Below are 144,179 nucleotides of genomic sequence, written 5' to 3' on the forward strand. Positions count from 1 at the left end.
TAAGTACGCTAAGTACGGGCCTTGAGTTTGATACCCCTGCAATAAAGTGATCTGCCTCTAGCATCTTCCTATATCCCTGCTGAGCAATACAGGAGTCTGTTTGCTTTAGATAGGCAGCTGGGATGACCTTCACCTCTCAGGTGACCTTGTGTAGAATATATATTCCAACTTTATGGCACATGATCAATCTATCATTACTGGCTTCTACCATTTTCAGCTGAAAGCATTGATCGGGTTTTAAATATTTTTGAGCAGCCTCAACACTGTTAGTATTAATCTGACATTCACTCATAGCATTGTCAATTTTATTGCTTTATGTTTTTTATTGTTTACAGTGAACAGCCCTGATTAAGCCTTAAAAAATCAATGTAGAATGGCCAAATCTGAGCTGCAAAGTTGTGGATATGCAATAAATGATAAGAAAGAGATACCGAAAACTAATTCTTTACTGTCATCTAGTGGTCCTCTTGATTCTTGTACCCAGATTTAATAACCCTAATAATTTTCCTCTTGAGCAGTGGGAAAACCTTGAGCCTTATCTTAGGCAGATTTCATTTAAAAAATCATTTTTAGACAGTTACATAATTTTTAAAAAGATTATCAAGCAGAAGAAAAAAAGGAATTCAATCCAGTTATATCAGGAAATAATATTATTTCTGAAATATATATATATATTTTAAACAGTATTTTAAAGGATGCCACATATATTTAAAAAATTTAAAAATTATAGCCTCTGTTTTATGAAGCAGTAATTCCCAAATTTCTGTTAAGCAAGGATTTTGGTAAGTGAGTTGTGCCTCATTTTATGACCATGTTTGCCACAGTTTTTAAGCAAATCAGTGCAATTATTAACCGAATGACATGGTGATTGAACGAATCCAGTTTCCCCATTTATTTGACTTGTCAGAACCTGGCAGGCAAGATCACAAATGGTGATCACCTGATCACATGACTCTCCCCCCCCCCCAACCATTGTAAATATATAAAAAATATATGGTGGTAAGGTAAAGGTAAAGTTTCCCCTCGCACATATGTGCTAGTCATTCCTGACTCTAGGGGGCAATGCTCATCTCCGTTTCAAAGCCAAAGAACCAGCGCTGTCCGAAGACATCTCCCCCGATGGCTTCCAAGCCTGACACCGCGTCCCTATATATCATTTATATATCATTTATATATCCTATCAATTTTGATTGTGTGACTGTGAGGATCCTGCAAAAGTGATAAGTACGAGGACTGGTCATTTATTGTAACTTCAGTAAACAAATGGTTGTAAGTTGAGGACTACCTGTATGTAGTAAACTTTCGGCTTCCTTCTTCTGAATGCATGTTTAAATTCTCTCGGTTTAAGGTGGACTTGGCTTCCATGTAGGGCATGTCAAATTTTTCAGTTTCCAATTTCCAAACATTAGGGGTGCTCAAACGTTGCGACATGCCTCGGGGGATTCTAAATATTCAATATATTTCGCTTACTTTCATATAATTTAGATGTACTTTGTAAGTTAACTACATAACTATTATAACTTTTTAACATTTTGTTTGTTTCATTTGACCAAGCACCTCATGCAATCTGCAAGAGAAAAGGGTGTTCAGAAACAGTTTCGTCTTGAACTTTTGCTATTGGATTTTGCTGATTAATATAGTTTGTTGTTGTAGAAATAGCTAGTATTTGTTAAATTACTAAACTAAAAAAAGGTGATGTTGCGGTTTTATTTTCTACTTTATTGCATTGGAAAAAGTTGGAAGTCAATACATTTTTGTCCTTTCTTCTTATTCCTATAATTTTAATAACATTCCTTTAATTTTTTTTTTTTTTTTTTTTTTTTTTTTTTTTTTAGAATTTTATTAGTATTTGTAGGCCGCCCTTTTCCCTGAGGGGACTCAGGGCGGCTCACACAAAACTGGGAAGGGGGAATACAGACATTAAGACAGAAACATGTAATAAAATAGCAAGCAACATACATTCATCATTCAATTCCATCAGCCACTTGCTTTTAGTGCCTGTAACAACAGTTAATGACAAATCATTTTGTTTGAACAGAACTCCGTCCACGTCTTTCAAATCTGGAAAATGCACAACGAAAATAATTCCCCATTTTAGGGAATAGCATTTTTCATGCCACAGCAAAAGAATCGAAATGTCCACAAATATTGTGTACAGTTCCTATACTGCCCTCTACTGTCTTAATGATGACATTAGTTCCCCCACCCCCATTTGTCTGAAGAAAAGAGAGAGGCAGTCATTTGAACCACATTTTAAAATTTCAGAGTACATTTGACATACTTCCACAAAATGGAAAAATAAATATAGCCCTGAAATTTTCTAAGGCCACTGCAGAATCCAGATGAACTATGGAATTTGCTTTTGTCATCATTAAAATTCTAAAGTCCAGCTTTTGGAACTCTAACCCATTTCTTGATGTTCTCCTATTCAGGTTCTAGCCTGAAATCCTGCTTGTTTTCTTGCTTGCTTGTTTATTTATTTATTTATTATTTATTTATTTAGGCACTGTCTGCTTCCAAGCCAATTATTTTCAATATCAGCCAAGGACAAGCAAATGCTGTCATCTGCTCCAACAACAAAAAAGGAGATCAGTCCTAGGATACATCAGGCATAAAATTAGCATGCACGAAGATTGGCCTCTTAAGAGTGCTAAGAGCCAAGGTGGCGCAGTGGTTAAATGCAGCACTGCAGGCTACTGCTAGATCAGCAGTTCAGCGGTTCAAATCTCACTGGCTCAGGGTTGACTCAGCCTTCCATCCTTCCGAGGTGGGTAAAATGAGGACCCAGATTGTTGGGGGCAATATGCTGACTCTCTGTAAACCGCTTAGAGAGGCCTGAAAGGCCTATGAAGCGGTATATAAGTCTACTGCTATTGCTATTGCTATTGCTATCTGCTGCACAGGTAATCCTCAGCTTACAACTATTTGTTCAAAGTTCAAAGCTACATTACTAAAAAAAAAAAGACTTACTGTATTTTTCGGTATATAAGACACACCAGAGTATTAGACGCACCAAGATTAACAAAAAACGGCCCATTTTCCGTGAAAATGGGCCCGTTTTTTGTCCCAAAAAAAGGGCATACGTAGCCTTTAGGAAGCTTATAGAGTGCTCCTGGAAGTTGGGTGGGCAAAAAGTGGGTCTGTTGTTCGTTAATTTTTGCCCTCCCCAGCCCCCGGAGTATTCTGGAAGCCTCCTAAAAACTATGCATGGCCATTTTTGCAAAGGGGGCAGGGTTTCAGTACAAGTCTGTATTCAGTGTATAAGACGCACCCAGATTTTCATTCTCTTTTTAGAGGGAAAAAGGTGTGTGTTATACTCCAAAAAATACAGTAAGTCACTTGAGTCTTTGGCACTTGTAACTGTCACAGCATTGTCATGTGATCAAAATTCAGGCACTTGGCAACCAGCTTGTATTTTTCATGGTTTCCTGGGGTCATGTGATTGCCGATTTGCAATCTTCCTAGCCAGTTTCTGACAAGCAAAGTCAATGGGGAAAGCTGGATTTCCTTAGTGACTATGTGATTCATTTAAGCAGCAATTCACTGAAACTGTGATAATGCCTGTCATAAAATCAGGCGTGACTCGCTTAAAAACTGCCTTGCTGAGAACAGAAAGTCTTGTACCATCTGTGATCATATGTTGAATAGCACTAGCAGTCAGACTTATATGCCGCTTCACGCCCTCTCTAAGAAGTTTACAGAGTCAGCATATTGCCCCCAACAATCTAAGCCCTCATTTTACCTACCTTGGATGGATGGAAGGCTGAGTCAACATTGAGCATCAGGATCGAACTGGCATTGTGAGTAGAGTTAGCCTGCAATACTGCATTCTAACCACTGCGCCACCACAGCTACCAGAATATGCCTTACAATTTCTTAGAAGCATTCTTCTTATTTGAAAGAAGCTTCTGTTCCATCGTCCCCTTTCCCCTAACTTATTCTTGGGGTGCTCTCAAGTTTCTCTTGAAGGCATTTCTGAAGTTCTTCCTTTTTTTTAAGAGCATAGATAATGATGTCACTGCAGTGGCTTACTGCAGTCAACCAAATACTCAGGCTTCTTTTGCAAACTCTGCTGATGGGATTCTTTTGAGGAATGCACTTACCAGCATGAAGCAAACCACAGTAATTTGGAGCACAGTCAAACTGATTTGATTTGGAAACATGTCAGGTTGGAAATATTTGTGTTCTCTCCCGTTGAGATTAGTGACTTTCATAAACACGAACATACACACACACCAGATTGCGTTAGACTTTGCTAAACTGAATTGGAGCCTAGTACTTCTTGGTGTTTTTTTTCTAATGTACAGAAGCCATCACATTCCAGTAGAGGGCACCATCCTACAAGCTCATAGGGAATGATTAGCAAAATGGATTGCTCTGTAGGTCTAACCACAACAGGGTTAATTTAAAACAGGACAAGCCTACTTTGGAGCAAGCCTACTTTGGAGCAGGGCACGGAGGCAGAAGAATATAGCAATAGCAATAGCAATAGCAGTTAGACTTATATACCGCTTCATAGGGCTTTCAGCCCTCTCTAAGCGGTTTACATCGCCCCCACAGTCTGGGTCCTCATTTCACCCACCTCGGAAGGATGGAAGGCTGAGTCAACCTTGAGCCGGTGAGATTAGAACCGCTGAACTGCAGATAACAGTCAGCTGTAGTGGCCTTCAGTACTGCACCCTAACCACTGCGCCACCTCGGCTCTGAATCACACAACCAGTGAGATTCAGCATTTGTGCATCTTTAATAGGAGATTTGAGCTCATTGAAAATTCACCACCTCTTCTGTTGGCACTGTGGATGACAGAAAAGGGAGAAAGTGGGAATATAAAAAGGGGGGGCAATAAACCAATGAAGTGATGAAATAATAAAGAAATAAATTATTTAAAGAAAAAAACTTTTTTAATTATTTTTAAAGGATGATGTTCTTGTTCACCTCCAATGCTCTTTTGTCTCTGGATGGAGACTTCTGCTTATCTCTTATGGTTTCTCCAATCTCTCATTGCGTTGGATTTCATCTCCCATAATCTTTCAATTAACCAAAAGCCCAATCCATGCAGAGGACACAGGGGGGAGAATCTGGCCTTGCAATGTTCAGGTAGTCCTCGATTTTACAACAGTTCACTTAGTGACCATTTGAAGTTATGACATCACTGAAAAAAGTGAGTTATGACCATTTTTCACACTTAAAACAGTTGGGGTATCCCCAAAGTCACACGGTTTACATTTGGATGCCTGACAACTGACTCACCCTTATGACGGTTGCAATGTCCCAGGGTCACATGATCCCCTTTTGCAACCTTCTGACCAGCAAAGTCAATGGGGAAACCAGATTCACTTAACAACCGTGTTAGTAATTTAACAACTGCGGTGATTCATTTAACAATTGTGGCAAGAAAAGCCATAAAATGGAGCAAAACTCACTTAACAAATTTCTCACTGATCAACATAAATTTTAGGCTCAGTTGTGTTCATACGTTGAGGACTACCTGTATTATACACAGGGAAGGAAACATACAAGTAGTCCTCGACTTACAGCTGTTCATTTAACGATCATTCAAACTTACAACAGCACTGAGAAAAATGACTTTATGACTAGTCTTCGCATTTACAACCATTGCAATATCATCGTGATTAAAATTCAGCTACTTGGCAATCAGCATGTATTTACAACGATTGCAACAGCCTGGCATCATGGGAACATGATTAGATTATAAGCAGAGAGAAGAGCTAAATCCCTTTCTAACATGTGATGATGTTACCTAGTTGGATAATGAAATATCTGCAAGGAAACAACCAAACCAGAGAGAACCAAACACCTGTTGTGGCACACCAGTGGCCAACATAGCTGGCAGCAGATTCAGACAGTGAAGTGGTTGGGGAGGAACATGGGCCAATCTTGGAGTCTGACGAGTGCTCTGCATTGGAGGCAGAGATGGGGCCAGGGCCATTTGACAGTTATCAGCTGCCTTCGGAGTCAGACATCAGTGAGGCAACAGCTGGAGCCTGTTCCCAGTGTGCGCATGCTCAGAGTCATGACCCGTCAAAACCGTGCTCGACTAAGCTGCGCCCGATTAAACTGCGTCGCTGATGTCATCAACAGGGCGACAACAGCCAGCGCAGAGAAAGAAGGGCGCTTTAAATAGCGCTTTGAAAGCAAGCCAATTCAACTTAAGGTAAGGGTTAGGTTAAGGGTTAGGGTTGGGGTTAGGTTTAGGGTTAGGTTAAGGGTTAGGTTAAGGGTTAGGTTTAGAGTTAGGTTAAGGGTTAGGTTTAGGATTAGGTTTAGGGGGGTTAGGTTTAGGTTTAGGGGTTAATTTTAGGTTTAGGGTTTACAGTGTGCTTCTGTCTCCAAGCTGTTGTCGCCCTGTTGATGACGTCAGCGGTGCGGTTTAGTCGGGCGCGGTTTAGTCGGGCGCGGTTTTGTGGTGGAACCCTCAGAGTTGCCCAATGAAGGGAACAGCTAAGGAACAAGGTCTGACTCTGGAGTAAAGCACAACTGGAAGGTGAATGGCCCCTCCCATAGGGAATAAAAGAGGAGCAAAAGGGGTGGGTGTTTGCAGGAGACAATTGGTTCATTCCTCCATTCTTGCCAAGTATTGCTGCATCTGAAAGAATGGCCTGGCCATTCTCCAAGCCTGATAAAGATCGGTAATTGTGAACTATCTTGAAAGACTGTAGAACGGGACTTTGCTGGAGAGGAATTCACTGTAAATTAAATAAAAGGGGTTTATCGGGATGAGGACTCAACTTCGTGCTGCTGGGGAAGCCTAGGTGAGAACAACACCAGTAATCTTGATGGAATCTGAGGGTAGTTTGATACAGAAAATATATTCGTTTCTATCCTATTGATCATTAAAGATCTTCATAACCAATAAAATAAATCAGAATTTCTTCCTCATTCCTTTCTGCTCTGCTTTCCCTTGATAGAAACTGTCTGTTTTTTATAGAAGTAGCCATTTCTTCTTCTTCCCATTACCAAAAATCAAATGTGGGTTCACCCATCACACGAAGCCATTTGTTTAATTAGTAATTTATTGAATAAATACTACAATGTCAGATTTTCCATAATGCACAAAGCACAATGATTGCAATGCACAATACACTGAGTCATAACCAAACAATTCAGATTATTTTGAGTGCCATATAATAGACCAGCCACCAGAATGTCTGTAATAACTCTGAGTCTCAGTTTCCTTCAGTTTCACTCTAACAGATGTTTTGAGAATAGAAACCATTAGGTTGACACGAACAGTGTTAATGAGGAAGTCAAGAGGCAATTGTGACACATTCGATAGGTAGTGTATAAAAAGGGGGACAGGGCTATGATTCTGTTGCAGCTGCCATCTTGATTTTTCGGCCAAATGTTTTGGAAGTTCAATCTGAATCTTTGCAAGATGTTTTGGGAGTTTTTTTTTCTAAATCTTTGCAATCAGCATGAACATCTTCAAACTCTCACTATTTTTTAAAGACTCCAGATTTTCAGCCAATTGATTATTTTTTTGTGAAAATATTTCCACCAGAGTGTGCTGGAATACCAGTGGTGGGATTCAGCCAGTTTGCACCTCTTCGGCAGAACCGGTTGTTAACTTTCTGAGCAGTTTGGTGAACTGGTTGTTGAAAGAAATCATTAGGGCAGAGAACCAGTTGTTAAATTATTTGAATCCCACCACTGTGGAATACATATGTTCTTTTTACTGTATTATTTTTCTTCCTGCTGCTTTTGAATTCAGGCAAGGTGATTAAATCTGACTCATGGATAAAATGCCAACACAAAATTACAGCTACTTATTGAAGTGCTGATGTATTTTCTTCGAATCTGAATGGAATGCAAAATACCATACTACTTGTATGGTTTACCAAGTAAAATGTCCACTTTAAAAATGGAGAGAGTTTAAAATGAATAATCAGCTTTGTGCAGTTCTCCCCTGCACTCTTGAAAGAAAATCATTACAGCCCTTTTGTAAGAGGTCCTTAATTTGCTAGTTTTAAGACTTGTTTTTTACCGAGGCTCAAAAAGAAGCAGGAACAGAATTCTACTCAGGGACATGATTTTTTACCATAAAAAGAATATTTCATCCACTTCACAATAGCATCACTGTGCCCTCAGGCATGATCTCTACAGTTTCCAGAAAAAGAGGGAAGGGAAGAGAAGGTGGGGGAGGAAAGGGAGAGGAGGAAAGAGAGGGGGAAGGAAGGAAGGAAGGAAGGAAGTGAGTTTTGCCTGTTAAATCCTGTTTAATTCTGTTTCATATATCTTTTTTCCTGTACTACAGGGCGGGGCATAACCTTTTCCTAGGGGGTCACAGCAACACTTGTAATAACAACACAAATAATTCATACACCATTCGAAAGCCCATCAAAAACTGAGTTTATTGACACGATTTAATAGTCAGTATGACCACCATTAGCCCTTCGAACAGCATTCAAACGAGGTGGATAAGAACACAACAAATCTTCAAACAGTTCCGTTCGATTTTCCAGATTTTTCAACACAGTTTCCAAATTCATTCTCAAAGTTTCAACCGAATATCGATTTTGACCTTGCTCCTGAATCATCAGAGCTTCCACTTCATCCTTAATTATGGCCCCAATGTTCTCTGCCGGATTGAGATCTGGCTAATTTCCCGGCCAGACGTCATTGCCCCAAAATTCGACATTGTTTTCCTTTAACAATTGCTGAGTCGCATTTGCACGCATGCAAGGAGCTTTTTCATGAAGAAAGACAGCCTCACCAACCACCAAGACATTGTCTGGATCACTGAGAAATGGAATGACATTCTCCAATAAAATTTTCTCACGGAAATAACTGCCATCCCAGGATTCCCCTTTATCCTTCAAAACCCAATGCAGTTTCTTGGCTGTGAAAATGACGAAAATCCCGATGCAAGTCGGATTGCGAACGATTTGTCGATATCGTTCATGTTTGGCAATGTCGTCGACGTCTTTAGCCCAAATTCGATCGTTCTGGAAATTCGGTTTTCGAATGGCATAAACGAAGAATTCGTCAGATGGCGCCAAATGAAGAAAATCTTCCTCGGTCCATTCAGACAACCAATCGCACAACCAAAGCCGATCTTGAACGTGTGTTTGAGTTTTCAATGGTTTGCAAATGACGTGGAATGGCTTCAAACCTTCTCGTTCTCGATATCGGCCGATTGTCCTTTGATCAACTCGTTTTCCACGAATTTGAAGGATTTCTTGGGCCACTTTTCGGTTTCCTTTTCGTTGTTTGCGACTGCCAGTTGCAATGATGGCTTTGCTTTCTTGGGACAGTTGCAGAGGATGCCCTTCTCCAAATTTTGTGAAACATTCTTGGGCTGTTTTGTTCCAATTATCAGTAACCCAATCCGGATGACGTTTCAATTTGTTTGCAATCCATTTTCGATTGATAAACGTCGCTCCAGCATCGCGAGCCTCTCGAAAGGCAATGCATTTTATTCTGTCAATGATCCTTTGTTCTTCCGAATCGAATTTTCCAGCCATTCTTAAAGCAAATTTAACATTTAATAGCTCATTCAATTCAGTTTTTTATGGGCTTTAAAATGAGGTGTCGCGGAAGTTGTAAACTGCTGTCGATCTTGCTGTGACCCCCTAGGAAAAGGTTATGCCCCGCCCTGTATGTGGCACCATCACAATGTCAATTGGCCATGTAGTAACAGCAGTTCTAGCAGTTCCATTTGATTTAGTTAAATGAGGACTATAAGGTAAAGGTAAAAGGTAAATGTTCCCCTCGCACATATGTGCTAGTCATTCCCAACTCTAGGGGGCAGTGCTCATCTCTGTTTCAAAGCTGAAGAGCCAGCAGTGTCCGAAGACATCTCTGTCATGTGGCCAGGATAATTAAATGCCAAAGGCGCATGGAACACGGTTACCTTCCCACCAGTGGTCCCTATTTTTCTACTTTCATTTTTACATGCTTTCAAACCGCTAGGTTGGCAGAAGCTTGGACAAGTAACGGGAGCTCACTCCGTTATGCTTCGCTAGGGATTCAAACCACCGAACCGTTGACATTTCTGATCAACAAGTTCAGTGTCTTAGCCACTGAGCCAACGCATCCCTCATGAGGAGTATGCGGGTAGTTAAATTAGGACCTTGCACAACAGTGATTTCTGCCTTACCCATTGACTTTATTTGATAGAAACATAAAAAATTACAATCATGTGACTGAAAGTTTACTCCCTTGACAGACTGCTTGAGTAAAGTGAATTTATGTATGCAGACTAAGTAGACATTATATGTGTATATAGACAATGAAGGTTCACATTTAGTTGGAGTTGCTTTGGTTTTTAGAAAAATAGCTTTGATGTTAAACAAACAAGACATTGTGTGTATATGTGTGCATGTACACATTTACCAACCTTTTTGACAATATAATTTGCCTTGTTTATTTCCCAGAAGCTTTTCTCTTTCAAAATCCACGTGTTATATTCAGAACTTGTAACAGTATTATTAAGAAATGCTGATATGTTATTTATACCAATGTTTTTAATTCTAAGCCTCTTAATAATAGTTTCAAATAGGCTCACAAATCTTTAGCAAAAGAAAAATGAGTCTTATAGCTCTAGAAACATAGATAGGCTCTAGTTCTCGGTAAAAAACAAACCGTTGTATTCAAGAGGCAATTTATTAATGTCTCCAGGCAGCCTTAGAGGAACTCGTGAAGAAAAAAGTAAGAATTATTATTAATGCAAAGGCCGAGTGAGCAGACTCTGAGATACTCTGCTAAGGGAAGGTGCTCTTCTGGAAAATGAATCTACACATTAGTGTTGAATACAATATATAATCTATATGCTCTGTACAAGAGCAAGCAGTTTGTTGAATGCTTTTATCTAACTGCCTTCAGTTAATATCCAATGCAAGCCAGAAGAACATAATCCAACCATTGTATTTCCAATTCATTGTTATTTAACTATCATTGGTAAACAGATATAAGGGTGTGTGAACTTTCCTGTCAAGAAGTGTTTATCGCTGTAACTCCAGATTCATCTCACCTCTGTGAAGCCTTGAATAGCCAGGAAAGACACAGATTCAATAGACAACTGGCAGAATTCAATAAACTTGAGGATGCTATCTGCTCCCTCAAAAGAATTTAGATTGAACTAGTGGTGGGATTCAAAAATGTTTACTACCGATTCTGTGTGCGTGCCGTGGCTTGGTGGGTGTGGCAGGGGAAGGATACTGCAAAATCCCCATTTCCTCCCCACTCCTGGGGGAAGGATACTGTAAACTCTCCATTTCCACCCCATCCCACTAACCTGCTTTCCAGCTCCATTCTCCTGTGCAGGGCAACAAAAGAACACCCAGCCAATCAGCTGGGACTCGGGAGGCAGAGAATAGATGGGGCGGAGCCAGTCAGCGGTGGTATTTGCTGGTTCTCCAAACTATTCAAAATTTCCGCTACCAGTTTACCAGAACTGATCAGAACTGGCTGAATACCACCTCTGGATTGAACTCAGCCCAGATAACTGGACAAAACCTAGCTACGTTTATATCTATAGGACCAGCGCAACCCTAGTCTTAATTCTGAGAAGATCTGAACAACTTTACCTGGCAGATGCCTTGCATAGCTCTCAGATCATTGCTGATCTTTCCTTTAGGAGATTTTTCTCCTCTACCAGTCTCTGAAGCCACCACCGCTGCCATTTTTCATGCCATCCTATGACAAATAGCCACAAAAACTTTCCATAATTTCAGAGGTCGGCTCTCAAAGTTGAACACCTTCAACAACTATCTTCCTCAATCTTTCTTCAGTCTGTCAAGGACCTTGGAGTACTCATTTCTAATTGGCTAAGTGCCAGAGCCCCCTGTAACAGCATTGCAAAAAGGCATTAAGAGTTGTTAACCTAATTTTGCAAAGCTTCTTCTCCAGTAATAATGTATTGCAAACTAGGGCATATAAAACCTTTGCTAGACCTATTCTTGAATACAGTACATTTGTCTGGAACCCGCACTGCATATCCGATATTAATACAATTGAGCTGGCCAGAGATATTTCACGAGAAGAGTCCTCCACTCCTCTGCTCACCACAGACTACCTTATACCACCAGACTTGAAATTTTGGGCTTAGACAACTTAAAACTACACCGCCTTTGGTCTGACCTGAGCCGGGGGTGGGTTCCTGCCAGTTCTAACCTCTTCTATAGAAGAGGTTCCACAAATATACAGGTTTAGAACCTGTTCCAGCTCTCTCCCCCCGCCCGTCTGCCCATCATCAAGATGAAGAGCGAGACGAGGAATTCTGGGAATTGAAGTCCACAAGTCTTAAAGCTGTCAACTTTGAACACCCCTGGGGTTTTTTTCTAAAGAGTTAGGGGTGCAAGGGTGGTCTTGTAACGTGACAGCTTTAAGACTTGCACATTTCAATGCCAGAGTTCCTCAGCCAACATGACTGGAGGAGGAATTATGGGAGTTGAAGTCCACAAGTCTTAAAGCTGTCAAGTTTGAGCTCCCCTGGGGTGTTTTTTCTAAAGGGTTAGGGGTGCAAGGGTCTTGTAACTTGACAGCTTTAAGACTTGTGTGCTTCAAATGCCAAAGTTTCTGAGCCAACATTTTGGTTGCTAAGCAAGAGCATTGTTAAGTGAGTTTCACCACATTTTACAAGTTGGCCACGCCCACCCAGTCACATGGCTGGCAAGCCACTCCCACCCAGTCACATGGCTGGCAAGCCACTCCTATCCAGTCACATGGCCAGCAAGCCACTCCCACAAAGCAGGCCACAGAAGAACCTACCGAAGAGGTTCTAAAAAAATTTGAAACCCACAACTCACCTGAGCATAGTACACAAAATTATCTGCTACAATATCCTACCTGTCAATGACTACTTCAGCTTCAACCACAACAATACACAAGCACACAATAGATACAAACTTTAGGTAAACCACTCCAAACTCAATTGCAGAAAATACCACTTCAGCAACAGAGGGGTCAATGCCTGAAATGCTCTACCTGACTCTGTGATTTCATCCCCAAACCCCCATAATTTTAACCTTAGACTGTCTACTGTTGACCTCACCCCATTCCTAAGAGGTCTATAAGGTGCATGCATAAGTGCACCAATGTGCTTACCATCCCATGAGCCGAGGTGGCACAGTGGTTAAATGCAGCACTGCAGGCTACTGCTAGATCAGCAGTTCAGCGGTTCAAATCTCACCGGCTCAGGGTTGACTCAGCCTTCCATCCTTCCGAGGTGGGTAAAATGAGGACCCAGATTGTTGGGGGCAATATGCTGACTCTCTGTAAACTGCGTAGAGAGGGCTGAAAGCCCTATGAAGCGGTATATAAGTCTACTGCTATTGCTATCCCTGTCCTACTGTCCCCACCAGAAGTGGCATTCAGCAGGTTCTGACCAGTTCTGGAGAACCAGTAGCGGAAATGTTGAGTAGTTTGGAGAATCAGTAAATACCACCTCTGATTGGCCCCACCCCCATCTATTCTCCCGAGTCTCAGCTGATCTGGAGGAAATGAGGATTTTGCAGTAACCTTCCCATGGAGTGGGGAGGGAATGGAGATTTTACAGTATTCTTCCCCTGCTATGCCCACTAAGCAATGCCCGCCAAACCAGGCCACACCCACCAAGTCACACCTGTAGAACTGTTAGTAAAAAAAAATTGAATCCCACCACTGGTCCCCACTTATATACTAAGTGTTGTTTTTATTTTTGTACCCATTCCTTTCTTATTGTTAGCTGCCCTGAGTCTCTCGGGAGTAGGGCAGGATACAAGCTAAATAAACCTAACATAAATAAATAAACCTAATAACCACCAAACCCTGAAATTCTAATACAAATGTCTGGCCTCAACACTAGAATGAATGGATGGATGGATGGATGGATGGATGGATGGATGGATGGATGGATGGATGGATGGATGGATGGATGGATGGATGGATGGATGGATGGATGGATGGATGGATGGATAGATAGATAGATAGATAGATAGATAGATAGATAGATAGATAGATAGATAGATAGATAGATAGATAGATAGTTTCCTTCTTGTCATTTGGCCCAGGATTAAAATTCCCATTATCCCATCTGATATGAACTGTCCCTTTGTTTCAGGGTTAGATGCTATACATACATGTTGCATTGGGACAGATGAAAATTGATAGCACTAACTCAGACCTTATTGCTTTTTTGGCAATGCTGAAACTTAACTCAAACAGAGATATCTAAGTAAATAACTTAGATCAGTGGTTCCCAAACTTGGCAACTTTAAGACTTGTGGACTTCAACTCCCAGAATTCTCTGGGAGCTCTGCTGGCTGGAGAATTCTGGAAGTTGAAGTCCACAAGTCTTAAAGTTGCCAAGTTTGGGAACCACTGACTTAGATCACAGAAGTAAATGACTGCTACAGAGAAGATCTTCTTAATGGTGATGTCCCAATTGCAGAGTATATTCTCTACAGAAGCTTGTCTGGTGCAAAATGTATTATGGTTGGTTACACAGTCAGTGAGCAGCTTAGATTGGATTTCGCATTTTGGCACCTACTTATCAAGTCTTTCCCAAGAGCCTGGGATAGTTGATTATTTGATGGTGTAACAAGTATCATCACAGGATGTAAGCTGTTGCCTTTTGCAAGTGTGTGTGTGTGTGTGTGTGTGTGTGTGTGTGTGTGTGTGTGTATAGTGTCACAACCCCTGGTATGCCCCAATTATGGGAGGAAGCTAACTGCTTCCATTATCTGTCTATCGGCTCGTCACAAGAGTCCATCATGACAGAAACTCAATATTTTTACTGTTGCCTTTGTTATATTTGTTGTATTTGTGCTGATAAATAAATAAAGGGAGACTAGTATAGATCTATTTCAAGTTATTTAGCTCTCATCAGCTAGCCATACCCTTACTGGGATTATACACACACACACACTTACACACACACACACACACTTACATACACACACACACATATATATATAATGTCACTATATAACTATATATATAGTTGATTATTTGATGGTGTAACAAGTATCATCACAGGATGTAAGCTGTTGCCTTTTGCATCCCAAGGACCAGCCCATAGATTTTCACTGCTCTCCTCTTCTCTGCCTTCTGCACGTCCATGCATCAGGCACTGGATCCAGCTGTTCCTCCTCTTTCTCATCAGCCACCTCCAGAGCTGGGAGCTGTTGACTCTCCATCCGAGGGCTGATGGACAGCCCAGGCTTCACCTGTCTCTATCTCTGACAGCTCCATTCCCTCTTCCCCCTCAGAGCTCTCAGATTGCCTTGATGCTGCCTGCCCCCTGCCTCCTCCTCTGATTCAGTTGCTGAAGGAGCTGGTGGCCAACAAGCCACAACACTTATCCCTTCATCAGCCATTTATTTACTGCAACAACAGGCACCTCTGTACAGTGGTAAGTGCAAAGGCCCAAAATGTCAATTTTTTAGAATATGAAATTTTAAAAGCAAACATTCTATAAATTTAAAACATGCATACTGAAATCTTTAAAATGTCAGGTGTGCCATCATTACTCAGTTCTGGATGCTTATTCACTAGCCTTGAGAAGTCTCTTGAGCATTAATGCATTTGGTATTAAAGCATTTTTAACTCCTCCAGGTTCTTGCCTACTTTTCAAACAAATCTAAGTGGGATTCAAGAGGTATGGGAAATGTGGGCGTTGCGGGGGAACGCATGCCAAGTGAGCATACATTTATAACTTCTAAATGTAATTTACAAGCTTTTAAATTAACTGTTCAATACTAGAACAATATTCTTTAGGACAAAGTGGGTTGTGAACTGTGAACTGTCTTGAATCAACTGTGAAGATGATTCCTGGTAGATAAAAGTCACTCAAATTTGGCCTACGTTGGACTCCAGCTAAGCAAGAAAAAGAATCATTGTTTAAAATAAGTACCCCACTATATATTTGTCCAAAATATCAGAAAATATTTCATTCATGAATCTGTAGATGACTGGGACCAATTAGCCAATTCAAAGGACATCGCCGCATATTCAAACATGAATCTATCAAAAGCTGTTAAACATTCAGGGCCCTTCTTCTGCTCAAATTGTACACGTTTCCAATGCAATTTAATAAAAGGTGAACCTTTGAAAGTGGTCGAGTAGGATAGAAATAAGAAACAGTGAATAGTGATCCTTAATGGTTACACTGGTAAAGAATCTATAATCATGCAAAGTCCTTCAAAATGTATGTTTTTTTTTGGGGGGGGGGCGGAAGGACAAGGTGGCTCAGTGGCTAAGATGCTGAGCTTGTCGATCAGAAAGATCGGCAGTTCGGCGGTTCGAATCCCTAATGCTGCATAACGGAGTGAGCTCCTTTTACTTGTCCCAGCTTCTGCCAACCTAGCAGTTTGAAAGCATGTTAAAAATGCAAGTAGAAAAATAGGAACCACCTTTGGTGGGAAGGTAACAGCGTTCTGTGCATCTTCGGTATTTAGTCATGCCATCCACATGACCACAGAGACGCCTTCGGAAAGTGCTGGCTCGTTGGCTTTGAAATGGATATGAGCACTGCCCCCTAGAGTCGGGAACGACTAGCAAATATGTGCAAGGGAACCTTTAACTTTACTTTTATGGGTGAAAAACGTAGAGATGCTGGAACCTTAGCAGGACAAGTAAATATTTTCTTCTGATTATTGTCCAGAAATTTCTTCAACATGCCTAACTCTTAAATAGACATTGATGATAGAAAAAGGAATCCTTAATCAACTGAAATTGAAGAACATCAAGATATACATACTAAGAATAGACAGTCCAGAACGTAGGCATTTTTAAATAAGGACAACTTTGCTCTTTTCACACCATTGCAATATGATTTATGTAGGGCTACCTCTGAAGATAATTTAGAAAGCTCTACATTTGCACACTCTACATTTGTACACATATATGTATACATACATATATTTATGTATGTTTATAGTGACTGCTGAATGCTTGCAATGATTTCTATTTTAAACTTTATTTATTTATTAAATTCCATGAGTCTTTATGAAACCAAGAAAACTGCATATATGTATCATGGAAATCAACCTCAACTTGAAGGAAACTTTACTTTTTTAAAATTATATACTTCAGTGAAGTAAAATGAGTTACTTTGCATAGTCCTCTATCTAAATTCAAATCACTGTTACTTATCCATGACAACCAAATACGGCCATTATTCTAAAATGCATTTCCTATTCATATCATGATTTGAGCTGTTTTTCCAACTCTTTCCTGAGACATTTCAAAATGGTGTTTTATTGCTTAATGGTAGTATCGTTGATATGTAAGAGAAAGTAATTATAGATGAGCTATATACCTAGGCGGATCAAAGCTGTACTGATAGTATAATTATTTCCAAATTTTGAAAGAATGCCATGTATAAAAAGTCAGATTAAACTTGTTCCACAAGACTTAATAGTATATTCAGTCTGACATACTGTCTTTTTAGAGGCAAGATTTATAACTGTTAAGCAGAAATTAAACTTAGCATAATAGTGCAAATTTTATTTGGAAATTCATTCTAATCCCCTGCAGATTCAAAACTATTACATTACTGGTCAACATAAAAACATGTCAGAATGTTTAATACAGGTAGTCTTCGATTTACAACTATAAATCGGGACCAGAATTTTCATTGCTAAGCAAGTTGTTGGTTGTTAAAGGAGTCTGAGTTTACAAGCCTAGCCGGCCTCCTGCATCACAGCGGCAGGAGGCATTTTCACCCTATCAGGCTCCGGAGGCTTTCCTTGAGTCACCAGGTGGGCAAAAACAGCCTCCCCTGGGCTCTGGAGGACCTCCAGAAGCCAGGAAAGAGCTCATTTCCGGACTTCTGGAACTTCTGGGAGGCCTGTTTTTTGCCCTCCCAGAATCTCCGTGCAGGCCCTGCACTTATTTGGCATCCAAAATGGGCCGCGTGGAAACTCCTTGGAGGGGAGGGATGGGCGGGCCCAGTCAGTCCTTGCAACTTCTGGCTCGGTGAACCAGTTGTAAAATTAGCATTCAGTTCACCCGAACCAGTTGAATCCCACCTCTGCTGGGAAGGTCACAAATGTTCAACACATGGGGATCCTGCAACTGGTCATAAGTCACTTTTTCCAGTGCTCTTGTAACTTCAAGCAGTCGCTAAATGAATAGTTGTATGTCAAGGACTACCAGGAGATAAAAGGTAATTGTTTTAATTAATAAAAATGCTTGCTATAGGAAAATGCTTAAATTACATGCAAGATCTTTTAAAGACAACTATAAATTACCCAGCCGCATGTATTTTCATCTTGATACTTGTCCTGAACATAAGATCAATTCCCACTGTGTATATCTCTCACCCTAAAGATCAGTAAACACTTACTGATTACGGGTTGCAAAATTTAGAAGATATTCTTAAATACTTAATTGGATCAGTGTAAAATCCAAGGAAGTGTGAACCCCTTTTTACTCTTATTCTTAGGAATGAATGGTTCACCATGCTGCTGATCAACAGATACTGGCCAGTGTCCAGAACAAGCTCTTGTAATGGACTTATAATTGCTTAGTTTAATTCCAACATCTATTTGTTTTGTTTTGATTCATTGCAAAATAAGGCAGTGGCTCATTAAAATTAATGAAGAGTTGTTTCTTGTTAACCTGGTCTGTGCTCTTGTTTGGTAATTGTTCAAAAAAAAAAAAACCATCTTATTGACCTAGTCATTGGCTGCAATTGTGCTTACAGAGACACAAAGTGTGTTCCCCCATTACTCTAAAGGGTGGTTTGTTTAAGAAATTAGATTCCAATAGAGGAGAGTATGTGCAGTTCACAATTGAAATGTGGAATCTTTAGTGCTCTCAGAACTTGGTTGTTTGTTTGCAGATGTTTCATTATCCACCTTGGTAACATCATCAGTACTAATGACTATGGGGATTGCTTCTTTTTATGTACAGTAGGTTGCCCTGCCAGTGTTGATGGGAGTGTGGTTTTCTCCTTGATAGGCACTAAGACATTAGACACTAGAAGTAGCTAGACTTCCATATAGATATAAACTATGATTTACTAACTTACAGCAATGTGTCTTGGCAAGTTATGCAAGTGGGACTTATTTTTAATATTAAAAAAAAGAAATCATGCATTAATCTATAATTTTCTCCCACATCCTTCTTACACACACATCCCATGGTCTTTTTGTCCATATGGTGAATCAACAGCACTGCTACTAATTAATGGTTGAAATACATTTTTAGCCACGTACTATACAGAAATAGCATAAGATTTCCAAATATAAGCTACAATGCCGATAATCCTAGTGACTAGTAGCACCTTTTTTGTGATATACTGCTTTACTACTCCTAATAAAGGCTGTGAGGAAAACAGAAATCCAGCAACATATTTTGTTTGTCTTTTATGTTTATTTCAGTGGTGTATATTGTTTTATGCTTGTTATTGTTTTAATACACATCTTGTGTGTCTTCAAATTTCCTGTTATTTGCTCTTTTGAATATTTTTCATAAAGGTAACTTATAAAGTGTATTACTATGATGATTTAATCCACATTCTGCAACCATCTTTTCCCCATCCTTAATTCAAGCACAGGTTACAATTGTAAAACCAGCTCTGTGTTCATCTGTAGAGATATAGAAGAACATTAATCTACTTAAATCATCTATTTGAATACTTTGTAAGTACAAAAGGTTCACTAATAAACACCCCAAAAGAATATGTTAAAGAGCAATGAATAAAGAGTAGAGAAAAAGTAAAATTCCTTACTGCAGTCGGTTTCATCAGATACATGAGTTGTAAATGAAAAGAATCAAATATGTACACACACACAGTTGGCTTGCCTGTGGCACTTATGAGCAGTTATACCAAAGGGAAATGAAATACTGAAACATAAAGAATGATATTTCTGTTATTAATTGTAGCAATTTACAATGGTGTTATATTATAATTATATAGTAAGGTACACAGCAAGCCATATACTCTCTTTCTGGCAAATGCCTTTGAGTTTTGTCTTCCAGCAAGTCAACCTGTGTTCACTTTTGTCAACATTGTTCTGAAACAGAATGTAATCACATGATTTGGCTGTGATTCTTTTCTCAAACTCCCTACAGCAATAGGAGGTTTTGCCACTGAAAGAGTACAATAGTTTCTTGAGCACAATTTTCACCCCCTGGGAAAAGGCAATCTCACCCATTTATCAGTAAAGTGGAAGGGGGAAAAATCCAGGATGCTTCAAAACAAGATTTACAGGAGAGCATTTCAGATGCCTGTAACATTTAAGACGTGAAGGATGTTTGAAAGAAGGAACCAGCTCCAGAACTCATAGGAATTATCTTGTTAAGAGACTCATTTCAAACCATGGAGTGCAAGACAAGAATTATAAAAAAGAGGAGCAAGAGATTGAAGGAAATCTACAGTTATTAGTTCCCATCCCTCCCTAATTTTTGTCAGGCTCCTTTTTAATTCAGACACTGGATAACTCCAGCAAGCAGCAGATGATGCAAGATAATGAAGACAAAGATCACCAGGTAAGAAAAGTGCAAGAGGCGATGATGGGGAAGAAACATACTCTACCAGCAGATCAAAATGCACAGGGGGATTGCTAAGAAGGGAGAAAGAAAGCGCCAAGGAAGCAGAGAAGAGGCTATGACTAAGCTGTTTTGCAAGCTGGGGATCAGACTGAAAGAAAGTGGCTTCCTGGTGAGGCTAATGCAGGGAAGGAAGATGGGATCTGCATGTAAGGCTACATGGAATGTGCTGGAGATGGATTGGGGAATACAGAATTCACAGCAGAACAGTATTTTTAAAATTTGGCAATTTTAAAACATGTGGCCTTCAACTCGCAACATGCTGGCTGGGAAATTCTGGGAGCAGAAGTATCTTAAAAGTTTCCAAGTTTGAAAAACACTGCTTTAATATTAATATAAGTATTACAAAGAGCATGCGTTTATATTTACTGCCCTCTAGGCTGGCATTTTGCAGCCCAAATCATCCTAGATTGCCCAAGATTGCTAAGGACTACCATTGGGAAAAGGTGGGGAAAGGGGGATGCTAGTTGATAAGTAAACTGGCTGATAGTTCAGGCATGATAGTTGCAATCTGCAAAAGTTGGGGGTGCCTAGATGAAATCAAAAGTTGGAATAGAAAGAAGGGATATGTGGGTGGCATTTATGGCAGAATTTGCGATAGGAGCAAAGCAATGCCAAGGGCTGTTTGCTTCACACAAAGGAATTGTATTTTAAGAATTGCTTCTTTAGTAATGGGCAGGGACATGCAGTCAGGGGAGGCAAGGGAGGCGGGGCCTCACCAGTGTCATGAGGAAAAGAAAAGAATATTTTAAATAATTAAAAAGGCTAAGGTAGTTGCTGCCAGACTCCAGAGTTACAGTGACTCTGAGTCTGCTTAGTGCTAACTGTAGGGGGAGGTGAGAGAACTATGGGCCTCCTTTGAATAAGGAATTTTTCGCCCTTTAACCCTTGCTCAGAGTTAAGCAAGGGTTAAAAGGCGAAAAATTCCTTATGCAAAGGAGGCATGTGATTCTCCCGCCTCCTGATCTGGGAGCAGCAAATTATGCCGAAGTAAGTTGCTTTTTTATTTAATTTTTTACATTTTCATCATGGCGGGCGGACAAGAGGAGAGTTGAAATCCACAGCTGGAAACGGTATGTGGATCGGACGGAGGGGGGGGGGAGTTCAAAATTATTGTAATTTAATTTGTAATTTTTTATTGTGAGGAATTTGTGTGTGTGTGTGTGTGTGTGTGTGTGTGTGTGTGTGTGTGCGCATGTGTTTCTTCACAGCGATGGGGTCGGAGGAGGTGGGGGGGGCGTTCTCGCCGCTGTGTCCAACAGGCCAGGCGTCTCGCGTTTATGTCCACCATAAACGCGAGACGCCTGGCCTGTTGGACACAGCGGTGGTGGGATGGCACTTGCTTCCTTTTGCCAGGCCCCTCGCACCCGCGTCCAGCCCGCTGGAGCTCGCCGCACCGGGGGAGGAATGGGCTGGGTGGGCTGGCTGGCTGGGGAGGGGGAATCATGGCCGCTCAGGCCCCGGCCCCTGCCGCTGCATCCGCCATAGAGTGGGACGCGGCAGCAGGGCTTTAAAGTGGCAGCAGGGCCCCGGTGGTAGGGCTTTAAAGTCCCAGCGCCACATCTGCCATAGAGCGGGTCCCGGTCCCGCTCTATGGCGGACGCGGCGCCAGGACTTTAAAACCCTGCCTCCACTTTAAAGGCTTTAAAGTGGCGGCAGGGCCCCGGCGGCAGGGCTTTAAAGTCCCGGCGCCGCATCCGCCATAGAGTGGGTCCCGCGGCGGCAGGGCTTTAAAGTGGCGGCAGGGTCCCGGCGGCAGGACTTTAAAGTCCCAGCGCCGCATCCGCCATAGAGCGGGACCGGGACCCGCTCTATGGTGGACGCGGATGCGGGGCTTCGGTGGGGCTTTTGCGCTTGCCTCACTGGCCATGAAGCTCACCGCACGTCACTGGTAATGGGCAAGTTGGGGAAAGGATGAGAGTGGCTAGGAGAGTGGGTATGAAAAAGTTCCCCAAGACCCAATTGACAAGTAGAGCTAAGCTTTTTTTAAAACTGCACAGGGAAGGAGGGTACAAACAACCTTTATACAAATATAGTTGCACAATAAATGCTGATTACTAATGGCATTAATATGTCAATCGGCACAGTAGTTTGAAACTAAGAATTAAATTTATGCTTATGATGTAAAATTCTGCAAAAATCAGCGTTTGTGGTTAATTACTTCCCATTTCCACATCTAAAAATATACTAACACAGTTGCAATAATAGGGAAGCTGGCTGGTTCTGCAACTTTGTAGTTTTGTGTCCAGAGTTTGAACCCAGTTTATGGCCTTTTAGGCTTCATCCATGTGAGTAAAGTTCACTTTTTGAGTAAAGTAAGAATTATATGGGGGGGGGGGAGAATCGGAATTTTAGAGATGCTTATAGGACACGGCAAAAAAAAAGGTTGGGAACCACTGGACTACACAAACGAATAGGGCAAATTAACGGAGAGGCTAAAGTTTTTAAGAGCCTCTGGCAAATGGCAGCTTTGGGTTCAGGTGTCAGCACTGGTTTCCCCCCTTCAGACATCCATTCCCGCTGCGGATTTACTCCTGCCAGTACAAGACCGGGCTGCTGTTTATCCGCGCCTTCCATGTGCGAAGGTGTGACAAGCAGGGATTCCGGGGCTTTCGGCCTCGCCCTTCCAAAGGGCCCTTGAGCAAGTGCAGAGTTCTCCAAAGGCGCCACAGCCCAGACTTTTTCCCTACCTCGGATGTCCATCCCCCTTCCCTCTTTCGCCTGAACCGAAATGGCGAACACCGGGGCAGGTAAGGCTGCCAAGACAGGAGCGGATCCCAGAGCCCACCGCGCCCAAGACCTTCCAAGCCGCACCTCCACCTCTTCCCGCGGCTGGCGCGGCTTCCTCACCCTTCGCGGGCCCGCCTCTGCCCCTCCCGGCAGATGGCCGCGAGGGGGAGGCGCCTGGACACCAAAGGCCGCCGCGGCCTCTCCGGGGCCGCTCCCAAGACGGCGGGCACGGACACGAGGAAGGCCGGGCGCTTCCCGCACCGGGCCCGGAGCGGTCGGGGGTGGAGCCGGAGCGACAGCCGAGACGAGACCCTGGGATATTCCCCGGCGGAGAGGAGGCGGGACCGGGCTGCCCCGGCCTCCCGTAACGTTATGACTGTGCTCCCGCCCCTCTGCGGGGCAACCGGCCGGGTGTTTTGCAGGCCCGGCCTGGCGGGGAGGAGTCCTCGAGGTCGCGTTGCTGAGCTTCCGAGCCGCCGGAAGGCCGCGAAGTGCCTCTGGCGAGAGAAAGAGGAGGAGGAAAAGAAGGAGGGAGAAGGCAGGAAGGAACCCAGCAGCCGCTTCGCTTTGAACTTATGGAAGGTGAGAGACCGTCTCCGGGACTCGTCGGAGCTCAGGCTCCGACTCGAGGGCGCCAAACCCGCTGGGAAAAGTCGTCCCCGCCCCGAGAAAAACGACTCCGCTTTGGTTTGAAAGCGTCCCCCGTCCCCCACCCCGGTTTTTCTTTGGCCCCTAAAAGCTGCTTTTTTACGGTTTTCCAGCCGAGCCTCCGACCGTATGGAGATACCGAGCGGCTTCTCTTCCTTCTCTTCTCCTGCCCTGTTTCTCATTTCATGCCTTCAGATTGCACGTTTTGGTTCCCTGCCCCGATTTCTGCCTTGGAGTTTTAGATTAAAGATTTGCCTTGGAGAGGGAACTTCTACGCTGCTGGAAGTTGTAGCTCAGCGCGATCCAACGGTGACGGAGTCCCCCCCGCATAAATATAAATACATATTTTAACGAAACTTACTCCTTTAGGCAGCTTGTTGGAAAGGAAGAAATCTTTTCATTTGCTTTGGAATAAGGTTCCCGGGATTAGTTTGTGAACCTACTGTGTATTTATTTGTCTCACAGACCACCTGGGAAATAAATTACATTAAAAAAAATATTCTTGGAACATGCATCTAGGTACAGATTAAAATATTGGTTCCCTTTATGTTGCACTATGCATGACAAAGGACTACACTCCTTACTACAGAACTCAGGTGTAGTCCACGTAAGGAACCAGGATGTATGCTGAGCCATCCAGGGGAATTCCCCGCTTGAAATTCAGGGGAAAGCAAGTTCATTGTGTTTCTTGGCAGCTCAACAACCTTTCACAAGAAATCTGCACATCTGACACTTGGAAAAACACTTGGAAAGGCTAGCATTCACTTAGGATCAGTCATCCATATGTCGATTACATTGGTATGTTTTTTTAATATATTCTAAAAGGGTTGGACAGTTTTAAAGATTGTTTCTGGAATTATTTCTGTATTTTTAGTCATTTTTTTTAATTGTACAATGTTATGAGCATGTGGCTGTGTATAAATAAATAGTATTAATTTGGGAAACACAGGTTTAAATCTCTTCTCGCCTTAGGAGGTTCACTCTATTAGTAAACCAAAGACTATTGATAAATATAAATTATAAGGCAGGTTATTTTTCATCTCTTTTTCGTTTCTTAGTTTGTAGTCTTTTTACAAGGTCTCTTCTAATTCCCCCCCCCCTCTATTTTTGTTTTGGGTTCTTTTTTTTCTTTAAGTTTAAATTGTGTAAGTTAAAAAAGTTAAATGAAAATAGTAAATTAAAAAAGAGAGCAATTTACTGGTTAGGTCTGTAGCTATAGCAGTCACCCACCTACCTCATAGAATTGTTGTGAATTTAAGAGGAAGGCATTCACATATATTATGTACAGTAATGGATCTTTAACTTTATATTGTGGGGTGAACTAGTCCATGATGTACCTAAAGGTATGCAGTATATATGATAATTTTGATAATATGTAATCATTATAGACATTCTTGTGCCAAAATGCAAATAGAAAATAATTTCAGCAAGTAATTTGCTCAAGGTCATCCTGTGGATTTATAACTAAGGAAGAATTTGGATCTTGATAGTTTTTTTTTTAAGGTTAATTCATGCAACATGCTGCCCACTATTATACCATGGCTTTGATCCTGTGAAAAGTTAAGAAATATTAACAAAGTGTGTTATAACCATTATCTGGTTTGATTGGTTTTGGTTTAGTGTGTTGAATAAACTCAGGAAAAGTGAATGCTTTATAAACTTTGGCTTATATCATAGTGAAGTATGTGAAGATGGCCAATGCTTTTCCAACAAATTGGAAACAAATTATGGCTCAAATATGATTGATTATTCCCCCTTCCAGGAGACATTAATCCCACTGATGTCCAAATAGCAAAGTGGAATGGATAGTGGAGATTGTTTAGAGCAGGGGTGTCAAAATCGATTTTATTGAGGGCCACATCAGGGTTGTGACTGACCTCGGTGTGTGGGGGGGGTGTTGCTGGGCATGGCCATGATGGGTGTGGCCAGCTCACCATCACTTGTGTTTGGTCAACTGTGGTGGCCCGAGCAGGTCTGGGGGGGGGATTCCCTTTTGCTAGTAGTTTGTTTTGCTAGCACTCTGCCAGTGAAAACGGAGCTCGGGGGCCCCCGGCTCCATTTTCAGCTGTGACGGTCTCCTGCAGCCCTTTGCTGGCAAAAAGGGCCACTGCATGTGGTCCTCTCAAGCTCCATTTTTGCTGGCTGAGGCACCGTGGGCTAGTCCTTTGCTGTTTCCAGGGTAGCCTCACAGGTCAGATCTAAGCACCTTGTGGGCCAGATCTGGGCCCTGGGCCTTGAGTTTGACACCCCTAGTTTAGGCTTTGATTTCAAAACACAAATTACGTCACATAAACCACAAATTATGTCACATAAACAGCCAGTCCTCAACTTACTTTGCTTCTGACAAGCAAAGTCAATGAAGAAAGTCAGATTTCCTTAACTTAATGTGATTCACTTAACTTCAGTGATTTGCTTAACTGTAGCAGAAAAGGTCATATAATGGAGCACAACTCACTTAGCAACTGAGCTACCTTGCTTAACAGTGGAAATTGGTAGTGTAAGTTCCGTACCTATACAATATTCTATTAATATCTGAATAATACTGTAGATAAAATCAGTCGTAGGAAGGTTTCATATTCTTCCATTCAGTCATGTCCAATTCTTGAAGACTGTCTGGAGAAGTCCCTGCAGTTTTCTTGGCAAGGTTTTTCAAACATGGTTTGCCATTGCCTCCTTCCTATAGGTAAAGAAAGGCCAAAGGTCACCATGGCTTTATACCTAAGGTGATACTAGAACTCATGATTTCCCAGTTTGATGCCTTTAGCCCAAGCCTGTCAAACTGGCGGCCGGATGCGTCATACGCAGGCCATGCCCACCCTGGCTCCACAAAGGCAAAAAATGTCACGATACGTCACCATAGGTCACGTGATGAAATGGAGTTTGACGCCCGTGCCTTAACCAGTGCACCAAGCTGGCTCTATTAGCATATTGACAAAAATTCTAATAAAATACTAATTATATTTTCTGGAAAACGTTCTTACAATTTTCAGTTGGTAATATCTTCCAAAATTCTCTGCATGTACTGTAGCTATTTAAAAATAAATATCTACAGTTTATTTAAAAAGTTTTCTCTTGATTTATTTGTGTGCCTAAAATGTTTGGGATAGTTTTTAATAAACTAAAAATAGCTGCTTTTCACTATGCATTTGAAATTTATTGACTTCATGATTATTGTTGTCAATTATCAGTAATTCTAAAAATTACTCATTAAGTTTTATTATGTTTTTATGCATCATCTGTTTTGTCTCTGTAAGTGGAATTCATAGATTTTAGTTGTTAAATTAGTAAGTAGAGTGGTGCAGTGGCCTGGTGGTGAGAACACTTGCCTCCCACTAGGAAGGTTGAGAGTTCAATCCTATATAGCGGCAGATGTTTCTTTCTCTCTTTCTTTTCTCTGTTGAGAACTACATGTGGCATTAGGAAGGGCATCCTTTAAATGCTCAGCTGCATCCAGTCACCACGACTCTTCCCCGAATTAAGCGATTACAGGGTTGTAAAAAGGGAGAAATTTTTTTTAGTTGTTTAATTAGCAAGTATTATGCACCCTTATTGTTTTATTTCTTGCTGTACATTAAAAATAGTCAACTGGGTTTTTCTTCCTTTATTATTTACTTTGAAATCTTGTAGTTCATTGTTGCTGTAAGTGGTCAATTTTGATGTTAAAAACATTTCTAATAAATTCAAATAGAAACCAGAGACAAAAATGCTCTTTAAAAAATCAGTTCATTTAAACAGCCAACGTACTACTTACCATATTTTTTGGAGTATAAGATGCACCGGAGTATAAGATGCACCAAGGTTTTGAAGAGGCAAATTAAAAAAAAAGTTGTTGCAGACCTCCCCAAAATGGCCCGTTTTTCATGAAAATGGGCCCGTTTTTTTTAAAAAAAGAGGCATGAATAGCCTTTAGGAGGCTTGCAGAGTGCTCCTGGGGGGTGCCCCCCCCCCAAAATGAGCAAAAAACTGCCTGTTTTTTGTCAAAAAATTGCCTGCATAGCCTGTAGGAGGCTTATAGAGTGCTCCTGGGGGCTGGGGGGGGGGCAAAATTGAGCAAAAGAACAGTCCATTTTTCACTCTTTTCTGCCCTCCCCAGCACCCAGGAGCTCTCTGAAAGCCTCCTACATGGTCTGCATGGCCATTTTGCAAAGGGGACAAGATTTCAGGAGCCAAAAAAATGCTGTATTCAGTGTATAAGATGCACCCAGATTTTCAGCCTCTTTTTTGAGGGAAAAAGATCCGTCTTATACTCTGAAAAATACGGTAGATGATTTGTTGTAATCAAAACAGATAACAGAGAATCTATCTAGTAGATTGATCTAGAACAGGGCTCTCCAACCTTGGCAACTTTAAGACTTGTGAACTTCAACTCCCAGAATTCCTCAACGAGCAAAGCTGTCTGAGGGACTCTCGGAGTTGAAGTCCACAAGTCTTAAAGTTGCCAAGGTTGGAGACCCCTGATTTCTAGACTGTTTGTGCTCTCTAACCGGGCTTGACATGTGTAAGCTACTAAATTTGCCTGAACATCATTTTTACTGTTAAGTATTTACAGACGAGCTGTTACATGTTTAAGTAGCAATACATAGTTTGCGGAAGTATGATGTTAGACTAGACAACAATATCATTCTTTCATATGTAAGAAGCTCATCTAATATCACATATAATTGTATGGTTGTTCACTCAGAATAGCAAGTTGGGCTGGCTGAAGTTCAGCCCATTGTTGTACAGAAGTGGTGTCAAACTCGATTTCATTGAGGGCCGCATTAGGGTTTGTGTTTGACCTTGGGGGCCAGGGTGGGCATGGCCAGCTTGATGTCACTCATGTCGGGGGGCATCTGTGATGGTCCGAGCACTCTGCTAGCAAAAATGGGCTCCCGAGCTCCATTTTCAGCAGTGACAGACTCCTGCCACCCTCTGCCAGGGGAAATGGACCACAGGGGGCTACGCCCCCCCCCCCCCGAGCTCCATTTTCCCTGGTAGAGGGAAGCAGGAAATCATTGCAGCCAAAAATGGAGCCTGGGAGGGCCACGCACAGCCTTCCCGAGCTCCATTTTTGCTAGCAGAGGCACCACAGGCCAGTTCTTTGCTGCTTCTAGGGTTGCCCCATGGGCCAGGGCTAAGCATCCCGTGTGCCAGATCTGACCCCCGGGCCTTGAGTTTGACACCCCTGTTGTACAGCAACATTAATCTCTGAAATAGTATCCTGTTCCATCTTTTCTATGTTTACCTTCTTTGCCTTGTGTCTCTGATTTTTAGCATTGTTTACAATATGCTTTTTAAGTTACTATGGATAAAATAGACGTAAATCTTCTCTCTAAAGCAAAAGGGGGAATGTGATTTCTCCTATCTTCAATCCATTTATCTCTTTCTGTTCCATGGGATAATGAAACTGATTCATAATATAATTATAGAAAGCAGTCCAAAGAACATTTTCTGGGCTACATTGGTACAATCGGAGCTCGCTTCCTCATAGTATTATAGCAGTTGCATCTTCCAGGAAGCTTAGTGTGCTACTGATTTTTCCCTGTTGTTTCTGCATGCATGTGCAAAGACAGGTTCTACTTCCACTGGGGCTACCAGAAAAGTGAAGCAGCTATGCATGCTCACAAAGACTACTTATGTGAGATAAAGCCTTCAAAACCCTTGCCTCCAGTCTTTCAGAGATGCTACTTTAGACTTGGAGAAGAAGTGGTTTGTTTGCAACAGTGTGCTTTGGGAGTCATACTTTACATAGGTAGCGGTTCTCAAGGGTTTTTTTTTTAAAAAAAAACTTTTAACCTTTTTATTTCCTATAAAATTGCCTTCTTGTTGTGGTTGCCAAATTGAATGATTTAATTCCTGTATCATCATCTTCACATTCAGCAGAGTTTTATCAAATGCCTAATTTCCTCCTGGCCTGCTTCGAGGAAGCCACTAAGTAGGTAGAAGAATGATGCCAGTGAGGGCGAGATTGGCATATAATAAAAACCAATACAAGCAAAGATTATACAAGCATAACCATCAGATAAGCGGTTAGCCTATTTGGTGGTGTTTTCCCAAAGTTATATTGTCTATGACCATGGTTCTCAACCTTTTCCTCACCACAGTCTCCTTTTAAATACCTTTTGTGGCCACAGTCTGTGGCCACAGTCCTCCAAGACGTAACTCAAGATTTAAATCTAACATTTCTTCAAGCTTTCACCGACCCCCCCCCCCGTGACACCATTGTGAACCCCAGGGGTCCACGGACCACAGGTTGAGAACCACTGAAGTTCAGCATAATAGAATTTCAGAGAATGAATTATCGGTATGGAACCACTGTAGTATCCTAGGTGAAACCTGCTCTGCTTGATGTGGAAGGAATAAGGATTCCCATTGCTGACAGTGAAAAGTTCTCCAGGTGCATCATCAATATGTAAATATAGCATAGTAATGCTGGTGAAAGGGAAAATGTTGTACAGGTAGTCCTCAACTTACAAAGATTCATTTGGTGATCGAAGTTACAACGACATTGAAAAAGGTGACCTTGTGACTGTTTTTCACACTTTCAACCATTGGAGCATCCACATGTCTTGTGATCAAAATTCAGACGCTTGATCCCTGACTCGTATTTATGATGGTTGCAGTGTTCCGGGGCTTGTGATTACTTTTGGTAACCTTTTGACAATGTCAATGGGGAAGCCACATTCACTTAACAACCATGTTTCCAATTTAACAGTTGCGCAACGGTGGCAATAAAAGGCATAAATGGGGTAAAACTCCTTTAGCAACAACTTTTTGGCTCAATTGTTGTCATCAGTCGAGGATTACCTGAATCTTCTTTACAATAAGTGAGTGATTCACTGGATTGAGTCAGGAGGGATGACTGACAGTTTTGTTGTTTATCAGGATTCTTTAAATGCACAATCAATTTTATATTTCTTTTAGCTTTTGAGAAGTTATATTTAGTTTAATAGTATTTTCATACATGCACAAAAATAATAATTGAACATTTTTCATTGCATATCTTTGCATTGAATACTTTTTTTCATAGACAAGGCATATCAAGCTTCATATATATATATATATGTATGTATGTATGTATGTATGTATGTATGTATGTATGTATGTATGTCTGTCTGTCTGTCTCTAGTTGTTCGGGTTTTCTCCCGCGTAGAATTGGAGATGTCTTGGCGACGTTTCGACGAAGTCTCATTCGTCATCTTCAGGCGGCTTCAGACTACTTCAGGTTTGGTGTTTCCAGGAGTAGACTATATATATATGATTTTTACAACCCCTGGTAAGCCCCAGTTATGGGAGGAAGCTAACTGCCTCCATCATCTGTCAATCGGCTCGTCACAAGAGTCCATCATGACAGAAACCCAATATTTTTACTGTTGCCTTTGTTATATTTGTGTTTTTTTTATTTGTGCTGATAAATAAATAAAGGGAGACTAGTATAGATCTATTTCAAGCTATTTAGCTCTCATCAGCTAGCCATAGCCCAGGTTCAAATCCCAGTAAGGGTATGGCTAGCTGATGAGAGCTAAATAGCTTGAAATAGATCTATACTAGTCTTCCTTTATTTATTTATCAGCACAAATAAAAAAAACACACATACATATATATATTAGATTTTTATCAGCACAAATATACATATACATATACATATATATATATATGTGTGTGTGTGTGTGTGTGTGTTATATTTAGAGGGGAAGTGTGGAAGTGTGACCTTCCTCCCATATTTGGGCATACCAGGGGTTGTGACTTTATATATATATATATATATATATATATATATATATATATATATATATATATATATATATATATATATATATATATATATATATATATATATATATATATATATATATATATATATATATATATGTTGTATTTGTGCTGATAAATAAATAAAGGGAGACTAGTATAGATCTATTTCAAGCTATTTAGCTCTCATCAGCTAGCCATACCCTTACTGGGAATCAAACCTGTGCTGTATTGCATCTTAGGCAGATGTGTTAATTACTAATCCACAGAGTTCGACTCCTTATCAGCCAAGCCAGGGTGAAAGGTATCTATTTAGAATTACAACCCCCGGTATGCCCAAATACTCCTGTCTAGAGATATATATACATAAAATTTGTAGGAAATACAAGTTGCATCGAAATGGCAGATTCAAAGAGAAAAAAAACACTTTAGAGATACCCCTCTAATTTTTGTGTATAGTTTCATTCTATTGTAAAATATGTGGTTTATATCTTTTTATGTATGAGGAAAAAGAACAACTACCAGAGAAAATCTGCAATAATTTATTGTTAATTTTTTGTATGAAGGTAATATCAGAATATATTTTGTCAACCTGCATGAATTGACTGAGCTTTTGTACGTTAGAATATTTTCTTTAATAGAAATTGCTAACACTGCAAAAAACTAATCAATAGTCATTTATTGTAATTTCTCATTCATAGCTATTTTAGCTATAGCAACTATTATAACTTGTTTTACATCACATGCTTTATTTAAGGCTTTACTTAAATCTGAATCATTTCCATTGATAAAAAAAATTGATAATGTGTATGTTGTGTATATACATGCACAAATACATACCCAAAATTTTCAGGTGTACCTCAACAGCTATTTGAAGTTTTAACACTGACCACTCTATCTATACCAGAAAGATATGCTAGGAATTCAGAATAAATGCTTGATTTGAAAAATGAACAAATGTTCTTTCACTGGAAAGGATTTAACTAATCCCAAACAAACCTCAGAGGAAGTCAGCAAATAAAGAAATTAGTTATGGTAAACTAAATTTTAAAATGCAGCTTTCGGAACAGTCTTAGAAATTTATTAATTTAAATTATTTCCCATTTTGTTTTCTGTTTAGCTTCTGAATAGTGCATATTGTAGGTAATTACAATGAGTAACACATATTGCCTTGAACTAAACATTGATGCCATAGCCTAGTCCAAATTATTATGTTTGAAGTCATGCAGAAATGTATTAGAAACCAAAAGGTGTATTTTTATTTGGCTGTCTTTGTAGACATGTAAACATAATAAATAAGATTAGTTGACATTTAAGGCTGCAATTTGTTTCATGCTTGCTTAGAATGTAGTCCAGATATTAGCAAAAAGGATAGAGTTCGGCTGTAAACCTTATCTTATAAATAAGAGCTAGTAAACTAGTCACTAAAGTGATCGTTGCTGTATGTATTGAATATGTGTACATAGATTTTACCTAGCCTGAGGACATAAAATAAAATATTAATTCATGAAGAGATCATTACATATCCTAGGAATTTTGAAACATCAAATTGTAAATCTTAACATTTTCGTAGCGCGTCACATCGAATCATACATGGGTTTGAGCCATTTTAATGCAAGCATTAGACATCAGTTGTGGGGGGAGTCACGATTGAGCTTTAAGTCACCTTGAGTATAGAATTTCATGTGTAAAACTGCAGAGTTAAATTATATTTCACTTTGTTTCATGTAAATTATTAAAACTAGGCACATAATTTAGACATTTAAATTTTGATTTGGTTGAATGCAGTTTTATAGATTTAGTAGATTAAAGAGTTAATGCATAGCAATTCTAGAGTAGCAATGGTAGCCTTATTTCTATTACTCAGTTTTTTGCATATGGGATCAAGGTTCTGGGTTCTAGGCCTTCATTAGGGCTCATTTGCAAAAAAATATTGTAACCAAGAGAAGATGCCTCCTTACAAGAAGAGCTAGCTCTTTCTCTGAAGTGTTTTCTCAGAGATGCTAGTAAACAAAAACAAATTATTTAAAGATTCGCATTATTAACTTGCTTACCCTTTATAAATTTAAGTTCAATGCATATAAAGAAGAAGAGTGTTCTTCACTTTTCTTCTCAGAGGATTATCATAAGGGTTAAGTTGCAATTTGGCCTCAGGGCTTGTTGATGAAAACTTAAGTAATAGAAAATCCAGTTCCCTGCATTGAACCAAAAAGGCAGTGGGCAGTGGGCTGTCTCCTTAGAGGCAGTCTGTTTTAATCATTGAGAGCAGCATAATATTGAATTAGATTTGAATGTCAATTTTGCAGTGCCAGTAACTCGTTTTGTTTATTGTGAAATAATTACAATCTGTAATTCAGTGGCTGCTGCTTTTTTAGGAATGTATTTTTCTTCCTTTTAAAAAAAACTGTTTAATTCTGCTTGCATCTTTACAGTTCTAATATCTAATTCTTAAGACAATTATGCAGCTGCATAACTTAATCTCAGGGAAGGTTTACTTGATAAATATCACGAGGCTTTCAGCTATTTTTGTCCACGGAAATGTTCGTTTTGTTGCATGCCTGAACGATAATCAGACCAATATCGTCAATAAGAATTAATTTTGAATTTGATGCCATTGTGCCTAGATTCAATATTTGACATTAGCTGTTAAACATAAACTTTGAAATAGATGATCTCAAATTTATTATTTATTTAATTTATTTGTCAAACATGTACAAGATAAAAAGTCTAGGCATGAACATAAACATGAACAAAGGAAGTAAATACAGGTAAATGAGGACAGTAAGACAGGACGGTAGACAAGCTGGTGCACTTATGCATGCCTCCTTTATGGACCTCTTAATGGAGTGAGGTCCATGGTAGACAGTTTCTTATAAAATAGATCACAAACTGAAGATGTAGATATGTGATATTAATATTGCGGATCTGCCAAAGCATAGAGATACTGATACCGGTAGTCCATGATTGACAATAGTTCATTTAATGACCATTCAAGATTACAAAAAGTAACTTATGACCATTTTTCACACTTATGACCATTGCAACATTCCTGTGGTCACGTGCTCAAATTCAGACACTTAGCAACTGATTCGTATTTATGACAGTTACATGTCCCGGGATCACATGATCATCTTTTGTCACCTTTTTATACAAGCCAAATCATTATGCTTCATAATTGTAAATGAATTATGCTGTAGGAAGATAATACTCGTTTTATACCATCCAAAGGAGCAAATGTTGTTGTGATATTACTATTTCAGTGAATTCAAATATTAAGTATCCTACTATGTTTCTAGCGTAACTAATTCGATCAGCATGAATTTTGAATGACTCAAGCTTTTCTTGATTATTTTTTTAAGTAACTGGTATTATGGAAGAATGTTTGACAGGTAACCACAGCATGCTGAGCTTCTTCAATAATTTGATCTTGACACTGAGTATTGAGAATAATGTAAAAAAAAGCTGAAGACAATGCTTGTTCCAAAAATATTGCTTATACCTTAACTTTGTCATTATTTATTTCTGTTTTCAAGGTTGCCTCATTTCTTTCTAGACTTCATGGAAATTAAAAAAAAAACATTTCACATTTTTCAGTGCCAGGGTCATGGGCTTTAAGATACTATCAGATGTTTAATATGTGCATATAACTCCATATTAATAACATTGACTTCGTCAGGGCATTTATTTGTTTGCATTTTGTTAATAAATTGCTGTCTAAATAGGCCAATTTGTAATGTGGGAATTCAAACAATTTACGGATGTGTTCCACTGGAAATCTTATCAGAGAATTAATTAAAGCAATTACTGTGGAGGTATTTTGCATTGTCTGGTTTTGGAGCATTGCATTTAATTGAGCAATCACCGTCCAGATAATGCTGCAAATGTTCAAGAAAAGAAGAAATTCTGTTGGTTCTGGGGCAGCTTTTACTGCTACTTATAAAGCATTATCAGTGCATGGGTTTCCTGGTATATCTTTTTTATTAATAAGGAAAACGCTTTCTCCTTTGGTTGATTGATAAAAACATGCAGTGGAATTGTTGTTCCACATCCCCAGATAACAATTTTTCCTCTAAATTATTTGCATATTTCTAAGTAGTTCCTTAATCTCTTCATTCAACAATTTCCCAGCAACGTTTACTCTTTTGCATGAACAATATTTTGGCACCGTGCCAATTAGTCACAGTCTCAATCATACAAAAATAGATTGAGATATTAAAAATAGTGCTTTGCATTAATGTTGGTATAATTTCCCCCTTTTTAATTAAAATGTTATCTGTATATTGACTTGAAGGAGTTTCTTTCTGTGTCTTTTACTGGCATACTATGTGAATATGTAGATGGAGCATTGATATCAGACTTATGAAAAGGTATCCAAATGATACCTTAGGCCACCTATGTAAGAGAAATTAATTGAATTGTGCATATTGCATTGAAGAAAATTGACATTAAGATGAATATCTGCCTGTTTTATTTATCTTTATTAAATTATAATGAATAAGTTTTGTTCAAACCCAAGAATTAATAAGCTTCTTGAGAAATCTCTTAAGAAAAAGACTGGAGAAGGTACAAGGGAAAAAGTATATCAGTGAGGAGGACAATCCTCCATGATTGAACATGCTCCTTTTGACATTTTCAAAAGAGGAACAAATATACTTTATTTGGCAATCAGGTCTTGTGTTTATATATGCATTATTTGCATTTTGCTTTTACACACAAGTCATGCCTGTTTTATCCGCGAGTACTGGGTTAGGGTTAGGGTTAGGGTTAGTCTTCCAACACAGTTCTAGGCTACATTAACAGAAGGATAGAATCAAGATCACATGAAGTGTGTTAATATTACTTTATTAACAATTGGTAATGCCACACTTGGAATACTGCATCCGGTTTTAGTCACCACAATGTAAAAAAGATGTGGAGACTCTAGAAAGAGTACAGAGAAGAGCAACAAAGATGATTAGGAGACTGGAGGCTAAAACATAAAAACAGTTGCTGGAATTGTGGTTGTCTAGTTTAATGAAAAGAAGGACTAGGAGTGACATGATAGCAGTGTTCTGATATATAAGGGGTTGCCACAAAGAAGAGGGAGTCAAACTATTCTCCAAATCACCCTAGAGCAGGACAAGAAGCAATGGGTGAAAACTAATCAAGGAGAGAAGCAACTTAGAACTAAAAAGAAATTTCCTGATTTCTTGATTTCCATTATCTGAATGGTATAGGGTTTCCTGCCTGAGCAGGGGGTTGGACTAGAACAGTGTTTTTCAACCACTGTGCCGCGGCACACTAGTGTGCCGTGACATAGTGTAAGGTGTGCCGTGGGAAAAACACCTGCTGGGTGTTTTTGCCTCGGGACATCTCTGTGTCCCGAAAGTTGCTTTCGGGACACAGGGATGCCTCTATTAAGTCCCTGCGGCCCCGCGTTTACTTTAAAAACGCGGGGACCGCCAGGAGGTAGCGCACGCAGGGACGTCACTGACGACCCATGCGTGCACCCATAGCAACAATCGCGGAGGACCGGAGCAGCGAGGAGAACACGCGCTGTCAACTTGGTGTTACCAGCGGCGCGTCTCCTTCGGTGTTCCGAGCACCGAAGTGGGGCAGTACACAGGCATACAGCCTTCAGTAATACACTGTATGGCTGAAGGCTGTATGTTTGTGGGGGAACTATACTGCACCTAATGTGGGGGAATTACAACCTATAGGCACAGAGTTAAATTTTTTAAACATTTTCTAATGGTGGTGTGCCTCGTGATTTTTTTCATGAAAAAAGTGTGCCTTTGCACAAAAAAGGTTGAAAAACACTGGACTAGAAGACCTCCAAGATCCCTTCCAATGTTGCTATTCTATTCTATTCTACTATATAGGAAAATATTCCCAAATGGGTTCCATTTATGGTATTCTTGCTATAGTTAGATTTTAGTCAGAAGAAAATATGCTTTATGACTAGAAATTTGTTTTCCAAATCTTCAAAACTGTTGGAATGTGCTCTGTTCTCATTGATTTTTGTTCTTGAACTTTCTAAATAGAATGTAGTGACCCGCCTTCATATTAGCATGCAGAATGATTTAATTAGAAATTATATTTGTTTATTTTTATGAAACATTTTAAAAAAAATTAACTAAACCTTAGCATTAAAATTGTTTTTAAAAAAATAATAATTGATTTTTATTCATCTTGTTCACTTCTATAACCAAAATGCTTTTTGTTAAAGGTGTCTGACAGTTGTGAGTAATTTTAACAGATTACCTGACATTGAATAAACAATCTTAAGGCTGAGATTCAGAATTACAGTATATGGAACCTAATATAGTAGTGAAGAAACATCACTAAAACAAGAAATATCATTAAAACATAGAGAAGTAATCAGTAAGAGGTTCTATTTAATAGATTGAGTAGCATTTTCAAGTACTATATTACTTGGGATTTAGTTATAACCATTGAATTTTTCTTTAAAAAAAACCTAAGTCAAATATTAGTATTCAGTAATGAACTCAGATTTTTCTGGTTTTGGCAGGAAAATCTGGTCTCTCAAGGCAAAAGCCTTAAAATTGTAGAAATTATATTCTCAGGCCACATTTCCATGACCTGAAGCAACTGTTTAAATGTCATCACTGTGTTATAAATATAGCAGTGGATAATAGTTAGACTGCTTAAGTTCCTGGATCTGAAAACTTTAATGGAGAACTAAAGTGTACTTTTTATTTCTGATCAATGTAATGTCAGTGCTCATTGTCATCAGTGTCACAAGAAATGTACATTACTTTCTGTCCATATATTTTATTGTCTTTGTTACTTACTGAATGCAGTCTAGAATATTAGTTTAACATTCAAAACAAATGCTTTACAGATGCATGAATGATATTTTAAAAAAAAATAACCTTGACCAATTCCAGTAACTTTCACAATGTCTAACTTTTTCTATTATTAATTTAGAATACTTCAGAGAGTGGTATAAAAGCACGCCTACTTAATATACTAAATAAATAAATATTAGAATTATGTGAACAAGAAATAGCAAACTGGATTTTGATCTAATGCTTTTTAGAGACTTAAACAAATAAGTTAGCTCCTTTTGTTTAAAGAAGGCAAATAGGCATTTCCAAATGCTGTTTTAAAAGAAAGACACTTACCTATTTTGCATGACATTAACATTATCAGATGTAAGATTTATACTGAGGTGGATACTGACACGGCACAGTTTATTCTGTGCCTTATGGACAAAGTTGTAGCTGAAGACCACTGCTTGATCAGGGGTTAAAGACTGTGACTTTGTCCGCCTTTTATTAGTAAATCAATTTTAACACTTTTTGTAGGAGCAGACCTTAATGCCAGTGAAGCATATCTTGTCTTCTTGAGGTTAAGCTTCTGTACTATACTCTTCCTTAGGGCTGCCACTTATTGGCAGGTGACAGCTGCTTCAACAACACAATGCAACTCTTGCAGGTTCTGTATTGGGTGACAAAAAGATTTCTGAGTACAGTTCCCAGGATGATATTAACCAATAAAGTTCCAGGTAGGTTGTTGCTGAGTTATCTGCCAGATCTCTCCTTCAACCATCTTGGGTGACTTCAGATTCTGTCCTCCCAAGAGAATGAAGGGTGGGAAATCAAGGAAATGCCTTCTCAGTTTCCACTCCCACATTATGAAATGAATTGTTTTAAGAAACCAGGAGGGTACCAACTCACATCTGCATTGTGAAACAGCTTGGTTTTAAAGGGTGGCAATTATTTTGCAGGCGCAATCTGAATTTAGTGTTTTAGCGTTTACGTTTTAAATAGTATGATCATTAGTTTTATTAGGATTGTAGAAAGCATTTGGATTTGGGGTTTCTATGCTGTTTTAGCATTTGTGGATATGTGCTTGCGGTTATGCAAATATGCTGTTTACAATACAGATCAAGAAATGTTTGTGTTAGATGAAGATTACAAGCATATTACCCATCCCTACCAAAATAAGCAGTTCTGGAGTTATCTGAAAAGTGCTTCTACATCATCATGTAGATTCTGCCAGGTACAATTTGCAGCGCCCTAAAACAGATTTTGATCCTCCATTTCACCGATAGATAATTTTAACATGCTTAACATTATCCAATAGTCGTAACTGTGGCAGTCTAAATATCGCAGCAGGGACTGATTAGCTTTTTCAGATCGCTGCCTTTATTCACTGTTTGCAAAGCAGCTTAATCCAGTGCTGGAGATCAGGCGTCCTGCTGTGTTTTGAGGTAGTTTCCATTCTTTCTTTGTGTTTACAGTAGCAGAAATTGGGAGGTGATGTCTCCTGTTTTTGAACCCTTAAAATATCAGTGAAAGCCTGAAAGTAAAATATTTTAAATATATTTTGGGATGGTTGATTTCTATCCATGTCCATTTGCTTAATGCCATTCTCAAAAGAATTAGATGCAGTGGTGCATCATCATTTGTTGTTATAATCATATGTCAATAAAAGCATTATGGGTTCCAGTTATGGATGTTTAGAAAAACTAATGTTCCAATTCATAACTCTTCATGTTCTCTGGTACATTGTTACGCTTACTACACTGATTTTATCTGCTAGCAGAAAGAGGCAAATGGTTATTTCTGTAGAAGGTCAGTTTTCAGAATAGTAGAGAAATTTTAGTTATTGCATTTGATTTTTTTTTTCAATCCAGTAAGATAAGTTTTCATATTAAACTTATGGGGTTCTTCTGAATTTGGGCTACCGGATTTGACTATAGTTAAGATTAAATGCCATGCTTTGAATTTTGTTAAGATTGAAAAACAGGCTCTCATTAAAGCAATAAATAGTGAAATGGTGGCCAATAGTTTCATTGGAAACATATATTTCGTTCAAAAATGTTCATTTATAAGAAGATATTATCACGACTCTTTCCATTCTTCAAACCATGGCTGACTTCTGTTTCCTTTCAGATGGTATTAGAAACTTCTGAATAAACATATTTCCCCCCCCCCCCAAAAGGTCAACCAACAATGTCTCGTTTTATTCTACCTAAACGTATTTGTTCGACAGAGGTTGTGGTACATGGACAAAAACGATGATTTTTTTTAAAAAAACTATTCCAACACATTAACAAAGGTAACAAATGGCCGTTTGGCAAATTGTGTTGATGCCTTTCTATACTTTTTTTAATTGCCCCTGTTTGATTTTCCACTTTAAACCTGGAAGAGAATGCAGGTAAAAAGCACACCGCCTCTCCAGCACCATTTCTCTTCACTAGAAGTGAATGTTATTTGTGACAAGGGTATGTGGTTTTTTTTTGTTTGTTTTGGGGTGAGGGTTGGTTTGGTTTTGAAGACTCCTTGCAACTTTTACCACTCAGAAATAATTCCTTTTCTTTGTTTTATGAATTAGAAACAATGAGGAAAAGCTGAAGTCTGTTTAGGCCAGGTGTTTTTTGTTGGCAGGCTGTTCTCTAATGACTCCGGCTCTCATACAGCAGCTGCCTGCTAGTCTCTTTTGTATGGGCCATTGTTGTAGCACACCCCTTATTATTACACATGCTGCCAGGGGCAGACCTAAGAATGACATCAGCTTGCTTCTCTTAGAAATCTCCAAACCTGACGTAGGGTGGAGAGTTTGCCCTTGCATCTGCCTGGCCAACTAATTGTGAGCCTTCCCTGCACTGTGATTGGTGGTTCTTCTGCTCAGTAATAGGTTAAGCAAAAACCTATTCCATCTGGCCAACCATTCATTGTTCTGTGTGCCTGCCTGGAAGTTTGAAGCTGAAGTTGTATTAAGGAGTACTTTTGGAACTGCTGCAAAAGGTGCTTGTTATATTTGTGTTGGCCAGAAGGTAAGCATTTATCTTTAGGCAAGAGATGAAACTTGATTTAGCAATTTACTCTTTTGCAGTTTGAATTTAAAGTGCAATATCAGCGGAAAAGAAACTTTCTACAAACGATAACTTCAAACAATATTTTGAAAAGTCTTATTTAAATCTTGCACATTTATGTAAAGAAATGTTATAGAAATGGATAATAGTGCAAATCTCACAACAGCTGGTGTAATGTTGAATAGCATTTAGCAGCCTGAGATTAAATAGCTAACAAACCTGGGTCATTTGTTTGGTAGACAAACAAATGACCCAAGGGAAAGATGTCAGATCAGTTGTTTTAAGGGATCAATTCAAGTTAGCATGATTTCCGAATCTGTTATAAAGGACACAATCCAACTCCATTAAAGTCAAAGGATAGTTTGACATTAATGTTCTGAGAGTGCTGAATAGCTTGTGTTATGTTAACTCTGGGAGTTTTGATTTGCTTTCTATAATTTGTGCTCAAGTATCAAGATGGGAATAGGGAAAAAAAGGGTTCAGTTGGAAAGAAATGGAGGCACTGAATGGGTTAAAAAGAGGTTTGCATTTCTACCACATGCCCTATTGTGTGAGCATATGCATAAGTCTATTGAAAGTTTTCAGAAGATGGGCAGGCCACCAGTTGCTGATCTCCCGCGGTTCCAGTAGACATCTGTTGCCCCAGAGCATTAACCAATCTGTTCAAGTGGACATCTTTCCTTTGTTAGCATGAGGACTGTTGTCTGCAGTATTCTCTGAAATACATGAGTAATTAAATCCTTAAAAAGTCCTCTAGGAGATGCATGTTACATACTGTATTCATTATTTTGATTTGTAACTCACAGTGTTTCAATATTTACGTTACTTGTCTTATATTCTAATTGTAACCTTATTGAAAATTCAGATCTCTTGGCCATGTAACATCTCTTTCAAGATATGTTCATGATAGTCTTGCTATTGAAAACAGTTGCAAAATTTAGCTTACAATCCAAATGCTGTAAAATGCTGACAATCATATTAGTGATTTTTTTTTATTTGGCCTCAAGGCAGAAATTTTCATAAAAGATATGATCTATGTGTATTGGATAAAAATAATAAGCGGAACTCATGTAAATTCTTGTTTGGATTTCATCATACTTTAGTAAGACCCCTTTCCATACATTATTTAAAACATTAAGTATGATTTTTACATTGCGAAATACAAGTAGCTGCATTTATTTGTTACTTAAAGAAAATTGATGTGCCTCTAGTTTATTTGTACTATGCAACGCAGCAGATGTTATCTCCAAAGTCTTCTACATTTAACTGCAACTCTAAACATTTCATAGGAACCAATAAGCACAATTATTAAAGTGCTAAAGAAGAACCAAGAAGACTGAAGTTCAAGTGCATGCCGACTGTGGAAGCTCACTTGGTGACTGTGGGACAGTCGGTTCCACCACAAATCCGCGGTAGACTAAAGCGCGCTTGACGAAAGCGCATACGTGACGTCATCACAGCGCGATGAAAACGGCACGCTGTGAGCGGTAAATTTAAAATTAACGCGAAAACCTTACCCTAACCCCCCCAAACCTAACCCTAAACCTAAGCCTAACCCTAAACCTAACCCTTAACCTAACACTAAACCTAACGCTAACCCTTAACCTAACCCTAAACCTAACCCTAACACTTAACGTAACCCTAAACCTAACCCTAACTCTTAACCTAACCCTAACCCTAAACCTAACCCTTACCTTTATGTGAATCGGCTTGCTTTAATTTTATTTTAATTTTAATTTAATTTATTTTTAATTTTATTTGTCGCGCTGCTGATGACGTCACGTACGCGCTTTGATCAGGCGCGCTTTAGTGGACCGCGGTTTTGACAGGTCACGGGGACAGTCAATCTTTTTCAACCCTATCTATACCATAATGGGATTGTTTCCGGGTGGGTGAAGTAGAGGAAGCAGTACTGAGTTGAAATGCTGGTGTGGTGGGACATAACTTTAAACAGAAATGAAGTCATTGTTGCCACTTTCCATGAAGCGATAAAATCTATAGATTTGAAATATGAGAGTGTTTCTGGGATGTTATAGAGGATCCAAAGAAAAATTATCTTAAGGATGCGGTCTTCTGTGCATTTACTCTTTAGTAAATCTCACTGAATCGATGGAACTTTTTACAAGTAACCATATGGGGTTTGTGGTGTTTTTAACTAAAAAATAATTACATTAGTCGTTTTGTCCTTTTCCTCGTTTTTATTTTTTTATTTTTAGGTATCCTTTGTAGTGGATTTCTACATAATGCTTGTGAATAAGCATTTTTGCAAGAAAAGTTCTTTTGGCAGATACCATCTACTGCGGCTTAGTTTATATTCAGTGTGCACGTATTCAACTCTCAACACTGGAATTTCTTCTCATATTTTGTTAGAAGTGGCCAATTTTGTAAATTCGATTTATTTATAGTTTTCATATGTTATATAATAATCTTTAGCTAAAATAATTTTGAAAGTAAGTGGGCTTTTCCGGCTTCCTTTTTAAAAATTCAGCTCTAAATTAGACAAGAAATTGCATTCTGATTATGTCTATGTTGTATGACAGTGTGTAAGTGGAGCCCAGTCTTACCAAAATCCAGTTGAAATTGATGGCTGTTGCTTCAAGAAAATAAATATTTCAGTACAAGACAAGTACCCTGGCATAATGCATGCAGTTGGAGAGCGGTCCATTACCTCGACGTATTAACTATTAACTACTGCAATACAGGAGCCAATCTGAACTTTTTAGTTCAGTTTAAAAGTGTTGCCTGTTAAATAATTTCCTTCAATCAGAGCAGCTTGCAGGGTTTATGGAACAATGATGTCGGAGCTTCCAGATTCATTTGGCAGCTGCATTGTTCTCCAAGGATATACCAGACGCACTTAAGTCCCCTTCTTTTTTTATAGGCTTTGTTCATACCAAATTATTCCTGCACTCTGCTAGCATTCATGATAGCTTGTTAAAGGAGTGCATCCTAGCAACGGAAAGCTAGTTGCTAAGCAACATAGTTTTCCATCTCTTTTTCTAAGGTACATTTTAGTGGTAGTTTTATGAAGGCCGCCAAAGTGTTGGTTTAAATTGTATTCTTTTATACTGTTATCAGGGGCAATGGACTTTGAGTGAATTGCAGCAGTTAGAAAATCAACACGTTGTTTAGTTTTACTTTCTGAATTAACCATGTATTTGGCCTGTAGCATTGTTTGGATGAACCAAAAGGTTATGTTAATAAACTTAAGCCTTTTTCTGTCTTAATTGTCAATACTGATATTGTTGTAGTCTTGCATCCTTGAAATAAAATGGAGAGAAAGCAAGCAGACTTTCTGAAAAGAGACTAAAATGATCTATGCAATCCAGTTAAGTTTTATAATAATAAACATCAAGGAAAAAATCTAATTACAAATAACATTAGAAATTAATTTTTAACAGCTGGGCAAAGAAAAGGAAAAATATTGGAGAAAAATAGATCAGTGAGAATAAATTATGAACTTTTGACCATCTAATTTACACAATCAATTTACTGTATTCAAATATACTGTTGTATACTGAACAATTCAGTTTAAATTTCTAACATTACACATGATACCTGTATTTCCAGACTGAACAGTTTAAGCTGCAAAATTAAAACTTTTGCTGTTACTCTGAGGCTTTGGAAAAACCATGTATCCAAAAGTATATTATAAATAATCTAGGATTAATTTTAAAATGTTTTTTGAGAGAGGGGACAAAAATCATTTCTTTTGTCCCTTGGTCCCAATCCACAGATTTAGGCTTCTGAGGATGCCCTATACCAAACAGATGGCTGTTGTCATTAGATGTGATAATGTTGGACACTTGTTGAGGGGAAAAGGAGTGCCTGAAGTAGATCTTTCTATTTTCACTACCAATCCAGTAATCTGTATTGTTTTCAGTTTCCTCCATCCTTTTATGCTAAATATAACCATTTCCCCTATGTACAGTATTGTTTTATGTATATGGAAACTAATTTAGAAACATCGTATTGGAGGGGCTTCCTTTATGCTTGCTGCTACTTATAGATTAGAGCAGGGGTGTCAAACTCAAGGCCCAGGGGTTGAATCCGGCCTGCAAGGTACTTTAATCTGGCCCGCGGGGCTACCCTGGAAAGAGTGAAGGACTGGCCCGCGGTGCTTCTGCCAGCAAAAATGGAGCTTGCGGCCTTCCGAAGCTCTGTTTTCGCTGGCAGAGCACTTGGGCCACCACAGGTGCCCCTGACATGAGTGAAGTCGAGCTGGCCACGCCCACCTGACCCCCAAGGTTAAACACAACCCTGATGCAGCATTCAATGAAATCGAGCTTGACACCCCTGGATTAGAGGAAATGTTTCTATTTTTTTTCTTTCTGATTTTGTAGACATTCAGTCTCATAAATTGCTTTATACTTTGAATACATATTCATTTCAGAAGCTTCTCAAAGTCATATTTGCATGCAGGGCATGCCAGGCATTTCATAATGAGGTGATCAAAAGAAAATTTGGATCCAATATTAGAAAGAAACAAAATAAATGAACATTGCAGAGTACATTTTAAAAATCAGTTTTAACTTTATTCTTTCTTTCTTAGGACTATCGGATACTTTGTACACAGAAAAACCAACAAAGTGGAGTCAACCACATGCAGCAGCAGCTTCATGGGCTTGAAGGATCACTTGAAGCATGACCTTGGGCACCTCTATGAGGATACATCAGTGACTCAAATAAGTGCAATAGCACCTTGGTCAATGATAGAAAAACCAACTATGGATAAAATTAATTCTAGAAAGGAGGATCCTAAGAAAGAACTGTCTGAAGAAACCGGAACCTTTAGTCGGGATTCTGAGAAAAATATAAATTCTGTTAATGAATTGGGAAAAGCAACTAAAATTAGAACAGAACCATGCTCCTTATCTAAGGATCACAGACAGACGTATCTATCTTTAGAACCACATATACTAAAGCGCAATGAAATTTTACAAGACATTAAGTTAGAGGAAGTTCAGATAGGAAGTAAAGAAATGAAAAAGCCTCCTGATATGGTGAAAGAATATCAAACCAAACTTGACTTTGCACTTAAGTTAGGTTACTCAGAAGAGCAAGTTCAACTTGTGCTGAATAAACTTGGTACTGATGCTTTAATCAATGATATATTGGGGGAATTGGTCAAACTTGGAAATAAAACCGAGGCAGATCAGAGTGTAAGTTCTATTAACACAAGTGTTATGCGAGAAGCATCTTCTGTTGACTCTCAGAGATCTGACTCTCCCCTTCAGGAGGATGTGATTGTGGATGGTGACAACCTGAGACCAATAGTTATTGATGGCAGCAATGTGGCAATGAGGTACGTTGCAGTACAGTGTTGTTTTTATGTATTATTTTATTGCGTGCACACAATTGTATTTATGGACCACTGAAACAGGTTTCTACCATTGAATGGAGTAAGCCAATATTTACTTGGATAAAAGGTATCACCATTTGAAGACTTCTTTTGAAAATTCAGCATTCCAAGAGCAATACTATAGAAGCATATTGTGAATTCTTCAGCAACTCTGATACAGAGTGTTAAGGATGCACAAATCTCCATAGCAGCAGCCACTAGACAGGTATTTTCTTGTGGGAGAAAATGGGAGGATATGCAGCATCCTTAACCCTCAACCACAAATGCTTCCAAAGTTGCAGTTTGTTTTTTTACACCCACATTAAAGTATTTTAATGTGCTTTTTGAAACTAAGTAATCCTATATTAAATATTCTGACCAATTTATTTTACTGACGTAGGGAGGTGCAAGTTAATTTATATATTGGGGAAAATGATTGTGTACAGAAAATACAGGTTTATATTTCATAGCATTGCCATTTTAACTATAGTCCATTGGTCCGTTTCAGACATTATGAAAAATTTAAATCATTGTTCAAAACAAACCCTATTTGAGTTTTGTTTTTAAAAAACAACAACACTTTTTTTTCTTATACAACTCAGGGTATCAAACATCTCAGTCTTCCTTCCTCCTCCTGTTTTTCCTACCACGCCACTCCTGTGAAGTGAGTTGGGTTGAAAGAATATGGCTGCTCCAAGTCACCCAGCTGGTTTTTCATACGTAAATCGGGACCAGAGCTTACAGTCTACTGATTTCTGGGCCAACACCTTAAAACCATCATTGCTTTTTTATATGCACTTCTAGTTTTGATGGGGCAGCTGATCCCAGATAAGGAGCAGACTTTATCTGCAGTGTTTTAATAGGGGATTCTTCCAAACAATAATTAGAAATCACTGTCCGCAGACCCTTATCAAAAGGCCGCCTTTGCATCTTTGGTTTTTTAATTAGTATCGTATATTCTTCTGAAATCCTGGTAATAATGTTCTAAACAAAAAGAATGCAATTTGCAATTTAATTTAAAATTTAACTATTTATCCCTTGGTCATCTCCAGTTTAGATTATTGCAACTTGCTCTATCTTTGAAAATAATCCAGAAAGTTCAATTACTCTAGAATATAGCCGTTCAAGTAACATCCTTCAATTAGTTGCCATTAGCAATAGCAATAGCAGTAGACTTATATACCGCTTCATAGGCCTTTCAGGCCTCTCTAAGCGGTTTACAGAGAGTCAGCATATTGCCCCCAACAATCTGGGTCCTCATTTTACCCACCTCGGAAGGATGGAAGGCTGAGTCAACCCTGAGCCGGTGAGATTTGAACCGCTGACCTGCTGATCTAGCAGTAGCCTGCAGTGCTGCATTTAACCACTGCGCCACCTTGGCTCTAAGACTTCCAGATACATGTTAAGATTATAGTTAAAAGCCTTATGTGGCTTTGGGTCTATTCTGATAATATCAAGGCAAGCTCGCTCTAGCTTCTTACCCTTAGGAACTTTCATTTATAGGGATCTTCTGTAAGCAATTGCACCTTTTCAGTCTCGCTCAACTGAAAAAATACATTAAATACATAGCTGAATATATTATAGGGAACTCTATAGGAAGCAAGACCATTGTGGTCAGTGTTTATACATGAACAGAGTGAGATAAGCATTTCACATGCTAGCAAAATAATGCTTAGAATCATCCAACACAGATTAATGGCCTATGTGGCAAAGGAGATGCTAGATATTCAAGTTGGCTTTAGAAAAGGCTTGTTGATACATGCTGTATAATTGAAAAAGCCAAAGAATACCAAAATAAATCAATATATGCTTCATTGATTAAAGATTATGCTGATTGCGTCAAGCTTTAGAGAATTGGGAAGCCCAGAATACGTCATCCTCATATGAAACCTATATACAGGTCAGGAAGCCATAGTACAAACAGTACATAATGAAATAAAGTAGCTCCAAGTTGGGAAAGGAATGAGACAAAGCTGTATACACTCCCCTTTTTTATTCAACTTATGTGCCAAAGTACAGGGCGGGGCATAACCTTTTCCTAGGGGGTCACAGCAACACTTGTAATAACAACACAAATAATTCATACACCATTCGAAAGCCCATCAAAAACTGAGTTTATTGACACGATTTAATAGTCAGTATGACCACCATTAGCCCTTCGAACAGCATTCAAACGAGGTGGATAAGAACACAACAAATCTTCAAACAGTTCCGTTCGATTTTCCAGATTTTTCAACACAGTTTCGAAATTCATTCTCAAAGTTTCAACCGAAACAAATTTAACATTTAATAGCTCATTCAATTCAGTTTTTTATGGGCTTTAAAATGAGGTGTCGCGGAAGTTGTAAACTGCTGTCGATCTTGCTGTGACCCCCTAGGAAAAGGTTATGCCCCGCCCTGTATATACAAGGCAAGATGGACTGGAAGAAGATGAGAGTGATTTAGAATTGGACAAAGAAGTCTCCATAACCTGTGCTATCCTGATGTACAATACAATACAATACAATACAATACAATACAATAGCAGAGTTGGAAGGGACTTTGGAGGTCTTCTAGTCCAACCCCCTGCCTAGGCAGGAAACCCTATACCATTTCAGACAGATGGCTATCCAACATCTTCTTAAAGACTTCCAGTGTTGGGGCTTTCACAGCTTCTGGAGGCAAGCTGTTCCATTGATTAATTGTTCTGTCAGGAAATTTCTCCTCAGTTCTAAGTTGTTCTCTCCTTGATCAGTTTCACCCATTGCTTCTTGTCCTACCATCAGGTGCTTTGGAGAATAGCTTGACTTCCTCTTCTTTGTGGAGAGCCCTGAGATATTGGAACACTGCTATCATGTTTCCCCTAAACTAGACATACCCAGTTTCTGCAAGCGTTCTTCATGTCACTATTCTGATAGTGAAAAATGCAAATTATCTACAGACCTTTAGAAATAAAAGTCAAGGAACACAGTGGAAAAATATAAACTAAAATATAAAGAAGACCAACTGATGACAATTAGTACAACAACCATTGTTAGAACTGACAATGAAACTATTGAAGTGGAACATAACCTCTGTGTTTTAGGATAGGATAAAGGAACAAGTAGTCAAATATGCCTAAGATTAGTATCTGGTAATGAAGGATTTCAGATACCATGATGTATATGTATTTACAAACATCAAAATTGTGCATATGACATTTTATGAAAGTAAAGGTTGGGGTGAAAGAGCTGAATAGAAAGATATTGACACTTGTGAACTTTGGTGTTGGAGAAAACTTCTGAGAATACCACAAAAATAAACCAAGTGGATCATTGAGCAGTTAGTCCAGAGTTCTCACTCAAGGGACAAATAACTAGGCTCAATTATCATACTTCAGACCCATTATGTGAAAACATAGCTCTCTAGAGAAAATTCTGATAATGTGAAAGGTGGAAGAAACAAGGAATAGGAAGACCAGAAGCAAAGTGGATGGACTTGTTATAGTGACAATAGGTGGAAGACGTAAAGGACCAGTGTAAAAATTAATTACCACATAGCACATTTATTTGGTTGCTATGAGTCAACCCCAACTCAATCAATCAGAACTACAGCAAAATGCTTTCTTAACCTCCATGACAGGATCAAAATGTTAAATGGGCTTGTTGAATCATTCAGCAAATATGTATGATAATATATAATCTTGTTAAAACTCCTATTAGCAGACAATAAGCAGTAAATATAATTGAAAGCTCAAATAATAATAAAATAAACCAACCTTTCCCCTCAAATGGAACATACAGCAAATATAATGCTAACAGTGGACTGCAGACTTTATAAATTTGAAACACTTTCAAGTTTGAAATGAAGTGTTGTCAGTCATTCTGGAAGCATTTTTGAGCTTGAAAATACCTCTGTCCAGTTCAAAACATTTCATTCCAAGCTTGAAACATTTCCATAATGGTTGAAACTGTGTGCAGAACAACTGTTGGATATAGAAAAGGAACAGAAACTAATCCAAACAAATGTTCTTCCAACTAAAGTAATGTTTATTGCTGTAGTGCGAACAAAGTAAATAATTTGTTTGTATTTGAAATATGTAATTATCTCTAGTGTGTCTGTGCATGCCTTAATTACATGCCTAGCTTAACAATCTAATATACATTTATTTACAGAGCTTCCTTGAAATTCCTTAACTCCCTTTCTTTAACCATAGGTTGCTTAATTTAATCACATTTTTAATGTGTTCTCTAGACAACTTTGCTTTACTTCATTTTTCTAAGCCAAGCCTTTTTTACAAGGTATTGAGAAAGAAAAAGCAAAATCCCCACTTTATCCAGGCATTTTCTAGATCAGGGATGTCAAACTCAAGGCCCCGGGGGGCCAGATGCAGCCCACGGGTTGTTTAGATCTGTCCTGCAGGGCCATCCTGGAAACAGCGAAGGACTGACCTGCAGTGCCTCTGTGTACAGCCTTCCTGAGCTCCGTTTTCACTGGCAGAGGGTTGCAGGAGGCTGTCCCAGCTGAAAATGAAACTTGCAAGGACCACGTACAGCTCTCCTGAGTTCCATTTTTACTGGCAGATGGTTGCAGGAGACTGCCGCAGCTGAAAACGGAACGTGGGAGGCCGTTTTTGCCAGCAGAGATCTTGAGCCGCCACAGGCGCCCTAGACAGGAGTGATGTCGAGCTGGCCACGCCCACCCTGGCCACACCAACCCCGGCCACACCAACCCCGGCCCCCCAAGGTTAAACACAATCCTGAGGCAGCTCTCAGTGAAATTGAGTTGGACACCCCTGTTCTAGTATCACTCCTTTTTTCCCCATTCTCCAATCCTTTTAGCAGATATTCTACTTACTAATCTGTGTTCCCAGTTCTCCCTGTTCCTGCTGGAGCATCAGTTGCACATTCCTTCTTTTTCTAGTAATCTTTTCATTCCTCCAATGGCTGTGATCACTTTGATAGGTAATATTCCATTCCACCCACCTCAAAGCACAAAATTCAACTCTTTAGCTTGATACATCTGCCACTTAACAAATAATCCTCTAGGAGGCAGACATGCCTGACCATAGGTATCTTAATTAAAAACAGAGCCTTTTAAATAACTTTCATTATATTTCTCATGCATCTGACAAGAAAACAATAATGCAACCTTCAGACAATCTCAAACATAGTCTTAATCACGGCAGCTCTGTCTGAGCAAACTCAATATGCAGTCCTTTAAAGTGAATTCTTTGTATCCTTCTCAGCCCCAAGCCAGAAATAGGCAGGATAGTAATGCTGCAAACCAATCTGAATATCAGTATTACAACATTGAATTTTGTGGGGTGAATTTGCTCTGGAAAGCTTGTTTTGTATCTGCATCCCCCCTCCCTCCAGATTTTAGGATCTGGGGACATGGAGTACACATTAAGCAGACTCTGTCTAAAGCGTAGCATTAAGCTTACGCTTTTAAATAATGTTATGTAGGAGGAATTTTTAAAAAATCACTTTTTAAATGTATCTCATTTTCTGGGAACAGGGAACATTTGTTAATAAGCCCTATAATGATCCTGCAAGGAAAAAGGTTTAGCTTGAAATCCTTTTCCAGATAATTGGATGAACACTATATTTTGTACTTTAATGGAACAAAGCTTTCTTCTCACTAGTTTTCTAGCTGCCTCTTTGCAGGAATCTAATGTTGACAACTTAATACGCTATGCGTCTACAGGGATAGTTTTTCTAGTAAAAACAAATACCGATGCTTTTATTCAAGTGACAAGTTTTAGAGCATCGTCAAATGCCATTGTATGATTTAAAATCTGGTTCTTTAAAAAGAACCATGTTCTGAATTGAGGATTAACTGAAATTGAAAAGAATTGCCAATATTCTAATTTCCTTTGTAAAAGGAGAAAAATGGGGCTCAGGTTTTCCTGCAATAAGCCAAAACACTTCTTTCTTGAGACCAGGATGATGACAGTTTGCTAGACAGCTTGGCCTCAGTCTGGTATCGGTGAATGCTCAGTCAATATGTAAGAAAGTGAAGCTCCTGTGCGATATGTTAAAAGACCTGGCATGCCTAACAAGATACCTGATGAGGTGAGGGGAAGCATTGCTGTAGAGAAGCACAGAGATGTCCTTGGAGAAGAAAATGTGACAGTTGGCAACACATGATTTCAGTTTGGGAAAGGAAGGTACCATTAGAAAGAAACTTAAATTGGCTCCATTTTAACTCTGTTTGGTGTACAAGGAAGGAAGGGAACTTGTCCATTATTAGTGTCCAAGATAAAGTGAAGCCAAGCAACTTAAGTTTGGAAAGAATAATGAAAATTGCTTATAGCAGACACAGCATTCTGGGTAAGTAGAGACCTATTTGCTGAAGAGAATGACTGCTTTCAGATAAGTCCCTGAAAAAAGATGAAGATTAGATATTCTGTAATTGAGAAATAGAACTTTGCTTCTATTTGACCTAGGTATTTCCTAAGACCGTGATGGCGAACCTATGCCATGCATTTCAGAAGTGGCACGCAGCGCCCTTTCTGTGGACACGTACGCCATCGCCAGCTGCACTTCTGGATTCCGTTGCACACATGCACGAAGTCCAGCTGACTTGCGTCCATGCACGCAATGGAACCCAGAAGACAGCATCTGGCCACACAAGCATGTGTGCTGTTGCTAGCTGCACTTCCGGGTTGTGACACGCGCATGCACGAAGACCAGCTGACTGGCACACATGCGCACGACGGAACCCAGAAGAGGCGCTGCGCTCTTCCAGATTTCAGTGCTCCTGCATGCACTCCTGTTTCGCACTTTGTGTCAAAATTGTTAATCATCAATGTCCTAGGACATCAAGACTGCACTTGAATTAATTCTATTAAACCAGTGGTTCCCAAACTTTTTTTGGCCATGCTCCATCTAAGCATGTTTAAAATCCTGATCCCTCCCCCCCCCCCGTGACATATAATTCTTACTTTACTCAAAAAGTAAACTATTCACACGGAGGAAGCCTAAAAGGCCATTAACTTGGTTTAAACAAGGTTCAAATTGCCCCCATTAAAAATCAAATTGCCCTTCTGTGGGACATGGGCCCCACATTGGGAATCCCTGTGTTAGACTGATAAACCTATATGGTTTAACATAGATAAGAAATGTGGTAATTTTCTGTTGCTACCATGTGATGCTTTGGAGAGTCCCATTTTTGTCTGAGGAAGATGAGATTGAACAAGGGGTCTGCTTGCCTGTGAAAATGAAGAAAAATCATTCAGCAAAATTTAATAAATAAAATAAATTGTCAGGAAAAAAAAATTAGCAATGGAATATCTTTTGGAAAGCAGTTACAAAGATTCGATATTGTGCCATAAAGTTTTTTTTCTTTAAAAAAAACATTGAGAATCTGAATACTATATGGGTTTTCTATGAAGTAGCCTATGTTCATTTAATGGGCTTCTAAAAATAATTGAATTTTGCTTCTAGGGACTTTGTGAATGATTTCTTGGTAGAGAAAGGAATTTTATTTCATTCAATGAGCATTAAATCATAAAATAAAAGACATAGTAGGGCGTGAGAGCCTGTTTGGTTTAACGATTAAGGAATTAGGTTAAAAACTAGGTGATTGTGAGTTCTAGTCCTGCCTTAGGCAAAGTCAGCTGGGTGACCTTGAGTGTGGTGTGGTATAACAGAATTATCAGCATTCAATCCACAAAATCCATAATATTAATATAAATTACAAGACTGAAAAGAAATCTATCATCCTAATATAGTAAAACTAATGTTTATACTAGAGATCCATTTTGGTACAGTTTAAGGCACCAGGCTAAAAGCCAGGATATTTGAGTTCTAATTCTGTTTAGACATGAAGCCAACTGGATGACTTTGAACTAGTCACATTCTGCCAGCTCCAGGAAGAAGACAAATGTAAATCATTTCTGCAGATGTTGCCAAGAAAAAGTGCAGAGATTTGCCAGACAGTTGCCAAGAGTGAAGACTGACTAAAAGGTGTAGAAGTCTATATCATAGACCAACAATAGACTACTTTGCAACAATTATAACCAACAATAAAATAAAATTCTCTACTCCTACAATTATATTCCTACAAATATAATGTTTAGTGGCATTCAGGCTATCAATTCTGTCAGACAATAAATGGAGATAAAATAGATTTGGATCACATGGCTAATTTGGCTGTTATGGATGGTAAGTTAAGAACTGCGGCCGAATATCCTGATAAAAGAAGTAGCATAGAACAGACTTGTGTGGTCCTTGGATTCCTGGGGCTCCCCCCAAGGCTTTCTCAGGGGTTCTCAAAATCAACACTCTTTTGAAGCCTATTTTGAAATGTAATACAGAATGAAAATCCCACTAAAGATGAGAACTCGCAGCGAATGCATCGACTTTAATTTTTAATTTGATAAATAGGATCAACAGGTAGTCCTTGGTGTATAGCCACAATTGGGGCCAGGATTTCCATTGCTAAGCGAAGCAGTCAAGAGAATTACACCCGGTTTTATCACCTTTTTTGCCATGGTTGTTAAGCAGATGATGCAGTTCTTAAGCAAATTCAGCTTCCCCATTGGTAGGTGGCTAGGAAGGTTGCAAATGGTGATCACATGACCTTCCCCCCTAAGATGCTGCAACCATCATATATAGGTGTTGGTTGCCAAGCACCCATATTTTGATCATATAACTGTGGATGCTATGATGGTGATGTGATGATTGGTTGCAAGCAGTGGTGGGTTGCAGGCAGTATGCCCCTGTACGGGCGTACCGGAACCTGCCCGGAGCACTGGATACCATTCTGGTACAGTGCTCCAGAGGGCCCACCCGAGCTCCTTACCTGTGTTTTAAGGCTTCCGCGCATGCACATGGCTCATACAGTGCCTGCATGACACTCTGCGGAGCAGCTGGAGCATCGCGGAGGTGCTAAGATGCAAATGTGTGCTGCACGCTTGTGCACGCATGCTGCACATGTCCATGTGGACGCCACCAGGCCCATTCCAACCGTACCGTTTGGAACGGGATCCAGAAACCACCACTGGTTGCAAGTCGCTTTTTCAGTGTCATTGTAACTCTGAATGATTGCTAAATGAATGATTACAAGTCAAGGACCATCCATATACGAACAAAAGTTCTTTTGGAGTCCACCATAATTTTTCATAATGGAAAGGAATACTGAGAGAAAGAAGTTTAAGAAACACTGGTACAGAAGAAAATGAGTAGTGATTTTAGTGAGTTCATTACATAATTTTCTTTTTATCTACCTACCAAGACAACTGGCTAGCTGAAACATTAAATCATGCTAATATATCCCATCTTATTTTAATATTACAGTCTGCCTCATAACTAGCTAGACGTAAGTTAGTGGATTGAGCACCCCAGATATACCCCATTTGCAGGGGTGAAATGCTAGCAGTTCGGACCAGATCGCCTGAACCGCTAGTAAAAATGCTACCCCTTCACCCAAACCAGTAGTAAAAAAAAATGCTACCAGTTCGGGTGAACTGATTTTTCCAACAATCAGCTGTGACATGCGATTTATATTAGCTAATATAAATCACATGGCACAGCAGATTCCCTCCCCCACCCCGCTGTTTGCTTACCCTTGCAGGCACCCTCTGCGCATGCGCAGAAGGTCCTGTGCGTGCATGCAGGTGACATTGGTACTGAACCGATAGCAAAGGTAAGTGGATTTCACCCCTGCTGTGTTGGAATGCAGGACTGAGCTTCCTGGCTTCCTATATCTGTTATTCTCTGTCTTATCTTGGGTCTGGGTTGATTATAACCTAGGATACATCCAGAGAGTTATCACAATGATTCAACTTATGTAAGATCCAACCTTTCCATTTGCTGACAAATTTGTCAGAAGAAATAAGGGGGAAATCAAACCACTAAGGTGTAGAAGGCTGTTTTTTTTACCAATTATCAGTAGGAGTAATTTATTATAATTTGCTAGAATAGATCCATCCACATCTTCATAATAGTAGAATGGACCTGTGCAGCTTCTTTAGAGCTCAATAGGCTTTCACCAAATGGCCCTACTGTGAAATGGCCATTTAATCCAAATTGGAACCTATTTCAGAATCCATTTTACCAGCCGCACTAATTCCCAAGCGTGATGTATTCTCTGATATTCTCAAATGGAGAACAGCTGGAAAGTTGTCATTAGCAGAACACATAACAATTCTACAATTTTAGCAGATGTGAGACTAGGATCCTTGATAATGCAATCTATTATTTCAAGGAGGGCTGTGTACCATGTCTATACATTGCTGGCTAGCTTGTATCCAACGTGTTGTTCAATATAAACTGTTCAAAGATTGCATCGTACGCAGTCTTGTAGGTTAGCAATATGGCCTTTCAATTGAAGCAATGGTAGGAGATGCAATGTTATAAAATCAGGGGAAAACTTAAATTTCATATAAAGCTTATTAAATTTCATTCTTGCATTATAGTCCCCTCCTACTATCATATGAGCAATTGGCTATCGCCCATGGAAATGATAGGAATGATTTTTTTTAACCTGTACCCTCCTTCATTAATCAACGATTGAGGGCATAAGGGAATGTACTGTATATACATGAATTAATAACAAAGCTATTAAAATGTAATAATACTGACATTGCCTATTTCCAAAGGGGGCAATTCTAATATTTCTAATGCTAAAGAAACAAACACACATACAATCTTTCTCCATTTCCTGGGAGACCATATAGTAATGATTTGTATTCCTATTAAAGTGGGGTGGGGTGGTGGGTTTCTTCATTATTCCATGTCTCCTGTAGAAGAATAATACAGCCATTCATTTGGAAAGGCAGAGTCATTTAACTTGGCAGTTCAAGTACTAACATTCCATGATACAATTTGAGAGAGATTAGTTCCCAAAATCAATTAGATTATAAGGGAAGGGGATTCGTTATTTTACACTCTTCCTGAGTTCCTTCATTAATTCCTAAATTAAGGAATTATCTGTATCTGTAATTGAGATACTGAGTGCAGAAAATGGGAATAAAACACTAACAATTAAAGCAGCCTGAAGTGCAATTGCTAAATGCGGAGGTGAGCTGCTTATCAAGCTTGTCAAATATTTCAATCCTTGGGTGATAATAACTTGCTCTTGAACCATGGTCAAAATAGTTGAAAAATTGGAGGGTAGCAGTTGTAAATTAGGATGCCTATCATTCATATCCTGCACTTCAGATTTTAAAGATATCCATGGAAATATATGCAGTATGGAAATATATGAAGTATAATCAAATCCAGGTAGTGAAGACTGGTGCTCTTCAAAACTTGAACCTAAGTGAACTTTTTCTTTTTCATTTTGTTGTATGATCTCGTTTGAGTTCAAATATATAAGAAGGAGACTTAAAATACCACCATGTTTGCATCCAGTTATAGAGGTGGGAAAAACTAATTTGATCAATGATACATTGCAATTTGTATGGTTTGCATTGTTTCCCCGAAAATACCATGTTTGAATTTACAGTGGTAACAGTTTGGTGGTGTGGTGTGTAACCAGAACTGAACTTTTTTTTTCTTTCCAAAGTACCTATTTTGGAAAGATTCATCTGTTGTAGGTAGTGTCAAGCCTTCCCAGTTTTGATCATATAATAGCCTTGCTGGAGTTGTCATTAATAAAAAGCAAAGTTCTGTGACTTTTTTTTTTCTAGTATCCTTTAGTCTAAAAAAAAAAAGGTCTTTGGTTTCAGTTGTGTTGAAATCCCCCTTCTGACCCTCTTCTCTAAGCAGTGCAGTTGCTGACTAATGGCAGCTGATGAAATAAAGAATCTGATTCTTCATGACGAATGGAAGAAATATTGAATGTACTTGGAGCTACTCTCTGTCTTCTGTCTTTTTTTCCATGTTGCTGTAGTATCAGAATGATGATTAAAAAAATACCCAACGATAAAGGTTTTATACAACCACGAGTGAAAAAATTACAGATGAAAAAGAGCTGGCTTTGTAGAAAATAAACCAAGGAGCAGTTATATGTGCTTTCTCAGTACCATGTTACTTTCTCTGTTTTACTTGAGGTATATCTCAGCCATGACTATAAACGGAAATCTTTGTACTTCTGCAAACGTTATAGTCATAACTTTACTTTGCATTTTAAAGTTCTGGTTTGAAATGCTATTAATTGTTATGAAATAAACAGTTATATGTTCCAATTTTTATATGAGAAGAGATAAATGTGTTTTGTTTTCAACCGTCAAAATCATGTGGTGTTGATATATTTGACTGCCATATCTTACTATTTGCTAAGGAGCTTATTTTGATCTAACTATCAAGAGATGTGTTGCATATAAATTACACTGAAATTAAATACTTACCCATGTAGTTCTGAAAATATTGAAATGTGTAAACTGTACTCCTGATACTTAAGCATAACTGATTTGGAGTAACACTTGTCAAAGTAATGCCACAAAGAAATGTACGTATAAAAATATTTTTTACCTTATACGGATTTTTAATTGAAAAGCTCAGTTTCTAAGTTAAGCTTCTTGTATACAGGCAATTTATTGTTTTATGAGAGTTTTTAAATGCCACACTTAGCTTTTGTTAATTACTTTGGAGTGCTTTGTGCTTATGAGAGCCGAAAGCAAGTAGATTCCATTCATATATATATGAAACAGTGGTATTTACAATAATGTAGATGAGTAATTTTAAGACATCTGTTTCAGCCATGGAAACAAAGAAGTATTCTCTTGTCGTGGGATAAAACTGGCCGTGGACTGGTTTTTGGAAAGAGGACACAAAGATGTAACTGTGTTTGTTCCAGCATGGAGAAAAGAGCAGTCTCGACCAGATGCACTCATTACAGGTATATTTTGATTAGCATTCCCCAGTTTCATTTGTAAAACCTATGACAATTTTGATCTTGCTTATTCTATGTGAGTAAATATTTTAAGGACTGCTTTAATCAAAATATTTTAGAACATGGAATAACAGGGCTATGTAGGGTCTTGGAGATCTTCTAATCCAACCTGATGTCAGCCTCTGTTTTGCTTGCTACGCTTGGTTGCTATCGGCTGTCATAGGAAACGGGGGGGGGGCATAGTAATGGGGAAGGGAATTATATTGTGCTGGAGGAGTCTTGTTCTGATCATCTTCTGTGCATGCTGGTAGCTGATATTTGGACTTGGTCAAGGCCAACCGTTTCGCATACCAACTTGATGATGCTGTTTGAAGATGCACCCCACATGACACCTTAGGGAGTTGCAGATTGGACAATGGGTTGGGGAATTGGGGGGAGGGTGCTGGGTAAATGTTTGATATGTATATGTTCCTGCCTTTCTGGCTCAGATCTTGCTTTCCTTTTGCTGTTTTCACTTCATATCTAGTAAAAGTACTTTATTAAAATGGAGTTGAGGTTTTCCTTTCTTGGATATTGAAGGAGGCATGCTTGACACCTCCTGTTCAAGCAGGAGACCCTATACCATTCTAGACAAATGGTTGTCCATTCTCTTCTTAAAAACGTCCAGTGACCGGAGCACCCACAACTTCTGAAGTCAAGTAGTTCCATTGATTAACTATTCTCACTGTCAGGAAATTTCTCTTTAGTTCTAGGTTTTATCTCTGTTTAATGATATTCTACTTGTTATTTCTTGTCTTGTCTTCAGGTGCTTTGGTGCCCACTTCAATACTATTTCATCTTCATGTCTAAGTCTAAGCCCTTCTGGATGCACCTAAAATACATATTTAGTACAATATATTTGTTTTCAAAATGCACATATTTAATACATGTTGATACAGTTGCATTTCAATATATGAAAAATGAAAACCCAACGGTACTTGTATTACAATTTATACTCTGATGCTTTCAGATCAATTTAAATTAGAATTTGCAAATTCCTGATGCCTCTCTAAATGAGGAAGGAATGTGATATGGGACAGAGAACTAGGTTTGTATATCAGGAGAGACATAGAAATAAATTGAGTACAATGTGACTGGAGCACTTAATTATGCATAATAAAACAAGGAAATATTTAAAAAATCAAGCTTAAATGGATGTTGAATACAAAAATGAATGACAGGTGAAGTGGTTTAATCATAAAGAAATAATGAATAAGAATTGAATCCCAAAAGAAATATGGAGGAAGGTGCATTGTTTAAGAAGAAGGGGGAAATTGAAAAGGGTTGAATTGGTTGAATTTCAATTTTAAAAGGTTGAATTGATAACAAATTGTCGCTAAACAAGGCACTCTTTAAGCAAGGTTTACCTGTATGAAATATTTCATAATTTGCCAATAGGATGCTTGTGTTTCAGTTTCATATTAATTATCATGAATGTCTGCATTCAGTATCTTTTAATGCTTCATACCTTGTGTTCATATATTAATAACATCTGTAACATAGAGACACTTGATCTAAGATTTGTTACTACATATCAGATCTATTGCCCTAACTTTTTATTGTAGTTTTATAAATGAAAGGGTCTCTTAGAGGTTAATCTTGTTTTAAATGAAAAAAATAGATTCAGAGATGATGCTGACTCTGTAACTTCTTACTCATCTATTAATGTTGTAAGCAGGAAAAATGTTTAGATAGACAATACTTGGTTAAAATATGTGGCTTGATCACTTAATTTGCTGTTGTGTCAGTATATTGAGATGCTGCTTATAACATACTTGGGAAAGATTTATATCAAATAAAATGTGAAATATAATTAAATGTTATAAAAACTGTTACAGTTTTGGACAAAAACGAATATTTGAATATGTTTCTGCAGATTCCAAAACCTATCAGTAACTACTTCATTATTAAGAAAGGCCCTTTTTCTAAATCCTGAATTAGTAACTGTGAATGTATTTCAGCTTGCATCATCTCAAATTGAATTATGAGGCTATGCCTGTAATATCAGTTGATACTCAAATATTTCAGAAGATATTGGAAACTTTTTCAATCTTGGTATCTAAGGGCTGATCAAGAATTTGCTTTTTACTGTGCATTTGAATATATCTTTGGCAGAAACTGCTCAAATTATGTTTACAGATATTGGAAATATAATATAACTAACTATGTGTTTAATTTGTAGCTATGTGTTTAATAACCAAACATATTCTTAGCGTATAGAAAACATTAATGTATAGAAAACATAACATTCCATTGTTTTAATTTAGTACAGGTCTTAATTTAAAATTATTGGAATTAAATGTAGTAACATCAGTAAAGGCAGCTTACATTTTTTGTGTTGCTGAATTGTAACTACCCTCTTCTATTAGAATCATATTTGATTTTATTAAGCCAAGTCATCTGAATCTGTCATAATCCCATTTCCCCTCCCTCCCTCAGTAGTAGGCAGGCAGGCAGTGCATGCATTTGTGTAGGTGTGTGTTTTTTACAGACTTAATAGGGTAGAGCCAAGTAACCCGAATTAAGTGAATTTCAGTTGTTTGTTTTGTGTTTCCTTTTTCAATATCAATATTCTAGATCAAGAAATCTTGCGCAAATTGGAAAAAGAGAAAATTCTGGTGTTCACCCCATCACGGCGAGTTCAAGGGAGAAGGGTGGTATGCTATGACGACAGATTCATAGTGAAGTTGGCTTTTGAGTCAGATGGTATTATTGTATCTAATGATAACTACAGGGATCTAGCTAATGAAAAGCCAGAATGGAAGAAATTTATTGATGAGCGACTCCTGATGTATTCATTTGTCAATGACAAGTAAGTTATAATTTTTAATTGTCTACGTCTAAAAAATGACTGTCAACAAGATTTGGGACAAGAACATTTTGTCAATTACTTCAGTCTTGCATAGCAATAGCACTTAACTTACTTAGTTTTAGCGATCACAAGGATGTCAGTAAAGAGGAACAGGTGTCGTTCCTGAGTCTGCAGACCTGTCTTCAGTTGTACATGTCCTTCCAGTAGGAATGCTCAAGCTGGAGAAAGGAAGGACTGGACCAGTGGACACGTCTCCGGACTGATTGGGGAGAAGCAGCCTTCCCTGTTCCAAAATCAAAAGGAATAATCTATGAGTCAAACTGAAGATTGATTTTTTAAAATAAAAAATAGCAATAGCATTTAGACTTATATACCACTTCACAGTGCTTTACAGCCCTCTCTAAGTGGTTTACAGAGTCAGCATATTGCCTCCAAAAGTCTGGCTCCTAATTTTACTCACCTTGGAAGGATGGAACATAAGTGCAAAGACTGGTCATAAATCACTTTATTCAATGCCATTGTAACTTTGGTTGTTAAATGAAGGTTCGTAAGGCAAGGACTACCTGTATACAAATATATCCTTATAGAACAGCTATGCTGGATATTATCTTAAATGCATGGAAAAAAGGAAGTTAGGACTCCCCTTTATCTGCAATGCAAATTGAATAGATTGGTGTGTAAATCAGGCCACTATCTGTACTACATACAAATACATTATTTTCATGGTTTACTTTCTTAGCATCTCAAAGGCAGTTGCATTTAAATTATTGTAGCTAAAAAACCTAAGTTTGATTTACTAGGCTTTTTTTAGAAACTGGTTTAAAACTGATCTAAAATATGGCACAGCAAATGCATTGTTCCTTTCATTATTTTATTATTATTATTATTATTATTTAGATTCATGCCTCCAGACGATCCTCTCGGCCGACATGGCCCAAGTCTGGAGAACTTTCTGAGGAAGAAACCTGTTGTACCAGAACATAAAAAGCAACCCTGTCCATATGGTAATATTATTTAGTTACATGTGTTTCTAAAAATGAAGTTTGGTCCATAAATTAAGTGAAATATATCTATTTTGAAATTGTCATTATATAAGAAGTTTAATGAGGAATCCCTTTGTGTCCTCATCTCATCCCTCCTAAATAGTGAATCGGGGGGAGATCCAGAACAGCAGAGATTCTGCAGATGAGGCTTCCCTATCTTCTCTATCAAACCCCCCTCCAGTTAAACTTTGGCTAATATAGCAGACAAATGTTTAGGTAAATAATCCTGGTTTCTGTATGGTTGTTCGCAATTATTATATGATCTTGGTCTATATTCAAACAGTATTATAGGCCAGGGCTAAGCCCAGGATGGGTTAAGGTGTTATGCAAACACACTGTCCAATTACTGGTAATTTACTTAATTTCACTGCATAATAGTTAACAGTCCTTGTTGTATGAGTATGTACAGTACTTTATTTTTAACATTGCTGAAGAATTGCATTATTTTGTTGTTTTTTCTTTGTGTGCTTACATCTTCAATTATAAATTCATATAGGGAAGAAATGCACTTATGGACACAAATGCAAATATTACCACCCAGAAAGAGGAAATCAACCTCAGAGGTCAGTAGCTGATGAACTTCGTGCCATGTCTAGGAACACAGCTGCCAAAGCTGCTAGTGAAGGAGGGCTGGTGAAAAGCAACAGTGTTCCTTGTAGTACTAAGACAGATAACACTACAGATCTCAAGCGAACTACTCCAAAGAGGCAATCGGATCCTAGCATAAGGACTCAAGTCTACCAAGACTTGGAAGAAAAGCTTCCCACCAAAAATAAATTGGGAACCAGGTCTGTACCTTCTTTAGTTAGTATACCAAGTTCTGCTGCTGCAAAACCCCAAAGTACTGCACCTTTAACCAATGGCCTTCCATCTGGAGTTCATTTCCCACCTCAGGATCAAAGACCACAGGGACCGTATTCTCCAGTGATCATGACAACCAAAAATCATGGAACGCCAATGCCTTATGAGCAGTATCCCAAATGCGATTCTCCTGTGGATGTAGGTTATTACTCTATGCTCAGTGCATATTCAAACCTAAGTATCTCTGGTCCTCGAAGTCCCGAAAGACGTTTCTCTTTGGACACAGATTACAGAATTAGTTCTGTGGCTTCTGATTGTAGCAGTGAAGGGAGTATGAGTTGCGGCAGTAGCGATTCCTACATGGGCTACAACGATCGATCCTATGTGAGTTCTCCTGACCCTCAGCTGGAAGAGAATTTAAAATGTCAACATATGCATCCCCATAGCCATCTGAACTCACAGTCCTTCTTACAGAGTTACCACGATACGCTAACCAGAGTGCAGAGTTATAATCATGAAGAACCAAAGCATCATCCGAAGCCTCCCGCTCCATACATGGCCGTGCACTTTCAGCATCCAAACATGGGAAGCCGTTCTACTTGTCCTCTTGACTTCCCTGCTTCTCAGAGTTCTCCGCATTCAAAAAGCATGCCTCTGGGGAGAGCTCTAGCATCCACCAGACTGGACAGTGTATCAGACTCACGCTTGTATGATAATTCTCCATTGAGAAAAAGAAAAACATACTCCGCTCAAGATGGACTCGGTAGTTGGGATAGGCCGGGCTACGGGATGGATACATATGGCTATCGTCAAACTTACTCTTTACCCAGCAATCCTACCCCACCATGTTACGAGCAGTTTCCTTTCCAAAGCTTACCTGAGCAACCTGATCAGCCTTGGCAGATACCTTACTGTGGAATGCCTCAAGATCTTCCAAGGTACCAAGACAGTCGAGAGAAAGTCTACATCAACCTGTGCAACATTTTCCCGCCTGACCTGGTGAGGATTGTTATGAAAAGGAATCCTCACATGGCAGATGCTCAGCAGCTTGCTGCAGCCATTTTAGTGGAGAAGTCTCAGCTAGGTTATTGATGACATGATATTGATGATGCATCTTTATGGTGTCTATTAGTTCAGTTTCAGCTGTATCGCTGAGGGAGGTTTGCTACAATAGCATTTGTGATCTCCTTCTCAGCAAGGAGATTATATAGTAATCCATATATGTGAAACACTGTGCCATGGAACCTGTATGTACAACCCCAGACACTGGAAGTAACAGGATTTATTTTAAATACTCAGTTGTTGTTTTTTAAAAATAATTCATGGCTGGAATGTCTCTCCAGCTGAATATATTAACAACCACGATGTCTCAAGTAAGAATCCCTAGTGCATGTGGGTTTTATATGCAGCACTTTTTAATATTTGTTACATATTTATTAAATTATTGGGTGTTTTATCCTTCAAGTGCAAAGCATTTTTTTCAAAACAGCAGAAAACTGAAGAGGATTTTATGTGCACAGCCAACTTTTTTCAAGTCAAACTTATTAGGATCTATTTTTTGATAATTAAGTTATTTAATTTTATTGTGTGATTTTTCTTTGTATATAATCATTTTATTTATAGAAAACAGTCTTTTGCAGCACTGAATTTTTTAAATGTATAAGTTACCAGTTTTTACATTGAAATGGGTAACAATATATTAGTACTTTATAGTATGGCACTTTTTAATTTGTTTGGCTATGGATTTAATTTATTTGTTGGTTTCTGTTAATTTTGGTGTAAGCAGAAGCAATCAGTAGGAGAGAAACCTGTTTTTATTAATTTATTATGCAGATGAAAAAGAACTTTATGTGCAGGTTCTGAAATTATTGAGCTTATCCAGTTCCTGACTGTCACCAATTTGACTACAAATATATCCGTTTAGATAGCGGTCTTGTGCAGCCAATGTACATTTCCATTAATCAGAAATGGCATTGATAAGTGTGTCTCTTGTTCCTTTACTTAATGCACAGGTATTTCATAAAATAACTGTTTTTAAAGAAACAAATTGTGTTCTCAATGCAATTTTTGTATATAAGATTGTGTATTTTCATGCTATTTATTGAGAAGGTTTTAACATTGTGTTCAGGATATGCAACATCTTAACTGCACTATAGTAATGGTAATTATAGATGAAAACAGCACATTCTTTTTGTGAAATACTGTAAAGAATTAGCTTTGTCTGGCCTGTTGCATTATATAGGCCCAATTCTTGCCATGGACAACATAGCTTTAGAAGTAGACACTGTCATCTCTTCTAGTATTAGTATGGGAGATTTCTGGTTTTAAGTTTTGAGCTTTTTTAGCTCTTGTAAAATGTAATTTTATATAACTAGATTAACAGTAGATCTCACAGTGCCTGATACCGTAAACATCGTGATTGACTGCTCATATATTAGAAGTCCCCTTCAGAGCTTCATACTGTGATGATTCCCAAGTTTACATAATCGATGACTGCAACTTGAAGATGCTGTAGAACCAGAAAGTACCTACGCTGTTGATACAAATTGTATCTTTATTAGAACTATTTAATTTATAGATCTAACTTTTAAAAAGAACATTGAATTGTGTAAAAATTATTTTTGACTTTGGGCAACATTTTATCTCTTATTTTTTTTTAAAAAAATTAGTTGAAACCTACACTATTTTTTTTTGTTTAAATAGCCCCTTGACCATTTATCATAAAACCGAATAAGATGATAGCTAAAAATAATGATAAAATGCTGCCTAAAAAGATGTCCAAGCACCTTTTGAATACATTTTCACTACTTACGCAACACTGTGTGTTGTAAGAAGTAGGATGTCGATACACAGTAAATGCTTCTGCAAAGCATTATACTCTTAGAGGTATCCAGTAATCTGAACCATGTTCAGCAACTTTAATTCAGGAATTACTCTTCTACACAGTGTTCACTATTGTATAATCAAAGAGGATATCGCTTCTGTTAAGTTCATCTTATATTTTATCCATGTCTCCTGAAGAAAAACCTCTTTCAATATTCATTTTGTCCTTAACTTCCTTGTTCCTTGCTTTTTGCAGAATATATTTTGTTGGAGAAATTGTATATTTTGCATGGGTATGCAGATCCTCTTTCCTTTGATATAGAACTGACTTGTTGCAAATGTGCTTATTATTCACATGTAACTTCAAAGACTTGATAACAAGTATTCATGCATCCTTAAAATATAACTGGATTGTTGCAGCTGGTGAGGGCAAAATGCAGAAACATGACTTCTGAAATAGAAGCTTTTTATATTTATTTTCAATTGATGTATATGGAATCATACTTACGTAGGATTGACTGCAGCATCCTTTCTTGAAAGAAGGATAGGATTGTACATTGTGTGTTATAGTGTTAAAATGTGCAATTGCTGGACTTGCGTAATGCAGAATTTAAACTCATTGAAGAGAAATGTGTTTGCTAAACTGAATTTAGGGCACATGGCAGCTCTGCATTGATACTCATCTTCAGAGCTGATATGATCTTCTCTAGTTATAATTAAAAGCAGGTTTCTCCCCCATCCCATCCCACCGCACACCACACAAATGTCTCGGTTGTTTTCCACTGCAATAACTTAACATAACTGGCTCTACTGTGTACTGTATTTTACAGAAAACTCCAAAGGGTAAAATAATCAATTTTCTGCCCTCATTCTGTCATTCTTTAGTAGGAATACTTGGTTTGGGCTAAGTGTAATTCTGCCATCTTATAAACTGTTGAATTTGATGAAGCTCACTGTTGTTCTTTTTTGTGCTGCACAGGTCTTTAATAAGCTATTTGAGTAAAGAGTATTCTTTTAAGTTCTAACATTTAGAAAATCCAGGAATGTTTGGTTACCTGTTATCTGCACACCTTATATGGTCAGAGTGTAGAAGCAGGAAAGCCAGATGAAAATCCACTGTTAACTACCTAAGGCCTCATAAGGCCCAAGAAACTCAAGGATCAGTCACTCACTCTTAAATCCGATCTGCTGAACAGGCTTGCTCTTGCTGGGGAAAAATTGGAGGCAGAAATGAATTGTTCACCTCTCTGAGCTCCTGGAAGAAAGATTTGGGATAGCTAACATTCAACCCAACGATCTACTGTTGGCAGCTTTAATCCTTTAGTTCAACTCTTTTTGCCATGGTACACCAGATATTCAGAGGTTGCTGTTATTGTTTACCTCCTGAAACTGATTCTTCTAGAGTATATTTTAGCGGGTTTTCAGAAATGCTGTGTTGTGCTGGAATAAAAAACAGAGTAATTATAGTAAATATGATCTATTTCGCATCAAATGCTTGATGAAATTCAGAAACCGTATGCACTTCCATTAACACAAGGAGTATTTACTTTATCTCAAAAGTAGTCTTTTCAGTGAGCAAATTAAAAAAGCATGCATGATTGCTTTGATTGCATTGATATGCATTCATGCATATCAATTTCGGATCCAGGCAATTATGAGTGTAAAGTTTAATTGTAATTTTATTGGGTAAAATTTTAGCTTTGAAATGTTCATACAATTTACACTTTGTTCCACAATTACAGACGTTGTCTTGGACAAAATGAAAATATAACCATGTTATTGTTTGGCAGTTAGCTGATGGATATCAATAACTGGAACCATTTCAGTATTGGTAATGTACGTATTGTATATTAGGCATTACCAGTATTGGTAATGCCTAATATACATAGGCATTTATAGTGTTATATTTTGTGCAAAATCCTACATTTGTACAAATACTTTTTAAAGGTAAGCTGAAGTTTTCAGAGGCTTTATGTCACATTAACATTTTTGAAACCTCTAATTTTTTTAAAATTAATATGTCTTCTTAGATATGAGGCTCAAATATTATTAGTTTTAGGAAAGGATCATTGTATTGTTATAGCTAATCTTTTATTCCTAAATTTCCGGGCATATCAAAAATTATTTTTATGAGAAAACATAATTGCAGCCACTTCTTTTTGCAGCTGCTATGCATTAGAATGTCATTTTAAATCTGATAATAGGAAAATAAACACAATACTGATGCTTTGTGGTATAGAGAAGGCTTCGCTTTATATTATTTCTACTACCTTGCTTGTAGGAATTTTTCAATTCCATGCTCTCCTTTTACAGTTCTAAACTACAACAGCAGCAAATGGCCCATTCACCACCTGGCTACTTTCTTAGTTGAAAGAATTGTGTGATCTTGCCCAAAATATACCAGGTTCTTGAAATAGAAGTGGGTAGAGTTGGAGATCTAAAAGCAAGGGGGAGGAGGAATAACAGAATGATTGTGAAAAACCTCAGCAATAACAAAACCAAGATATTTATCATGGTTGCCTCTATTCTTAATGAGGTTTACAAAAATTTGGGTAAACAAATCCATTGCTTTATTTCATAATCTTTTTAAAGCTGTCTACATTCTCTGCTCTTCCCCCCCCCCCCTCAAACAGTTCCATTTGGGCATAATCATTATAGATCCATTTAAATACATGGGACTGAAGTTAGTATCTACAGGATTGAAGTCCTAGTGATTTTGCTGTATCTGCTTTTGATTTTAGAAATATTTGTAGTTTCTGTAGTATCCATGAATACTGTCCATCATGGTACTGTCAGCAAATCAGCAATAAAACTTAAATATTAATTAGCTTTGGATGTTGTGTCCATTATATGTTAAGTATACATTAAAATGGAACAATATTAAGTATTGTGATCTATGCCTTTTTATTCTAATCTCACTCTGCCCTTTTCTTCCTTTCTTGTGTGTATGTGTATTTTCAGGTTTTATTCCTTTGATATTGTCCCCTCACTTGCCTATCTTCTTTCCAGTTTAACTTACTTCTCACAACAAATCCACTTTCTACTTGGCTCCTCTAAGAGTTACTCAACTTATTTACTTCCATTCTGTGCCTACCCTTTTCTTGTGATACACACCCAAATATCTTGTAACACCTATATAAAAAATATCACGTTTTAGCAGAGAAAACAGAGTCTGGCGTTTAAAAAAATATTCAGTAGTATTTGTGGAGATTTCCTAATAATATTGAAATGTTAAATATACCGCTAATTCATATCTGTTGACATGTCTTGATAAAATAATAAAGAAAAATAGTTATTTTGTTATTTGTGCCTGGGAAATTTAATTCTTAAAGCATAAACTAGTAAAATGGAAACTTAAAGTAGTGTTGAGTTCAAGACATATTGATATGTATTATACAGTCAAGCTATAGGTGGTATTATATTTAACCATTGAACAAACCTCTTTAAAGCTTACACTGGATGATAAAATGGTGCATATTTCTGTAATTTGTGGCTGTCTACATCCTATTTCGGTACATATTTCAGCATAGTTGAAACTGATGAATTCTATATGTGCAGAAATTAGAGTTTAGATGCTTAAATGGTGCTAATACTAAATAGCAGTAAACATCAATTTGATCTTGCTTTTTTTTTAAAAATCCCATTAATTTAGTTAAGATCTGTGTGTGCCCCAAAGGTGCTTTTTCAAGAGGCAACTGGACTTTGTTTTTGCTCAAGATGTTTCACTTCTTATCCAAGAAGCTTCTTCCAAGTCCAGTTGCCTATTGAAAAAGCACCTTTGGGACAACCATGAGCTGGATGACTGAGAATCTCCATAGACATTGTTCTGTGTGTGGGAGCTTCAGTTTTGCCGCTGAGGGTATTGTCTTAATTAGGTGTCCCATTGTTGCATGTTATCCTATTGCCAAATGCTACATTTTGGGACACTTGTTCGCCATTGATACCCTTACCTAGTAACATGTCCTCTTCACTCTGGCAAAAGTTATGCTAGAGCCAAAGAGAAAATATGGTAGAGGAGGTCATAGTTGCTGCTCTTGTGTTTCCATTGTTGGAGAATATCAAGCAGTCCATATAGAAAACTACACATCCAGCAATACCAGTACATATGTACCAACCTATTACTTTCAATGAAAGGGAGCATTTCATACACACAATAAAAAATCATATACCTGCCTTCACCTTCATCACACAGATATTTGTTAAATAAATGGAGTATCCTATGCAAGCAGGGATTTATGGACTGTAGATTCTATGGTATACATTTGCATCGAGGTATAGTTGTTGACATCATGTTGCGACTATAGGATAGTTTTAGAGAATGCCTAAATGCACACATTAATATTAATAGTGTACCTAAAACTACATAATTGCATCATTGACTATTAAGACCTTTTAATGATCCTCAGCACTCACCATACATTTCTAGCTGCAGGAGAATTTTTAAAAAATAATTTTTAAATAACAATATCCACTTTCAGAATTATTTGTAGGAAAGATAACAGAATAACAGAAGGGACCTTGGAAGTCTTCTAGTCCAACCCCCTGCTCAAGCCGGAGACACTCTACCATTTCAGACAAATGACTGAAAGCCTCCAGTGTTGAAGCACCCAAAACCTCTGGTCAAAGAGGAATCTGTAAAAATGATTGTTCATCTTTTCATTGATTATATTTTTTTTCCGGGATGGGATTATCCACATCCAGTAACTAGTATTTGGCCTTATGAAAAAGGAGATATGCATGAATTCTGCTTTTAAAAGTTTTAAACGCCTAGAAGAACCATCACCTCTTTCACAAGAAAAGGACAGAAAAAAATGGTGATCCTTATGTCGCGTTATTGGGTTTTAAAATGGCTGTGGAAGGTAGAAACACAGACAAGTCACTTTTGAGGTCACATTAACATGTACTAGCCACAAGTGGAATATAGGATTTGTTTATCTGTGCATATCAGGTGGCATAAGATATTTTCATGCTATTTCAGTCATATTTATTTCTCTGTGTCTATCTGTTTATATGTGTCTATAACTCTTATCTATCATCTATCTATCTATCTATCTATCTATCTATCTATCTATCTATCTATCTATCTATCTATCTATCTATCTATCTATCTATCTATCTATCAGTCCAGAGCTCTGTGTTACTGAATTCATAAATGTAAGAAAGCATCAGTAAAAGTTCAACTCAGAACTGTTTATTTATACATCACATTCATACACTGCCCATCTACCTCATAGAGTGACTGGGCAGTATAAATAGGCATGAAAACAAAACAATATATACAATAGAGATTACAATAAAAACTAATTAAAAAGGCAGAGGAGGGGCTTCAGGGCGGTAACTGAAGCGAGTTGGCAGGTCTTCCAACACGCTTGAAAAGCCAGGAGAGTTCGGCCTCACCTCTGAGGGGAGAATGTTCCAAAGGGTGGGGAAATGGCAGAGAAAGTGCTCTTCCCGGGCCCCACCAGTCAAGCTGCTTTAATTGACGTGGTCCACTGCATATCTTCCTTGCCTTGCTGAATTTTAGAATATGTGAATGTCAAATCCTTGTTTTCTTGAATAATTTTTCTTAAAATGTTTGTTTTATTTTTAACGACATTTTCAATATCGAGGTGCAGAGTACATAACAGTATATTGTTACCTGCTTGTGGCTTGAAACCAAGGTGAATGGCTGTATCCATATGGAAAGCTGAAGGTGTCAAACTTGATCTCCCTTCTGGGACTTTGTATCCTGGCTTATTTTTTTACTTTGGAGTTAAGACTTGTAGTACCCAGTGCACCCACCTATGTTTCAGGGGTTCTTAACCAGGGATTCACCCCCATTTCTCTAGTGTGTTGAGTGAGAACACTGTTTCTCTGTTGATTAAAGGATAAAAATAGAATAAAGTAATTTCAGTAATAAAGCTCCTGGCCAGGGAGTACAGAGGTACATGATTTGATGATTCATGATTTGATGATTCAGCTCCCCTCCTCCCCACCCTTAGGGTTTAGACCAATCTTATCACAAATAAATAAAACCAAACTTCGTTTAAAGAGCAAAAAATACAAATTTAATAATAGGTTTTATATTTTAGACATATATATGTATGTATATACATACATACATATACATACATACACACACACACTCAAAGATGAATAGAATATATTCCTGAGCTTTCCAGATTATAGTAAAGTGGTAATTTAAAAGAAATTTACAAAAGGAAATGCAGCATGCCAGAGGAACCATAAAATGATTGGTTACAAATGGCTCAATATTTTCCCCTAAATAATTCAAGAAAATTAGGGAAAACATGGCATAGTCATACTCAGCCAGATGGATAGCTAAAAAACTGGAAACACAAATTCCTTATTTGTACAGAAAAAACAATACGACTCTTGTGAAATAAAGAGAAATAAGAAATAATAAAAGTTTCTGGTTTGACTTTTTTTTTCTTTGACATGACTTTTTACTTGCTTTTATTCAAATAACAAACCCTCTATTCATACTTTATTCAGCGATGATGATGACAATATGTAAATCTCTATTCTGTTGTTAGTCTACAGCTTATTTGGATTTCTGACTCTTGATATAAAACAACTAAAGTTTACTGTTTCTAATGGAGGAAATGCTTAGGTAATACGACTGTGAAGCGGTATACATATTTTTCACTTGAAGGATGGCATTAGAAGCTGCTGTCCCTTGCAAAAATGTGAAACAGCAGGCACAAAGTTTTTATTTGCAATATGAACTTTGACAATCCAGGTAATCATCATGTTTATATTCTTTTGTGCTTTAATGTAAGAACTTAGAGAAGCTGAGTTGCATCAAGCCAAAGGACATCTGTTCTAAAATTGTTCCTAATCTTTGAAACCAGATGCCTTTATAAGCACAACAGCACCTCCCGTTCTCCAGCAATTAGTGTTGACTGTAACACACTGCTTCCAGTGCTGAAAATAAAAGAATTGCATATCATACTCTCTGTTTTATTGCATCACAAATATCTGCAAAGGTACTTTGGTACTGGTTTTTTCCCCCCAGTTCGTGTCCGCCCAGTACAGGGCGGGGCATAACCTTTTCCTAGGGGGTCACAGCAACACTTGTAATAACAACACAAATAATTCATACACCATTCGAAAGCCCATCAAAAACTGAGTTTATTGACACGATTTAATAGTCAGTATGACCACCATTAGCCCTTCGAACAGCATTCAAACGAGGTGGATAAGAACACAACAAATCTTCAAACAGTTCCGTTCGATTTTCCAGATTTTTCAACAGTTTCCAAATTCATTCTCAAAGTTTCAACCGAAACAAATTTAACATTTAATAGCTCATTCAATTCAGTTTTTTATGGGCTTTAAAATGAGGTGTCGCAGAAGTTGTAAACTGCTGTCGATCTTGCTGTGACCCCCTAGGAAAAGGTTATGCCCCGCCCTGTATAACTTTGCCATTTTCACAGTACACAATAATACTATGATTTGGTTTGCATATAGTACTGAGCCATATTTTATTTAAACTTATCTTTATTATTCTCTTGTTTTTATTTATGAATCGACCAGGGTTGTTGGGAGTCAAGCAATGTAAACATCTAATAAATAGTGAACCCAATGAGCAATTTATAAACTATGGCTTATTATATGCAGCTTGCTAATTGTAGCTGTTCAGTAAGTCATGCTTAAACAAGAATATAAATATAATGCATGAATGTAATCACACAAGGGCTTTCTATCATTGCCACATCATAAACATAAAACTCCCATTATCAGTGTGGTTAGTTCCACACAAACACTTTCTGGTATGTGCTTTACATTTGCTTATACTGGACTACATTTGCATGTTAATGCTCTCATTTCTGTTTGAAGGTTTCTCATTTTCCAGTTAATTCTGAACTCCTAGCAAACATGGTCACTTCACTGATTATCTCTAAATCTAGGTTAGTTACAAAACTTCCCAATTCCAGTAATATTTTCAATGATGAAATTCAAAATATACGGTCCTTGGAGTAACATAGTTTGCATAACTCCACAAGGTAAGCTGATAATTAATTTGTAGTTCTCTTTGTGTGTATATTTTACCTTCTCACTGTATAAATTGAAAACATTGTTCAGAAATCTTTGATTCTTTAAACAAGAGTTTGTAGATTGGTATAAATCTGTTCCATTCTATTCACTTTTCCCTCAAAGCATCCAATTTCGAGAGAAAGATTGCAAGGTATATGCAGTAAAAAGTGTCGGGAAGGATGAAACAGATTTATATTGACCTACAACTTAAAACAATTTGTGAAGATAATTTTTCTCAAAAAATTATCAATTGTTCTTATCCTGAGTATATCACTTAATATACAGTACTTAAAAATTAAGAATGGACAGGAAAATACTTGAAATTTATCAATCTTATATGCCCACTTTGGCCAAGCTTCATGCAGAGTATCAGATCTTACCCACATTATCTCATACATGAAATGAAAAACAAACATTTGAACTTCCTTTCCTTTGAGAAAATGTCACACCAATGATTTCTAAAACATGCTTTCTCTAAATGGTTGACAAAATTCGTTTGGAGAATTGATTGGAGAAATGTCCTATCAATAAAGTTGCAAAAAAACCCACCACCTTTTGTTTAAAAAATTACAAACTTCCAAATAACAGAAGCACAGAGGCAGACCTCAGAATCTTCTGTTGCTTCTTAATAAGTTTATTCTAAGGGCTGCAAGAGATTGTATTTTTGTAACCTGCATAAAGACAGAGAAGAAGAAACCAAGAAGATTTAATAAACTAGTAAAGAATCTTACCAATACAAGCATGGTTATTTAGTTTCGCAACAGCAATTAAAGTTGGGGATTCACCATACTGCACCCTCCAGATACTTTAGATTAGAATAGATAGATAGAGGCCCATCAAACATGGCCAGTAGCAAAGGTTTAGAAGACTCGTATCTGCATGCTCTGTGGTTTAGAATAATGACATAAGTTGTTGGCCTCAGAGTCCCACCAGCCTTGATTAATTGTTAGGGAATAACTGTAGATTATTAAATTATAGGTCTCCTCCCCAAATGTAATAATTAAGAGAATAAGAAAATATGTTTCAGAAGACCTTTGAAATTGTATCTCTATAAATTTATCATAAGAATGAGGGGAGACATGGACATAATTTCTTCCTAAATTAGACTCATTTGGAAGTCACAATGAAATCAATATATATAATTGATTTGTCTGGAAATTCCAGGAATAGAGTCACTATGAATGAGATGGACAGTCTTTAAAGTGTGTGTGTATGTGGGGGGGGGGGGGAATGGGGAGATACACTAGTTTCACTGGTACTGGTACATGCTGGCTCTATCTAGAATTGGATTGAAGATCATAATCAAGTTTCTAGTCGGGAATCTTCAAGGGAATTGTAATCCCTTTTTTTCCTGAACTGCCTTTCAACAGATTGAAGAGCTCTAAAGCTGTTTCACCTTAATCCAGTTTTCTGCTCTCACAAGGCACTGCTTTCAAATAGCTTCCTCAGATTTTGCTGAGGTTTGATGCCATCAGCACACTGGGACCATTGAACTCCATACAACTTCTAACAGTGTCACATATACAGTATGTTAAATAGCATAGTCAACAAGTCAAATCCTAAAGGATTATGGAGAGCAGTCTGAAAACTGCTTTGATAACGTCTATATGATTGTGTTAACAAAACATGCTTAAAATCTTTTTTATGCATATCACATTTACATCCCACAACTGCATATTGATTCTCAGTGATCAACTGATATTAAGCAATATTAACCTTGAAACTGTATTCAGTAGCAAATAGGCACATTGTGCAAAGCCAACTCTCCCCCCTCCCCCACTGCCAAATCTAATACTCACAGCTGTGGATATGCAGTAACAGGATCCAGACTCTGGTGGCTGTCAGGATCTAAAATGAAACAAGCTGAGCCTGAACCCAAACAACTTTGTTCATTGAGTATTTCTGGTGTTGTCTGTAGAAAAACCTCTGAGAAATATAATGGCCATCATTTTGGAATTTGCCTGATTCCATCATTTTTTAGTAGACATGGGTAGATTTAATTTAATGATTTAAATCATACCATGGACATTTTATGATACTGATCTTTTTTATGGTTGTGAATTGCCAAGAATTGCCAATCTTTGGAAGCAGATTTAAATCCAATAACCTAACCTAAACCAAGATATGGAAAAATGGAGAGGGAACATGAAATATAACAATGGGAAACTTGAGATTTAAAGACAGAATGAGAAAGGGTGTGTATGTAAGGATGCATAATTATATAAATATAATGATGAGAATAGCTGGGAATTGTAACCAGGTCTACATCTCAGCCAAAATTAGGCTGGGGGGGGGGGGGTTAAAAGCACAATGACTACACACACATTTTTTTCTCTCCTTTAAAAAAAGGAGGAAGATATATGTTAAAATTAAATATGTATATTGAAAAGGAATTATAAACACCAAAATGGAGTTTGTTCAGAAGCTGAATACACCAAGTAAATGAAATGAAGAGTGTGAAGTAGAGGAGAGAGGTAAGGGAAATAGAGAGGGATAGGAGAGTGTGTGTGAGTGGAAGAGGAGGAGAGAAAGAAGGAGTGGAAAGGGGAGAGGAGAAGGAGAGAGGAAGAGGAAGTAGAGAAGAGAAGGATGACAGAGGGAAGAAAGGAGGTAGGGAGGGGGAGGAGAGACGGAGAAGAAAGTGATGGATAAGGTACAAATATGGTGTATGGAGAGCAAAAGAGCCAATAATTATTTTTGGGAGTTGATGGTAAGATGAATTTATGTAAACATTTAATAATACAATACAGTGTTGGCTATGTAATAGTATACATGTGGTTATATGTTATGAAAATGAAAAAATAAAACTATCATATATACATGCATACATGCATACGGTGTGTGTGTGTGTGTGTGTGTATACATATTTATACATATTTATTTATTTATGCTGGTCTTGTTGTATTTGGGTCTTTTCCTGTGTAAGATTGAGATTGTCTTGCGATGTTTTGGCAAGGTCTCACTCGCCTTCTTCAGGCTGGAGACCTCGCCAAAACGTTGCCAAGACAATCTCAATCTTACCCAGGAAAAGAAGACCCAAATACCAGCTGGGTATATACTTTGCCTACCCAAAATAAATTTATTATGCAGGCACAACCTATCCGTGTGTGAAATCCTAACAAAAATGTCAACATTCCTTTGAAAAGCTCACAAGCTATTTAAGCCTTATAGTCATCCTGATTTAATTTCAACTGTCTGCTTAAGATCATCCAAAATCTTCATAGTGTGATTTGTCCTGCCTGCCAAGTTACAAAATTGGAATATAAGGTCAATTCATCTCATGGACAGTCTATAAATTATTTTAAGCAGGCTATACTGCTAAGCACAAATCAATTTCCATGAAAAAAACCTTTATGATATTGTCAGTTTCACAAAACTAGGAAGCTTTGAAATTAAAAATGAAATTACTTTTTAGGTATAAATACTGAGATTGAAGTGAATTTCCTTTTAAATTGGCTCAAACATTGATACTTTACCCTATTTATATATGGCAAATCTGGATCACATAACAACATGTCCCAAATTCAAACTTATCTACATACACCATCTTAGGTTAGGTCATGAAACTGAGAAAGAAAACAATTTTAAAACATTTATAATAGCCTTTTGTCCATTCCAAAATGATTACTTTTCATTGCAATCCAATGCAATGTCCCTCTTCCTCCTTAATCTCATATTTTATTGTATTATCAAAGTGAATTGATCATATGTTTTCTTGCAATGTTTTCTTAGACCTAAGAACATTACAATTTTGTCAGGAATGATAAATTAAATAACCACAATGAACCTCACAAAAATTAGCTGTATTCTCTTTATTGTTAGCCAATGAATGTTATTCAAAATAATAGATGGTAATAACTATAGCTTAATTTTACAACACAAAACATGATGCTAAAGAGAGGAGGAGGGGAAGCATACGAAAATATCTTCACCAAGTATTTCCTGAATGCCTCGACATGAATTAGTGTGTTCCCCCAACAGCAGGTAACAACCCATTACCACCAATTTAGACATGGTGAAAAGCCTTATTACAGATGTCAATTCCTAGAAAAATATTCACAGTTTTATAAACAGATTAGATCTATTTAAGTACTAAACTATACACTGTAGATTATTGAACAGCAAATTCTACTGGTACTTCTCTTTCCCCTTCTTCCTTAGTAATAGATTAACATGACAATGCATGTGTACCTATTTCAGGGAAGAACCATACACAACATTCCACCTGTTATGGCAAAAGTATTGAACACTTTAGAAATCCATATCTCAGAATTCATTGCATGAAAAGATGCAAGGCATTTGCCCAATCCTGCAGGTGGAAGCAGAAGTATCCAGGGCAACCAGACGTTTGAGCACATGCACAATATTTGCACACCAGTCTATGCAAAATTGCTCAGCTATCATTTTTCCATAAAATAATGGGTATGTATGTAACTTTCACAGTATCTTCCTTTTGAGTCAGGGGAAAGCCCCTAACTTTCAGTGGGGTTTCTAAGGAACCTGTGCATGAATGATTAATAAAATGGCAATTTTCATAGATAAGTATAAAGTTGAGTGCATAATACCAAACATAACAGAGCTGAACCATCCTCAGAGAAAGCAGGACTTCTTTCTGCCAACTCCTAAAGTTCACTAAATATGGTAAATAATTTCAGTGTCACTTCCACAAATATGGTATTCAAACACAAGGTGCCAATTAGCCATTCCATAGGTAAGAGTGATTCATATTGATTCCAACACACATGTTCAATATTCTTTGAGTGCATGTTGAACTTCAGCCTAAAAATCTGCTCATGCCTCATTCTGCCACAATTCTTGTGACTACATTCTCTGAAAACACAAAGCATAGATATTCTCAGAATTAACATGGGAGGAACGGGAAGAATGTGCAAGTGGGCCCTACAACTGAGCGCAAGGAGAGCATTGTTTTATGCACTGATTTCATTAAATGTTTTGCAACAATGTTAATTCAGTACAAAGGTACTCAGAAAACATAACCAAACATTTCACACCTCTTATTGGATAATATACCAGTGACAGGTTAAAATTAAAAATACATGATTCAAAATGTAACTTGTCAAAAAGGCAGCTGAACACTTCTTGAATACTATAAATCTACAGGTAATATAACAAAATATTAAAGAATAAAGGCTCCTAGATTCTTGTAGTGTTTAGCTATGCAGGACATAGTTTCACACTGTTAGCATTTCAATGTGGTGTTTCAAGAACCAGTCATCATGTTTATTACAGTGAGGTAGGCTTCTGTCCCCTTCTTGGGACTGATGTTTTCATATGCTCCCTTATCAGAAAGATCCAGGTTTCCCATACTACAATTTGTAATAACATCCAATGAATGCAAGGGAAGGACAAACTAAAGAATGTTCCCTGCTTTTATTTGAAGAACTAAAAACTTAGTTATAACAGACTTAACAAGCAAAAGACTACAGGTCTTTACTTAACAAGGAGAAGGCTAAATGTTCATATATACATATGTAACATATATATGAATGAAAAAAGTGCTGGAACAGCCACCTACCATCAAGACCTTTGTGAATAGGCAGGCAAAGAAAACCATCAATGATGACAGGACATGAAACACCAAAAAATTCTAACCTACAAAGGGAAGCCCTTAAAAATTAGCAATATCAAAATCCTCACCAATTTGCTAAATTAAAACAAACAAGCCAAAGTGCACAAATGCCAAACTGAAGTCAGTTGTAAGGTAAATTATCAATATTTGAATTAACAGCTTTGCTACATGAGATTGCTGTTCCTTCAAAGGAAAAAGCATGAAAATATAAAAACATGGAAACCTTCTCATTCACCTCCAGAGAGCCACAGCTGATCGACTGCCTTATTATTGAACTTTTTTTTTTGAAATATGTTTTAACCACAAACTGGTATAAGTGCTTTGGCAAGGTGATGTGTGATCCTTTCATCTGTGGAAAGGCCTGTATTTCTCTGCTGGTGGTTCAACTTTAATGGAGAACATACATGCAAAGAAATGGCTCTCACATTGCTTCAAACTCATCAATCCGCTGCTTTGTATTGCCTTGGCGTATCTGTCGAAGAGTCTTGTATTTATCACGGCCTGCTTTAACATTTTCAGCATGAAGTACGTCATTCTGGGTTTTCTTAGTTTCATCTCTGGCTTGCGCCAATTCAGAACTGAGAGCCTATTCAATACAAGTATTGAGGGGTTAGATATCACCATAACATTTCTACCCATCAAATTCAACAATCTATTATATAGGACTAACTTATTTTAGTCTTCTAATTAAACAAAGTTTATAGAAAAAGGAAGGAAGTATCATTCTATAGAAAGCTAAAAGTAGATACAAAGCCTGAGACAAATGACAAAATATTTTGTTACCATTATTTTAAAAATACAGTATGACTCATTTATAGTCTGCATTTAGTCTAATGCAGGGGTGTTAAATTCAATTTCATTGAGAGCCGCATCAGGGTTGTGCTTGACATCAGGGGCCGGGGTGGGCGTGGCCAAATGGCATGGCCAGCTTGATGTCACGTGTCAGGGCGTCTGTGGTGGCCCGAGTGCTCTGCCAGCGAAAATGGAGCCTGGGAGGGCTGCGTGCAGCAGAGGGACCACGGGTCGGTCCATTGCTGCTTCTAGGACAACCCCCGCAGGCCAGATCTAAGCATCCTGAGGGGTGGATCCAGTCGCTGGGCCTTGAGTTTCACACCCCTGGTCTAATGTATTTGTTTGAAAATAGTTGGCACTGCACTCCAATGTTTGTTTTAACTATCCTTATTTGTTACTATTTTTAAATAATTGTCCAAAATTTATATATACAATTATAAAACTAAATGAGATTAGTTATTTACATGCCAAATCCATTGTTTAAACCATTAAAATACATACATGCTGGAAAGCAGAGGCATTTTATTTGTTCTTACTTTACCTGTTGAACTGCATTAAAATAATTTATTTGCCCATTTCAAAGATTCACTTCTCAGCACATTGTGTACATCTTTGTAGTTCAGAATGCTTATTCCTAGTACAATATTGTCAGGAATCCCATTTACCAGTTTTAATGTTTTTAAAAAGCAAACACTTCCTTTATCTCTATTACATCCATTATAGATGTAAGGAGGAAGGAAGCTTAGCACAATATTTCAACAGCATCAATAAAACTATAATAATTTTCAGAGTTTGTGGGAGTAGAAGAGTCAGGAGACTTCAACAGTCATTCTAGATGTTCCAGATTGGCCGCTGAGTATGGGAACTGAAATCAACACAACTATGTGTCCCATGTTGACCAAGAACATCTCATGCACCATTAGATTTCATATTCTAAGGGGGAGATATCCAGAAGGACATCAATATAAAAAGCTCCTAATTTGAGGTTAAGGTTCTCAATCCTTAAGAAGTCCTTGGTTTTCAGCTTATATGACAGGTTTCTATCAGGCTTATTTACCTGAAGTTGTTTCTTTACTCGTTCATTCTTCTGTGATTCTGTAATACGTTCTTCCTCACTTCTGTGATTCATGATACCTTCAGAAGCCAGTTCAGCACTTGCTTCAGCATTATTTTCATCTTGTTCATCATGTTCATTATCTGTGGGAGGAATTACTGGTGGGGGTGGAGGTGGGGGCGGAGCTGACATTACAGTTTTCAATTCTTCTTTGGTCTTTTCCAGATCTTCTTGAGCTGAAAAAGCCTAAAAAGTTGCAAATAAAAATAACTTTAATACTCATAAACCAGAGGCAGTGAAAACGTTTTGAATTATGTTGGAGGGAAATTATTTGGGGATAAATGATAGACAGACCTATATACTGTATCAAATAATACTTGTTCTACCTGGGAAAAAGAAAATGGGCAAATATGAATGTAGTATTGTTCTTCTGATGAGGATGGAATAGTATTAATACAAAATAAGGCTCCAGAATACTTAAAAATACATTTTTCAGTAGACCAAATTTCACAAAAGATGTTAAAAATTGGGGGACTCCAACACAGAGTTTATAATCTTTTACTATCAAAAGAAAACTAGCAATAGTTTACAAAAGAATTACTTTGTGTTGCCATTCTGAAGCTTCTTCTTCCTTCTTTTTCTTGGCTTCCTCCAAAAGTGCAATCTTTGCAGTAAACTCAGCAAGTTCTGCTGCCTATGAGGCAAGAAGAGTTTTTTTTTATTTTCTGAACAACCTCATAAAATCATCTAAAATACAAAAACATTTATAATTTTGGTATTATAATTTTATTCAACTTGTGAACTTCAACTTATTTAGTCAACTTATTCTAAATGACAAAACCATATTCAAAGTACCACAATACAATCCAGCAAAAATCCAGTAACAATTAAGAACATCCTTAAAAGTAGTTTAAAATACAGAGAGCCACTATATGAACACATACCAGAAACTAAAACAAATAATTCTTATAATTGTATTTTCTAAAACACAAATGCATATAGTCATAAATAGTGAAGTAAAAGGCTCAAGATAATTAAAAATGAATTTGCCTTGCACTGACTCACAAAATATTTGCCATGCAATCCTTACATATGTTTTCTAGAAATAATGAGATGTTTTCTTCTTGGAGACATAATCTCAATTATGCTTCATACAAAGCAAAACCATCGCAATATAAAAATCACCATATTTTATTAAAATTAGCCAATTTAAATGGGAACAGTATACAGATGTTTCAAATAAGAGCCATCATAAAAATAAAATCATTACAGTACAAGTCTGTTAGAATGTTTGACTTTTTAAAAAAGAGGAGGCAGAAAGCTGTCTTGGAAAAAGCATTCCACTAATATACTAGTATAATATAAGATAGCAGTTTATTCTCCTCATTCAATTAGTCAGTCAACTAATTAATTAAATTATGGAATTTATTTCTCCTCAATGAGGTCTTGAATAAAAAGAGCCTTATCATTGATCAACTTGGCATTCACCAGCAGAGGCTGAGAGTGAGCTCAAGGGGCTGGAACACAATGCTGCACATTGGATCATCTTTCCCTGTAACAGCCTGCTTGTTGGCTCCTATGGCAGCCCTTGCCTATCACCACTCTAATGCATTGTCCACTCTAGATTCCCCAAGGTGATCTTCCCTCTCCCGCTTTAACATTCCTATGACAACAGCAATAGTAATAGCACTTAGACTCATATACAGCTTCACAATGCTTGCAGCCGTCTCTAAGCGGTTTATAGAGTCAGCATATTGCACCCAACAATCTGGGTCCTCATTTTACCGAAGTCGGAAGGCTGAGTCAATCTTGAGCTGGTCAGGATCTAATTCCTGGCAGTACACAGAGTCAGCCTGCAATACTGCATTCTAACCACTGTGCCACCATGGCATAATGACAACACCACATTTTAACCCAATCTAACAAAACTTTGTATGAGAAGTCTTACTAGTTGTTCCTGATTCTTCATCTGATCTGCTGCCTGTTTTGCAAGAGCAGCTTTTGCCTCTTCAGCAACTCTTCGTTCTTTTTCCAAGCGCTCTGCTTCCTCTTTTGCTTTTTTTCGTTCCTGATCCAGCTCTAGAGCTCTTCTTGTTTGCTCTTCCAGTTCTGTATAAATATTCATTATGTCAAAGAAATAAAAATCAAGTTTTAGCAGTCCAGATTAGAAATACAGAATTAAATAATGCCTACAAAAACTACTGCTGGCCTTGCTGCTAGTTTTAATCAAGAAAATAAAGTTGTCTACGATGGCATGAAGTAATCAGGTAGAATTTGTTTCCACTAGAAGTCCCATCAGTTTTACATTCAAAAAACCAATTCTAATGTTTTCTGAACTTTTCTCAATGAACTTGCTTTTTCTGAAATGAACAGGCATGTTTTAAATAAAATTTCAGAACTAGAAGAAGAAAGGGTCTCACTATCTAGCCTGCAAACCATTGCACCCGTCCACTACGTATCTGAATATTCCATTGGAAAGGCAAACACTCCCAGTATTACAGGAAGTAAAAAACACTTTGTCAATCTTTTCTTCACTATGGACCCCCTTTAAATATATTTTGTGGCCAGGGACTATGGCCACAGATCACCAAGACTTAACTCGATTTAAATAATGATGTTTCTTCAAACCTAGACCCCTGATGTCACGGTCCCCGAGGGGTCCATGGACCACAGATTGAGAACCATTGCTCTATTGTAAAGTTTATGCTGTGCACACAGGCAGAATTCACGCACAACATCCTGCACCTTCAGTTAACAATAATATATACTGTACTAAGTAATGAAAAACTCATTTGCCCAAATCCTGGAATGCCAAGCAAAAGTGGACAACCCTGGCCTAAATGGACAAGCTATCTGATTTGATATGCTTCAATGAATTGCAAAGGTATTTTAAATACTTCATCTAATTTTAAAGTCCTCAGGTCATACTTGCAAATGAAACAATATATATATTTCAAAATTCCTTGGCAAGTTTTTAAGAACGGGGAATTTTACCCATCTATACATTGTTAGATATTTAGCTCTTAATGATTATTCCAAGATTCCAGTTTGATTTATGCAAAATATGTACTTTAGACTGATTCCCCAACTGGTTGGAACAAACCCAGAATTTGCCAATAAGTTACAAAGTATGGTTTGCATTTGTCTTCTGTGGGTGGGTACGCAGAGTTGCCAAACCCCACTAATTATGCTGTTTATTTCTCACAGCACACTATCAGTTCTCATGCAGCAGTTAGGGGAATTATTGCTTTCTAGTGTCTTAAGTCAAGCCATTAAAACAGATAAAAATTGCAAGAAAGCAGAATAAATATTTTTATAATATTGGCTAATATTTTCTTCACTTGAATAATAAATGTTTTTATAAGATGTGTAACAGCTTTTCAAATCATAACATAATGTCCTGTCATTAATATATAAAAAGTCTTCACCTTTTTGGGCCTTCATTGTCTGTTCTTCGATCTGTCTTAGTCGTTCTATCAATTCTTCTTTTTCACGCTCTATTCTTTCCTTTTCTTTTTCAGCTATTTCCCTTTTCTTTTTTTCATTCTCTAGTTGGGCTCTAAAGAAAATGAGATAGGTAAAAAGAAAGCATGTGAACAATCAGTATTCACACACACACACACACCCTGAATAAATCAATTTACTCAAACACACACAATTTATTCTAACATATGTTAAGTGATCTACTGATAAAATCCTACTTGCAGAAAAAAACAGGTTTTACAATGCTTATATTGTTGCATTTAAAATGAATAATAATTGGCTGATATATCTCACAATAGTGAGTAACTATGGCCTTCAACCATACTGGCTAGGAATTCATCAACCTGTGGTCCCATAATACCAGGATGACACCAGGCAGGCCTATGCTATTTTTTTTTAAATAAGGTCAAAATCCCAAACATTTCAGTCAGTTACCAAATGCAACAAAACATTTAGCTGACAATCACCTAATACAGTGAGTAGATGTTTTACTTCATTCCACTGAATAAGAATTTACTATGCAATTAACACATGATTCTAGCATGCTGCACAAGAAACTTTTGAACTTGGACTGGAATATTACTGTACTGTACAGTACTATTGCTGTGTAATAGAACAATCACTGATCTCCCACGGGAAAACAGAAGTTTTACATTGTAATTGCTCAATCTGGCAACTTATGGTAATAGCTAAGGCTTATATGAAAGTGGCACTTACTGGAACTCCCCTTAATATCACATCAATATATATTAAGATTCAGCCTACCTAGTACATAACAATCTGGTGTTACCTAAGAGAACATATAGTAAACGGGTCAGTACAAGCACTTTGTTTTTCCCAAAAGTATCAGGTTTCCAGTAGAGTCTAATTAAAATAAGCAAACTGTTCTCACTGTACTTTCTTGGAATTGGGCCACAATGCTGGAGAACCATATTTTTAGAGCCATTAACAAAGTGCAAACCGTAGTACTATAAACACTTTGCCTCAAGGACCAAGAATCACTCAGCACTGTACTCAGTCTGATAATATTGCTTAAAATAGTACAAACAATTTGTAAGAGATATAAGACACACATTAAGAAGCTCTGTTTAATAAGTATTGTCCCCCATTGTTTTCAGATAATTCTGTCTCATACTCATTCTCATTCTGTGGTCATACTTTTCTTCAAGGAACTCTTCTAAAGATAGAACATGAAATTAATTTTCAAACTAATTTGCTACCAGAATCTCAACCTCCAAGATTAATTGCAAATATCCTACCTCTCCAATTGTTTTTGGTGTTTTTCTTCTCTAGCTTGGGCCTTCATTTGTTGCACTTCAATTGTATCTGGTTTTCTCCTTCTCATGTATAGCTCATGGTTTCCCATGCATAGTGCCAATATCCGCTTATTAATTCTCAGACGGGGTGCATAAAAAACAAAATCCTAATGAAAAATATTTAAGTTAGCAAAATGGCCACATTTTGAGTAACATAACAGTTTATTAATAAAAACAGTTTTTGCTTAAATCAGATTTCAGCATCGGTCTTTCACTAATTACTCTGTAGCAGAACTAGTTAAAGCTGTCCTAAAACATATCAGTGATTTAGAATTAGCATGCTATTACTCAGAAACACAAACCCATTTACAGCAATGTAGTAAATTATAAGTGAAAAGTGTTTTAAAAAGAACTGGAATCATTATATAACAAAATGGTGAAGAAAATTCAATTTGCACTTTAAAAATTATGAACAAAGAAAAAGAAAATATAATAACATACATAGATATAGGTCATCAGTTAAAACGTTTAGACAATAAACTACAGCAATGAAAAAGCTTATTAGTATTATTATCTCAATTATTATTGAGAATAAAATATGAAGTTATCTATACTGTAGTTAAATTTTAAATCATTAATTGGGGGTCTAATTAACTGCATTTTAGAAAAATATTACAAAAGATTACAATAGAAAAATTATGTAAAAATTAGTTAGTTGGGCCTTTTAGTTAAGGCAAGAAAACCACAAATTCCATGCACCCACACACCCATACACAACTGAGTATTTGACTATCATCAAATACCAAGAACTTTTTCCTCAAATGTTGATTTCCATAAATCAGCAAGCTGCTGATATACAAGTATGTTATTTCCTGCTCTTTTTAGGCAGAAAACCAAATTAAAGCTAGAGTATGCCATAATTTTGATTACGCACATGCAAATAATAAAAATATCTTAACTAGTAATTATTAGAGTTGACGTCAATCACATTTGGAGGCTATCAGATTAGGAAAGCTTCCCAAGAGCATCAGATGTTTCATATATAATATATTTCAAAGTTACTGTTATACTCCCAATACCATATTGATTGACTAAGCTAATTTATATATTTGGTCTAAGTCAATCATATGTTTATTATGCCCTGAGGTTAGCACACTTAATATTAGTATTAATATTTGAGGCCTCAACTGATTAACTCTGATTTACAAGAATGCCATGTAAAATATACACATAGAAAAAAAGTAAAGCGGAGAGGAAAGTTTCGATGCCAGTCAAACATTCCTTAAAAAAAGGCTTTGAGTATTCTATGCAAGAGTCTTGTCTTCAAGACCTACCTGAAACTTGCCAAGATTTGCTAAATCATTATGTGGGAAGACTATTTCACAACATATGAGCCATAATGGAAAAGCTCTGATTTTACATCTGTTGTGGGTGTGTGGAACAACCTAAGTCAAATGCTGTTATTTAGGCAGATGTTGATGTTTAGGCAGATGTTTTTGTTTAATAATATTAAAAGTATCATTGCAGGATGTAACCTGTTCCACATATTGCTCTTTGCAATTGGTGATGATTCTGTCAATGCCGATGGGGTTTCAAGGGTGCTCCCGATATTTTGGAATTGCACCCAAAATACTTGCTAATATTGGTATTATATTTTGGTTTCTTTGTTCTTGTTCTACTTCTGTTTGCAGGTATTTTATATTGTGTGATATTTTTTTAGTTCTTTTTCTTCTATTCTGCTGGCTCCAAATATTTAAATGTCCACTATCCAGATTTCTTTTGTCTTATCAATCTTATCATTATTCTACTAGTCCAGTATTTACCATTCTAATGCACTAGTTTGTGATTAAAAATTCTAATTCAGAAAGAAATAAAAGGTAACGACTTAGAATTAATTCCAACATAACTAAAAAAGAATGGCATTGGCACCATAAATAAGTCAAACAGTAATTGAAAAACAAATCATGAATAAAAGCAAAATAAATTTGTAAGTCACAAAATACATTATTTGGAAATCTAAGAAATAGAAAGAAAAGAACATATGTGCTGATTATACCTCAAGCACATTTACTTACAGGGGCCTTTTTGTCAATGGGCTTTATCACAAACTTTTTGTCATTAAATGATATATTCCTTATCTCACTCCAAGGAAAACCTATCTTCGGAGTCAACCTTTAGGAAAGAAGGAAAGAATCTTGGTTATGGGGGAGAAATGCAGAAATAGACATAGGTCTAAGCTTCAAAAGACAGACACAAAACGCATCTGCATCTGTTAAAACAAAAGGATTTTTCCTTATTAGATTTCTCTGCTCCATCTTGCCTTCTGTAATAGACAGAAGTCTACTTCTGTCAAAAGAATTGTCTACTACAGTATTCTCAAGCATATTTTAAATATATATTAGAAAGTTATTTCAAATATAATACTTGAAGCTGTACTACAACAGAATAGTATTATGCTACTTACTTGTCATCATGTTCATAAATATTCAAACCCAAAGCGTCAACACCAAGCCATAACTCAGTTCCTTTTTTGTTTTTAATTTCAAAATAGTTGACTCCATACATTTCCAAATCTTGAGCAATTTTGAGATATTCCATCATAGAATCTTCCCTGACAATAAAAATAACATAATTTAAAACCATATAACATTCATAATAACCATAGGCCTGCAAACATTAGTTTCTACTACGCTCCTTTATTCTCAATAGATGAAAAATACTTAAGTATTGCATTTACTAAATTCCATCTAACTTTAGTAGTAAATAAGTTCTAATTATTTCAGTAAGCACCAGTCCCAAAGATGATGTGGTCAAGGTTAATTATTGCCAGATTGAAAACATAAGAATATGCTGACTTAATATAAACAGGAACACTTATTAAAAATTAAATATTGTTCACTGAGTAAATTAAAATAGCTCTCTGAATAATCTATTTCACGTATACACTCAAAAGTAACAGAGATTCTTTTAGGAGAAAAATAACTATTAAACCAAAGGAAATTAATTTTCAAAAGATATACGAAGGTAATATAGAAACTACCTTAACATCCCTCTGTGTTCTTCATGCCAATTTTGTATTCTTTCTTCCCACTGCTCTTTTGTCAGTTTATGTTGTTCCAAAACACTATCAAAACAAAATGCATTTATTTTTATTTCAAGTATTTGTAAGGCTGCCTCTCTCACAAAGAAACTTACCTGTTTGCAAAAGGATAGGAAAGACAGCAAAGACAATCTCCCTACCATTCTAGTTGGACTTCTTCACTATATCCCATAGCAAAAGATGTAGAAGATACAGTCAATTATGCCAGAAGAATATCAAGTAGCTTGTTAAACTTCCAGAAATCCCAACCTCCTATATTAGAAAGCCCTATACTTTCCCTCTAACTTCACAGCAATCAGGATGGGTTAAAGACAATACAAATGAAAACAAATAGCAGAATCAAGCAATTCTTTGGATGAGGAGAGATAGCAGCACAATTACCCAAAAACTGATGACTAATCATCAGTGGTATCTTACTCAATTTTAAAAATGCAATTTAATGGCACAGCTGTAATAGAGATTTCAGAAGCACCCACCACCAATGAAATTGACTATGTTTTATCTTATGTAATGCATCATTTTAACCACCACCCCAAAAATAAACCCTAATAATATTTAGCTGTGGAAACAGATAGTATCAGAAATTTGCTCCTAGCTCATTTTGCCTTGATATTATTTGTACTACAGCATTTCAACTGTTCTATAAATAAAATATTAAGCAAAATCATACATTTTACTTTTCTTTATACTGTTGAATATTGTATATTCACACAAACATAAGAAGATGAATGCACATTTAATATTATCTGATGATGATGTTATCCACTCAATCATGCCTAACTCTTGGTGATTCTATGGACCAGGTCTCTCCATATCTTCTAATCCTATGCTAATTCTTTGAGTGCTATGCTCTGGATGATGCCAGCTTTGGTGGTGTCCAGGCACCATGTTCTTTAACAGCCTGGTTTATTTTTATTACCAACTCCTCCTAACATAATTGCTTTTTTCAGTGAACTCCACCACATGACATGGTCAAAATAAGTGAGACACAGTTTTGTAATTTTGCCTTCTAGTGACATATCTGGTATTATACGCTCTGGTACTTGCTTATTAGTCATCTTTGCTGTCCAAGGAATACTCAGCAGCCTTCTCCAACAGCACATCTCAAATGAGAAAATTTTCTTCCTGATTTGTTTTTTAGTTCGAACTTTCACAACCATAGATAGCTATGGGGAACCCAATAGATTGGTCTAACCTATATTTGGTTACTGGCTGATCATGACCAGTCTAACCTACATTTGGTTGCCAGGTATCCTTGTTTTTCCATATTCAGCTTCTAATTATCTCCAAGCAATACGTGCAGCCATTTTACTTTAACACTGAGAAAATACATATTTAATAAAACTGGCTTAATCACAAATTCAGATCACATTATGTACTGCATTGTTCATAGTGTACATTACTTAAGGCATATTATCAAACAGATATTCTAGATACAATGTACTTAAGGCATATTATCAAACAGATATTCTAGATACAATTAAATTTTGATATAGCCAGAAATTTCTTACCGCTGAGGAAGAAGTCTGTCGTTGGCTAAATATCCTAGTTTATGTATTTCCTTATTGTAATCAGCATATTTTGCTTGAACAGCGTAGGAAGCTAGCAGAACTGCAGTTTCAGGTGGACAATAGATTTCATCATTCAAGATAGCTTCTTTGATTTGCAGAAAAAAGAGTCTTTGAGTTATTTCTTGAATCAATTCTTCAGAAACGTCCTCAGGAAAAAACTTTGCCCTAAATTTGAACTGAAATGGATTTTCTTTCCTTACATCTTGCTGTGTTACCTAAAATGAAATACATAAATTATAAAATATAAATATGTGCTATAATACAAAAATTCAAAGGATGAAGAGAACATTAAAATATTGGGAAAAGTAATCTATCACCACTTGTCATGTTTTGCAATTTAATCTAAAAAGTACAGCATTGAAGGACATGTGATTTACAGAGAGATTTAAATAATTAGGGAAGCATGAGACCTTTCAGAACGTGTATTTCAAAAACATATTATAAGATCACAATAAGTAATGGAATTCGCCAACATTTATTAAAGAAACTCAACTCTGACAGCCTATATATATATATAGATTGGCTATACATTTGATTTCAATAAATCAAACTTAAACATTGGAGATATAGCTATATTTTTCCATCTCAATCGGTGGAAACTATATTTTGAATGCATCTGCCAATGATTAATAAGCATTAAAGGCTTAAAGTTTTCCCCTGTCCAATTGTGACCGACTCAAGGGAGTAGTACTCATCTCCAATTCTCAGCAGAGGGAGCCTGCATTGTCTGAGAAAGGCTTCTGTCATCATGTGGCCAGCATGAAAATACAGAACATTGTTTTCTTCCCACCAAAATGATAACTATTTATCTACTTGCATTTGCACACTTTCAAACTGCTATGAGCCACGGTGGTGCAGTGTTTAGAGTGCAGCACTGCTTCTCCTGACTGCAATTTGTCAGTTGAAATCTCACCAGGCTCAAGGTTGACTCAGTCTTCCATCCTTCCAAGGTGAGTAAAATGAGGACCCAGATAGTTGGGGGCAATATGCTGACTCTGTAAACCGCTTATAGAGGGCTGTAAAGCACTATAAAGCAGTATATAAGTGAAAGTGCTATTGCTAGATTGGCAGGAGCTGGGGTGAGTAATAGTAACTAACACTGTCATGTGATGCTTGGGTTCCAAGCTCAAGCTGTCAGTTTTCCAGCTTGACAAGCCCAGAGTCTTAACCACTGAGTGACTGTGCTGCCCCTAATAAGCATTATGCACATGAAATACCACTGAGAAGTTTAGCAAGAACTGAAATGAAAAAATGTTTAAAAACCACTAAAGTAAAATATTGAGGAACAAGAAATACTTTATTTATTTATTTTATTAGAACTTGTCAAACAAAAACGAGAGCAAGAATAAAAGGAAAAATACAATGACAGAGACGATAGGCAGGTAGTGCACGCCCCTATTTATACAGGTAGCTCTCGACTTACAATAATTTGTTTAGTGACAGCACTGGAAAAAAGTGACTTATGACTATTTTTCACACTTACGACTGTTGCAGCATCCCGTGATCAAAATTCGGATGCTTTGCAACTGGTTTATATTTATGATGGTTGCAGTATCCCAGGGTCATGTGGACACTTTTTGTGACCTTCTGACGAACAAAGTCAATGGAAAAGCCAGATTCACTTAACAACTATGTTACTAACTTAATAACTGCAGCGATTCACTTAACTGTCGCAAGAAAGCTAAAAAAAAGGGGGCAAAACTCACAACTGTCTTGCTTAGCAACAGAAATTTTGGGCTCAATTATGGTCGTAAGTTAATATTGCCTTTAGTTAATATTGCTCAATTAAGACTACTCTAGGAAGAGTAAGTAATGCTGGCAGAAAAATGTTACGGCATATTATTCTCTTGTTTAAAGTCCTAGAAAATGTCCCATCCCTGATTTAATTATGTTTTAGTTTTTCTAATCCAGACAATCATGTTATCAAGTTAGGAATAGTACGTCCTTACTTTTTTTCCCTTACATACTTTTTATAGTTCTGTTATTCTTGAGAGTTTCCTGGAGCATACCAGTACAATCCTCTTGTTTCTCAATCACCTCATTGTGCCACAATGTGATCAGTTTGAGTTTGAGTTTCATTTTATTTATATGCCGCCCTATTCCCTACGGGACTCAGGGCGACACACAAACCCAAGGAGGGGAAGGGAAACACAAAAACTACACAAGAAATACAAGGCATATAAAACAAACCAACAGCCACACGATTCGGGAGGGGAAGGGAACTCATCGACCCCAGGCCTGCCGACACAGCCAGGTTTTAACGGCTTTTCGGAAGGCCTGGAGAGAGGTGAGGGTCCGAATCTCTGCGGGGAGCTCGTTCCAAAGGGCCAGAGCCGCCACAGAGAAGGCCCTCCCCCGGGTCGTGGCCAGATGACATTGGCTAGTAGACGGAACCGGGAGGAGGCCTAATCTGTGTGATCTAATGGGTCTTTGTGAGGTAATTGGCAGCAGGCGGTCTCTCAGCACTTACCAGCTTCCTTTACTACTAGGAAGAATGATTTATGATTCATGGGATGCAAGTATAATAATCTTCTCTTGCCTATCTTTCAGTGCCTCATCCCACAAAGAAATGTGAAAGCTAATAAGTTTAGTCAGCTGGAATGCTTGCCTTACAGTATATGAAAATCAAAACTCTACCACACAGATGAGCCCAACAATTCTACTTACCCTACTTATTGAAACTTTAGCTCTCCTTGGATGCTGGATATTTATCAGGTATATATTAACTAAAAGCACCCCAATCCTCCCATGATTAGTTAGGAGTAGGAGAAAGATTTTTTTTTAAATGTACCAGGAGGAATATACGTATCTATTTTATTATCTGCTTTCAGTGACATTCCATATTACCTGCTATCAGAGAACTGAATACACCACAACCTTTGAGAAACATGTCATTTAGATTGGAAGCAATTTTATTTTCTATAAAACTAGACTGACATGAAATAGGGAAAAAAACTTAGAAATGGATTCACACATGCTCTAGAAATATATTTTACAGCTTACTCTTTTTTTCATTCATTAGGCAGCCATCTAGTATCAGCATTGGCTTGACTTTCAACATAATCTTCAGAATGTATCTACTGTTTTTTCTAGAGTATAAGACACACACACCCCAAAGAGGCTGAAAATTTGGGTACATCTTATACTCCGAATGTAGCCCTGCCAACCCCCACCCTTCGGCATCCGTGCGTCCTCTTCCTGGCTGTAGGTTGCCAGACAATGGCTTGCATTTTTGGGCTCCATGCCTCGCATTTTCAGCCTCCAAATGGTCCGTTTGAGACCCATTCAAAGGTCTGTGATCGCCAGAGCACATCACCATCGATCACTGCCTCTGCACGTCGCGTTTTCAGGTGGTGATCAGTGTTTGGAGGCTGAAAATGTGAGGCGTGGAGCCCAAAATGGCAACACAGAACAACTGCTGCCTTCTCTTATCTCTTCTGCACTTGGCCTGCTTTACTAATTGCAGCTCCCTACGACAATCAGCTGTGCTTTAGAAGCTGCTATTCAGCCCCAATGAGGTGCATGTGAGCACACTCACAACCAGTGAACTAATGTGCTGAAGCTGTGCTGAAGAACACTAGTCAGATGAATACCTGGTAGGCAGAAATTCCCCCCCCCCCCATTTTTCTTTCCAAAAACTAAGGTGCATCTTATAGTTCAGAGCAGCTTATACTCCGAAAAATATGGTATTCTACCTTTGATACTTTTGCTACACCAAACATATTAGTTATTTTAAATTTTTAAAGTAAAAAAATACCTTTTTGTTTAATTTCAACCAAGTTGAGTACCCTTTGCTGTCCACATACTGCAATCCGAAAAACCAGACTTCTCGTAAGCCAACTGTTTTTACTACCTAAAAAATAAAATCATATCAATATCAAAGTATCATCTTGCCATGGATGTTTTGCTGCTGTCATTAACTGTTAGAAGTCCTTCCTTGATTTAGTGATATACAAATGCAATAAATAAATATGTATTTCCTCAAGAAAAATAGCAATCTGTATCAGCCTATCAAGAGAGAACTTTGAAATATTATAACTACAATTAAAAAGAAGAATTCTGAAATAAAGATGGCCAGGTAGTTACAGAGCAATGCAGTTATCATTGAAAAAAATGCCAAACCATTTTAAACAAAGTCACATCAGCTGCAACTTTGTTTAAATACACACCAAAATTACTATAGAAAATCTTCTCATATGGGATAATTTTATGAAATGACAACTATTTTATTGGGTTATCAGAATGTAAGTGTGTCCTGCTAACAGTTAAAACAGAGGTTAAGTATATAATGTGCTGCAGACTAATTTTGTGCCTGTGGTCACTGGTAAGCTGATTTAATTGAGTGAGATGCTAATCTCCCCCCACCCCCAACCCCAGCACACTCCTTTGGAGCAAATGAAAAATCAGTTCATGCTTCCCAAAGACAAATCATATATCTACAAGAAACCCACAAATAAGACAAGAATAGAAACTTCCTCTTGCTATTATTTCTGAGCTTTTGGCATTCTAAGCAGGTTGCTTCTATTTCTGGCATAACTAGGTATTCTGGTAAACTTCCCACAATATGAATCACAATGAAGTTATTCTTTGAACAGTTTCCTTTTTTATGGGAAACTTTACACAATTATAGTGGATGTTGCCCTTTTTGGAATGAATACAAGAAAAACCACAGATCAAATCTTTCTCTTTGTTATCATGTTTTGCAATATAATTCCAATGCTAAATAGGATCTGAACAACTTAACTTTGTACCAATGCTATCTTTTTCACCTATGAGAAGAAAGGAGGAACTTAAAAATATTGCTTATATCTCATAACAGTTGTATGGATTTTTTAGAGTTTATTTTTTTACTTTATTTTTTTAGAATGTAAAAACTATTCTACAGAATCAGGCTATTATTCCTCGATGTGTTAATAGATTATCTTTTGCAAAAAATATACCATATTATCATTTACACAAAATGTAAAATAAAAATTAAAAGATGGAGACATACATAAACTCAACATTTATACCTGATCAAAAAGCTGTTTCCCTGTTGTGTTTGGCTGAATGGCAAACTCTAGCTCTGCATCCATGGTGGTAACCCTTACATTAATCTGCAGATAACAAAAATATGTAATATAAATACAACATTTTACTATATTAATTTAAACAATAATATAATCCCAAATGATATTGATATGGTCAGCGTCTCACAAACTCTAAAGAATATTAAAATTCAGAAGAAGTTTTCTTATATATTAATATTTTATTCATTGTAACTAAACCTTTTGGGCAATGATTAAACACACAAACATTATATTTATCAAAAACATGTTGAATTTAAGATAATTAACCTTTCTCCAAAAGAAGTATATTTAGACAGCATTAAAGAGTTATAAATATGCAAGTCTTACTTCTCTACTTTCTCAATTATTATTGCCAGTGCCCACTGAAACCAGTCCTGGAGATTTGCCCAAATGTGTGCATATGAGTACATATACACACAAATTTTACCTAATTAATTAAATCACTGTGAAAATAATGCACTCAATGTGTACAATTATTTATTATTATTAAATATACACATATGGTCAAAGGGGGGGAGGGGGCAAGATACAAAAATGTTTCCCCTGCAGAAAGTCCCACTATGCTGTATGACTCTTACTACCAGCTAAGTGTGCATAGGCTCTTGCCAGTCTATTTACCTCAGCATACTTATTGTAAGATGGGATAGAATTATTATTTTTTTGGGGGGGGGAGGATCCTTGAGGTACTTTTCCCTTCTGATTCCAAAAAGGGTATATTTTAGTAAATGGCTTTCGGCTGAGCTGCATACACAAGGAAAACGATGCAGTTTATTCCATAGCATGTTCCACAGAGCTCTTAGTCCCAGATAAATTATGTTCAAGACTGTTGCTTTACTCAGTCAGTTTACTACTGATATCATTACTTTTCCCTTGGCATCCACATCCAGCAGGATGCAATGGAGTCTCTCTCCCTCTCTTTTTCATCTTGTAAATCATCTTCTAAGTCAACCCTCCCCTTACCAAGAGGAGAGAGGGCAGAAAGAAAGAATTCATCTTTTTGAATAAATTCAGTAAGTAAATAGATAGCTGAACACTCAGCTGGAGCATTCTACTTTCAGAATAACTCTCTTCCTAATGACTGACATTTGCACTCAGAACTGTAGCATGCTGTATTTGTCAGCAACCTTGTGACAAATCCTCTTATAAAAACTACATTAGTAACAAATCTTAACTCTATAAATGCCAAATAAAACTGAAATCACCACCTATAACATAATTTTAAAATGCTAACTTTACCAATCCTAATTAGTCCTTGAAAAATCAATCCACTGCAAGATGAAAGAGCTTCACTGAAAGTTCGGAGTACAATTTACATAATTTCCTTAAAACAAATTGTTTTCTTATATGTATGTATGTATATATTTTCCAAATTATTTTGTTCCAGTAGTTGGAGTTCCCATAGTTCTGTAGACATTGCTATAATTTGTTATTTAAATATGATTGTAAGAGCCCCTAAACAGTAATTAAGATAACATTCTAACAACCAAGTTTAGGAATAAAATAATTAATAGTTGAATCATTGCACCTGTCCTGCAAGTCAATACAAAACACTCTTTGCCTTGAATCTCAATGTAACTTATGGAAATTTGTAGAAATTTTTCCACCTGCTACCTCAAGGCACTGTGGCACACCTTGAAATATACTGAGACACATCCATGAGCAATATAAGAGAGGCTGCTGAGGAAAAATAATCCCTCCAAAATAAATTTCATATTTGTCAGTAGCCTCTATACGATTCCCATACTGTATAGTAATCAGAAGGATTTTTCAACCTCCAAGGATACATTCTGAGACAATACTGTGATTATGGGGGTGAGAGAGACAGTATGAGAAAATTTCCTTCCATGAGATTTGTTAAATTAATTTATGACAGGATCCATGACTTTGTCTCTAGTCTCCACAGAAGTTAGAAATGTGGATCAAGGGAGAAATGATGATACAGTTGTGAGTTTTTCATAAGAAGATTAATGTCTGTACTGTAATCCACTGATTTTTTTATATATGTGTATGTATTAATGCACTGGCACAGGGCAAAATTAATTAAGTACTAAAAATGCATCACAGGTAGTCCCTGAATTACAACTAGTTATTTAACAACCATTCAAACCTACAACAGCCTCAGATCTTTATGGCCTAAACCACTTCTGCCAAGCGTAGAATGTCATGACAACTCCCCCAGTCACTTTGCAACCAGCTCACATTTATGACCAGTTACAGCATCTTACAACTGCAATTTGTGATTTTTTTCCTGGTTTCTGGCAAAAAATGCCCACTTGGGGGAATAAATTCAGACTTACATCCATGTGATTCGCTTAATAATTGACAAAAAACAGTAAACATGTTGAGTCTGGCCCCGTGGTGCCTTGCCTTACGATCTCAACAACTTACAGTTCCAGTTGTAGTTTTAAGTCAAGGACTATTTGTATAATACAATTACTAATGATGATAATACTCCAATGATAAATTATACTGAAGGTGAAAGTTAACCCTCTGAATTAGCAAACCACACATTACCATATTTTTCAGAGTATAAGACGCACCTTTTTCCCTCAAAAAAAAAAAAAAGAGTCTGAAAATCTGGGTGTGTCTTATATACTGAATATAGCATTTTTTGCCTCCTGAAACCCTGCCCCTTCACCAAAATGGCTGTGCACAGCTTGTAGGAAGCTTTCAGAGAGCTCCTGGGGGCTGGGGAGGACAGAAACGAGCAAAAAATGGGCCGTTTTTTGCTCAATTTTGCCCTTCCAGTCCCCAGAAGCACTCTATAAGCTTCCTAATGCACTTTTTTTTTTGACAAAAAACGGGCCCGTTTTCACAAAAAAGGGCCATTTTTGGCTCGCTTTTGCCCCCCCCCCCAGGAACATTCTACAAGCCTCCTAAGGAATATTCATGCCCCTTTTGGGGGGGGAAACGGGCCCGTTTTTGTAAAAAAAAAAAACGGGCCATTTTGGGGTGGTTTGCAGAGTGCAAAAACTTTTTTTTTTAATGTGCCTCTTCAAAACCTTGGTGCATCTTATACTCCGGTGCGTCTTATACTCCAAAAAATACAGCATATGCAGGCTATAAAGAGACAAGTATGTAGCTGCATATCCACCATGCTCATGAAAGATGCAAATTCTAATGCCTTCTTAAAATGCTAAAAATCTTTCTCTAACATATATTTTTAAAGAAAAAAACAAAACTCTGCATTATAGAGCCATGCATAAATATTAGATTTTATCAGCAAAAATGTTACTTATTACCAAGTCTATATTCTAGTTATTTTTGTACAGTATTTGTATTTAAACAAGATAAACACAACTGGACCATCTTTTTCCTGCCACAAAACTAATTTATTTCTAATTGAATTATATATCTAAGCAACAATGTTCAATTGTTTTTTTTAATAATACAGAAAATGAAGGTACAGATAACTGAATAATTCACGACAGTGATTAGTTCTTCAAAACAGACATAGTATTTGGAAGGATAAATACAGGATCACTAAAAAAAAATCAGAAACTCAGATATGTGGTGGAATCTAGAGTTTTGTCCAGGGGAAAAGTAAAAAGCCTGGCTAGTCTTGAGTTGCAGATGGCAACAAAGTAGTTGAAAGGAGATCCTCCCTAAAACTTTTCTCTGTAGTGTATATGTAGTAGTTGTGTGGTGGGTGCTTTAGTCTGGCAAAATTAATGTCAGACGCAAGCAATCAAAAATGACACAAGAAGCTGATCAGAGTATTTTAAAAAATAAAGAAATCTGAGGAAAATTTGATTTCCATTCCATAGAAAAACCTGAACATATTTCATAAATTAATCAGTTTCTAAACAAGAATCCATATTTTTATTTTTGTTAAAGACTGCTGAGGATTGTAAAAGTTTCATACTCCAAAATCACTAGGTCTCAACTCTGCCTTCTATCATTCCCCCACGTAGACATTGAAACACTATAGGTAAAGCTCACTCACCAACCAAAAATGGGACTGCCAACTGTTGTTAAGCAACATAGCATCAAGTGACTACGGCAGATTTAGCTCAGTCCCTTTTGGTCATTAAGGAAATCATCCATAATCATTGTATGATATCACTGGACCACAACTAGCAACTTACTGCCAGTGTCTCAATCGACTTTGTCAGAATCTGACTGTGAAGCTTGCAAATGGTGATCATGTGACTGCAGGACACTGTAAGGGTCATGAAAACTTGTTGGCTGCTGCAAAGCACCCAAATAGCAATTAGGTGATTGCAGGGACGTTGGGACAGTCATAAGTTCAAAGACTGTCACAAAGCTACTTTTTCAGCACTGTTGCAAATTTGAACAGTTGCTAAGCAGAGCCATCATTAATAAAAAATTACCTGTATTAAATACTTTCAGAAAAATCCCCCAAATATTCAGAAATTTGTCAGGCACAAGTCCAAAGATAACACAGTGAAATTTAATCAAATCTGATCCTTACACCTAATGGACAGAATCTTACCAAACTAAATCTATAATTCTCTACCCTAATATAGATCCTGAGAAATTTTAAGGTGTGTCTATCCTGAACCTCTTACCCCACCTACAACCAGCTTGGGACTGCAGTCTCTTAATTTATGTTTTTCTTTAGAATATACTGTTTTCTCCCTGGGAAAGTTCTGTGCCGCCAAACTCCCTCTACTGCCTCTGTAGGTGCACATTCCAACACAGAAATAGCTTTTTTTTTTTTTTTTAGGAGGAGGAGACAAAAGAAACAGCACTAAACACATGGGAAAACTCTATTCTATTTTATTTTAGCTGCTTTACCACTATTTGGGATCAAGGGAAGAATAGATCATTTGGGTATACTGAAATAGAAAAATATTCCTTCACTTTGTACACTATATTCCTTAGTGATTATTAGGGATAATTTATGGATTTTAGGAATTAAACGTCTACCAAATACTAATAAGGTTCCATATGGATTACTTACTGGTTTCGGCATTTTCCTTTTCTTCTCTTTTTCTTGCTCACTCTTGTCTTTTTTTCTGCCAGAACAAAATAATTATATATAGTTTATATTATATTACTCTATTGTGAAATATTCATACAGTAATTTTCCAAACTACAATAGTTCCCGTGAGTAGAATAATGTATATTCTTTTACTCACGTAAAACTATTTTCATCTAGTTCCTATGTTTTAATTGAAGAATAAGCTGTAAAGCAATATGACAGATTTCATAATGTCAGTTGAATTTGAATTTTGAATTAGAAGTTTTAATTATAAAAAGCTGGACTTTACAATTGCATTTTGATCATATATTTTTGCTCCATAGTTCCCGTTTTCGGGCAGTTCCAGGCGGCAGGGATCAGCAGCAGTGCCTGGAACTACCCAAAAACACAATGCGCAGAGGCCAAAAATGGGGCATATGGAGGCCGAAACGTGGCATGCGGAGGCCAAAAATGCAACGTGGGGAGGCTGCAACGTGCAGCCTGGAATGGGTCTAAAATGGAGCATTTGAAGACCAAAAACACAATGCATGGAGGCCAAAAACATAAGGCACCGAGGCCAAAATGCGAGGCTTCAAAGCTGCGATAGTCTGTGGCAATCCCTACAGCCTGGAACAGCTGATATGCCTTATTCTTAAAAATCAATATTTATATAGATGAAAAAGAATCATTTGACCATCATTTTTACCTTTATCTGTCACATGAAGTTTACCGAAAACATTAAGATATTTTTAATTATATAGTGCTATTCTCCAGATGTGATCTTCATGTAATTAAAGAGTAGCACTTATTTTATTTTCCAGTATGTATTAATCATTATATTTTATTCCCAACTCTCCTTGAAACAAGTATCTTATAAACCATAATTAGAAAAATGTTTTGGAATCTGCAATGTGAATTATAAACAAGGCTGAAAGTTTCAAATTCCAAAACACAGTCCTACACCAATCTTTTAGAAGTAAAATGACACACATTTTCCAACATCATAACAAACCATATAACAGAAATTAGTAACTCACTACTCTCAGACACCACAAAATGCTATTAATGTTAAATTTACGATGTCACATTTTTACAGAAAAAAAACTTGTGTAAATTAATCCGCTTATCCAGTTTTTTAGAGTACTTTAAAAGTGTGAATCTGTAGCTAGAATAAGGGTTTTTAAAAAGTAATTCACTGATATTCTAAACATACATCCCTAAACATGGGACAAGAACAAGCTTTGGGAGACAAACTGGTTAAAATTATGGATCATATATCTACAATGTGACTGAAAGAGGTGAAGGGGATTAACAGATTTTTAAAAAAAAAACAGGTTAAAAATCTCATGGATTATCAAAAAGATATATACAAATTTGGATGAATAATCTATTCAGTATCAAGTGAAATCCAATGAAAAATATAAACTGATCAACTTTAGGATAAATAATCTCAAATATTTTAGTTCATTCACAAAGGGCCTAAACTGCAATCTTTGTGGGTAAATAAGAGGAAAAAAATCCCAATAAAAAACAAAGATTCTTAATTTCATGTCTTAAAAGAAATTGATGAACAAATTTAAAAAGAATTGTGTAAAAATATTTGCCTTACCACAATACCATTGAGTTTGTCTTAACTTTAATACAGTATTAGTAATTTGTTTTTTTATAAAGAAAAACCTGTTGTCTTCATTATTAGGATCAAAGGCATTCAGGGCAGATATCCACAACTTTTTTTGAGTTAGTAGATCAATTTCTACAGCATATTGTATTGATTGCTACAAAAAGATTGCAACGGTGAATAGTCAGTTACAAAGCATGTACATGAAGAGGTGAAGTTGCCTTCAACCTCACCTCAGGATGTAACTCAGGATGTTCCTATAAATACTAGTTTTCCTTGGGTTTTTTTTTTTTTTTTAAGAAAGGAAAATAGCCTTCCAAAATAAGAATTGGGTTATAGCCATTACGGATGACTTACATGCATTCTTCATGTATCAGACGGCTGATACTTTGCTTTACAGCATTGTTCATATATTCATTTTTAAACATTTTAAATAGATATTAGAAAGTCAGGAGAGACAAGGATACTGGCAGGTACAGTATCTGTTATACTATTATTTATAGTCAACATACTAGAAATCTGGATTCAGGGATGGAGAAAGTAACCTGCACATATCAAGATTTTATCAATATGATAAAAGAGTCAACAGATCCTTCATTCATATTAATATTAAAATACAAAGCTATCTCACCCCAAAAAGAAATAGGATTTTCAGTATATTTTGTTTTTTAACTTTTTAAAAATTCTGTTCTTTTTTATGAATAACTCAAGATGGCAAACACACTAAATATTCCTTCCTTCTCCTATTTTTTCTGTAACAACCACCCTATGAGGTGAGTTGGGCTGAGACCTTAAAACTAATCATCAAAGGATAGTTTTAAAACTGGTCTAGAAAAACATTTTATCAGCATATTTAGGAAGACTATGGCTTGAATATCAGTTGCCAGAATCAAATGTGAAGAGTATTGTTTTTATTTTCACCTTGTAATTTTCCGAAAGTAGGCATTTGATTGAAATCAATTGATTCTTGGGCTAAAATAGAAGGTATATTAAATAAATTAGTGAACTCAACATTATCTAAACATTACATTTAGTAACAGGCATAGGAAAAAGTAATTCTTCCTGTGATGAAGTCCACCCCTCAAAAATAACCTCTCTAGGAGCTACTATCTGCACTCCTGCCTACTTTCCCTCAAAGAAATAAAATACATGGGAAGTAATATAGATTTTTGTTAGGGGAATTGAACAAGAGAAAGTTTAAACATAGTCTTCATATCCGAAAGTCCCCCCTTCTACTATTTTACAAAAAAAATAAAGCAGGAGAGATATTTTTTAAATGCATTTCACAGACTATATTGTCATCCACTGCAGGTGCTCTTCTGTTCTTAAACCACAAAAGAATTATGGACTTAAAATTCAATTATCTATGAAAGTTGCCTATATTACACGTAGGTCAATGAGACTCGAACAAGAGATATTGCAACCAATTTTTTTCAATAAAATATTATTTGTTTTCCACAATAGGCCATCAGTTTGAATAGTTTCATACAAGGTTATCTTTATTAAACTATTTTTTCTGTTTTTATCATGAACCCACAAGTGGATGTTCCTTGCAAAACTAAATGAAGCACTAACATTTTGTAAATGTAGAATTCTGCAAAACTAGAGAAGTTTTCACATCTGTGTCTATCTGTTATATGATTAGGACACCTGACTCAATTCTTGTAGTACTCCTGATGTTATTGTGGGGTAAAATTAAGATTTACTGTGGAATAAAAATTAGGGGTATGGTGGCCTAGCAGTTAAGATGTTAGGCTGGTCAACAGAAGGTTGGCATTTGAGACCAAGCACCAGGTGACAGGGTAAGTTTCTGTTCTTGCCCCAGTTCCCCCCAATCTAGCAATTTGAAAGCATGCAAATTAGCACTTCAGTGGGAAGATAAGTGTATAATCATGCTGGCCACATGACCACAGAAGTGGCTTGCTTCCTCGGCTAGGAAAAGGAGATAAGCACCGTCCCCTAGAGCCAAACACAACTGTGGATCAGTGGAAACCTATACCTTTACTTTAAAATTCAAAACTCTTCATCTTTTTAATGCTGGATTGAAATAACTGAATCTAGTAAAACCAAGTAAGACAAAGAAAGTCAATTAGAAACTAGAGAAACATTTCTCTCTCCAATATTCTTGTTAGCAAATCTTCTAGACTTCTCCCTAGCTCCTAATATAGTGAATGACAGGAAACTGAGTACAGCTTTGGCAAAATTGACCACAGGGATGCAACACAGTTTAACTGAAACATTTCAAATTCAAAAACGTAAAAATGTTTCCAAGTTCAAAATAGGTTGCCCCAAATACACTGATGTTATTCACCATTCCATAAAAGTTCTAAGTTCAAATGTCCTTTTTTGAATGCAAAACGTGGCTCTTTCAGGTAAGAAACACTTTCAGAATGGTTTAAAAAATATCAGAATACTTTTAGTAAGAGGAAAAGAATTTTCTCAGATTTTCAAAATGTTTCCTTCAAGTTTGAAATGAGAGCATCATAAACACAGAATGTTTGAACTCTGAAACATTTGTTAATATGTTAATGTACTTGTCCCCATTTACTAGTCAAGGTATACGAGGGAAATATTTTAGCACCCTTTTCTTTTTCTTTAACCAGTTATGATTTTACCAGCAGCATGGAAAAAAGGAGTATCTAAACAATATCTAGATCTTCCATGAAAACACAGATAAAATTGTTTGATGTAGATACTGTATATCCCAACTCCTTTCTTGTATAGAAACTTCAGTGCTAGAAATCTGGTAACTTCACTCCTTGGATATTTACTCAGAAGTAATATGCAATATGCTTCCTAATAGAGCTATCTAGAATTGCTGCCTTTACTAGATGTAATAGTGAATAGTTCCAAATAAGCACATAAAGGATTAATAATCAGGAGCTCTTCTTTTAGGAGCAAAACCTGCTATGTCTCAGAGCACTTATTCCACCTAACCTTGCCTTATAGATTCATATTTAGCCCATTTCTTCTAACTTCAGGTGCCACCCCAACCCATATCTTATCCATGGCCAACAACACTGTGGTGGTGGTGGTGTTGTCCAGAAACAGAGTGGTCAATGCCTGGAATGCACTACCCAACTCTGTTGTTACATCTCCAAATCCCCATAACTTTAACCTTAAACTGTCTACTATTGACTCAACCCCATTTCTAAGAAGTCTGTAAGGGGCATACATAAGCGCAGCATCCGTCCCTGTCCTACTGTCCCCATTTATTTGTACCCATTTCATTCACATTTCATGTTTAGTCTTACACCTCTTATCTTATAAACGATTGACAAATCAAATAAATAAATGAAAATAAAATAAAGGGAAACCTACGATTTGAATATCCGTACTTTATTCTAGTTATGGATAAGTGAAGCAAAATCTGCAGCTCACATCCACCTTTTTTTTTTAACCTGAGGGGCTAAAGGGAAAATGCGGGGAAGGGGAAGTGGGGGCGGGGGGTGGCGGAAATCCGGCGAAAAGAAGCTCTGGAATATGCTTCGCTGTCAGGTAAAGAGGAGGAGAAATCGCGGTGGGCAAAGGAAAAAGCAACGCTTCTCTGTCCTTCATAAATCGCCGGAGACAGCGAGCACCGCTTTTTACACATCCCACTGCGACCTGCATGGCGGGAAGCCGCCTGCCCCAGAGCGGATTGGAGACCTCAGCTCCCCACGAGCAAGCTGGCGTTGAGGACAGCCCTCCGTCCGCCACTTCTGGAGAGCGCCAGGTTCCAAGGCTTTTAGGGATACCGGCGGCAGAGAAACGTAGGGACAAGGCGAAGAGCGGCCTAGTGGTCGCCACGATTAAAAAAAAAAAAAAAAAACCGAGCGCCTAACTTCTCTCCCCACCCCGACTCGCCTCCTCACCTGCCGAACTGAGGCGCCGGGAGCGGCCAGCTCTCGTCGGATGCTTTGCTTCCGAAGGTCTCAACAACTGACTTGGAGTCGACCTAAAGGGGGAGACAACAAGCGGACGGGACACGTCGATTACACAGCTTGGCTGGCAGCGTTGATGGGACTCTCCGAGGGCCGCGGCGGCGAGCTGTCGTTTCCCTCAGGGGGGCTCGCTAGATTTGCGGCAGCGCCGCGTCCGCTGACAGATCCGCAATATGGCGGCACCCTTTGAGATTTTTTTTTCTCCCTATCACAGCGGTTGGCGCCTCCGTCCCGCTACGGAGCATGCGCGGACAGAGAGGGAAGCATGCGTGCTTCGGCGGGATGAAGCTGCGGCTCCGAAGTATCTCTATGTAAACGAGAATTGGAAAGTTGGGGGAGGGAAAAGAGAGAGACGAGGCGGCGGGGTCGAGCGGCTTCAGAATCAAATGCGGGGTCACGTGGTCGGTTGTGTCGGTAACGGTCTCTTTTTTGAATAAGCAGGGGATGCGATGAGCTCCAAGTCCCCCCTCCCTTTTGAGACATTATTTTGGGCTGGACCACAACAAGGCGTAGGTTCCGTTCGTTTTAGAGAGAGTTTTAAGGAAAAAAAGTGTAAAGTCTCCCTTAACAGAGCCTTGGTTGTCTACGCTTTTGCACGAAATCTTATGCATCTTTTTATGTATCTTATAGTTGCTAATTAATGAGGTCAAATGAAAATGAAATGCAGAACGATGCAGGCAGTGAAAAGTACTATATCCTATTAACGGCCATTAGCAAAACAAATCGCTGCAGAAGGAGCAAATATATTTGCATTGGTACGAAAACTAACATGGAGCAGTAATTATGGAGCGAGAGGAAAGACTAGTTTCTCACTCGTGGGTTGAGTTGGGACACCTCTCTTCTCTCTCTCTCACACACACACAAACTCACGCACGCACGCACGCACTGCTTTGTATCACTCCTTCAGAAACAACATGTTGCCTTAGCAGTATGTTGCCTCCTAATCGTCCTTTGGTTATCTTGTTCTTAGATTTAGTCTAGAATCTCCAGATGCTACTACTATGATTTTTTTTTCATTAACTGTTTTTGGGAGGTCCTGGGTTTGTAATTTCTCACTAATAATAATAATTTTACATATAAGAATTATATATATAGACTAATATATAGACTAAATCTAAGAAAGAACATTATATATATATATTATATAGATTTTTTTACAACCCCTGGTAAGCCCCAATTATGGGAGGAAGCTAACTGCTTCCATCATCTGTCCTTCGGCTCGTCACAAGAGTCCATCACGACAGAAACCCAATATTTTTACTGTTGCCTTTGTTATATTTGTGTTTTTTTATTTATCAGCACAAATAAAAAAACATATATATATGTGTGTGTGTGTGTGTGTGTGTGTGTGTGTGTGTGTGTGTTTTTATTTGTGCTGATAAATAAATAAAGGGAGACTAGTATAGATCTATTTCAAGCTATTTAGCTCTCATCAGCTAGCCATACCCTTACTGGGATTCAAACCTGTGCTGTATTGCATCTTAGGCAAACGTCTTAGCCATCAAGCCACAGGTCTCCTTATCAGCTGAAGCCAGGGAAGAAGGTATATATTAGTGTCACAACCCCTGGTAAGCCCCAATTATGGGAGGAAGCTAACTGCTTCCAACATCTGTCAATCGGCTCGTCACAAGAGTCCATCACGACAGAAACCCAATAGCATAAATATAACAAATGTAACAAAAAAGGCAACAGTAAAAAATATTGGGTTTCTGTCTGGATGGTCTCTTGTGACGAGCCTAATGACAGAGAGTGGAAGTGTGACCTTCCTCCCATACTTGGGCATACCAGGGGTTGTGACTTTAAGTGTGTATATATATATATATATATATATATATATATATATATATATATATATATATATATATGTATATGTATATGTATATGTATATGTATATGTATATGTATATGTATATGTATATGTATATGTATATGTATATGATGTATATATGTGTGTGTGTGTGTGTGTGTGTGTATATATATATATATATATATATATATATATATATATATATATATATATATATATATATATATATATATATATATATATATATATATATATATAATGAATTCCATAAACAAATAGGACTTGTCTAGTTACTGTATTTTTTGGAGTATAAGATGCTCCGAAACACCTAGATTTTGGGGAGGAAAACAAGGGAAAAATATCTGCCTCTGCCTCCCAGCAATTTGCCTTCTTACAGCAAACAGTATACACTGTTTGTAGTGTTATATTTCAGACACTACTTGTACAGATGCTGTTAAAATTGATGTGCTTTCTGAAAGTATAGTTATTCTCTGCTATTTAAAAGAATAGCACTTTTTAAAACAATATCACTTGGTCTCTTCACATCAAGCATTTATTTTAAAAAGCTTCATTTTGTTAAATTGTCTAGAATAATAAAGCAGCCTATAAAAAATAAGTCTACTAATTTGAACATTCTATAGGCATTTATAGTTGTTGACTTACCTCCTTGTAGCAAACAGCCTGATTAGCACAAGAAAAAGAAAAAAAAGAGAGAGGCCTCTGCCTTTCAGCAATTTGCCTTGTGGAGCAAACAGCTTACAATTTATCCCGATCATCAGCTGTTTCAGGCTGCAGGGATTGCTATAGCCTATTGCAGCCCTGCAAACCCCCAATTGCTGCAAAGAGGTAAATTGCTGGGAGGCAGAGGCCAAAGGGTTGGGGCCGATGGGTGTGGGGTTGGGGCCGGTGGATGGAGCTACATTCAGTGTATAAGACGCACCAATTTTTCACCCTCTTTGGGGGGGGGGAGATGCGTCTTACACTCAGAAAAATACAGTAAGTGTATCATCAGCTTTACATTCCCACAAGCAGTCCAAGTCTAATCCCTCCTGAATTCTGTTGGTACCTATTTAGTGCTGAACTTTAGTTGGTCAGATTCTTGTACATAGGCTTGAATGAATATGTGCTGTAACTTTATAAATGGACCTGATTCTTTGTGCCTGATAATACATACTTTTTTGGAATAGAATGATACTAAAATATTTCCAAGTCACTGATCTGCTAAATGTTCCCAGATTTGTTTGTTCTCAATTTCTTTTAAATCAATATGGATTTTTAAGCATAGGTATAATTCTCTTGTTCAGTTTAAAACAATAAGAACATTTTGTCTTTTGTTTATTATACATCATCATTCGCTAGACAGGTTTATAATATAATGCAACATATCAAAAAGTACCATTCATTTGTCATATAACTTTGGCTAGCCTGCTATTTAAAATAATATTTACTCCCTCAGGCTAATCTAATCTCATAAATCAATATAACAGATTTACAATTGCGGAAATAGTAGGTAATATAAATTGTCTTGTATGTTTCATAGGACTTTAAAATTACGGTCATATAAACACAATCTAAAGTCAATAAATGCTTGGGAAATGTAGCAGATAAGGAAATAAGTGGCACAACTGCAGCAGCAATTTCATTCGCTATATGAACTAACATTGGCTATGAAATGTAAAACATGTTCTAAAGTTAAGATGTGCAGCTAGGATGACTGATGCAAAAGAGAGCAAAGTTTTGTCTCTTTTCCTGTAAAACAGATGATTTTAATAGCTTGTTGTGAGCGTAAAACAATCCTACCTTGATTTCTGGATTCCTCAAAATATACACCAAAATAAGCAGATGATTAGTTTCTGTAGATATGTCAGAACAGCTCATGCTGTTTCAGAAATATAGTGATCAATATTTTCTAGCTCATAATGCTGAGTTTCTGGCATACATCATTTCCAGTGTCTAACCAATTACTTTCTTCAGAAAAAAAATTCTTTGGTGATTCCTCTCATTCGGTATAGGGATTTCAAATTAGGGGAATTCTGAAGAGGAGGGGTGAGAATTGACAAAAAAATGCCAATTTATTAGTTTTGAGGGGAGGGGGAAATTTCATCTGTCCTTAGGCCAACATGTCTTGACCTTCATTGGAAGCTTCTGGATGAAACATTCATTTTACTATAATTATGCCTGATTCAAAGAATTGTATAGTGGGCACTAAAAAACACTTTCCATTTCTAACACTCTTGTGCGTGGTTTTTTTTTTACAGGATGCACAGAAGTGGGAAGAATTGCCACAAGAAGATAGACATAGAGAAGGTACAGAATGTTTTTGGATTGATAGAAGTCATCTATCTGGAAGCATTCCTAGTGCAGGTTCACTGGATGTTGTAGTTGATCACATGCAAACCATTTGACCAATAGGCACTGGTGTTAATTTTTCCAACAAATAAAATCTCAAAAATTAACATAATGAGGCCTTTGCAGGTCAGGAGTTGGATTCAAGTGTTAACCTAAATCACCGTTTTTATGAAACTTGGCTTTTACTCAGTCATGGAATTAACTGTGGTTTACAAGTCACTCTGGTTAAGTTCAAATGTTATACTAAATGCAAACCAAAGAGACTTAGCACAATGTTTCTACTAGCTTTAGCAACCTGGAGAATTGTACAGCTGCTAGCGCTAATATATTTAGTGAGGGCAAGATTGGGAAAGATGGGCTTACCATTTTTTAAATTGTTGCTGTTGTTGGCTTAATGCAATATATGGATATATACACACATAAAGCCATCAATTTTAAGACACTTTGTATTATTTGTTTCTGTTTCTATTCTATTTGTTCTGTTACATGGATAACTCACAGCCAGTTTTGGCTCCACTTCCATCAATAATTAGATTGATCTATTTTCACTTTCTCTTGCCTTTCTTCATTTGTTTGCCTGCTTAAATATCTTGGTTGAGGATGCCCACGTTTGTCTAGAGTCAGGCGTTCTTCAATAAAATGTAGTTCACTTTCTCTCAGCAGCAGACAGAAGGAAAATGAAGGGTTCATTAGCTAACAATAACATCTCAGAAGATAGCAAATGGTGGACACTTGGCAACTGGTTCTAAGTGCAAACAGGTTGTCAAGTATCTACCCCATGATTATGTGAAGGGGGGAGGGTCAGTGCAATGTTTTACAATAGGAAATGCTTTACAGACCATAATAAACACTACCTGTATCTCCAAATAGTAGTTGTTGAAGAATGGTGGCCTTGTTTTATGTTTGTGGATTTTCCTTTGGTAGTTGATTGTGAAGTAAACTGCCTTAAACTGAGATTTTGGACAGATTCTGCAAGACATTTCTCAGTTAGAGATGAATTTATTCAACTAGGGAATGTATTTAATGTTTTAATGCTACCACAAAATAACTTTTACCTGAGATCCTGCTTCCAAGTAAATGCCAGTTGGAGAATAGTCAGTCACAAAATATTTTTCCAGAAATTTTAGCTCTTTCCTAGCTATCCGCCTTATTAGCCTTTGAGATACTATCACCCCAGTCTATCTTTGTGGAAGACAGAGCAAACAAGTTAAGATGCAATCTAAAATATCCTAAAAATAATTTATAATTTGATAGTCGCCCATGAAGGTATCTTAGGCATATTGATGTTCATAAGCATCCCATTTTTAAACATGATCTGCCTGCCGCCACCACCACCCCCAAATGTCCTTGGCTGAGTAAAATTGTGTGAAAATGTGGCACTAAAAGCTTTGCTTAGCCAAGCCCATAACTTGATTCCAAATCTGCAAAGCAAAATGCAATGGTTTTGTCAGCTAGCCAGAGAAAAAGCTTTTGTAATCATGTTATATACATAATAGAGATTGTTGCAAAATAATGAACTGATAAATAGACCTTCCATGCACAAATAAAGTTAAGATATGTTAGCTAAACATACCAGCCTACTACTCATTAGTTCTTGACTTTTATTATTTGAATATGTATCAAGAATTTTATTACACCAAGTCAATAGGAAAACTGCAGATAGAAGCAAGACGCACAATTGCTCTAATCTAGTGTGTAGGCTCACCCTAAATTGCATAGATTATGACAAATGCATTTGAATCTCCAAGCAATCTCTTTAGATATCTCTATTTGAAAAGGAGAGTTCTTGCACTGCTTCTGGGCTGAGGTCTTCCACCTCACCCAATTTAGACAAGATTCCCCTTCCAAAGTAAAAGACAACTTGCATATAAATTATGTATATAGACGCAAATTGGAAATTCTTGCCATAATTCAGTAATGAATTTTACTGAACTCCACCTCTAAGTAGCCCAGATAGCATGATTTATTGCGAGGGATAATGGATACTTGCGTCAGAATGGGAAAGATTGTTTCCAGATAACCTGTTCAGTTTGTTTCCCAAATTTGGTTGAGCAAGTACTCTTTGTCTTTGAAACAGACTTGGACCGAATTGCTTTTTGAGCACGTGCTGCTAGTAACAGAGGACTGTCTTCAATTAAGCAGAACATAATCATTCATCAACAGTGTAAGAATGTCTATGGAGATTCTCAGTCACCCAGGTCATGGTTGCCCCAAAGGTGCTTTTTTTTTCAAGAGGCAACTAGACTTTGTTTCTCTTTGAAGATGTTCCACTTCTTATCCAAGAAGCTTCTTCAGCTCTGACTGGATGGTGGGGAATGGAAGGATTTATTTTCCTTGCAGACAGCTGGTCATTTGCATTTGTTTAGAGCAGTGGTGGGTTGCTCTTACCGTTGCTACCAGTACGCTGATCGTGGTCTGTTCATGCACGTGCCTGACGTGCGCTGCACAAATCCACTGCACCTACGACAACCAGCTGCTTGTTGGGGCTCACGCAGGCACCGTGCGCTATGCGCGCATGCGCACTTTGCCGTTTGCCATAAAAACAGCTATAGAGCGCGGGCAAGCAGGTGGGCCAAATGAGCCACCGTACTGGTATGCTCTCAGCTGTTCCCAGCCACTACCGGTATGGCCGTACCGAGATGTACCCGCAGCAACCCACCTCTGGTTTAGAGCATACCAAACTCAGTCATGTTGCTGTCACATGATGTTTCACGACATTTTTCCCATTCATGAAGCTGGGGCGGGCATGGCCTGCACATGACACACCCGGCCCGCGGACCACCAGTTTGATACCCCTGGTTTGGAGAGTTGTTGAGGCTACTTGATGGTTTATCTGTGTCCTCAAGGTCACCTGAGTAATGCAAATGGGTGTGGAGCCTTCTTGGCTGCAGTCTGTGTCCACCAAGAAAACAGCCAAATTCCTTTAATTGAAATTGAGCTGGTAGCTCACAGAAACATCTGGAAGCCTAACAAGCAAGTTTGGTGGTTGATAGTCCTGAGAAGCAGCATAGAAGCAGTGGCCATCATGTCATCATAATCCTATATCTACTGGATTATATGAAACCATACATTAGATTTTCTTTGGCTGATTGTCCTACCATAGGGGTCACAGTAGGCTATTAAAATGTTACTTCTGTTGAATTTTGTATATGTCTATCACTATTTTTTGAAATAAATAATTAGCTGGCTTAGGCTGAGTTAGGAGCACTAGTCAGGTCAATGGTTTATAGGCCTCCTTGAGCATTAGCAGAAAAAAATGTCATTCCAATTTCCAGTAATTATTTTATCTATGACTAGCTGATTACCCGTGCTTCGCAACGAAACTATGCGATTGGCCAATGCAAGAGAAATCCAGTTCAATCCATTGGCTCAGTGGTGGTTGGCAATTGAAACACATAAGGGAATATCGCTCCCGCCGCCTTGAGTACGGAAGTAGTTCCATAGGTGTAAAGCATAGACATTGTGGTGACATTTAGTACTGTAAGGAGCCCCAGACCGCTCCTGAGTGAAGGAGTAGAACGTCTGCAAGTTTGAACTGAGGTAATGGAATATGAGGCAACTGGTAGTTGAAACAGATTATTTTCAGGTGGGGAGGGGGAGGAGAACTCCTTAGCATCAGAGAGTGTTAATATACAGGTAGTCCTCAATTTAACAGTTCATTAATAACTGTTCAAAGTTACAATGGCAATTGGCAGTTGTAGCAGAGTTTTTTTCAGGTGGGGGGGGAGTAGAACTCCTTAGCATCAGAGAGTATTAATTACTTTATAAGAAATACTAATGATCTGATAGTCATTTTGAAAAATTCTTTCTTAGCGAACACCTAGAATCCAAGAGGAACATACATGCCAAATTTCAGGTTTGTAGGTTTTGGAGATTTCGTGATGAATGAGTGATATTTGGCTTTTATATATAGAGAGAGATTTATTATCTTCAAAGAAAAAGCCTATGAACTAATTGTGCATGGATCTGAATAGGGAAAAGCTGGAGTTTCTAAAATTCTGTTCTACACATCCCAAAAGCAGTCCTCAGCATAGATTGCTGGGTGGGCTGACCGATGTGCCTTTTCATCAGAGGCCTTAATACAGGTCATAATTGCATTCTTCTATCACAGTATAGTGGGGTTCCTGAACCACAGGTTGAAAAGCTTCTTCTTCCCAAGTAGCAGTGGTACTGATCCAGGATAAATTGATTCTAAAGAGCACACCCTCCTTGCCACTTGACAGGTATAGACATTCATACATCTCAGTCATCCTTAATAAACATGACAAATATCATACAGATGCAGATAAATACCTATAGCTGCTTTGCTGAAAACAGGGAAATTAAGAATATTTTAAAAATCAAGCCAAAATTGCTGGAAGGAGACTGGAAAATAAGCATGATCTATTATCTTTCCCATTCTCTGATATATAGCCAGGAGCTTCAGAATTCTGTGGGGAAGTGAAAATATGAAAAGCAGAGGGAGTATCTATTTAAGAGTCCTCTATTTCTGTAGAGATAGGTAAAGACAAATTTGATCCAGTGGTCAAGGTACCAGGCTTAGAAACTCAGAGACTGCAAGTTCTAGTACAAGTAGTCCTCAACTTACAACAGTTCGTTTAGTAACTGTTCAGTTACAATGGCACTTATTAATTTAAGCTAATGTAATTTAGCTTTTTACACATGTTGTGCATGAGGATTTTTCTTTTCATATGGTCTTTAGAATTAAACTTGTTATCCTCTCTCATTTTTGGAGACATCAGGGTAGTAAATAAGGTAATTTTATGCTAGCATATGATGGTGAATTCACTGATGGGGAGAAGGGATTGTTGGGGCAATATGTTGGAAAACTATCTTTTTATATGACAAACGTAGAAGCAGGAGCATTTCACATAAAGTATGCATATACTTACACATTAACAACCCACGTAATGTTGCTCTTTTCCTTATATTGCTCTGCCCTCTACTGGTGTAAAATAGCATTTGCTAATTTAACTGAGATTTCAAAATGAAAAAAAGTCCCTGCATTAAAATAGGCTGCTTAAATATCCAAAATTACGAAGCAATGGATCTCGAACGGAAAACCAAATCTGTTAATCTACACTTAGACCACCTTTAGAAATAAATAAAAAACGCCATATAAAATCCATTAAGTACACTTTGAAGACATGGTTAGACATTTACTTAAATATACTTAATAAAACAAACTACTATTCCGCTGTTATACATTCCGCAAATCCCTTAAACTAAAAGGGAGCCGAGGATCAGCCGGGTAAGCAGAGCATGCGCAATTCCCGGCCCAGGCTCTCGCTCTCCCCGCGTTCTTCTTGGCATGCGTGTGCCTGAAAGTTTCATTTCCGTAATTCGCGTAAGCCGTCTCCCAGGCAAGGGAACCCTTGGGCGTTTCGCGGCCCCTCTGACGTCGGCAGCGTAAACACCTATGAGAATAGCCGCCGTGCATTCCGGTTGGATAAACTGAGCGACCTTTGGATTTCGGCAAGTAATAAGCGGAAGTCGCTCGCGCTCGCCTTTTCCGCTGGCTGGGGGGATTCGCCGTCGGCCGCCGTTACAGCATGGCTACCTCAGGCTTCCGTCTTCTCTTTCGAGCCGCACCGTCTTCTTGCTGGCGGCTCCTGGAGGCTCCTTTCCGAGCCGGCAGTCGCTGGAACAACGCAGCCCGCCTTGGCTCTTGCCGGTCCTTCCAAACGGCGACGGGGCTCAGGTAGGAGCTTTGTCCTGTCTTCGCCAAATCAACCTTCCTGGCCTGAGTTGGAAGTGGGGGCGACGGGCACCTCTCAGCTCGCTCGCCTCTCCACTCGTTCCAAGGGAGTTAACCGCGCCAAGTGAGGAGAGAAATACCTGGGCTGGGTGGTGGAAGAAAGGCGTAGAGCAGTACCTGGGCTAGGCTAGATCAGCTCGGAGGTCATAGAATATGCCAGCCGTGACTTTGATCACGGTCACCGACCCACCAATACTCTTGTACCTGGGCTGCGACAACGGCTTTTTGTAATATGACCCTGGTGTTGTGTGAATGCCGCCCCTGACGTCAATTTATAGTTAAGTGTATTGTTCGAACCCCGAAGAACCTATAAACCAGATAAACCGTGGTTCTGTTAACCGTACAACTACTCTGTCAAACTGTACTGTCTAATCTGGAAGAGGATCTACCTATTTGTGACTTTGGCTTTACATAACATACTTTCACTTAGATTTGTTTGTTTATGACTTAGCAAACTCTATAAGCATATAATATGACAGCCTACTAACTCTGATTGTCAGTCAGCTGCGACCTGGCGTAAAGTTTCATAGGTGAAGACTTTCATCTTAGGAAGTGCCCATTTTCACTTGTTATGTGAAAGTTGGATGACGTAAATAATTGTGTAAGACTGCTAGCCTTTATTTTTTGAAGTTAAAGGGGGAAATGAAGCAATCCATGGTTTGAGAGGTCCTTGATGCTCTCTGAGTTTGCTTGTTTTTTTTGCTTGTTTCATTACCCAAACTAGGTAACATCATCGGTGTTAGTCACTGCTTCTGCAGGGAAACAAGCAAGTTCAGAGAACACCTCAGGTCAACCCTGAGCTACAAATATTCTCCTTATTGGTAATTATGATTTCTCCATGTAAACACAATTCAACCAACAAATAGGAATCACACACACACACACACACACACACACACACACACACACACACACACACGATATGAAGCAAGCCTACAAGTCTTGTGCTCACATGGGCACAAGGTCCATCTTGTTCTTTTAAATTAGATTGCTGAAATTGGACTTCAAATAAAAGAAGAGAAGATCAAGTGAGAACCTGTCCCTATTGCAAAATAACTCCTATGCTTGCATTATCATTCTCTGGCAGTTGTACTTTGTTTTTGCAAAGTAGAGAAAAACATTCTCTAGGCATTCCAGATCTGCTCTGGAATTTCCCCCAGTCCTATACACATGAAAAGAATAACTCACACAAGTTTTGCATATTGGATTCTATCCATGTTGATATAGTAATGCATATTTGTATTTGTGCAAGATTTCTGCTTCATTCAGCTTAGTTGGACTTAAAAAGAGCCTTGGTAGTTAGAATGCAGTATTGCAGGCTAACTAACTGCTCAGTACCAGGAGTTCGATTCTGACCGGCTCAAGGTTGACTCTGCCTTCCATCCTTCTGAGGTTGGTGAAATAAGGACCCAGGTTGTTGGGGGCAATATGCTGACTCTGTAAACTGCTTAGAGAGGGTTGTAAAGTACTCTCAAGTAGTATATAAGTTTAAGTGCTATTGCTGTTATAGTTGTTTGATTATTTGAAGCGTCAAAACAGCAATAAGAAGGCAAAGGCCGGCATCCCAGAGAGCTTTAGTTTTCCTAGTTAGGTAGCTCTTTAATCAACTGCTGGCATGATGCTGGGATACACTATTCACAATTTGACAATCAACCAATGACTGCTACTCTTCTGCCACTAATAATGACCTGGAAAGATGATGGGAGATTATCTGTCCAGAGTCATGAATTTGAGATGGCTATCTGTATACATTGAAATAATAAACATTATCAGCATATGCATTTGTGCGTACTTATCATATTTGAGATCAGAAAGGCTAAGTAAAATAAAGTATCCTTCAAGTTAAAACTTGTGCCAGTGGAGGTGTATCTATGTGCTCCTGGGAAAAACACTATTGCTGTCTAAACTTTTTTTATTTTATTTTCTGGTTTAGTTTCATCCCTGAGATTTCTCATTTTTTTCATTCAAATAGCATTCACTTTTCAGGCTATCTTGTCCTTTTCATAATGAGTCATTGTAGTCAGTTAAGTTCTTGTACATTCTATGAGCAAAAAAAAAGTTGTCTAACTAGGCAGTCAATAGCCTAAATCCAACATATACAGAAAGAAGATCCAACCTGCACTGGTCAAACTGGTTAGTTCAAACTAAGAGAAATGATCCCACATGAGATCATTATTCTTAGAGATTAGAGATTGTTTTCAGGAGATTAAAGAACTGAAGGAAGACCATGCAGCTTTTCATTGGCAGCAGAGATACAATCTCCCAGGAATGATCACACTAGCCCCCTCCTTGTTGTTCTGAAAATTATTAAAAATAACCTTATGGATGTTCTAGAAATTATTAAACGTTTCAAAGAAACTCCTCCATGTCTAACTTCTGTTTTGTATTGTTTGTATTATGTCTTGTTTATGCTGTTTTTATTTTTAATAGTAGTTTGTACCAAGGATATTTTAAATGTTTTTATATTATGTAAACTACTGAAGGCCTTTGATTGCTATAAGGTATGAATATGAAAAATACATGATTATAGGTGCTTTGGAAATATTCAGTCTCTTACCTCTGAGCTGAGTGGTTTTTCTGATAGAGGTTGTAGCAGAATTTAAATGATTCAACCATTTTAATGTTCACAATTGTGATACTTTCATTTTTGTTATTTTGCCTTATTGTTTCTTCAACTTAGTCCACCTACACAATAAAAACAGATATATCAATCTTGGCATTTCTGTGCCATTCTAAATGGTCATAGTGCGTATCAATCTGTACCTAACATAAATTATATTTGTTATTGTGTTGAGATGAAATATGGAGTGACATCTTGGCAATTATGATTGTCATCTTAGTTACATAAGCAAGGAATCTATAGAGATATAGATTCTGTAGCAGCCGTGGTGCATAGTGTTTAGAATGCAGTATTGCAGACTGATTCTGACCACTGCCAGGAGTTCGATCCTGAGTGGCTCAAGGTTAAATCAGGGTCCCATCCTTTTGAGGTTGGTAAAATGAGAAGTCAGATTGTTGGGGCAATATGCTGACTTGTAAACTACTTAGTGATTTAAAGCACTATGAAGCGGTGTATAAATCAAGTGCTATTGCTCAGTGCTCTATATACACAAACACACTGCATAGGAATAATAAGGAATAAATGCAGTTTTGTCTTTAATCAATGTTCCGCAGCATCCTCTCTTAAGAATGAATGTACAAGGCAGGCTAATTCTGATTGGGAAACTAGTCCTGCAAGTACACAGACATGAAGCCTTTACAGGGCTTTAAGATTAAAAACCAGCACCTTAAAAAGGCCCTTTATACTGTAATCAAAAAGACTCTTAAGCAGCTTACATAGAATTTAATAGAGGAATTCAAACATTCATAGCAGTATATAAAATCACATAAGAATTTAACAAACGACAGCAAGAACAACAACAGCAAACAGTACCAGACCAAAATTAGAGGCAGGGGGCAGGGTCAAAAAGAAATAAAGATAGCATCATAAAATCATGGGAAGGTTCTCTGAAACAATTTCATCTTTCAACTATTTTTATCAAGACGATATTTTGAAAGGAGTTGAAGACAAAGTTGTTTCAGAAAGCCTTTCTCTGATTGTATGGTGCTGTCTTTATTTCCCCTCCTCTCTCTTTCTCCTCCTGCCCTAATTCCTCTTATATGAGATTTGTGTATTGGAGTTATGAGTTTTGGAGTTGAGTTTATTGTTATTGGTATCTTAAGTCTGAGGACAGTTCCATGATATTTTGTTTCTATGGAATGTCATTGAGAGAATTGTTTTATTTTGTTTCTATGGAATGTCATTGAGAGAATAAGACAGGAAGCCATATAAGTTTTCTAAATAGATATATTTAGTCTCCGTAAACCAATATTTACTTTATTGAAAAACAATGTTGTAAAAAAATCGGATTAAAAAAGAACAATAAGGTACTGAATTTTTTTTCCCAGCTCGGAAGAAAAAGTTACATTGCACTTTGTAAATCGTGACGGTGATAAATTAACAGCCAAAGGAAAGGTTGGAGATTCCCTTCTAGATGTTGTGATAGATAATAATCTAGACATAGATGGATTTGGTAAGTAAATATATTTCCTTTCCTATAAGAAATTTAAGTTGAATTTTAAAAAAAAAATAGAATTGAAACTCTGTGACTTTTGATTCAAAGTTAACAGCTTCTAAGCAAAAGCACTAGTATAAGATTGTTGTTGTTTTTTTTGCTAAAATTAGGAAAAAGAATAATATTGTTGGTTTGTGAAACTCTTCCACAGCTGTGTGTTTGTTCTGATAGCAGTGACAATTAGTGAATTGTAGTTTATTCTTCTACAGGTACTCCTCAATTTACAACCACAACTGCGCCTGCAATATTGATTTTAAGTCATTGCAGTCTTTAAGCAAGATGCCCACATGAGCACCTTGCTCAACAACCACAACACCAGCTCTCCCCTTTGTAGTGGTTAAGTGTATGGAGTGAAAGAGCTCCCTGCCAAAGAGGGGGCAGGCAACTCCCCTCTGTGTGCAGAACTGCTGCATGTGGCCAGATAGATTTTAACCACATGAAGCAAAATCAGGCTGGCTCCAAAGACCCATACTGTAAAGCACCCTGTGCCCAAATCCCACTTGGCTCTCCCCAGAGACTTTTTCAGCCAGCATCTTTGAGAGCAACCAAAATGCTTAGTGGGAGACTCTGCCCCACTCGGGATAAAATCAATCTGGCAGGCAGGTCTTTTGCCCCCAAATTGATGGTTGAAAAAGTTCCATGCCCAAAACAGACATTTTCCCATTGACTATCTGGAAAAACTGAAAGGAAAGATTGCAAATAATGATCATGTAATCTTGGCAAACTGTCATAATTGCAAATGGACTGCTAAAAGGTCACAGTGCAAGTCACATAACTGCAGAGGTGCTGCAATAGCAGTAACTTCAGGCATCAGTTCTTACTCTCTTTGTTCAGCTTCGTCATAATTTTGAATAGTCATTGAATGAATGATCATTGAGCTGGATTTATACATTGTGTTAAACCATATTATCATAATTTTCAGACAGGACATGGGAGAACATTTTAAAATAATTGTTAACACATCAGCAAACATTTACAGATGTAATCATAGGGATTCCACAGGTAACCCTAAGCCAAAAACAAACAAACTGGGTTATGGCTTAAATAAAATATGTCACTCACATATAGTTAGGGATTTTTCTCTTTGTATTGTTATCTTTGCTATACTGTTTAACCTGCCGTCTTCTTTGGCCTCAGATATGTGACTCTTCTGGTTTTGCTTTCTTTGAAGCCAAAGAATTATGTAATGCATTGCACTGAACCAAGTATCACTTTCTGAAATGTGTTTATTCAAAAATATTTTAACACAGCCTTTTTGAGTGAGTTATGGAAGTTTGCAACGTATAGGCAGTACAACAGCAAACTTTTAAAAAGGTAGATAAATTATGATTAACAGAACTAAAAATGGCAGGATTAAGGGATAGCCAACTTAGTATTTCCCAGAAAGCAAAAAATTAGCCTCAAAGATTAATTTGCATATGTTAACACAGTGGAATGATATGGCATCTTGAAACAGACCTCATATTTTTTAATATTCCAGATATAGAAAATAAAATTGAAAAGTCTAGTATTGTCCATATTTAAAATTCTTAGTCCTCTAAAAAAAAGATCAGTTACATTGGTAATGCTCAGAAAAGCAAATGTGGTCTGTTTCAGCTTTTTTATGTCACTAGGGGGCATAGCAGGCATACAAACAATATGTTGACATTTAGGCTTTAAATATTTGCCTGCTTGATGAAATCCTTCTCATGTTTAAGCATAATTCTTGTTCAATTAAAAGATGCTATTGCAACACTATTGCTCAAGTTCCTTTTTATTTTTATTTTATAGCTGTAGTTTATCTGTATTATAAGCATAGATATATCTCCTGCCTACATTATCCTGATCTGTCATTACTAATTGAGGATACCTATGATGCTGCATACTATATCTTTAAACTATATGGTACAAATATTGTAACTGCCTTCTTCAACCTTATGTCCTCAGATATTTAAGTCCTTTAATTCAGATGTGTTGAATTAAAATTGTCCTGATTTGTGTTGCAACTTTCATAGCACTTTAAGCTTATTTCATACATTGTTTGCCATAATGGCTGTGAAATGTTAATTGTCAGGAATAGCATCAGTCCTTCCATTCACTCTCCCCACTTTATATACTGCCAGGTTTCTGTATGGAGGTGATTATCTCACATTAATGTATGGGATTATGTTGAATGATGAACACAAAGTGATGTTGAAAGGTAATGAATTATATGTGTACCTAATTTAACTTTAGGTGCATGTGAAGGAACACTTGCCTGCTCTACATGTCACTTAATCTTTGAAGACCACATATTTGAAAAATTAGATGCCATCACAGATGAAGAAATGGATATGCTGGACCTTGCTTATGGCTTGACAGAAAGGTAAGGTGAAATCAACATAAAATTGTTGAGAATATCTTCACTGTTTTTATTCAATTGACCATGTGCTGCTTAGATCAAGGACAAGCAGTGTCTTATCTGCCCATGGAAATTACTTTTGACAGACATCATGCTCGTTTTTCCACCTGCTCTTCAATGTTTTTTCTAGATTTTAAAAGAGATTTATTTATTTATACATTAGATTTGGAGACCACCCACCTCAGTCGCAAAGTGATTCTGGCTGGTATAAAAACATAAATTCAGTATCGTTTTATTTATTAAAATATCCCTGCACTGCATATAGGTTTATGAGCATTCTTAGAGAATGGTGTACAGCTGCAGTCCGAAGTTCTGTTTAAATGTGCTCCCTGTTTAGAAAACTGAGATGCCCTGAGATAATAGGGAGCGGAGGGGGAAGTGCTGTAGAATGTGGTATGAATTAACTTCATTAACACTTTGTGATTGAACATACTGTACCTATCATTAATGGACATTTTGCTAGAATATTTACTACCACTTTCAAAATTCAAATTTTCAAATGTGCCCAGTAGTTAGTGTGTTTGTTATCCTTGCTGATGTTACTATCTACTTTTTATCTGCAAAGTATTATCAGTTATCAAATCAGGAGAGGATTGAACATGATTTGTCTAATGGTGGTTTACGAGTTTAATCCAAACCTATTCACAAAGTTGACTTATGTTATCCATACCCAGGCTCTGAACCTTGGCCTTTAAAAGCAGAAATGTTTCTTGTCCAATGTTGGTATATACCCATTTTCTTTATCTTTCCAAGCTTTGCTTAGTGTCTTCTCAAAATTAATATCTAAAACAATGTTGGATTTTCACAGAACAAAGAAATTCATTTATTTAAATTAGTCTTCCATGAAATTTGCATAAGTTTTGTAAACTTTTTTTTGCCATATTCTTATGTAACCTGAAAGAAAATATTTCTCTATTACAAACCCTTGGTTCTTATGTCAAACTGTTAAAGGAATGAAGAGTTAATTATAATATATGTTAGTGATGGCTAACCTTTTCTGGTCCAAGTGCCCAAAGTGTGCATGTGTGCGCGCCCCAAACCCCAAAATGCAATGTGTGTGCCCCCTGCTCATACATGCATGACCCCCACCCCCTGCGCATGTGTGTGTGTGTGACCCGCCCTGTGTGCACCACCCTCCCCCCCACACACATGCCCTGTGCATGCACAGCAGAAACCTGAAAACCAGTTGGTTGGCAGGAGGCACATGCACGGTGGAGCTGAACTGGGGCGATAGCACCTCTGGCATACATGCCATAGGTTCGCCATCACAGATATATGTGATATACAGATATATAGATTGGTTATAGGAAATTTAAAATTACCCTTTCTCCCCTAGCTAGAAAATACGCAAAGAAGTGAATTTGCAAAGCAAACCAAACAATCTCAATTAGTCTTCCCCTGTCAAGGCCTTTTCCAGATATAGATGCTACAGCTCCCAGTCAATGTGATTACTCTTGGGATTTTGGGTCTTTAAGTCTATACAGCTGTGCCAAATTGGGAAAGGCTGGCTTAAGGCTAAATATATATAATCCATAGTCTCTTCAGTTTTTTGTCCTTGCATATAACATTGAATAGACTTTAGCTTCTATCCTCCATCAATATATTTTGTGCTTGTAATTTTGTACTGGTAGTCCTCCATTTACAACCATAACTAAGCCCAAAATTTCTGTTGCTGAGCAAGACAGTCGTTACTTGTGTTCTTCCCCATTTTACGCTCTTTCTTGCCACAGTTGTTAAGTGAAATCACTGCGCTTGTTAAATTAGTAGCATAGTTTTTGAGTAAATCTGGCTTCCCCATTGACTTTGCTTGTCAGGTTGCAAAAGTTGATCACGTGATCTGGGAAACTGCGACCATCATAAATGTGAGACAGTTGCCAAATCTGAATTTTGATCACGTGACCATGGGGTGCTACAACATAAGTGTGAAAAACAAATATCAGTCACATTTTTCGGTGCCATTGAAACTTCAAACATTGTAATATCACAGTAATATAATGTTATAATATTGTCATTCTTACAATGTGCTTTTTCCCTTCTATAGATCACGTTTGGGCTGTCAAATTTGTTTGAAGAAATATATGAACAATATGACTGTCCGAGTGCCTGAAGCTGTTGCTGATGCCCGACAGTATATAGATATGAGCAAGAACCCATAAAATAATGTTTTCAGGTGTATTTCATGATATTAAAAATATTTTACTACTTATTCCTAAAGAAAGTGAAATACTCATCCTTTGATTATCTATGTTAAGGTATGATTTTATTAAAATTACAGTTGGCCTTATTTTGAAAGGATAAAACAAGGTATTTAGAAGAGACCTGTGGAATGATAGAAACATGATAAAATACAGTTAAAGAGCAGGAAATCACTCTTTTTATTTTCATTTAATAATGCATCAGTATTCCTGCTGCACTCATGTTTTCCCAAAGTAATAATTACATGCTGGATTTGCGGTAGCTGAAAATAAAAGTCACTTTTTAAATTACAGGTTTCACATTGAACTACTGAAAATACATTTACCAGAGAGTAAATCACTAGTGATATTATTCACTATTAGCTGATCAGTTTTGGTGCAAATTAATTGTAAGATTGTATAATTGTACAAAATCCTATTAAATCTTCTAGGAATTGCATATTCATAGTCGTATGCCATGTTGTAGCCAACATGTCGGAAGCATTTCCAAAGGTTTTTTTAAAATCAGAAATACTGCATAAATACCATGTTATTTTAAAGATGTTACATGGGCAAAGATGCATTTCTGGTTTTGTGGTATGCTTCATTTCATGAACAGGTGTCTTATTCCCAGAATGATAGAAATATTCTCCCTAATAGGGGGGGGAGGGGGAAAGGAGCCATATATTCCATTGTGATGGGGCTTTAAATCAAATGTTCAACTTCTAATCCACTTCCTCCTCTATCCACAGATTAAAACTGGCAGCAAAATAGACATACAATTAAAATTTTGAAATAAAAATGTCTTCTTCTAGGACAGGAGTCTCCAACCTTGCCAACTTTAAGCCTTGTGGACTTCAACTCCCAGAATTCCCCAGCCAGATGGTTGGAGACCCCTGTTCTAGTACAAATAGCAACATTCAGGTGGGCTTCTCTGGTGAGAGAACATCAGAAACTGAGAAGGGGCTTTTTTCAGTTATCGCCCATCTCATATCTGTCAGACACCTGAATGAGGGACTCAGATTACCTCAGAATGGAGACAACTGGGAGATGCAACAGGCATTCCTTAGGATACCCTGGTCCAAAGCGATGTCGGAAATTTCTTACATAGAAATACCAAAGCCATGGTATTTCTTACATAGAACCTTTGAGTCTCTTTCATCTTTTGAAGTTTTTCATATATGCTGAAGCACGGGCCTTCAGGCTACATGGAGTATTAATTTGTAGTGTTTAGTATGTTATATAAAAGAATATGATTAAGTTATTTCCAGTATGCACTAAGCCATTGAAAATTAAATGAGCTAATGAAAAAATATACACTGTCATGTTCTTATCAGTCTATAAGAGCTAAATAATCATTGAGTCCATTGGAGATAGAAGAAAAGGAGGGAGGAAAGAAAGAAGGGAGGTATGATTTCAGCCCTCTGTTCCTATTCCATTTTTAAAATAGAGAATAAATGAATTCATTATGTAAATGTCTTAGATTTTGTTGGAAAAAAATCTTCATGGACACTGGATATTTTGATTTATCTTTATCAACCATTGAAAACAACAGTGCCGTGAAACGACAAGTGCAAACAAACTTCACTGTCAAGGTGATCTGTGCTTTCTTTTTAAAAATGTTTCTTGAAATAGCTGGTATGAAAAACTAGGTAGAGTCAACACTTAGTATCAGTTTTGTACCTATCTTATAAATATAGATTATTTAAACTGCTGATGCAGTACTTAGCATTTTTCAGAATCTGAAAATAAAGCTTGTATCTAGTTTTCTCCTTCTTTGTGAGCAGATGTCTTTCATTTTCTGAATATTAACAATTGTCAGGAAATCATCTTTGACTGGAAGAAAGAGTTTTTCTTGAAACAAATATAACTGGTTAAAGCAACAGATGTCTTCCTAGCCTTCAGGCTTTTATTTTCCCCATAATAATATTCATGGGAGATCGGTTGGGTTGAAAAAGAATAGTTGGTCCAGAATAACCTGGAGAGCTTTCAGGACTAACAGCTGGTCGAGCCTTAGTCTTAAGTCTCCTATATTTGAAATAAATGTATTTTGGTGCATAATATTTGAACAATATAATATAAACAGTTTATAATAACCCTTTCCCACACAATAAAGTCATATTATGTTCGTCCTTGCTACGCTGGTATAACAAAACAAAAAAACAACAACTCTGTACTGAGTATAACTGGCAGAGGAAGACCATCACTCATTAACTTTTTCTGTGAATGTGCTTTCATTTTTCAGTTGTGAAGTTTTTGCAAAATAGATTTGAGAGCACCATTGTGTCTTCTATCCCAGCTTAGTACATCTGGCTTTAATAGAAAAGTCAAAGCTGCATTCCTGGACTGTTGGCCATGCTTTATGTTTCTTTTATCAACTGTAGATTTAAAGTGGAAGAAAATATCACTCATAGATTCAAAAGTCCATAGGACAGCTTAGAACTTTTTCCATTACTGATAACTTTACCCGCATGAGGTGGGAGATAGAAATGATTAACATTTCAATTCTAATGCCTGCTTGCTCTGTGTATTGTGACAATAGTTTAGATCTTAAAGAGTTACTCCCATCAATTTTTTTAGATTCTGGCTGTTGCCAAAGTCCATTGCATCTAATTCTTGGAACAGTAGGAGACCATATCTGGATAGACTGTCATTTGGAGAAATGCCATTTGAAAATAGGAAGAAGCGTTTGTTTTAAAATCTAATTTTTTGAAAAAAAAATACTGTTTTTTATTTTTTCAAAAAAAAATCTATCAGCTAAATTTGCACCACATTGTATATATCTGTTTTGGTGGATTCTCATATTTTTAAATTAATGATGCTTCCTGTTTTGACAATTGTCTTTTGAATTAGTTTGTAATAAGTGCATAATTTGAAGGATCACAGATTCATTTTGGAAAAACAAAGTATTAGCTTGAGCAGGTTTAAGTGCCAGCTGATACACATTTTGATGTGTATCAGCTGTTAAATTTGGCTGACAGCAAGTTCAGGATGTTACTCTTGGTCAATTTTGCAGGGATTATACAACTTCTTTTATTAGACAGATTTAAGGATTTATCTTCTGCTCTGGTTTATACTGAAAACAGTCAACGGAAATTAATATATGAATAAAATACGATTAAAGTTAAATATTAAAATCATCTAAGGAAAGATTAGTGAGATTTACCAAATGTGTCTCTAAAGGGAATGCATATACCGAAACAGCAGAGAAGTTGGTTCTCCCTTGTATGCCAGAAAAATTGGTCTTTGACAATGGGGTCAAATTCAAAAGGCCCACTTCTGTAGACCTTAACAATTGGATAGGCTGTAATAAATTTGATCTTTTCAGAACAGTTCTGTGATCCCATTAGGTTAACAACAACACTTGGTTAAATACAATTGGTTGATTGGATTGTGAAAACATAGTCATCATCAATGAACCCATTCTCTGAGTACCTTCCTAGTTGGCACTCTGAAGAGCATGCCACAAACTGCAATATTTTGTTGCAATTTTCACTAATTGCAACCAAGGGGAAAACTTGCTTTTAGGAGGGAAGTTTCTTTTTTTAAAAGAATGAAATATCTCTTGTTTGTTAAAGCATGTTTTTAAAAAAGATTTTTTTTTCATCTCAGGAATTTTAGATCTTAAAAGATTATCGTGTGCTGGGAAAGAGAAAAAGTTACTTTATGTTCTCAGAATGCAGCAATTTTCATTTTGTTTCTCGCTGGCTTATCTCTTGCAGAGGAAAAGCTCATCTGGGAATTTCTGTTTGAAAGGACTGCATGAAGCTAACTATCTTGTGTTCTCTTGAAACCTGGGGTATTGATAAGGAAATTTCATCGGGTCAAATTGGATTGTGTACCAAGAATGACAAGATTATTAATAATAAAAGTATATAACTTCTAGAACAATTGCTTAGCGATAGCTCCATGCTATATAGGATCTATTGAACTTTGCCACAGTTTGCCAAAACACTGAAATAATCTAAATTTTCATTTTAGATGTTTCTAACTACAATACTTATTATCCTGCAAGGAATGAGGACAATAACAGCTAAAATACATACAGCATATTAGACTGGGAAAATTGTTATACTTAGTACTGAGATACTCTTTTCTCAATTTTCTTCTGCCTTTTTTGTTTTTTTGGCAAATTGGACATAAATCCTCCAAAAGGGAGTAGATTTTTTCTTTCTTTCCAGCTGCCTTCAGTTCTAGGTTGAGTACAATTCTCTTGTGTTTAAAATTTCTCCAAAATCCTGCACTGTTCCTACAAAATAAGATATATTAATATGTATCACCAATATTTATTTTTATATGTACAGTACTGTAAAACTCACTACAGAAGAGCCTAATGCTGGGAAAGATTGAGGGCAAAAGAAGAAAGGGACGACAAAGAATGATGTGGCTGGATGGAGTCACTGAAGCAGTCGGCGTGACCTTAAATGGACTCCAGAGGATGGTAGAGGACAGGAAGGCCTGGAGGAACATCCATGGGGTTGCAATGGGTTGGACATGACTTCGCAACTAACAACCTGTAAAATGGAAGGGATGATAACATAAATACCTTCTGGTCTATCCCTTTTTGCAAGAGTTCCCCAGGAAATGGTAGCTATGATTCTTGGCATCCTGGTCTGTCCAGTTGAAAAGTTCTTAACCCTCTTACCCAGATTATATCCCTTCAGCCCAATTCAAGGAAGATAAAAAGGGAGATAATTTGAATCTTTCTGTCTAACCCCCCAAATACAGAAACTATTGTGCCTGTCCTGAAACTCAAAACTATGGAACTCTGCAGTTTGGGGAAGTTTTAATGAAAATTTCCCTTCTAAAATTAATAAAGCCAGTTTTATAGATAAAAAGAAAAGGTTTATTGGGAGGTTTCCTGCTCTGGGTCATGGAAGTGACTTATGCAGCTTTTTATACTTCACGGGGTATTTAATAACCTGAGGGTTTGTTTTCAGGGTGTCCGTGAACTGCGATGTATATAAAATTACAACTTTATTTTCACTACCTTTAGCTACAATTTAGCTGCAATTTAGTTTTTCATTCAATAATAACATAGGCAACAAAGTAATTGATGGCCTCCAGTCTGCAAAAATAGGATTTAATTACAATACTATGTAAAAGGGTTACACCCTTTATACCTTTATAAAGTGGGAACAGAATACATTTATTGTGCGCAGTACTCTTTTCTCCAAAACTATGTAAATAATAATGATCAATACAATTGTTAGTTCAAAGGTTCTTTTGTGCCTAAATATCCATACATGCCAGTAATATTTGATAATAGTATTTGAGCATAATAGGTTTCTTTTGTTACACAATTTATGCATTTTATGCATTTGAATAATTTCCTCTGAGAAGGTGTCCATGGGTTTCATTAGATTGTGAAAGGGAATCAGTCTCCCCAAAAGGTAAGAACCCCTTCTTTGAGTCTTTTTACTCCTGGTAAAGCTCTCCCAGAGAGACAAAATCAAGTTAGTCAGAATACGCAACTAATCCTTATGGAAGGGTGAGGTACTGTACTTCGTGAGATAAACATATCTAAAGATAGCCCATTAGTTGATCCTGATTTCTGGTGACAGTTGTGAGAAGAATTAAAAAGTGGGAGATTTCAACCTTTCATTCCTAAAGATTCCCCCCCCCCCCATATCTTAACACCATCTTCTGTCCTCAGTGTAAGTTCAATGTTTTTCAGCCTCACAACTTTTAAAATGTAAGGCCACAATTCTGAGAGTTGAAGTCCACGCATCTTAGGTTTCCAAATTTGAAAAACACTGGTGTAGATGCTTGATAGTTTTTATTGCTGCCACTGATGCTGTTTTGGGGTTACCTTTATCTGACATTTCACCATCCCCCTTAAACCTCTTGCAAGAGAACTCCACAGCCTAAGACCCGACTTGTAATCAAAAAAATGAAAAAAAAACAATACTAAAACTGAGATGTTAGATAAAGTGCTTCTTGACCTTTGTAGATTTAAGGCACATAGCTAGGGAAATTAGCTTCCCTGTCCCTCCTTCCTTTGGGAAGTTAGATCAATAATACACGATATAAAATACATTTTATTTTTAAAAAAATACATTTTAACTTTGGGCAGTTACGTGCAAAAACAAGTTTTTGAAATCAGGAACACATTGCTGATAAAATTGCAACCAGCATTCTAAAGGAATCTTCCATAAAAATCTGCTGGGTGGAAAACAATATACTTGGAATATATCTGCTGGTGGTGGAGAATCCACTGTATATAAAGAGCCCAAAGTGTAACAAATTCAAATCATTGAGCTGTGCAAACACAATGAACTTTTATCACAATTGCTACAAAGAGAAATAGATTATTGTAGAAGCAGCACAAGAAATAATGAGTAACCATGGTATAATCTTGTGTAGACATTTACAAATCTTTTTACCGAAGCAACAGTTCTTCTGAATCTGAAATTCCTTCCTGGTTCAGTTTTACTTGCACTTGATTTTTAGTTTTGCAGTTCGAAGCTTAAGTTTGAGTGGAGATTATTTCCACCTTGTCACCCTTACTGCAGTGTCCTTATGTACTCCCTTTTCTCTTCTCAACAGGGAGCGATTTGTTATTTATTTATTACATTTATTTGTAGGCCACCTACTCAAATAACTCTACGCAGCTTACAACTTGTTTTAGTTTTGTTTAGAACATCAGTGAAAATCAGGAAAATATTTACATAGTTAACTATTTGCTTCATCTAGATTCTAGAATCTTCATCCATTTAACATTATTTATTCAAAAAATTATAAACAAAAGCAGGGGGAGCTTAAACAACTTTGATAGGAGTAGACCTCCATACGGAGAAAACTGTCAACTGTATATAACATTTAGGAAGTATAATTCCTACCCATTAGAGAATTACAGATCAACTGAAGTCACATCAAAGTACTCTGGGATTGAATCAGATTTCCCAACTAGAGAATTTAGTTTCGGAGCCTATCTGGAAAAATAATGTTTAAAACAAATACCTCAGAAAAGGCATTGCTAAACCTTCTTGGTGAGCTTCCGATGTCAGTCCTATCTGTAAATACTGCCTCTAAAATAATGGAATTTTTACTCAACCGCATACTGAGGTTTTTTGTAAACCTTTTCCCACTAGAACAGGGATTTCTACTTCTTTGTCTCTTTCCTCACCACCAACCATCTAGATATGGGAGCTCCAACCTTGGCAACTTTAAGCCTGGAGGACTTCAACTCCCAGAGCTCCCCAGCTGTGGAATTCTGGAAGTTGAAGTCCACCAGGCTTAAAATTGCCAAGGTTAGAGACTCCTGATCTAGATAGCCAACTGCTTATTATCTTATACTGTTCGTATTGTCTGATTGTCTTTGTCTTACTTTTTGTAATTTCCCCTCCCTTGGCTTTGTTCAGCCGCCCTGAGTCCCTTCGGGGAATAGGGCGGCCTACAAATTGAATAAACTCTAAACTCCAAACTTCATATATAACTCCAAGGAATCAATCACTTTCAGGCTCTCTCAGGTAAGGAAAAAAGCATAGAAATCTTCACTGGGGACCAGTTGCTTCTATGATGACAAATGGCAAGAGAATAAGGTGAGTCACAGATCAATAGATTCAGAGGCTATGAATTTGCAATGACGTTGCAATCCTGCTTTACAAAGATCCTGCTTACCACATTCATAGGTACAATTAGGATCCCATCCCACAGATGTTCTAAACTCTTATGGGCCATGCAGGACTCCTATGCTTTGCAAAAGCTTCCATCCAAGAAAAAAATCCCATGAATCAATTTTTATTATTAATACTGACTTTAAAATTCAGCTCATGTTTTATTACAAAGAATCTGAAAATAGGAACAATGGAAGAACAACTGTGTGACCCAAGGGACATTTCTTTCTTTCTTTTTCTTGCAGCATATGGCCTGGCTTATTTGCATATCCACTTAATATTCAAAACGCTCCCCGTTGTCATTTTCTCTTCCTGCTTGCTCACTATCTCTTGTTCATTACGGCTCTTTTGTCGATGATTGGCAAAAGATTGACGGGATGGGGGCTAGATTCGCTGGCAACAGTTGCCAAATTTGATTTAAGAGAAGGAGCTGGAGGAGGAGAATAATCTAGTTTCAATTTCTCAGCAAAGCTGGGAAGAGAAACGCAACTGTTTGGCACATTTTGCAGAAATGCAATCTCATCCTTCGATAGGCAATAGCCAAATAAATAATATTACATAATTCATGTTCTCTTGCATCATCATGCTGACAACTCAAGGTTGTATTTAATTCCACTTCCACTAATTGTGCATCCCAGCCCATGACCTCTTCGTGATTCAAACTCTGCCAAAGGGCTTGGGAATCAGGAAGTTAATGTCTAATTATATATGAGTTGCCCAACTGTGCTGCTGTTTATAGCTGGGCAATCATTAGTTGTGCCAGATTTAAACAATCCAATTTCTAAGTCCTTGAGACATTGTGCCCAGTGCCCCAACTGCAATTGACACCAATGTCAACTATTTCCAAACTGGAATCCTTGGTGCCCTCTGAGCTTGATTGTCTGCTTACAGTCGTTTCATTACCAGCCCAGGTAAAACCTTCACCAAGAATGATGAAGGTGCCCTGAAGATGCTAATCCGGGGGTGGGATTCTACTGGTTCAGGTTAACTAGTAGCTTCGATGATCAGCTGGGAGCAAACCGGTTCACCCCAACAATCAAATGGGCCAGGGGTGGGTTCCTGCCAGTTCTAACCTCTTCTATAGAAGAGGTTCCACAAATCTACAGTGCCGTTTAGAACCGGTTTCAGTTCCCTCCCCCCGCCCATCTGCCCATCATCAAGATGAAGAGCGAGATCAGGAATTCTGGGAGTTGAAGTCCACAAGTCTTAAAGCTGTCAAGTTTGAACACCCCTGTGGGTTTTTTCCTAAATGGTTAGGGGTGGAACGGTCTTGTAACTTGACGTGCTTCAATGCCAGCGTTCCTGAGCCAACATGACTGGTGGAGGAATTCTGGGAGTTGAAGTCCACAAGTCTTAAAGCTGTCAAGTTTGAACACTCCTGTGGGGTTTTTTTTCTAAAGGGTTAGGGGTGCAAGGATCTTGTAACTCAACAGCTTTAAGACTTGCGTGCAACAAATGCCAGAGTTTCTGAGCCAACATTTTTGTTGCTAAGCACCAAGCCACTCCCACTCGGTCACATGGCTGGCAAGCCACTCCCACAAAGCAGGCCACACCTACAGAAAAGGTTCTAAAAATTTTTGAAACCCATCACTGAAATGGGCCCGCCCACCTGCCTGCGCTATTTTCCTACCTTTATCTTCTCAACTGATTCGTGTGGGAGAGCAGATTGCTGCATGAATCAGCTGTGTTATTCCTCTGAGGAAACCCAGAAGTGAAGATTTCTTCAAACTGGGCATGCACGTGCAGCAAATTGTGCGATCACCGAACCGGTTGTTAAACCGGGAGGATCCCACCACTGTGCTAATCAGTCTGGTAACTGCAATGCCTGCAAGCAAATAACCAAGCTCAGAGAGCACCAAGAACTCCACAATTCAACCCTGAACCACATGTATATTCTCTTCTAATAGTACTTCCAAAGTTTTGCAATCTCTTATTTCCAAATCTCAGTATTTTGTAATCTTTTTAAATTCTTTGTTTTCAACATCATTGCCTCTTGAAATGGTTGCATCAATAAACCAAACATGATTCTTTTCTAGCACTGATGATGTTAGCTAGTTTGTGTAATGTAATGTCTGCAAGAAAACAAGCAAGCTCAGAGAGCACGAAGGATCCTGAGCTACAAATATTCTCCTTTATTGGTATGATATTTTTCAATGAGAATAATGTCTGGTGTGTTCAGTCTGAATTGTAAACTCCCATAAAATGTTTAATGATTTTGTGATGCCATTATTCCAGTAATTCTTGTTGATTGTGAATCCATATGTTTTATGTAAATACCAGTCTAATATCTTTCCAACTCAATCCTGCTTTTCCTCCCCATTATGTGTGGGTAATTTTCCTGTTTCTTAGTTATATAGTCAATTATTTCAACCTTAACTCAGCACAATTGACATGTTATGTCTATTCAGAATAAAAAAGAAGAATATTTCAATTTGGCAATGATCCCATTGATAGGAGTGCTAAGTAACCCAAAGTATGACCATCAGTTTTGCAACTGTTTAAAATAATCTTCAGTTTTAAAACATGGATGATTTAAAATTACACATTAAGTCAAAAGCCATGTGGGAATCATTAGTAAACACTGTTCAGATACTTAGTGGTGATATTGCAATGCCAATTGGAGTTGATAAATGTGTGATAATTAAAATAAAGGGGAAGGGTACTAACTACCAAGAAGATATTCAACTCAAGAATTCATAAGTAGAACAACCATGCAAAGTGTAGCAAATTTATAGGTATTTGGGAATCTTTTGTAGAGCCAGGTAAAAACACTGCAAGTAGTTAAGGAAAATCCTAGCCTAAATGATGGGAAAATATGGCCATCAACTCATGGGCAAACAGTAAAAGGGGAAAAACAATAGGGCCTTAGTGATTATAAAGATAAAGGTTCCTCTCACACATATGTGCTAGTTGTTCCCAACTCCAGGGGGCGGTGCTCATCTCTGTTTCAAAGCTGAAAAGTCAGTGCTGTCTGAAGATGTCTCCGTGCATGACTAAATGCCGAAGTCGCACAGAACACTGTTACCTTCCCACCAAACTGGTCCCTATTTTTCTACTTGCATTTTTACATGCTTTCGAACTACTAGGTTGGCAGAAGCTGAGACAAGTAACGGGAGCTCATTCCATTAGGTGGCACTAGGGATTTGAACCGCCAAACTGCCAACCTTTCTGATCAACAAGCTCAGCATCTTAGCCATTCAGCCACCGTGTCCCTTTAGTGATTATATAAACTCTTTTTTTACGATCCTGTAATCCCTTAATTGAGGTCTAGATAAAAAAAAAAAAAGCAAAAACAAAACTTTGGAAGAATCTCAGAAGGAAGAGTTATTTGCAGAAATGGAATCTAAACAGGACTATAAAAAGCAATGGCTTGAAAGGAGATTAGTAAATTGAAAAACCAAAAGAAAGAAAAAATGTATAACTGAAGAACATGGCAGTAGCCTGAGAAAAGTACATTAAAAGGAAATAAAATGAATGTTTTTCTAATGATCAAGAACAAAATTATCAAAGGAAAACTAAGAGATTAGTTTTTTCAAGTATTGGCTATGCATAGCTTTGTTTTTCCAATTTTCACCTCGCTTCTCAATTACTTATTATATTCAGATTTTGACTTAGTTGTCTTTAAAAGGCCTCCTTTATTTACTTCCTTAATCATTGGTTCTTCACTTTTCTGGATGTAATCATTCAAGCTGTGTTTTTCTTCTTCCACAGTCTGTTTTACTTGTATGAGTCCTCGACCACCCTCTGCTCTTTAGGGTGCAAAGCATGATTCATTGTCATAAGCTTCCTTATTTTTCTGTCCAATTTGTCCAACTCTATCTGGGTCCAGTCAATTATTCCTGCAGAGTATCGAATCACAGGTATAGCCCAGGTATTTATGGCTTTTATGATGTTTCCTCCACTCAATTTGGACTTTAATATCTTGTGAATTTGTCGAATGTATTTGGCTGAAGTTAATTCCTTGACTTTATTATGCATTAAGTCAGATGCCTCTAAAATCCCCAAGTACTTGTAGCCTTCTTATGATTTTACTGCCTTTATCATTTCTTCATTCTCAAGTTCTATTCCATCATCTTCTATGACCTTGCCCGCGTTGTTTGCCATTGTTGCACATTTGTCAATTCCAAACTGCATACCAATGCTTTGGCTAAATTCTTTTGTGCTTTCAATTAATACATTCAGTTCAGCTTTTGTTTTACCAAACAGCTTCAAATCATCCATGTACACCAAGGGCGAAATTTTCAGTCCTTTCTTTGCAAGTTCGTATCCACAGTTCATCTTCTTCAAAATGATTGTCAGTGGTAGCATTGAGAGTATAAAAAGTAGGGGTGAAAGGGAATCGCCCTGGAAAATGCCTCGTTTAATTCCAACTTCACCCAGTACTTCTTCATTAGCTATAAGCTTCGTTTTCCAGAGGTTCATTGAAGTTTCCATGAATTTTTGTACATTGCTGCTGATGCCAAAGATTTTCAGGCATTTCTTGATCCAGCTATGGGGAACTGAATCAAATGCTTTCTTATAGTCTATCCAAGCCATGAACAGGTTGGTTTGTCTTTTCTTTGAATTCTTTAGGATTAGTTTGTCAGCAGTTGGTCCTTTGTTCATTATTATTGTTGTTGTTGTTGTTATCAGTAAATAATAACTTCCATTTTGTCACATGCCTGTTTCCAACATCTGATTAGAAAATGCATTTGGTAAACTTGTCTATTATCTTGGAGATTCATAGGAGACAGCAAGCAGATACAAATGACCTCATATATGTTATGGCACCATGGTGGTTTGTAAGAGATGCATAGCTCAGATTTCATTATTCTTGGAGAAATAAAAATCAGGAGCCATCATAAATTTATCACATAGATTAGATTTAACACATACTTCCCTAATCTCCTGGCTGTGCTTGGAGTGTCCTAATCAGATTGCAACCCAGCAGTTATGAAGGCCAGCAGGCAGGTTGATTTAGAGGTTAAATTAAAATTAAGATGGCAAGGATGAGCTGAAATCACATGCGCTGTCCTTGAGAAATTACTTCTGACTTTCAAATTGCTTTCTTCCTCAAATACTTTGACCCCCTGCTGCCACGTCCTAATGAAGGAAATATTTCCATATTAGAACATCAACTAACACAACGTATTATTTTAGATCTATGTTTTAAAATATGAAATTAAAAGGGGAGGCATTTTCAAAGATTTTGTCCACATACTTGTTTGGCGAAGTAATTCTATTCATTTTGGTTTTATAATTCCCCCTCCCATATATTAAATAGAAAAAGAATTGCACTTGCAACGAAAATTAAGCTTTAAAAAAGGTTCATGCGATATGCAGCTGTAAACATCTGCTATGGCCAAAAAATGCGTACCAGTTTATTTAGTCCCCCTTTATTTCATAATGCAACACAATTTCATACTATTTTACATTCCTTCATCTGGCACACTTGGCAACTAGCAGTGTGGAACAATATAACTTTGTGACTGTAGAACACAAGGGAAGATCTACAAGCAGTTATGGAAATGCATACTCTTCTGCCTCATTTCAGCTCCAGCTGGGTTGGAATAATTGCACTCTAAGTAGGGATTTCTAATGCTTAGGAGATAAATTTTCCTCCTTCAGCTAGAATTTCTGATCCCCCACTGTGCAATTACTATGTATGAAAGCCATGCATAAAACCAGAAGGCTGACAAGTTATGATACATAGTTAAAACCTAAAAACTCAATATCACGACTTACTGAATCTATACTAAGATAATATATGGATTTAATTATTCAAAGACTAATAACTGTAAATTAACATTGACAATGTAGCTTCATTGCAAGAAGAAATTGAAAAAAAGAAAGTGGACCAAGGGATAAGCAACTGGAGTAGAACCATTGAAACACTGAAATACCGTAGGAAATTTGAATGGCATTTCAGAAGACTATTTGCATGGCATGTCTTCTCATTGTTCTTTCCCATAGTTCGTCACTATGTTTTATTCAATGAATCCATTTTTAAAAAATGTTCACACAGTTCACTGAACACTAAATAATTAGATTGGCTGTGTTTGCATAACACACTTGATTCCTGTGTCATACCAGTACAATACAATACAATACAATGCAATGCAATACAATACAATACAATACAATACAATACAATACAATACAATAGCAGAGTTGTAAGGGACCTTAGAGGTCTCCTAGTCAAACCCCTTGCCTAGGCAGGAAATCCTATGCCGTTTCAGACAAATGGCTATCCAACAACTTCTTAAAGACTTCCAGTGTTGGGGCATTCACAACTTCTGGAGGAAAGCTGTTCCACTGATTAATTGTTCTAACTGTCAGGAAATTTCTTCTCAGTTCTAAGTTGCTTCTCTCCTTGATTAGTTTCCACCCATTGCTTCTTGTTCTACCTTCAGGTGCCTTGGAGCAGTGTTTTTCAACCTTTTTTGTGCAAAGGCACACTTTTTTCATGAAAAAAATCACGAGGCACACCACCATTAGAAAATGTTAAAAATTTTTAACTCTGTGCCTATATTGACTATAGGCGGGTGTTTTTCCCACGGCACACCTTACACTATGTCACGGCACACTAGTGTGCCACGGCACAGTGGTTGAAAAACACTGCCTTGGAGAATATTTTGACTCCCTCTTTTTTGTGGCAACCCCTGAGATATTGGAAGACTGCTATCATGTCTCCCCTAGTCCTTCTTTTCATTAAACTAGACATACTCAGTTCTGGCAACTGTTCTTCATATGTTTTAGTCTCCAGCCTCTTAATCATCTTTCTTGTTCTTCTCTGCACACTTTCTAGAGTCTCCACATCTTTTCTACATCGTGGCGACCAAAACTGAATGCAGTATTCCAAGTGTGGCCTCACCAAGGCATTATAAAGTGGTATTAACCCTTCACGTGATCTTGATTCTATCCCTGTTTATGCGACCTAGACCTGTGTTAGCTTTTGTGGCAGCTGCTGCACACTGCTGGCTCATATTTAAATGGTTGTCCACTAGGACTCCAAGATCCCTCTCACAGTTACTACTATTGAGCAAGGTACCACCTGTACTGTATAGTATAGTATGTATAGTCTGTATACTGTATAGCATAGTATGTATAGTCCAAAGCATTCTGACATTATGCTAAGACTCGCTCACTTAGCCATTACCATAAAACATAGCAGGGCACAGCAAATCACAACACAACAACAATAACAACAACAACATATCATCATCATTCAGGATTTGCCTTATGCCAAGGCAAAGTATATGAGTTCTGTATATTAGCCCTGTTCACACAGCACTTATTCAATTAATGGTGTGGGGAGTTAGCATATAACCAAGTATAACTAATGGGGTGGGGAGGGGAGTTAAGAGGATCTGGTTACTCATTTTGAGTAGAAACAAAAAACTATGCAAACAGGCAAATGTGGGTTGATGGAGCTTGATTCTCTTGTCCAGCTGCAGAAACGTAGATGAAGTTGTATGGAGTCACTCCAACACTTATGTTCCTTTTATGCCCTCTACTTTTGGGAACCTGGGATGTGGATGTGACCTCCTAACTACAACTGGGGTGATGCTTGATGGCAACTAGGTCAACACAAATTATTTTTTTGCTCCAAAGGCCGGGGGGGGGGCATGACACTTTCCCAGCTTCCTTCTCCTCATCACTATGCTTGCAGTGATGAGGAAGAAAATGCCTTCAGTTTTTCTATTCTGTACAGCAAGTCATGGATGATGCGATCAGTTATGTTATGAGTACATGGCCAAAAGATTGTAGGCTCCGTACAGATAGTGCTCAACTTGTTTAGTGACCATTTGAAGTTACAACGGCATTGAAAAAAAGGGACTTATGACTGTTTTTCACGCATATGACCTTTACAGCATCTCCATGGTCATGTGATTAAAATTCCAACACTTGGCAACTGAGTCATGTTTATGATGGTTGCGATCAGTGGTGAAATTAAAAAAAAATTATTACGAGTTCTGTGGGCATGGCTTGGTGGGCATGGCAGGGGAAGGATACTGCACAATCTCCATTACCACCCCACTCTGTGGCGAGCCAGAGGTGGCATTTGCCGGTTCTCTGAACTACTCAAAATTTCTATTACCGGTTCTCCGAACTACTCAACATTTCCGCTACCGGTTCTCTAGAATCTGCCAGAACTTGCTCGATTTCACTGGTTGCGACCTTCTGACAAGCCAAGTCAATAGGGAAGCCAGATTCACTTAACAACTGTGTTGCTAACTTAGGAACTCCAGCGATTCACTTAACAACTGTGGCAAGAAAAGTCATTAAATGGGTCGAAACGTGCATCTCTGGAATGCCATATGGTATTAATAATTCTCCTTAAGGCAAATGGTACAAAGGGGAAAAATTATTTAGATATAATGGATTAATCACATCTAAATGAAGTCAGTTTGCCATTTATTTTAATGCTGCATCTTAATTCACTGGTGAAATGCAGCCTTCTTGACTTTAAATGTTTTCATTTGCTAAATTGAAAAGTCTGCACATATGGACCTAATTTCCAGTAGAAGACATATGTGTGGTCTACACCGTTGGAAAAAAAAGTGGTGGTTATAAAAATATTGGGCAAAAAGTGCATATTCTTCCCCCTCTCCCTCCCTCCCTCTCTCTCCCTCTCCTTAGTTTTAGGTTGGATCTCTATTTAATGATCATCCACTCTACTTCTGTCCTGTCCTCAGATGCTTTGGAGAATAAATAGAAAATAGGAGAAAATTAAAAACCCTACAGTGTGACGTACCCTGAATGTATTTAGATCAATAAAGAAGAGTGATGGAAATAGAAGACTTTCCTTGGTTAATAAGGGCACAGGAGATCATTCTGTACCCCACATAGAATGTACTGCCTAGAATAAATGTGATTTTGGCATTTCCATATACTCCAAACACTCAAGCTTTTATTGGCAGGAAGAACTACAAAAGCTTTTCTCCTTGAAGCAAGAATGTTCTTCAATGTGAAATCTTGGCTCTTGAGAGCTTTTTGCTTCTGATTTCCAGGCTGTTGGTTTCTAGGTCTCGACATGTGACTGGCACAAGGATGCCCTCTTCCCTTAGGCAGCCATTGGGGAGTAGCAAATTGGGATTTATTATCACTCTGTCCCACAAAAGGAAATCAGAAATGCCTGGGGTCAAAGTGAAATGGCAACAGTTCTTCTTTTCCCTTTGTAGCCACCAAGTCATTGGAATTCTAGCTGGTAACTCCCGAGAAACTGATCATCCAGAAGCTGTTGGCCGACAACTGCTAGCATCTCTGTCAGTAGGTTTACTTTAATGCTCTGTAAAGTAGAACTTGAGATCACAAGCTTACTACGGTAGTTCAGTCCCTACAATGGGTTTCAGATTGAGAAAGATGCTCTTAAAAAGCCACCAATTCAGAGGGCCAGCAACCTCTTTTGGGCAGGGATATAGCCATCTGTTCCTAATCATAGTGGTGCCCGAATGATGAAACGTGATGTCATGACACACCCTGTGCCCTTTTCTTTTTGGCATTGACACATCACATGCAAAGAAAAGAGCTCACATGCCCTTTGCATTGCAATCTCATTGCATGCATTTGATCACTTGCCTCCCTTTAGATACCCAAGGACTGAGGATTGCTTGATGCTGTGTGATGTTCTAAAATTCCTCTTGGTAAGTTTCAGCTATTGAGTTTTATTGATTGAAAACATCTGCCAGCTACAGCTCATGTCCAGTGGTGGGATTCAACATTTTTTTAATACCGGATCTGCGGGCGTGGCTTTGTGGGTGTGGTGTGGCTTTGTGGGCGTGGCAGGGGAAGGATACTGCAAAATCCTCATTCCCACCCCACTAACCTGCTTTCCAGCTCCGTCCTCCTGTTCAGGGCAACAAAAGAAGATCAACAGGGAGGCTGGGAGTCAGTGGGGGTGGGGGCAGCCTATTTGCCGGTTCTCCGAACTACTCAAAATTTCCTCTACCGGTTCTCCAGAACCTGTCAGAACTGACTGAATATCACCTCTGCTGATGAGGCTGTAGAACTCACTGCCCACAGGCCTTCTCTGGGTGAAAGAAAACCTTTCAGATGTCTGAGAAATGATGGCTTAGCTACCTTCCCACTTACGTACATGTCCATATATTTCACACTGTCGTGATTGAGATAACATGTTGCACAGCCGCGTGATTTATTTACAAAACTTTAGCTAAATCATGGCTTAGCACAATGTGTGAATTCAGTCATTCTCTTTTAGCATCATCTGAAATGTCACAAATTCTTTAGAGATTCAGAATGGATTGGGGAGGGGGGGTTCTTGTAACTGTAAAAAAATCTGTTAATTAATTCCAAACAAGGCTTTTATTGTCTCATCCTTTCATCTCTACAATTTTTTTTCCTGGTAGAGAGATAATCGTGTCTTTTACTTGTAACCTTCCTGTCAGTTCCTTCCATTTTTCAGTTTAGGGGAAAAAAATATTAAATTGGAAGAGATGAAACAGCTGCATGGTGTCTTTTGATTCCTGGAACTAAGCCTTCTTCTCTGGAAGTACTCAAAGTCTAAAATTAAA

General features: G+C 37.6%; 3 protein-coding genes across 12 annotated transcripts; 2 read left to right on the forward strand and 1 right to left on the reverse strand.

The window, feature by feature from the left end:
* Nucleotides 1-23,334: 23,334 nt before the first annotated feature.
* Nucleotides 23,335-67,984, forward strand: ZC3H12C (zinc finger CCCH-type containing 12C). Of its 4 annotated transcripts, XM_087721193.1 has the most exons (7): nt 23,335-23,814; nt 24,576-24,678; nt 45,990-46,742; nt 59,389-59,528; nt 62,139-62,373; nt 63,271-63,377; nt 63,913-67,984. In XM_087721193.1, exons 3-7 carry the CDS (start codon nt 46,057-46,059, stop codon nt 65,307-65,309), a joined length of 2,565 nt encoding a protein of 854 aa, XP_087577319.1. In that variant the 5' UTR covers nt 23,335-23,814; nt 24,576-24,678; nt 45,990-46,056; the 3' UTR covers nt 65,310-67,984. The 4 variants fall into 4 exon arrangements, with proteins under 4 accessions (XP_087577319.1, XP_013915440.2, XP_013915442.2 ...); XM_014059965.2 differs by lacking the exon at nt 24,576-24,678; XM_014059967.2 differs by lacking the exons at nt 23,335-23,814; nt 24,576-24,678 and adding an exon at nt 39,027-39,121.
* Nucleotides 67,985-72,209: 4,225 nt separating this feature from the next.
* RDX (radixin) lies at nt 72,210-107,636 on the reverse strand. 7 transcript variants are annotated; one of them, XM_087721196.1, is made up of 16 exons: nt 107,395-107,636; nt 104,462-104,512; nt 101,923-101,977; nt 96,939-97,022; nt 95,684-95,779; nt 91,867-92,141; nt 90,296-90,379; nt 89,720-89,866; nt 89,331-89,427; nt 87,259-87,422; nt 85,945-86,075; nt 84,465-84,625; nt 83,118-83,210; nt 82,520-82,762; nt 81,096-81,256; nt 72,210-72,893 (listed from the first exon to the last, which is right to left on the reverse strand). In XM_087721196.1, exons 3-16 carry the CDS (start codon nt 101,932-101,934, stop codon nt 72,851-72,853), a joined length of 1,791 nt encoding a protein of 596 aa, XP_087577322.1. In that variant the 5' UTR covers nt 101,935-101,977; nt 104,462-104,512; nt 107,395-107,636; the 3' UTR covers nt 72,210-72,850. The 7 variants fall into 7 exon arrangements, with proteins under 7 accessions (XP_087577322.1, XP_087577323.1, XP_087577321.1 ...); XM_087721197.1 differs by having other exon boundaries at nt 101,923-101,980; XM_087721195.1 differs by lacking the exon at nt 104,462-104,512.
* Nucleotides 107,637-117,079: 9,443 nt separating this feature from the next.
* On the forward strand, nt 117,080-126,078 carry FDX1 (ferredoxin 1). The gene is made up of 4 exons (XM_014059963.2): nt 117,080-117,320; nt 121,326-121,450; nt 123,707-123,836; nt 125,914-126,078. The coding sequence occupies exons 1-4, from the start codon at nt 117,172-117,174 to the stop codon at nt 126,026-126,028; spliced, it is 519 nt and encodes a 172-aa protein (XP_013915438.2). The 5' UTR covers nt 117,080-117,171; the 3' UTR covers nt 126,029-126,078.
* The last annotated feature ends 18,101 nt before the right edge of the window (nt 126,079-144,179 follow it).

Source organism: Thamnophis sirtalis, unplaced genomic scaffold (genome assembly GCF_051295495.1).
Source record: "Thamnophis sirtalis isolate CommonGarterSnake01/CBP01778 unplaced genomic scaffold, rThaSir2_p1.2 scaffold_8, whole genome shotgun sequence".
NCBI classification, from domain to species: Eukaryota; Metazoa; Chordata; class Lepidosauria; order Squamata; family Natricidae; genus Thamnophis; species Thamnophis sirtalis.

Excerpts from the sequence above, each read along its gene's own strand:
- FDX1 (XM_014059963.2), top strand. The coding sequence starts at position 117,172 with ATGGCTACCTCAGGCTTCCGTCTTCTCTTTCGAGCCGCACCGTCTTCT. Across the intron at positions 121,451-123,706 it reads TCTAGACATAGATGGATTTG|GTGCATGTGAAGGAACACTT; the intron begins GTAAGTAAATAT and ends ATTTAACTTTAG. Across the intron at positions 123,837-125,913 it reads GCTTATGGCTTGACAGAAAG|ATCACGTTTGGGCTGTCAAA; the intron begins GTAAGGTGAAAT and ends TCCCTTCTATAG.
- ZC3H12C (XM_087721192.1), top strand. The coding sequence starts at position 42,902 with ATGAAAACGGCACGCTGTGAGCG. Across the intron at positions 42,925-45,989 it reads AAAACGGCACGCTGTGAGCG|GACTATCGGATACTTTGTAC; the intron begins GTAAATTTAAAA and ends TTTCTTTCTTAG. Across the intron at positions 62,374-63,270 it reads TATTCATTTGTCAATGACAA|ATTCATGCCTCCAGACGATC; the intron begins GTAAGTTATAAT and ends ATTATTATTTAG.
- RDX (XM_087721195.1), bottom strand. Across the intron at positions 92,142-95,683 it reads GGTTGAAATTAAACAAAAAG|GTAACACAGCAAGATGTAAG; the intron begins GTATTTTTTTAC and ends ATTTCATTTTAG. Across the intron at positions 87,423-89,330 it reads CCATTGACAAAAAGGCCCCT|GATTTTGTTTTTTATGCACC; the intron begins GTAAGTAAATGT and ends ATTTTTCATTAG.